Genomic DNA, 144,179 nt, shown 5'->3' with positions numbered 1-144,179 from the left:
CCACATTAATCAGATTATTGTGTGAGTTCCGCCGCCGCCACAAAAACCACATCGCCAGGTCTCGCCTCATCTCCATAGCAAACTGCACTGGTGTTTCTGCACCTTGAGCCAGTGCTGAGAGAAGTTGCAGAATTCAGCTGGCTATAAACAATCTAAATAAATATTTATAAAAATGTAGAAAAAAAAAAAAAAGTTTATTAATATGACGAAATAAATATGTGCAAATTATTAAGCCTGAATTAAGAGTTTGGTAATACAGCGGCTGTATCCCAAATGACTGCCTACTGAAGCTCGAGTGCACTATATAGAGTTTAAAAATCCATTACTTCCTAGTAACATGTAGTGCACTTATATAGAAATTAGAGAGACATTTAGGAGTCAACCCTCGTTACCAGGCTACACGTTTTCATTTCAGTTCAGAAACAAAAACACACACGAGACCTCACACTTTAACACTAACCAGATAATTAAACAAACAATCATTAAACATGAAGAGTGTGCTTTTTTTTTTTTGTTTACGTATTACGTGGATGTGCTTATTACGTGTCAATTTGCGCATGTGGGACACTTTTGGGTCGTTTTCCGTTCATATTGGAGATCGCATACAAGTAAGTCTCATATAATTGGTAATGTGAACGGCCTAACAAAAAAAAAAAAAATCGGATTTCACAACAAATCGGATATGGGTCGTTTCAGGTTGCAGTCTGAACGTAGTGAAAATTGAGCGTAGGTGTGAATGTGAATGGTTGTCTATGTGTCAGCCCTGTGATGACCTGGCGACTTGTCCAGGGTGAACCCCGCCTTTCGCCCGTAGTCAGCTGGGATAGGCTCCAGCTTGCCCTCGACCCTGTAGAACAGGATAAAGCGGCTACAGATAATGAGATGAGATGAGATTAAAGGTCATCAGCAACGGTCTGAGGTGAAACGTAGAATATCAACTTGATTGTCTAGAAGAACGACCCAAAAAGCAAATTCAATCTTCTTAGAGTCTAATTTGCACCCTAAAATTGAATAAAACGGTTAAAATATACCGTTTTGCCCAATTTCCGAAGGTTTGTTTACATCAGTTATGCGCACTTTCACCGCCAGGGGGCGTCGTCATGACGTCATTTAAGCCAAACAGACCAGGAGCAGCTCTGTGTTTACCTGCAAACCGAGCACACGTGTACGGACTTCGGTCGTGAGAGGTTGTGTAAAATGTCTGAAAGCGAGAGCGATTTTGAAGTAGGAACTCTCCAAATTAAATATCGAGAGGTGAAACTGTATACGTATGAACCTCTGGCCGTTGCGAAGCAATCGGTGGCTCACTGGTTTGACCGTGCGGCCTCGGAATCGCACAGCGACTCGGCCGACTCTGATCGCGGTGACCCCGGACCTCAACAAGACTCGCGCCCAAACGATTTATCCTGGTAGTTATGATAAATTCTTACTTTCGTCGTAATACTAAATAAGAGCCCTTTTGAAGAATAATTAAACCGCCCTCCCTAGTGGATATACAGTAGTGTGCAAAAGTTTGTGCACCCCTGGTCAAAATTGCTGTTACCATGAACAGTTAAGCAAGTTGAAGATGAAATGATCTCCAAAAGGCATAAAGTTAAAGATGACTCATTCCCTTTATATTTTAAGCAAAAGCAATTTATTTTCATCTTTTACATTTTTAAAATGACAAAAAAGGAAAAGGGCCCGAGGCAAAAGTTTGGGCACCCTGCATGGTTAGTACCTAGTAACCCCCCCTTTGGCAAGTATCACAGCTTGTAAACACTTTGTCGCCAGCTAATAATCTTTCAGTTCTTACCTGGGGGATTTTCACACATTCGTCCTTGCAAAAGGCTTCCAGTTCTACAAGTTTCTTGGGCTGTCTTGCATGCGCTGCTCTTTTGAGATCTATCCACAGATTTTCAATGATGTTTAGGTCAGGGGACTGTGAGGGCCCGGGCAAAACCTTCAGCTTGGGCCTCTTGAGGTATTCCATTGTAGATTTTGAGGTGTGCTTTGGATCATCGTCTTATTGTCGGACCCGTCCTCTTTTTAACTTCAACTTTTTTACAGATGGTGTGATGTTTGCTTCCAGAATTTGCTGGTATTTATTCGAATCCATGCTTCCCTCGACCAATGAAATGTGCCCTGTGCCACTGGCTGCAACCCAACCCCAAAGCATGATCGACCCACACCCATGCTTCAGAGTTGGAGAGGTGTTCTTTTCCTGGAATTTGGCACCCTTTTTTCTCCAAACATACCTTTGCACATTGTGGCCAAAAAGTTCTATTTTGATTTCATCAGTCCACAGGACTTGTTTCCAAAATGCATCAGGCTTGCTTAGATGTTCATTTGCAAACTTCAGACGCTGAATTTTGTGGCTAGGACGCAGGAACGGTTTTCTTCTGATGACTCTCTCATGAAGGTCATATTTGTTCAGGTGTCGCTGCATAGTAGAACAGTGCACCACCACTCCAGGGTCTGCTCAATCTTTCTGAAGGTCTTTTGCAGTTAAACAGGGGTTTTTATTTGCCTTTCTAGCAATCCAACGAGCAGTTCTTTCAGAAAGTTTTCTTCATCTTCCAGACCTCCCCTTGATCTCCACTGTTTCTGTTAACTGCCATTTCTTAATAACATTACGATCTGAGGAAACAGCTACCTGAAAACACTTTGCTACGTTCTTGTAGCCTTCTCCTGCTTTGTGAGCATCAATTATTTTATTATTCAGAATGTGAGGGAGTTGCTTAGAGGAGCCCATGGCTGTTGATTTTAGGGACAAGTTTGAGGAGTCAGAGAATTTATACAGCTTTGAAATCTGCATCATCTGACCTTTCCTCACAAAGAATATGAACAAGCCACAGCTCAATAAGCTAATTAAGGTCTGGCAGCTTGGTAAAAGTTACCGGAGAACTCAAATGTATTGGGGCGCCCAAACTTTCACATGGTGTTCCTTTTCTTTTTTCACTTTTCAATTGTACAAAACAAAAATAATACACAAATCTTGCAGAAAACGCTGAAAAGAAATGCGTCGTCTTTACCTTTACACCTTTTGGTGATCAGTTCATCTTCTACTCACTTAATTATTCACAGTAACAGACACATTCGCTCCGCCTCTTCTCCTTTTTTGAAAAAAGCCAATCCTCTCGCTTCGCCTCTTCTCCTTTTTCGAAAAAAGCCAATCCTCTCACTCCGCCTCTTTTTTGAAAAAAGCCAATCCTCTCACTCCGCCTCTTTTTTGAAAAAAGCCAATCCTCTCACTTCGCCTCTTCTCCTTTTTCGAAAAAAGCCAATCCTCTCGCTCCGCCTCTTCTTTTTTGAAAAAAGCCAATCTTCTCACTTCACCTCTTCTCCTTTTTCGAAAAAAGCCAATCCTCTCGCTTTGCCTCTTCTTTTTTGAAAAAACAAATCCTCTCGCTCCGCCTCTTCTCCTCTTCTGGAAAAAAGGTAAAAACTTCTCCCTGAACCGGTCCCGTTGTTACAGTTCACTGCACAAGGCATTTTTTTTGCAAATTCCCGAACGCACGTCTGCAATCAAGCCAAACGGCAATGAAAATACACGGAAGTGGACTCGACTCAAGCAGTTTGTTTGTCTTAAATGACGTCACGCGCCGAGTGGTCACAAAAACAGCCGAACAGAAATTCGCCACGATCCGCACTAACTTTTAATTATTACTTACTAACAATACTTCTTGGGACCAGAAGAAAATTACAGAGGGTTTAACATATAAAAGTTTCAAATGTGCATAAAATTAAAACCGTTGCCTATGAGCTTTAATGTTCAGTTTCACATGAATTATAAATGCTAAGCAGGCTAATCGTAAGAGAGTTTATCTTGCTTTGGATGCGGTTCCAACCCCAGAATCTAAAACTTTTTTTTTTATTGGAAGCAATAAAATAATTTCTAAATCAATATTCTGTCTCGGGGCGGCACGGTGGTGTAGTGGTTAGCGCTGTCGCCTCACAGCAAGAAGGTCCTGGGTTCGAGCCCCGGGGCCGGCGAGGGCCTTTCTGTGCGGAGTTTGCATGTTCTCCCCGTGTCCGCGTGGGTTTCCTCCGGGTGCTCCGGTTTCCCCCACAGTCCAAAGACATGCAGGTTAGGTTAACTGGTGACTCTAAATTGAGCGTAGGTGTGAATGTGAGTGTGAATGGTTGTCTGTGTCTATGTGTCAGCCCTGTGATGACCTGGCGACTTGTCCAGGGTGTACCCCGCCTTTCGCCCGTAGTCAGCTGGGATAGGCTCCAGCTTGCCTGCGACCCTGTAGAACAGGATAAAGCGGCTAGAGATAATGAGATGAGATGAATATTCTGTCTCAAATTATTGATTTCTTTGTAAGTAGCCATGCAATAAACAGGATTTGAGTGACCCGGTCATGATTACGAAATAATCACGCCTTCAGCATGATTGAAGACTCTTCCACTTCATGTCAGAGTCCTCTAATCACGCTATTGGGGATTATTTCACAATAACATGATCCTGTACGTTATCCTTTAGTCACAGCCCACTCACAGGGACTTATGAAATGTACTGTGATGTTAATTAACAAAGAAAAAAAATTGTATCATTGTTCATGTGGTATACGTTTATTTTACTGTTTGGAAATGACTGAGTTACATTCCGTTACTGTTTACATTACAGCAGCTATGGAGACTTGTTCCCTTTACTCACCTTGTGTTTTCTGTTGAAGTTAATGAAAGAACAAAAAAAAAAAAAAAAACCAACACATTGCATGAACTTTGTGTTCAAGTGCAGAACGTCATACTTTTTAATCATTTTATAGTTCCATTTAACGTTGCAGAAGACAGGACTCGACATGAACTCTTTAATCCACTCATCCAGTCCACAAGCAGTAAGAGTTTGCACTCGTCCTGACCGTAACCTTTGTATTCCGATGTCTTCACGAGTTCAATGAAAGGAAACATGATTAACAAAGTTTATCAAAAACCAGGTATAGTTATGATAATCATTATGCTTTAATGATTTATAATTTTTCAATACAACTCAAACTTTAACAACAAATACAAACCATCTAAAGCCCCATTATGGTATGCGTGTGTTCTAACCTATTACCTGATCTGCAGGTTTCAGAGTTAGACTCACCCAAATTCAAAGATTGTGGAGGAAATAAAGTTAAATCTTGATTAAATCCAGTAAAACCTGAAGTATAATTTAATTTAAAGAAAACGAGTTGGACATAAAGGTGACAGAATCACGGTGTGAATGAAAGCAAACCGTGAGTGAGTTCAGCACTGTCGTAAAATTCCCGCAAAATATTTTACATTTGTGATGGTTAACGTGAAACATACAGAAGAAATACAACGAAAGTCCAAATGAAATGATGATTCACGACAGAGATTTATTTTATTGAGGTGTTTGATCGCCATTTGTCCGATTTTGATGAAAGTCTATTCACCTATAATTAGATATTGCGACGTGGTTATTTTTACACACACGCCAGACTCGGCTTCCCTCGAATTTCATAAACAAACAATAACACGGCCAGATCACTGAGGGAATTGAACTAGTTTTGTTGGAACTTTATTGATGTAACTCTTGAATAATTATGAAAAAAAAAGATGATTTTCAACAAATAAATATTCAGCTCGTCCTGTCAGACAGGCAGACGTGGATTTGACTTCTCCAGACCAAACATTCGGTTGTCCCGGACAGTCGGACTACCGTTAATGTCGAGCCCTGTAGTGCGTATGATGAAATGTCAGCATAAATTTTTCCAAGAGTTGGAAAAATTTTGCATTTTCCAGGGCTGAAAGATGCATTTTCCTGGCATCTGGCACAGTGAATTTACCTCATTAGATCCCTCCAAATCCTGTCAGTCTGCTCAGTATGTACATAAAACTACATCAGCATCAAACTCCTCTTGTGCCTCATCAACTTTAATCTGTGGAATTTAGCTCCCCATCACCCAGTAGCGTACCATCTGGCTATGTGTTTCAATCAAAATGGTATCCTGTCAACTTAGTATGTAGAACACAAGACAGTTTTATTAGACATCAGCACCAGACCTCCTCTTGTACCTCACCAACTTTCAGCGAGGCAATCTCTCTACAAGTCAACAACATTTGAGCTGGAATTTGGTTCCTTAGCACCCAGGAGTATACCATCTGGTTATATGTTTCAATCAAAACGGAATCCTGTCTGCTTAGAATAAACAATACCAAACTACATCAACACCAAGAGGGGGACAGTACTGTCCCCAGAACATTTTCTCTACGTCTGCAAGAACCGTGGTGTTAAGACAGGTCAGGTTGCCTTTCAGACTCACTCAGTTTCCTATTTCTAAAATGTAAAACACTCATTTTGGACAGCCAGGTAAAGCCTCATGTGGATGTCCCTTAAAAAAAGAAGTTTATTCAAGTGTGCTTCTAGTGTACTTCTTTTAAACTAAAAATAAGAGTATGCTTTCAATTTACTTTTTATTTACTTAGAGATATACTTAATAAAAGTTATACATAAGTATACTTGGCTTATACTGAAAATTATATAGAAAAAAGTATATTAAACTTACACTTAAACTTTTGATCAAGATATAGTTAACAAAAGTATTAAAATATTTATGCCTTATGTTTAAGTGTACCTGCCCTGTAGTAAATTTTTATTTTTAAAGAAAATGAATATATATGTTCTTAATCCTGAGTATCTGTTATTTTGTGAATTCTTACCTTTTATAACTTCATTGTAACTTAAGGTACAAAACACTTAAGTTGTCTACTGGTAGTGCGCATGAGGTAAGGGTTAGGGCTAGAAAACTAATAGTATACCTAGAAGGGTAATTGCAGTAAACTTCAAAACTAAAAAGTGGACTAGATGTATATAACCAGTAACTAATAGTATATTTCCAATATGCTATGAAGTATACTTTTATAAACTAAAAAGGGGACTAGAAGTATAAAACAAGTAAACTCAGTATATTTCCAGTACACTATGCTTTTGTAAACTAAAGAGTGGACTACAAGTATAGAACTAGTGAACTATTAGTATACAAGTTTACTTGTGGTATTCTTGCAGTACAAAATTTAAAAAAAAAAAAAAAAAAAAGTTGACTTAAAATATACTTTTTATAAACTAAAAGTGGGCCAATTTAGTCCCAAGAAGTATTAGATTAGTTTACTTACCAGTATACCGTACTGTAAGTACTTTATCAGTATACTTGGTACACAAAAGTATACTTAAAGAAATATACTTTAACTTTTCTTAAGTATACTTTATAAAATTAACTTGAAGTTTACTTCTTTTTGATAAGGGACCCTACTTTTAATTTCTAGCTAACACCAAGTCAAGAGCTACCCAACACAGTCTAAACGTGCAATGTATACAAACTACAACTTGCAAATGAATCCTTCCTAGCATCATTAAACCCGGTCATCATTTAGCATCAGAGAGTCCACATCCCTAATAAACTCGCATTAATATCAATTTCTCATGTCAATAAACAAATCCGTTCTCCACAATTGCAACAGGAAAAGCAAGCACACTCTAGAATGTGGACTGCATATCAAGTCTATGATCTGGACTTTTTCTTCCTTGCTTCCACCAGAGCCTCCAGCACATGTTTCCTGGCAGTGTTCCCAAAGCCTCTGACGTTCTTTAGATTTTTCTTTAAGTTCCTCTTTCGACAATCCCAAGTAAGCCATCATCAGGGGGGGGAAAAATATTTTTATATATATATATATATATATATATATATATTATACACATGAATCCAGTATAAAGTCATGAGATTAGAGCATGATATACATGCAATCTCTTAGGATGTGAGAGTATTTCTCCATCAGTAACATCATAGTGGGAGGCATTCAAACCTGAAATCATAAACTATGAACAACTAAATAATTTGCAAAGACCATACTCGCACATCGCACAACTTTGTTCAGGGGACGAGTTTGGGGAAAAACTATTACCGCTCATCTCTATAATCCGAGAAAACCAACTCCTGCTACGAAAACTTTTGATTTCACCTACATTCCGAAATGTGAACCACTGATTTTAGATGTACCATCATCGAGTTTCGCCTGCATGCTAGGTTTTGATTGCGTCAGAAATCTGAAACAGAAAGAAACTGTAGGGGTCATCAATCCTCGTTTGCATTGGTTGGTTTCGTCGTTTTTTTCGTTCAAAATATCCATCACATCCAAAATCTAACTCCGTGAACGTTAACCCCTAGTTTCACATGCAGAATCAATGAAACTGGCCCCTATATCAAGTTTTTTACGCTTAAGTCGCCCATCCTCGTTTGCACCAAGTCCGATTTGTTGTGAATTTTTGCTCAAAATATACCCCCCCCCCAAAAAAAAACCCACCACCCACACAATTTCTCTCACCGGATTTGCATAGATCTCAAGAATGACCCATTTGGATGTCAAATCTGCTAAAAATTCTCACCTCTGCTGTATCATCTTTCAATTTTCTGAAATGGAAAATCATCCCAAAATTCAGTGGGTTTTTTTTTCTTTTTAACTAAAAGACTCATGTCTTAAAGTAATGTCATTTCACTTTACTTAGTTGTTCAGTTCTTGACATAACATTTGCCCCTTTTCCACCAAAGCAGTTCCAGGGCTGGTTCGGGGCCAGTGCTTAGTTTGGAACTGGGTTTTCTGTTTCCACTGACAAAGAACTGGCTCTGGGGCCAGAAAAACCGGTTCCAGGCTAGCACCAACTCTCTGCTGGGCCAGAGGAAAGAACCGCTTACGTCAGCGGGGGGGCGGAATTGTTAAGACCAACAACAATAGCAAGACCGTGAAAGATCGCCATTTTTAAGTGACGAGAAGCAGCAGCTGTACAAACGCGAAGTCATCCATTATTATTGTTGTTGTTGCTGCTGCTTCTTCTGCGTTGTTTTTGCTTTGATATTTGCGCCAAGGTTTATGCAAACGTAGCGACGTAACTGACATACAGCGACGTAACTGACGTGGCTCCGCTTAGCACCGCAAGCTATGGAAAAGCAAACTGGTTCTCAGCTAGCTTAAAAGTTGAACGAGTTGTGAACCAGCACTGGCTCCGAACCAGCCCTGGAACTGATTTGGTGGAAAAGGGGTAACTGATTACTACAGTTGTTGAACAGTGCTATATTATTATTTGTATTTTTATTAACTATTGAATCTCAAACTCATTAAGAAGGCAAGAAACTCATCCACTAATGACCTTTTGATGAGACACACCTGTTAATTGAAAAGTGTTCCAGGTGACTCCCTCATGAAGCTGGTTAAGATAATGACAATAGTGTGCAAAGTGTCAAGGTAAACGCTGGATAGTTAAAAGAATCTAAAAATATCAAATGCATTTTGTTTACCACATAATTCTGTACATGTTCCAGATGTTATTTCATTAGTTTTGATGTCTTCAGTATTGTTCTACAATGTAGAAAATACAGAAAAACCTCTGAATGAGTAGAGTAGGGGTGTACAAACTTTTGACTGGTCCTGTATATGTAATAGAATTACCTATAGCCAGGTGCCAGTGCTCTTTGAGGATGAGCTGCAGGTTCTTAAACACGAGCTGGATGACGTACAAAGAGAAGGACCAGCCTCCCACCACCAGCAAATAGAAAGGACTTTTCTGTGGGACACAGGGACCAAAAAAAGTGTAAAAAAAGAAAAACTTTGAAGACAAATCAGCTAATTTAAGTGTAAACATGTAAACGTTAGTCATGTTTTTGACTCTGACCTTTGGTAAAAAACGTCCCAGGATGAAGATGAGGATGATGAGGGAGGCGATCATGCCTGTACTCATTCCTGCTGAGTAATAGAACACCTGACTCCTTTAACAGAACAACATCGAACATTTAGGTTAACGCAGTGATGACAGCATGTATGCCACTGTTTAAAAAAAAAAAAGTCGCAGCCCTTTGCCAGAGAGAGAGAGAGAAGACGGCTTCTGTTATACTCCGATTTTTGCTCCAACACCACAGTTTTGGGGGTAGAAACAAAAAACAAGAACAGGGAGACCAGTGTTGGCAGAAATACACTTCCTATATTTTAACACTGCAATGTAACTCGATGATATTTGGGTCATTCCATGTCAATTCACACAAATGCCCAAAACCTCCCCAGTGACACCTCTTCAATTTGCCTCATTTTTATTTTCTTAGTGTCTTATGATGACAAATGAAAGAATCCAAAATTTTAGCTTCCTAGCTCGAACGTTTTTTGAGTTATGGCCCTTCAAAGTTTGGGTGCCACGCCCACTTTTGGGGTCCGGGAATTGCGCACTTAATTTGCAAGCATTTTTGGAGGCCCATATTTTTTGTTCTAAGGGGAATATAGACCTGTAAATTGCTATATCTATGTATTCTGGCCCTGTCTATCTGATTCTGCACCTAAAAATAGCACAGGTTTACTAACTTTATAGATATTAACCCCTTAAAAGTGGATTTTTTAATGACAATTTTTTTTTGACACTTTGGGGGTCCATATCTTGGAAAGTTTTTATGTTGATGGGGTTTCAACTGATTTATCATCATATTTGGGAACTCTACTGTGTACTTAGAGAGTTTCAGGGCACTCAGAGGTTTGGTGGGGGTACAGGAGGGCCCCAAATATGGCTTCGGGACAAAATTACCATTTGGTACGCCCTACTTCAGGCCATTAGTTGGCCATGTGGGCACATGATGACTGGAATGAACCTTTAACCCTATCAACAGACACCTTTTATCAAACTTAAGCCAATAAAAACTTTGATTATCAAACTCCTTCAATATAAACTAAGCATTTGTATATATGGTACTATTTTTGCATATTTTCTGAAAATCCTAAGTCCGGAAAGTAGGTCAACTGTCAAATGAACATTTGTTCATTTATTTGTAGTCTACGAGCATACTTCAAAAAGTCCTCAGCCTCACCCAGAAAATGTCACAAGAGAAAGTGTTATTTTTCAACACGGTCCACAGATGTTCAAGCTTCGCTATCTCTTCATGAAAGGTGGTCACATCTTGAGCCTCCAGATCCTCCTGAACAGCGTCGAAGACTTCATCATGACTCTGAAAATGGCGAACACGCAAGTGGGATTTCAGTTTGGGGAAACAGAAGTCGGACGGTGCCAGGTCGGGTGAGTAAGGTGCACGGGGCAAGCAACAGTTCAAAGCCATATTTGGCTGCTTCTGCCCCGCCACCTGTACTGTACGGACGAGTGCATTGTCCTGGAGCAACAGTACACCAGCTCGAAGCTTTCTTTCCTCTCCTTTTTTCTTCTCCTTTGATCGTTTCTTTCATTTGAGTTTTTGTGGCCAGTGATACAAGGCATTTTATTCGATCCACATTCAATGGATATGAGCAACCGCGTGCTCTGATTGGCTGCTCTACTACTAGGATATCAGCTCATATACCGTGAGTAGAGAAAAACAAAATGGCGGCGGGTGTTGCTGAATCAACCGAGGACGAAATAAAAACTCTACTCGAAAACAAAACCACAAAAAATATCACATTTTTCATAAATTGTTCCTGTAATTTCGCCGGTTTGTTTACATTCTAAGTGGAAATGATTTTGTCGGGCGTTTTGTATAAAAGTTTTTATTTATTGAATTTGCAAAGGATAAAAATAAAAATATTCCGTTTCTTAAAAACCAGTGAATATGGATAGAATAAAACAATTATTCCACTCAATCTCGTCATACACGGATTACAGACAACTATCAGCTCATGTACGACTCGATTTCGTGGAATAACTGTTAAACAGTGTACAGTTACGCCCCAAAATGTGAGTTACGTCCCTTGTTTCAGGGTGAGGCCGAGAACTTTTTGAAGTTCCCTCATATTAACGGCACTCCAAATCTGATCTTTTCCATCTAATTACCTGCTGAGCGAATCTGCAAAGAAGAACAGCAGGACTCCAGCCAGGAACACCAGAAACAAGTAGACATCAAATCCTACATGAGATAAACGACAGTTAGTGATGACGAAAGGTTTTTCCTTTTCGTCCTGACTCAAACAGAAATGATCCTGTGATGCAATAAGTATATCAGACTCACTCCGGCTGGATTTTATTGTGTAGGACACGAAGGGATCTGAAGGATCCACGCGGAAGCAGGTCTTCTCACTGAAAAGGCTGATGCTCACGCTGGTCTCGTTCGTCTGCTCGTGGATCCAGTGCTGCACCATGGACCAAAAACTGAGATGTTCAAGCTCCTCCAGCTCCTCTTCATCCTTTACAACCGTTACCTTCAGCTCCTTGGAGCTCCACACTTTCACCTGTCAAGCACCACACATGGAGGAGTTTTCACGTTAGAGCACCACAATGGTGAAAACGAAGTGACTAAATGGAGCTTAAAATCAACCAAAATCCTGTTTGTCTGGTATTGGATATTTGATTCTGTAGTGTTGTACTGGAAGTTACTGATCTAACAGAGTTAACGTAGTTAAGTAATGAAATCATTGTCAATATCTTAAAGGGTAATGTGCACAATTTTATATTGATTTTTTTTCCATACAAACTTTGTTAGATTTCTATTTTATGACTTCTACAGTATTGAAACAACATAAACATTTTAGAGTTCCAAACGTTCATGCTTTTTTTTCCAGCACAAAATTAAATATATGTTACAGGAAAAAAAAAAAGTTTGCACAATGTCTGAGCAGCATATTCCATAAGAGAGCACTTAGAAAGAAACAAAGAAAGAAAGAAACTTTATTCATCACACACTTGTGAAATTCCTCTCTGCATTTAACCCATCTGAAGCAGTGAACACACACACACACACACAGCAGTGGGCCGCCATGCTAACAGCACCCGGGGAGCAGTTGGGAGTTCGGTGCCTCGCTCAAGGGCACCTCAGCCTAAGGCCGTCCCATATTAACCTAACCGCATGTTTTTGGACTGTGGGGGAAACCAGAGCACCCGGAGGAAACCCACACAGACACGGGGAGAACATGCAAACTCCACACAAAGGCCCTCGCCGGCCACTGGGCTCAAACCCAGAACCTTCTTGCTGTGAGGCGACAGCGCTAACCGCTACACCACCGTGCAGAACATAATGAAGGCTGCTGGGTTTTGGTGTAAAATGAAGACGTGAGTGTGACCATCAAAGTGTCCAGAAGAACTGTGGCTGGTTCTGTAAGATGCTCAGTAAAACCTACAGATCATTTCCACATAAAACTGACCTCACTGGACCTGAGACGGATGGAGAATATTTTATATATATAAAAAGCAAAGGGTCATCTCACACCAAATATTGACTCATTTATTATGGCTTACTGATTACTGTTTATCTCATCTTATTATCTGTAGCCGCTTTATCCTTCTACAGGGTCGCAGGCGAGCTGGAGCCTATCCCAGCTGACTACGGGCGAAAGGCGGGGTACACCCTGGACAAGTCGCCAGGTCATCACAGGGCTGACACATAGACACAGACAACCATTCACACTCACATTCACACCTACGCTCAATTTAGAGTCACCAGTTAACCTAACCTGCATGTCTTTGGACTGTGGGGGAAACCGGAGCACCCGGAGGAAACCCATGCGGACACGGGGAGAACATGCAAACTCCGCACAGAAAGGCCCTCGCCGGCCCTGGGGCTCGAACCCGGACCTTCTTGCTGTGAGGCGACAGCGCTAACCACTACACCACCGTGCCGCCCATTACTGTTTATAGTATTTTTTAATTTAATGTTGAAATGTTGTTCTCATCTAGTGTTTATACTGTTTATTTATACTGTTTAAATTGTTTGTCTGAGTGTTTAGTCTATGTCTAGTTCCTATCTAGTGTTCATACTGTTTATATTGTTTTTTTTTCAAATTATTCTATTTTTATTTTTTGCATTGCCTGTTTGCACCGTGGGTCAGAGAGGACTGAAATTTCATCTCTGCTGTATGTCGAGCATGTAGAGCATATTTGACAATAAAGTTGACTTGAAATATTTCGTTTGATTATTTTTTTGAGCTGTTTTTGGTTGACAGCATTTCTTTCTTTATTGAACTTCTGTGCTAGTCACGGTTTGTCCATAACGAACACCATGTTCGAGCATAGGGGTGTCCATAAGTGCACGTGGCACCAGGACACTTTAGGTCGGAGGTCGATGATCGACTTTGTAGTCGTTTCATCTGATCTCCAGCCCCATGTCTTGGACACTCGGGTGAAGAGAGGGGCTGAGCTGTCAACTGATCACCACCTGGTGGTGTGTTGGATCCGCTGGTGGAGGAGGAAGCCGGACAGACCTGGCAGGCCCAAACGTATGGTGAGGGTCTGCTGGGAACGTCTGGCCGAGCACTCTGTTGGGGAGGTCTTTAACTCCCACCTCCGGGAGAGCTTCTCCCAGCTTCCGAGGGAGGCGGGGGACATTGAGTCTGAGTGGACCATGTTCTCTGCCTCCACCGTCGATGCGGCTGTTCGGAGCTGTGGCCACAAGGTCTCCGGTGCCTGTCGTGGCGGCAATCCCCAAACCCGGTGGTGGACACCGGAAGTAAGGGATGCCGTCAAGCTGAAGGAGGCCTATCGGGCCATGTTGGCCTCCGGGACTCCTGAGGCAGCTGATGGGTATCGGCAGGCCAGGCGTGCCGTAGCTCGGGCAATTGCGGAGGCAAAAACTCGGAACTGGGAGGAGTTCGGGGAGGCCATGGAGGAGCCGTTGACCTCGACTGGGGATATTGTCGGGCGGTGGAAGGAATACTTCGAGGATCTCCTCAATCCCACCATCATGTCTTCCATTGAGGAAGTGGAGGCTGATGACTCAGAGGTGGACTCGTCCATTACACAAGCTGAAGTCACTGAAATGGTTTGCAAGCTCCTCGGTGGCAAGGCACCGGGGGTGGATGAAATCCGCCCTGAGTATCTCAAGTCTCTGGATGTTGTGGGGCTGTCTTGGCTGACATGCCTCTGCAACATCGCATGGCGGTTGGGGACAGTGCCTCTGGAGTGGCAGACTGGGGTGGTGGTCCCTCTTTTTAAGGAAGGGGACCAGACAGTGTGCTCCAATTATAGGGGAAATCACACTTCAGCCGCCCCGGGAAGGTTTACTCCAGGGTACTGGAGAGGAGAATTCGGCCAATAGTCGAACCTCGGATCCAGGAGGAACAATGCGGTTTTCGTCCTGGTCATGGAACACTGGACCAGCTCTATACACTTCATAGGGTGCTCGAGGGTTCATGGGAGTTCGCCCAACCAGTCCACATGTGCTTTGTGCATCTGGAGAAGGCATTCGTCCGTGTCCCTCGTGGTATCCTGTGCGGGGTGCTTCGGGAGTATGGGGTTCGGGGCTCTTTGCTAAGGGCTGTCCGGTCCCTGTATGAACGGTGCAGGAGTCTGGCTCGCATTGCCGGCAGTAAGTCAGACATGTTCCCAGTGCATGTTGGACTCCGGCAGGGCTGCCCTTTGTCACCGGTTCTGTTCATAATTTTTATGGACAGAATTTCTAGGTGCAGCCAGGGGCCGGAGGGAATCCTGTTTGGGAACCACAGGATTTCATCTCTGCTTTTTGCGGATGATGTTGTCCTGTTGGCTTCTTCAAACCAGGACCTTCAGCATGCACTGGGGCGGTTTGCAGTCGAGTGTGAAGCGGCTGGGATGAGAATCAGCACCTCCAAGTCCGAGGCCATGATTCTCGACCGGAAAAGGGTGGCTTGCCCTCTTCAGGTTGGTGGAGAAGCCCTGCCTCAAGTGGAGGAGTTTAAGTATCTCGGGATCTTGTTCACGAGTGAGGGAAGGATGGAGCGTGAGATCGACAGGCGGATTGGTGCAGCCTCCGCAGTGATACGGTTGCTTTACCGGTCCGTTGTGGTGAAGGAGCTGAGCCAAAAGGCGAAGCTCTCGAGTTACTGGTCGAGCTACGTTCCGACTCTCACCTATGGTCATGAGCTTTGGGTAAATGACCGAAAGAACAAGATCGCGGATACAAGTGGCCGAAATGAGTTTCCTTCGTAGGGTGGCTGGGCGCTCCCTTGGAGATAGGGTGAGAAGCACAGTCACTCGGGAGGAGCTCGGAGTAGAGCCGCTGCTCCTCCACATTGAGAGGAATCAGCTGAGGTGGCTCGGGCATCTCTTTCGGATGCCTCCTGGACGCCTCCCTGGGGAGGTGTTCCAGGCATGTCCCCCAGGGAGGAGGCCCCGGGGAAGACCCAGGACACACTGGAGGGACTATGTCTCTCGGCTGGCCTGGGAATGCCTCGGTGTTCTTCCCGAGGTGTCTGGGGAGAAGGAAATTTGGGCTTCCATGCTCAGACTGCTGCCTCCGTGACCTGGCCCCGGATAAGCGGAAGAAAACGAGATGAGATGAGCATTTCTTTACATGTGCCTAAGACTTTTGCACAGAACTGTGTGTATGTAAGATATATTTAAGATACGTTTCTGATTGGTGTTTCAACTACAAAACAAATTTCAATGAGATGCTTTGGGAAAGTATATGTGATCTCTCTTACTATGCTGAGAATGGACAACAATCTTTAAAGCTAGACGGCCTTTCAAGTTCATAAAAATCTGAAATTTAGTTCCGTCTGAAATGTGGTCATTGTGATGTATCTTTATTTCAGCAATAGCTCACAAAATATTGGGCCATTCTGTGGCTGGGAAGTTCTTTAATTTGAGGGGATTAAAGCAAATAACGGGCATGACATGCAGTAGCCCACCAGAACCAACCAGTGTGATGGCCAGGTGTCCACATACTTTTGGTCATACATATAGCGTACCTTATATTTCAGGTTACGCACACCAAAATTTGTGTGAGAATTTGGAAAACAAATGTGCTGGCAGCAGATCATATAATGTGTCATTTGAGAAATGCTGACCTTTTTTTTTTTTAAAGTATTCCAGGACTTTTATATGTGATATGTTCCAGGTGATTTTTTTTTCTTTTTTAAAAAATCAGGTGATTCTATATTTACCTACGTGAATTAGGATTTATTGTATGTTCATCAATAAAAGAACATTTCTGGCTGGTGTCATGGTCAAGACTTCAAAGCAGAAGGTCCTGAGTTCAATTCCCAGCAAGGACAGTAAAAAGTGGGGAGAAAAAAAAAAAAGCTAATTTAAATCAGACAGGTATATAAATGTGTAATTCTGGGTACAGAGGTATAAGAGGATAGAATATATAAAAGGGGTGGGGTGAGTGGGAGATGGAGGAGGGGGAAAGGTGAATAGATAGTGGTTGTCGAAATGTTGTCATTCTTTTATGAACCCCCTAAAAAAAATCCAAGTCCCCCCTTTTTAAAATGACCCTGTTTTAAAAAAAAAAAATCCCTTTTAAGAACGTTGACCAAACCCACCGAGGTAAATCTACAAATCACCTGATTTCTAAAATCACCTGTAACATATATGAAACATATTTTTGGAGTCCATATAGAAAGTATACTGAAAAAGCTTCGTCCTAAATTAGGTTTGAAAAATGCTTTTCCTTTCACTGCCTGAGCACTTTCCTTTCAGTATTAGATTATGGTGATATACATGCATGCATGCATCTTCATCCTGGACAAACTGATCAGGCGGGCCGGCTCTGTGGTCGGCGTGAAGCTGGACTCTCTGGTGACGGTGGCAGAGAAGACGACTATGGACAAACTACTGAACATCATGGACGATGCCAGTCACCTTCTGCACACCATCATCAGCAACCAGAGGAGCCTGTTCAGTGACAGAATGCTCCTTCCCAAGTGCAGGACGAACAGACTCAAAAACTCCTTTGTCCCTCAAGCCATCAGACTGTACAACTCTCTGGGGGGGAGGAGGGGGAACAGGAGGACAGAGGACAGGAAGGAGCAGTAGCCTAGCCTGACAGTAAACAATACTGGACATTGTGCAATACCTCACCATACAAACAAGTACACAGGGAACTGTTCTCACCTGGATCCTTGTCCAGGTTTCCCTCCATCCAGGAGCAGGGGTTGGGTTGATGTAGCAGAAGTGCTGAGCTTCCAAGAACTTCACCACCTGCCCATCTTTAACACTGATAATACTGCGGGTAGCTGCACAAAAACAAACAGAGCTGACAGTTTAACTCCTATGTCTCAGTAAACATGTCCAGGAAACGCTTTCAACACTGAATTCTAGCTTTAAAAAAAAGCCACATTAACACTTTTACAACAAAATCAAAGTGGAACAAACATCAACAACCGGAAAAACAAGACAAGCTGAGCGTCAGTCTCTGAATCCCTCACATCCTCTTCAGCTATAAAACCTGCAGTTATTCACTTCATTATTCGTATTCTAGCGATTAAAAACGACTTTATAAACAAGCTTACCGAATGCGTGGTCAAAAAGCTGAAGAAGAAACAAAGCAGTAAACACGACGCTTCTTGTTCCAATGTTTGCAAAATGAAACTCTTCCTTCATTTTCATGCATCCCGCCATATTGGTGCTTTCACTTCTTCGGCAGCAGCTTCAGGCAGGTCGCAGTGCAGCAACAGCGCCGCCGGACTCAGCAGCGCCCTCTGCCGAGCGGAAGCGGACAAACATACAGGCCAAACCCACAGGCTTTTTCAAATGGAGTTCATTCTCAGTTCAAGAGAAACAAAAAAATACTTTTATGGAATATACACTGCCGTTCAAAAGTTTAGGGTCACTTTGAAATGTCCTTATTTTTGAAAGAAAAGCACTGTTCTTTTCAATGAAGATGACTTTAAACTAATCAGAAATCCACTCTATACATTGCTAATGTGGTAAATGAGTATTCTAGCTGCAAATGTCTGGTTTTTGGTGCAATATCTCCATAGGTGTATAGAGGCCCATTTCCAGCAACTCTCACTCCAGTGTTCTAATGGTACAATGTGTTTGCTCATTGCCTCAGAAGGCTAATGGATGATTAGAAAACCCTTGTACAATCATGTTAGCACAGCTGAAAACAGTTGAGCTCTTTAGAGAAGCTATAAAACTAGGGTGACCAGATTTCCCTAGTCTGAAACCGGGACACTTTTGCGCACGACCATGCTCATGCACGCACACTTTTTTTTACGTAAACGTGACACTCAGAGAGGTGCTCTTATTTTGTTGAAGCTCACATTTATCAACATCTCACATGAAATAAAACAAACAGGCATTTTGTTATCTAGTAGCATAGTGGTATACAGATCAGTTAAATTATGGTCAGACAACAGATTTTGTAATGGCTGAGAATAGGCCAGGCTATGTCCATAGGCCAAATTTAAACTGACTTATTTCACCTGTTTGTGAGAACACCAAGAAGAATGCATATGCACATGTAGGCTATATCTCAAATTATAGAATGAACTTCTCATCTCATCTCATCATCTCTAGCCACTTTATCCTTCTACAGGGTCGCAGGCAAGCTGGAGCCTATCCCAGCTGACTACGGGCGAAAGGCGGGGTTCACCCTGGACAAGTCGCCAGGTCATCACAGGGCTGACACATAGACACAGACAACCATTCACACCTACGGTCAATTTAGAGTCACCAGTTAACCTAACCTGCATGTCTTTGGACTGTGGGGGAAACCGGAGCACCCGGAGGAAACCCACGCGGACACGGGGAGAACATGCAAACTCCACACAGAAAGGCCCTCGCCGGCCCCGGGGCTCGAACCCAGGACCTTCTTGCTGTGAGGCGACAGCGCTAACCATTACACCACCGTGCCGCCCTAGAATGAACTTAAAAAGTAGATGTGACCTCAACATAGCCTAGGTCAGAATCAACCTTACTAACCATTCCCCACAACTGAATGAATAAAGCAAGAAGATGTGGACAAAAGTGAACACTTTAATGGAAGGTGCAACAAGCTGTTCAACACAGCAATATGGCCAAACTGTCAGAATGGTATGTTAAACAGAAACAAAAAAAGAGACAAGTGATTTGAGAATATACACTCAAACAAAACAGCAGTAAAGGAGGAGAGGGGCGACAGCCCGAGGAAAGACCCCACAGGAGTGCACATCATTTGCAACATAGGCTACCCAACTCAGTACAGGAACAAAGCTAAGGCGACTGTCAATCCACCCACCCTAAACAAAATGCATTAGCCTACGTATATTTACAAGAAGAGTGAATCTTTTCCAGTTTTAATGTGATCCTGTATATCGGCGTTACCACCGTGGGCTACGGAGAAGGAACACTTACAGTGTGTGCAGTCGGCTTCGTGCGCATTGTTCTGCACCTCTCGGAGGAAGGGGTAGGTGCCCTGTAAATCTTTGGAAAAGGTACATTTTCTTTTCGGCATAATTGCTGCAGCATTACTGCTGCTAGCTGCTAGACAAAGAACATTCACGCCAGTTCATGTTTATTTTATTGTTGCATGGCAACACGTTCTGTTGTCTGGAATAATGTGGCTAAATAAACACCCATGCCACAGGGCCAGGGGGCAGTAACCAGGAAAGTTTGCGATTCCTGTCAATTCATCAAAATAGTAAATGCAGGGCCCTATGAAAGATTACAATTTAGGGCCCCCCGGTAAAATTTTCAAGCTCAAGCAACTGAATTTGAAGTCTGTTTTTGGCTGGCACTTCTACTTTACTATGCATGTGATCAGCTACCTAGCAAGTTTAGGTGATACAGTTATTTGGTATCTGAACATTTAAAATGCAGAACTGTCAGAATTAGACTGAATAGACTGTTGCCTTAAAATGAAAATTCCATGATATATATTATGGAAGATATTTCTTTTATTAGCAACTATTATTAGGCCACTCAGTAGCCTATGGAGTTCATTCAATCCAAATGTTTGTGTTGAGAGAAACTGCATGCATCACTGTATCAGTATGGATTTATAACATTCTGTATGCGCATTATGGAGACTCCAGAGCCCTCCAGCAAACATCAATAATCAGGATTACAAAATGCTTTGTTTCCTCCATTTATTGACTTATTGTATGTGATCAAATGTATGCCTTGATGAATAACTACACTAGTTTTTTGATACAATTACAGAGTGCACTGCAAGAAATCCACTAAGTGTTTTTGGTTTCTTTTAGGCATCACACATTTATTAGAAAACACAGCAAATGTTCAAATATTCAAGTTAAATACTTAGCAACAGTATCAATAAATCCACACATGAATAGCAATGATATCTCTGACCACAGCTAATGTGCAAAATATGAAAGTTAAATACTTAACAATATCAACAAATCCGGCGGCACGGTGGTGTAGTGGTTAGCGCTGTCGCCTCCAGCTCCAGCTTGCCTGCGACCCTGTAGAAGGATAAAGCGGCTAGAGATAATGAGATGAGATGAGATCAACAAATCCACACATGAACAATAGCAAAACATCTAGACTTAGGGCGGCACGGTGGTGTAGTGGTTAGCGCTGTCACCTCACAGCAAGAAGGTCCTGGGTTCGAGCCCCGTGGCCGGCGAGGGCCTTTCTGTGCGGAGTTTGCATGTTCTCCCCGTGTCCGCGTGGGTTTCCTCCGGGTGCTCCAGTTTCCCCCACAGTCCAAAGACATGCAGGTTAGGTTAACTGGTGACTCTAAATTGAGCGTAGGTGTGAATGTGAGTGTGAATGGTTGTCTGTATCTATGTGTCAGCCCTGTGATGACCTGGCGACTTGTCCAGGGTGTACCCCGCCTTTCGCCCGTAGTCAGCTGGGATAGGCTCCAGCTTGCCTGCGACCCTGTAGAACAGGATAAAGCGGCTAGAGATAATGAGATGAGATGAGATCTAGACGTAATTATATAATAAAGATACCTATGAAAAAAGGTGATTTTTTTTTCACACACAGTGTGATATCCGGACTTCATAATTCATCACACCTGCTCCTGCTTAGCAACTTCTAGAATGCACACCTTTGTTGCGCACATAGAGAAACCGGCAGCTGAGCTGAGCTGCGCTAATAGCGGCGCTGCGCACACACGGAGCTACACATTTCACTGTCCCGCGCCCAGAATCACACTGTACCATTAGTAAAAAGGGTGGAGGGGTGAAATGACAATATCATAAATAATTCAAGAAAAATGTTATAGCAAATCATAACCATGTATAATTTGCATATTTTAACAGATAAAATGAAATATTTTATTTCAAAAACTTACACAAAGCAATACTATTAAAATAATATTAATATCCCTCACAGGCCCCCCTGTCAGTGCCAGGCCCTTAGAATCGTCCTAACTCCCCCCCCCCCCCCCCCAGCGGCGCCCCTGACGTTGCGAGTGGCGAAAACCGGGACATAGCCGTGTCCCGACAGACTTTTGTCGGGACTCGGGACACACAACCCCAAATCGGGACTGTCCCGGTAAAACCGGGACATCTGGTCACCCTAAAAACTGACCTTCCTTTGAGCAGATTGAGTTTCTGGAGCATCACATTTGTGGGGTCGATTAAATGCTCAAAATGGCCAGAAAAATGTCTCGACTATATTTTCTATTCATTTTACAACTTATGGTGGGAAATAAAAGTGTGACTTTTCATGTAAAACACAAAATTGTCTGGGTGACCCCAAACTTTTGAACGATAGTGTATATACTGCACATTTAACCACTACACAGAGTAACATAGCTTACATTCTCAAATAGAGGACTACAGTATGTAAGGAGGAAAAGAAAGAAAGCACAACTTTATTCATCACACCCTTAGCAAAAAGTAGTATACTTAAAGTTCATTTTATGAAGTATGCTTCAGTATAAGTATAGCAAGTATACTACAGACCAGGTACTTTTAGTGCACTAGAAAGTATACAAATTTAATACTTTTTCGGACTAAATTGGAACATTTTAAGTTTGCAAAAGTACACTTTAAAGTCTACAACAAGTACACTCATCTATATACTATCAATGTACTTGGTATATCCCTCTCGTATGCTTAAAGTATACCACAAGTACACTTATCGATATACCGCCATTGTACTAGTTACACTACCGTTCAAAAGTTTGGGGTCACCCAGACAATTTTGTGTTTTCCATGAAAAGTCACACTTTTATTTACCACCATAAGTTGTAAAATGAATAGAAAATATAGTCAAGACATTTTTCTGGCCATTTTGAGCATTTAATCGACCCCACAAATGTGATGCTCCAGAAACTCAATCTGCTCAAAGGAAGGTCAGTTTTATAGCTTCTCTAAAGAGCTCAACTGTTTTCAGCTGTGCTAACATGATTGTACAAGGGTTTTCTAATCATCCATTAGCCTTCTGAGGCAATGAGCAAACACATTGTACCATTAGAACACTGGAGTGAGAGTTGCTGGAAATGGGCCTCTATACACCTATGGAGATATTGCACCAAAAACCAGACATTTGCAGCTAGAATAGTCATTTACCACATTAGCAATGTATAGAGTGGATTTCTGATTAGTTTAAAGTGATCTTCATTGAAAAGAACAGTGCTTTTCTTTCAAAAATAAGGACATTTCAAAGTGACCCCAAACTTTTGAACGGTAGTGTAAATAATGTAGCGTGTGTATCTAACACGCTCTCGTACACTGTTGCTATAGAAACAGGATCATGTTAGAACAAGCGTATTCGTACAGAAACCTGTGATTTTGAATGAATTAAAGGCTGCCCTAGTGTCAGAAAACTCATCAACGCCTTCTGACCAATCAGATTCGAGCATTCAGTAGCACTGGGAATGTGAAACGATATGAATGTACAGTATACACTCAGCGGCCACTTTAATAGGAACTTGTTCTTGAGTCTCAGATCCCTGTTCTTGGCTGCAGGAGTGGAACCCAGTGTGGTGTTCTGCTGTTGCATGCTGAGATGCTTTTCTGCTCACCACGGTTGTAAAGAGTGATTATACGAGTTCTTTCCTGGCGAAAAAGCTCAAACCTTTTAAATAAAACTTCTTTTTGCTAAGGGCGCACTTGTGAAATTTCTTCTCTGTATTTAACCCATCTGAAGCAGTGAACACACACATGAGCAATGAGCACACACACACACCCACCCTCAGCCCAAGGCCGTCCCATATTAACCTAACCGCATGTCTTTGGACTGTGGGGGAAACCGGAGCACCCGAAGGAAACCCATGCAGACACGGGGAGAACATGCAAACTCCACACAGAAAGGCCCTCGCCGGCCGCTGGGTTCGAACCCAGAACCTTCTTGCTGTGAGGCGACCGTGCTAACCACTACACCACCGTGCCACCCATTTGGGCAAAGTTTTCAACTAGCAATGATCGCGCCTCAGATAAACCTCATAAGCTATGATATTGCCTCTGCACAAGGAGGATGCTCTGTACAAGCCTAATATTATATCTACTTGTAGGTGGTAAAAGAGAGCAACTGGACTTGCTTGAAGATTCTTGAAAACGTTTCACCTCTCATCCGAAAGGCTTCTTCAGAAGAATGATGAGAGGTGAAACGTCTTCAAGAATCTTCAAGCAAGTCCAGTTGCTCTCTTTTACCACCCATAGTTTACTATGACCTGGATGACTGAGAATCTTCACAGACATCTATCTTGTAGGGTAGTCACACTAGAGGCGGAATGAGCCGGAATGCCGTCGGAATGAAAATTCTTCGTATATTCCGGGATATTCGAAGTGCATTCTAAAAATTCCGACTGCATTCTGAGTGCATTCCAAACATTCGGGCCCATTCTTGTGGCTGGCTCGAATGTTTTGCTCATGCTCAAAACATTCGAGGTGCATTCGAAGAGGAGAAATATCGAACGGCATTCGAAGTGTATGCTAACTGCATTCTGACTGCATTCTAAATATTCTTACGGCATTCCAACAGCATTCGAAACATTCTGATCATGTTCGAGGGAAAAATCGAAATGGCAAGCCACTTCAAATCCTGCAAGAATGTCCCAAATGTGCCTCGAATGAGCCGGAATGCCGTCGGAATGAAAATTCTTCGTATATTCCGGGATATTCTAAGTACATTCTAAGTATTCGAGCTGCACTCTCTTTGAATTCTTAGATGTTCGAAACATATTCAGCGGCTATTCCGGGAGCTTTGACTGCATTTGTGGTGAATTCGTACAGCATTCAAGGCACCTTCTGACCAGACTTCGGGTGGTATTCGGGCAGCAATCGAACCACACTCATATGGCATTCGAAGTGCATTGTTAATATTCTTACTGCATTCTAACAGCATTTGAGGTATTCCTACTGTGTTCCAACTACATTTGAATTGCATTCGAAAGCTAATACACCCGGAATGTGCAAGAATCATTCGAGGCGGGTTTGAAGCGCATTCTAAGTATTCGAACGGCATTCTTACAAAACTGTAAGAATGTTGGTCAGTTTGAAGTTCCTGCCCGAATGTGGCATGAATTTTGAAAAAAATTTTCATTCCGGCTGGTTCTGCTTGATTCCTGCTAATTCCGAATAAGTGTGACGGGGCCTTTAGACTTAGACAACCTTTATTGTCACTCAGTATGCAACAAGTGTACATCGAACGAAATTTCATTGCAATTTGGCTCAGCACAGAAATAAATATGAAGTGTATTAAATTAAATTATGCAGCAGCAGAAATATTATAAAGTGCAATAGTATAAAGTGATTTGTGGAATTAGGAATGCTCAAGTTATAAATAGAAGTTTAGAGTTTGGGTTTGGAGTTCAGCAGTCTGGTGACCTGGGGGAAAAGCTGTTACAGAACCTGGTGGTCCTGCACCGAATGCTGCAGAACCTCTTTCCAGAGGCCAGAGGGGAGAACAGTCCAAAATGAGGATGTGAGGGGGTCACTGATGATGTTTCTGGCTCGAGACATGCAATGCCTTGGTGCGATGTCCTGAATGGAAGGAAGAGAAGTCCCAATGATTTTCTCTGCTGTCCTCACCACTCTCCTCACGTTCTTCCAGTCAGAGGCACTGCAGCCTCCACACTACACAGAGATGCAGCTGGTTAGAACGCTCTCTATGGTGCTTCTGTAGAATGTAGTGAGGATGGGTGGGGGCAGGTGGGATCTTCTCATCTTACGCAGGAAGTGCAGATGTTGTTGTGCCTTCTTGACCAGTGATGTGGTGTTCACAGACCAGATGAAGTTGTCTGTGATGTGTACCTCCAGGAACTTGGTGCTATTGACCACCTCCATGGCCATGTTGTTGAGGAGAAGTGGAGCATGACTGGGTTGGTTTTTCCTGAAGTCAACAATGATCTCTTTAGTTTTGTCCACATTCAGGTAGTTTCCCTGCACCAGCCCACCAACTGCTCCACCTCCTCTCTATAGGCCAGGTCGTTATCATCCCTGATGAGGCCCACTACTGTTGTGTCTTCCGCAAACTTCATAATGTGGTTGCTGGTAGCCCTGGGGATACAGTCGTGTGTCATCAGAGTGAACAGCAGAGGGCTCAGGACACAGTCCTGAGGGGAGCCTGTGCTGAGGGTGATGACACTAGAGGTGTTCTGTCTGACCCGCACTGACTGTGGTCTTTCAGTGAGGAAGTCCAGCAGACAGTTGCATAGGGGGGTGCTGAAGCCCAGGGGACCCAGTTTGTTCACCAGACGCTGTGGAATGATGGTATTGAACGCTGAACTGAAGTCCAGGAACAGCATCCGCACATGAATGTGCACTCCTCCAGGTGTGCAAGGCTCAGGTGAAGAGCGGAGGAGATGGCATCTTCAGTGGAGCGGTTTGGCCGGTAGGCAAACTGGAAGGGGTCGAATGTGGGAGGGAGCTTGGAGGTGATATACTCCTTTACCAGCCTCTCAAAGCACTTCATCATAATGGGAATGAGTGCGACAGGCCAGTAGTCATTGAGTGATGTGATATGAGGTTTTTCTGACACTGGAATGATGGTGGCAGACTTGAAACATGATGGGACTTTGGCTTGACCCAGTGAGGTGTTGAAGATGTCCGTTAGAACGTGAGCCAGCTGGTCTGCACATTCCCGGAGCACCCGACCAGGAATATTATCGGGGCCCGGGGCCTTTCGTGTGTCGACTTGCCTCAGAGTCCTCCGCACCTCTGCTGTATCAAGACAAAGTGCCTTTTCATCTTGATGGGGAACAGCTTTCACTGCACGAGTGTTATTTAGTGCCTCAAACCTCCCAAAGAAGTTATTGACTTTATTTAGGAAGTCCGTGTCGTCATCACACTTGGGAGGGGCTATCCTGTAGTTTGTGATAGCCCGTATGCCTTTCCACATATCCCTGGTGTTGGTGGTGTCGTGGAAAAAGTCCTGGATTTTTTTACCATGAGCACGCTTTGCTAATCTGATGGCACGGTTCAAATTAGCTCTCGCTGTTCTCAGTGCCTTCTCGTCTCCAGACTTGAAGGCTAAGTTCCGTGCCTTTAGCATTTTGCGTACTTCATACTGTAAGTCATCCAGGGCTTTTGGTTGGCCCGGGTGGTGATGCTCTTTATGTTGCTGACATCCTCCATGCATTTATTTATGTAGGCTGACACAGACATGGCATACTCATCTATGTTGGTTTGATCATGATAAGTGGCAGCTTCCTTGAATATGTCCCAGTCCGTGCACTCAAAACAGTCCTGTAGTGCCTCCATAGCCCCCTCACACCACACCCTCACCTGCCTCACTGTAGATTTCCCTCTGATCAGCAGGGGCATTGTTTGCACTGTTAAAATTTAGCTCACTTACTGTATCACCAAATACATCTGTACAGCTGTTGCATAGCTGTGAATTGTGTACATAAACAAGTCATTGTATTTGTGTGTGTGTGTGTGTGTGTATATATATATATATATATATATATATATATATATATATATATATAATGTCCAACATCTGAAGAATGTCAATAAAAACAAAACAATTGAACTTTTTGTGTGTTTATTAAGACATAAGTTAAATTGTAAGCAAAAAAAATATTTTTTTGTAAGCAAAAAATGGACTTTAGAAAAATATTATTGTGCAAAATAAGTTGTCTTACAAAACAGTGGTCTGCGCCGGACAGTTTGTAGCCATACAGTCTGTTAGAGCAAGCCTAACAGCTTGAACACGGAACTGCTAGTGTTGCCAGATTGGGGGTTTTAAGTGCACTTTAGCGGATTTGAAAGTGTTTTGGGCTGGAAAACGTCAGCAGTATCTGGCAACACTATAGCTCTTCTTCATGACGACAACCGGAAGTGTACCAACACGATGGGGCATGTAGCGCCACGTGTGGCTCGAGTGCACAATGCACCTTGCACAATAGCCCGATTTCACTTGTGCATGTAGGATTGGATTTCTCTGGCAGCCCTGCTGGGACCCTTTGCTCGATTACCAACAGCAGCTCGATTTGGACGTGCATGTAAACGTAGTCACTGATGGTCCGGTAGAGAACACTCATAGCCTCCTTTGTGTTAGCGCTGGGGCTCACATACATAGCAGTGATGGAAACTAAAGTAAACTCCCTGGGCAGATAGAATGGTCTACAGTTTACAGTTAGAAGCTCAATGTCCGGTGAGCAATGGCTCAAGACAAATTTAGCATTTTTACTAAGAACTAAGAAAGAAACCTTTATTCATCACATGCACACTTCAAGCACAGTGAAATTCATCCTCTGCATTTAACCCATCTGAAGCAGTGAACACACACACGCACACCCAGAGCAGTGGGCAGCCACACCAGAGCGCCCGGGGAGCAGTCAGGGGTCAGATACCTTGCTCAAGGGCACCTCAGCCCAAGGCCGCCCCACATCAACCTACATAACTGCATGTCTTTGGACTGTGGGGGAAACCGGAGCACCCGGAGGAAACCCACGCAGACACGGGGAGAACATGCAAACTCCGCACAGAAAGGCCCTCGCCGGCCGCTGGGTTCAAATCCGGAACCTTCTTGCTGTGAGGCGACAGCGCTAACCACTACATCACCGTGCCGCCAACTGTTATTGATATAAATACACAAATCACCCCCTCGGGATTTACCACTTAGTGTGCAGCTCCTGTCGGCATGAAACGTAGCTAACCCCTTGATGCTAACAACATTGTCCGGGATTGAAGAGTTAAGCCATATCTCTGTCAGAATTTGAACATCTATCTATCTATCTATCTATCTATCTATCTATCTATCTATCTATCTATCTATCTATCTATCTATCTATCTGAGATGTAATGAGATAATCAGTGTTATTGACTTCACCTCTCAGTGGTTTTAATGTTATGGCTGATCGGTGTGTATATATATACTGACATCCATCCATCTCAGGAGATGATGGTAGCGCCTTGGCTGGTCATCAGTCTAATTGGGAGCAGCGTCGAGAATGGTTCAGAAGTCCAATTCTTGCATGGCAGTCCCTTCCACAGTTGACACAGATGAACTTGGATGGTGGGTTGAGGGCCCGCTCCCATTGCCTCTGCTTCCGACTTCTCCTCTTGTCCTCCAGCTGCTGGTTGCAGCTCTCCTCTCCCCTCTTGACTTCAGAGCAGATTGCATGGTGCCAGCTTCTCCTATTGCAAGACAATTGTTCCCATCTGTCAGGGTCGATGTCAGTCAGCTTCATGTCATGCTTACATACATTTTTGAAGCAGAGAACTGGACGGCCCAATGAGCGTTGCCCTGACGCAAGTTCCCCATACAGCAGGTCTTTGGGAATGCGGCCATCTTGCATACGGTGCACATGTCCAATCCAGCAAAGCCTTCTCTGACAAAGGGTGAGATGCATAGTGAGGCAGCAAGCACACGTTGGTGACCTTGTCGTAATATATATTTGTTCTCCCCACGGCGCTTTTGCATGTCGGGGCCGACATACTTTCATTTCATGCCGACACACTTTAAATTTGCCAGCACACTATTTTTTTCCTCCAACACTTGCTGAAAAATCATGTCAGATTCCTACCTTGCCATGTTTGGAGCATATTTTGAAGGAAAATCAGTGTTTTGGGCCGGTTTTCGGCATGACTGAAATATGGAGATGTATACCCACCACACAAAAACCATAAACCACGATCTTGCCTGCACACTGAAGCATCATGGTAACAAATGAGGGCGTTTGTTGTGATTGGGGATTTCTCAGGGGTATTTCTATTTTGCCTGAGTGCATCATGGCAGCAAACCGACCCAAAACACTGATTTTCCTTCAAAATATGCCCCAAACATGACAAGGTAGGAATCTGACATGATTTTTCAGCGAGTGTCGGAGGAAAAAAATAGTGTGCTGGAAAATTTAAAGTGTGTCAGCGTGAAATGAAAGTGTGTCAGCCCCGACATGCAAAAGTGCTCTGGGGAGAACGCAGACATATATATATAATATTATATTGACACATTCACAAACAAAAAATCCCCAAATTTATCAAAACTACTCATCGATTTCCTCACAAGTGACAGATAGAGATTTATGTCACGGTTTTAGTTCTCCATGTCCCGGATGGAGCTCGTATCAAAAATACAAGTGTTGTAATTGGACTCATGTCCAATTTATATATACCGATCAGCGCTAACATTATGACCACTGACAGATGAAGTAAATCACACCTTTTTGTTTTACCAGCATTAACTTTTTCAGCAGTTTATGCTACAGTAGCTCTTCTATGGGATTGGACCATATGGGCTAGCCTTCATGCCCCATGTGAATCAATGAGCCTTAGACACCCTTGACCCTGTCGCCGGTTCACCTTCCTTGGACCACTTTTGTTCGGTACTAACCACTGCATACCAGGAACACCTCACAAGATGTGCCATTTTGGAGATGCTCAGACCCAGTCATCTCGCCATCACAATTTGGTCCTTGTTAAAGTCACTCAGATCCTTACACTTGCCCATTTTTCCTGCTTCCAACACATCAAGAACTGACTCTTCTCTTGCTGCCTGATATACCCCACCCCTCGACAGGTGCCATTGTAGTGAGATAATGAGATAATCAATGTTATTGACTTCACCTACCAGTGGTTTTAATGTTCTGGCTGATCGGTATTTACAACCCTGATTCCAAAAAAGTTGGGACAAAGTACAAATTGTAAATAAAAACGGAATGCAATAATTTACAAATCTCAAAAACTGATATTGTATTCACAGTAGAACATAGACAACATATCAAATGTCGAAAGTGAGACATTTTGAAATTTCATGCCAAATATTGGCTCATTTGAAATTTCATGACAGCAACACATCTCAAAAAAGTTGGGACAGGGGCAATAAGAGGCTGGAAAAGTTAAAGGTACAAAAAAGGAACAGCTGGAGGACCAAATTGCAACTCATTAGGTCAATTGGCAATAGGTCATTAACATGACTGGGTATAAAAAGAGCATCTTGGAGTGGCAGCGGCTCTCAGAAGTAAAGATGGGAAGAGGATCACCAATCCCCCTAATTCTGCACCGACAAATAGTGGAGCAATATCAGAAAGGAGTTTGACAGTGTAAAATTGCAAAGAGTTTGAACATATCATCATCTACAGTGCATAATATCATCAAAAGATTCAGAGAATCTGGAAGAATCTCTGTGCGTAAGAGTCAAGGTCAGAAAACCATACTGGGTGCCCGTGATCTTCGGGCCCTTAGATGGCACTGCATCACATACAGGCATGCTTCTGTATTGGAAATCACAAGATGGGCTCAGGAATATTTCCAGAGAACATTATCTGTGAACACAATTCACCGTGCCATCCGCCGTTGCCAGCTAAAACTCTATAGTTCAAAGGAGAAGCCGTATCTAAACATGATCCAGAAGCGCAGACGTCTTCTCTGGGCCAAGGCTCATTTAAAATGGACTGTGGCAAAGTGGAAAACTGTTCTGTGGTCAGACGAATCAAAATTTGAAGTTCTTTATGGAAATCAGGGACACCGTGTCATTCGGACTAAAGAGGAGAAGGACGACCCGAGTTGATATCAGCGCTCAGTTCAGAAGCCTGCATCTCTGATGGTATGGGGTTGCATTAGTGTGTGTGGCATGGGCAGCTTACACATCTGGAAAGACACCATCAATGCTGAAAGGTATATCCAGGTTCTAGAGCAACATATGCTCCCATCCAGACGACGTCTCTTTCAGGGAAGACCTTGCATTTTCCAACATGACAATGCCAAACCACATACTGCATCAATTACAGCATCATGGCTGCGTAGAAGAAGGGTCCGGGTACTGAACTGGCCAGTCTGCAGTCCAGATCTTTCACCCATAGAAAACATTTGGTGCATCATAAAACGGAAGATACGACAAAAAAGACCTAAGACAGTTGAGCAACTCGAATCCTACATTAGACAAGAATGGGTTAACATTCCTATCCCTAAACTTGAGCAACTTGTCTCCTCAGTCCCCAGATGTTTACAGACTGTTGTAAAGAGAAAAGGGGATGTCTCACAGTGGGAAACATGGCCTTGTCCCAACTTTTTTGAGATGTGTTGTTGTCATGAAATTTAAAATCACCTAATTTTTCTCTTTAAATGATACATTTTCTCAGTTTAAACATTTCTTACGAAATGTTTAAACTGGGAGGGGCATGGTGGTGTAGTGGTTAGCGCTGTTGCCTCACAGCAAGAAGGTCCTGGGTTCAAGCCCCGGGGCCGGCGAGGGCCTTTCTGTGTGGAGTTTGCATGTTCTCCCCGTGTCCGCGTGGGTTTCCTCCGGGTGCTCCGGTTTCCCCCACAGTCCAAAGACATGTAGGTTAGGTTAACTGGTGACTCTAAATTGAGCGTAGGTGTGAATGTGAGTGTGAATGGTTGTCTGTGTCTATGTGTCAGCCCTGTGATGACCTGGCGACTTGTCCAGGGTGTACCCCGCCTTTCGCCCATAGTCAGCTGGGATAGGCTCCAGCTCGCCTGCGACCCTGTAGAAGGATAAAGTGGCTACAGATAATGAGATGAGATGAATATTTGGCATGAAATTTCAAAATGTCTCACTTTCAACATTTGATATGTTGTCTATGTTCTATTGTGAATACAATATCAGTTTTTGAGATTTGTAAATTATTGAATTCCGTTTTTATTTACAATTTGTACTTTGTCCCAACTTTTTTGGAATCAGGGTTGTATATACCGATCAGCCAGAACATTAAAACTACTGGTAGGTGAAGTCAATAACATTGATTATCTCATTATCTCACTACAATGGCACCTGTCGAGGGGTGGGGTATATCAGGCAGCAAGAGAAGAGTCAGTTCTTGAAGTTGATGTGTTGGAAGCAGGAAAAATGGGCAAGTGTAAGGATCTGAGTGACTTTAACAAGGACCAAATTGTGATGGCGAGATGACTGGGTCTGAGCATCTCCAAAATGGCACATCTTGTGAGGTGTTCCTGGTATGCAGTGGTTAGTACCGAACAAAAGTGGTCCAAGGAAGGTGAACCGGCGACAGGGTCAAGGGTGTCTAAGGCTCATTGATTCACATGGGGCATGAAGGCTAGCCCATATGGTCCAATCCCATAGAAGAGCTACTGTAGCATAAACTGCTGAAAAAGTTAATGCTGGTAAAACAAAAAGGTGTGATTTACTTCATCTGTCAGTGGTCATAATGTTAGCGCTGATCGGTATATATAAATTGGACATGAGTGTTCTATTGGAAAATACAACACTTGTATTTTTGATACGAGCTCCATCCGGGACATGGAGAACTAAAACCGTGACATAAATCTCTATCTGTCACTTGTGAGGAAATCGATGAGTAGTTTTGATAAATTTGGGGACTTTTTGTTTGTGAATGTGTCAATATAATAAAAAGAAGATCACACGTTGGCTTGAGGATATGAAGTTTATCTTCTACTGTTGAAAAACTCGCATTTTTCATATGAAATCCATTTCGGCTCTGAGTGACATATTTCCACATATTTCACGCCGATGATGTCACTCCCAGTGTTTTCCTGCTGACTGGACACGCGTTGTCAAAATGGTGAACCGGTTCAAAGTTAAAATTCTTTTGATTAACTTGCATATTTTTGGGGGGATCTGTCCATATAATATAAAGAACATTACACAATGGTACAAAGATATGAAGTTTATCTTCTGCTTCATTCACTCATGAAATGTACATTCATCACTCAATGATATCCTCTCTCTCTCTCTCTCTCTCTCTCTCTCTAAATATACACACACATTATATATATATATTAAAGAACACAACACACAACTTTAATAATATTTTTCAACTCATTTATTTTCTCCATTTATTCAAACCACCACACCATCCAAAACCACATAATACGCAACACTTTACATCCTTCGTAATGCTGTCGCTCAAACTCCCAACATGGAAAACCACAATATATAAAAGAACTGCAGTTTATAACAGACTTAAAAGAACACAATAAAATACTTTTTGCCAGGTCAAATAAAACTGTATCAGCAACAATAAAGATTCATTCATTTCTCTTCAACAAGCCCAAACTTGTCTTGGTCACATGAAGACTGGGCACAAGGTGTGAATACAGCCAGGATGGGATGCCAGTTCATCAAACAAACACACACTCATTGCATTAATGCCATTTAGCAGACACTCTGGACAAGAGCAACATACAGAGAGTAGTCAGGGGTTAGGTGCCTTTCTCAAGGGCACTTCAGCCATTCCTGCTGGTCCAGGGAATCAAACCAGCAAGCTTTTGATCCTAAAGCTGCTTCTCTATCCATTAGGCCATGCATGTATTCCACGTTCATGCATGTATTCACACATAGGGATGATTTCGACTCAACAATCAACCCTCCCACCCTTCAAAAATGGTATGTTTTTGAGTTTAGGAGCGTGAACGGAAACTGGAAAACCCAGAGGAATCCCAAAGGAAAACACAGGAAGGAACTGTACAGGAACTCAAACTTAGCTCAGGATCAAACCAGGAACCCTGGAGCTATGAAATATCAACACTAAACCAGTGTTCTGTTCAAGAAGACAATGCTTTTTGAATAATTGTATTTTAAAAAATCTTTTCAAGACTGAAAGACTTAAAATTAAAGATAAAAAAACCCCCATTATATCTACCACAACACAAACTCCATTTTCTGAAACCTCAAGAAATCTCCTGTAGCTCACATTCCATCGATCATCTGTACCACTTATCTATCAGCTGACTCTGGGTGAAAGGTGGGGGACAGCCTGGGCAGGTCATCCATCTATCACAGGACTAAGACAGGGACAAACAACCATTCACACCTATGGGCAATTCAGAGTAGCCAGTAGAGGCTTCGCACCATCACGTGATCCCATAGCAACGGTAACTAGGGCGCCATGATAGGGGCACACTTGTTGTGCTTTATTCAGCCGAGTTAGTTGTTATTGATTGGTATGGGAAGGTTTTGCTGCATTTTTGGATGTGCAAATCATTCTGAATGAAACAAAGACATCAGGTTTTTTAATTTACCAAAAGTAATTCATCATCAGGGGAAAAAAAACTAGAGAGATTTCTCAACGTAGGAGGGGGAAATGGGGAAAAAACATTCAGCGGGATTCACTGTCAAACAGAGAGATCAAAAACTTTATGGTATGGTCACTTCATTTCTACAAAGGTAAGAATTAAAAAAAAAAAAGACCCAGTCATTATGGGAAACACCTGATGCTGATTTGAGCGCAATCAGCACATATACAGCAAGCGTGCCTCCTGTCATGACAGTGTAGTGACCGTTCCTATGGGGTCACGTGACGGTGCAAAGCCTCTATTGACCGAATCCACATGTCTTTGTATTGTGGGAGGAAAAAAGAGCACCTGGAGGAAACCCATGCAGGCATGAGGAGAACATCCAAACACCACACAGAAAGGCCCTGATTCAGCCACAAAGTTTGAACCCAGAACCTTTTTTGCTGCGAGGTGACAGCACTAACTTCTGCACCACCATGCTGCCATAGCTCGCATTCGCAACATGGAAAATCACAACGTATATTGAGCTGATTAATTTGATCATCTCATCTCATTATCTCTAGCCGCTTTATCCTTCTACAGGGTCGCAGGCAAGCTGAAGCCTATCCCAGCTGACTAGGGGCGAAAGGTGGGGTACACCCTGGACAAGTCGCCAGGTCATCACAGGGCTGACACATAGACACAGACAACCATTCACACTCACATTCACACCTACGCTCAATTTAGAGTCACCAGTTAACCTAACCTGCATGTCTTTGGACTGTGGGGGAAACCGGAGCACCCGGAGGAAACCCACGCGGACACGGGGAGAACATGCAAACTCCACACAGAAAGGCCCTCGCCGGCCCCGGGGCTCGAACCCAGGACCTTCTTGCTGTGAGGCGAGAGCGCTAACCACTACACCACCGTGCCGCCTAATTTTACATTTAAAATGCACAAATAAAGACTGCTATCTAGAACAATGTAGTATAAGTGATTCCCAGCCTACATCCCTGCAAGCAGCCAAATTATCATCATTAGTCCTCATCACCCGTAATAGAGCAAGAGGCCTCCACCAAAGACCTCCGATGTTCTCAATCTGGAGCCCATCTTTCCAGGTGACCCCAGGTCCATCCTTTCTCCCTCATTTCCACAAGCAGACAAAGATCTAGTACATAAAACTGCCCTGTACACATGACACCCTTTCAGCTTCGAAACAGATTTTTTTTTCTGGTTTGAAAAAGCAAATTGCTCCAAACTTCACTGAAGGTAATAGGGTATTGAAGAGGGTGACACTGATCACACGAAGTAGGCTATAATGTGAAATGAGGGGAAGTCAACAAGGGTGTGTTCAAGGCAGGATTGAAAAGGTTCTCCAAACTTTATGAAACTTGACCCTGTGTTTCTGGTCTTTGCAAGAACATCCTATTTTGATCTGCTCTCAAAGCTTCCTGTTTCAAAATCCTCTGCACTGTTTTCGACACATGCTAAATCTCCATACTGGACTGACACACAACAAACCAGCACTGACTCGAAAACACTGACATCGTCCATTTTTCATCAAATAAAATCTTGATTAAATCCAAGCAGAACAGAACAGTATACGTACATAAATATTTATGGAGAAAATGGAAGATATACAGTATTGGGGTTACGGCTCTATGTTACTGAATAATTCAAACGTGTATATTAACAGAACTTTAAAAAAAACCCTGTTGAGTCAGAAAATAATAAACTAAACAATTATTCAGTAAAAGTTTACTGGATGCCGAGCAAACTGGCCTGAGTTTCCAAAAAGCATCGCAGCACAAAGATCATCTTTAAATGGTAGAGCGGGCAGCACAATGAACACTCTCTCTCCTAGTTAAGATGCTCTTAGGGTTAAGAGGCTTTTGGGAAACACACCCCAGATCTGTCGTGTCTAAGCACATATAAAAAGGTGTATACTTAGATATTTCCAAATATTTGGAAAGAAGTCACCTTCACTAGTGTATTTTTTATAGGTTAATATGAAAGTATTTTTTATTATGCAAAATATTAATTAGTTATTTATTGTCCACATGATAAAAATGTATTAGATATTTTTAGGTGATCAGGTTTTAATGCAGTACACCAATACTATAGATTTTTAATTACGCATTTAAAAAATTTTATTTGTAGAAGAGATTTCAATCCTCTTTTACTTAGATCTCATTATATTGTGGAGCTCTTCAGCCAAAACTTGACTCATGGAACTAAGCAGGGAACAATAGACAGAAAAACGCCTGTTTTAGTATCAAGTAATATGTTGTTCATTGACGCAGTGATAAAGTGCCTCATAATCAAGAGGCTGCATGTTTAAATCCCGCCAGTGCCAATTTAATCTCAGAAAAATCCCATGTTTTTTTTTTTAAATTATTATTCTTTTGGTCCTACAATTTTAGGAATATAATTTGTGACAAACTGATACCTAAAGGGAACACAAGTGAGAATCACTACTTTCAGCAAGTCCTCTGGGTGTTTTTTTTTCTTTGCAAAATATGGCTTTATTATAATATGAAAGTTTCTGTTTAAAAAAAATGAACCAATATCATTTTTTGATTGCTCCAAATATCCAAATGGACCCCAAAACCAGAGTCTCAAGGTCACCCAGGACACAGTGCTCAATCATCTGCTTGGTCCAGCTGTCTTCTTATCAATGATTTGGTCTTGTCCTGTCAGAGTTTGTTCTGAACTCAGGTACGAATGTGGTGGATATGTTGGGCACCGAGTATCCCACTGTGAAGTTCTGAAGTCCCAGCAACAGGCACTTCCAGCTATAACGCAGAACCTTCCTCACATTCTGCAGCACAAAAATAACTGTTAATCATCAATACTGCACAGGCCGATACAAACATGCTTACAAAATATACGAAAACAATGTGTGCTGCATATGTAAGGAATACAAGATAACCATAACGACACATCCAAAGTATTACATCTATCTATCTATCTATCTATCTATCTATCTATCTATCTATCTATCTATCTATCTATCTATCTATCTATCTATCTATATATATATATATATATATATATGTGTGTGTGTGTGTGTGTGTACACTGTATACTAAATAAATAAGCAAGACAACCCTGTATGTTCATAGCAATATATATTCAAATCATATTTAAAAAAGGTATACGTTTACACCAAATAAAGTAAAAATAGAAGAATCCCTGGCAAATAATTACATTTGATCAGAATTTTTAAAATCTGCAGATAGAAATGTGCATATTACCTTTTTATATTTCTTGTACTTCTCTTTCTTTTTTGTCTTCTTCTCCTCCTTTGCTTTCTCTTGGCTCTCATTCTCCTCCAAAGTCACATATTTCTTTGAGCAAACATATCGCTGGTATCGGCTCTCATTCTGCCCTTCATCCCATGTCTCCAGAAGAGATTTCGGCTTCATTTTGTCCTGTAGCCTTTCCTCCTTTGGGGTTTCCTGCTACATACTGACAAAACTTTGGAACAGAGGACTGGACATTCACAGAACGAAATGGGAGGGTTTACTGGATCAGCTTTACATAATACTTTGTTCCAGGCTGGAGACAAATGATCCTATGTGGGACGCCTTGTTCTTTTGAGCTCTCTATCAGGGCTCCAAAAACATGGGGAGTCATATGCGGAGATAATATCGTTATTTTATATTATTTGTATTATCATAGAGACTTTATGGGAAGACTATGGGTTGGGGAACCATGTTACACCATTTTAGAAATTCCTGTTTCAGACCTTGTACTGGATACAGTTCTGAGTCGCCCAAAATGTTTGAACCCTTCTGGTCTGAACACTTAGCACTATATGACACTTTTAAAAGTGAAAAAGACTTTTGAACAGATGAGAACTAATAGTTTTCTTTTTATAAAGTCCTTTCTTTCATATTGTGGTGATTTTTTTTCTTGTTGGAGCAAGATGTTTTAGCCCCTTCAATACTACGCCCCACTGTCATGAACATTGGTTCGCACTGGAACATTAAAGTGCATATCACAGGTAAATTCAGGAGCGAGATCAATGTAATTCTCCTATTTTATATTAAACTTTGGTCAAATATCTTTAACATTTTGCATTTTGTGCAATTTTTTTACCTTGCACAATACCAGAAAAATTCAGTTGAAATCAATTCAAATCAAACCAATTCGAGGCAAATTGGTCCACCTCTGAAAAAACTTGGCATTTGGATTTCCCGGCAAACATTGATTTTCATGACGTCGCATGCGGGACGCCTCCTTCTGAATCCTACGCCAGCACTGGTTTGTTTATGAGAAAATGACCTGGTGGTTTCTGCAAATTTCTTCAATGTTATCACGTAATTATTAAAATGGTTAACAGATGTATCGTAGGAGGGTGTAGCAACACCAATCTTGATGGGATTAGTACTCATCGTTTTCCAAAAGACTGGACAATGAGAGAGAAATGGGAGCGCTTTGTGCGAGGCACCCGGAAGCCGAAGACCAAGCAGAGCCGAGAAAAAGACCAAGAAAATCGGCAATTCACAAGTTGACTGTTGCCAGGGTAAGAAATAATTCTGACATCTCATTGCATTCTTCATCCAAAGGTGAAGTAACATTGCGCTCAGGTGACAATTCCATATTTCAATGCAAAATCGCTCGCTGCTAAACTTGGTCTACACAGGCTGTGCACTGAAACCGTGCAAGCTCTCGCAGCCTGCTGGCGCTTCCGCAGGTGACGTCACGAATCTGGCTCCAGACTCCCTTGGGATTTTTCCAGACGCGTCTTGTTATTTTATTTTTTTCTGCTGTAGACAGATGGCCTTGTGCAAAATTACCCTTCTGGATGAGTGTGTAAAGGGACATACTTTCATATAAAAAAAGGAAATTGGTCCAGAATATGCACTTTAAGCAACATATTATGATACTTCTAAAGGTGAAAAAGACTTTGGATCAGTTTGGAGACAAATTATCCTTTTCAATAAGTCCCTTTCTTTCAGACTGTGGTAGGATTTTGGTGACCCAAGCTGTTTTAGCTATCAACTTTGGTTTATACAAGAAATTAGGTCTATTATGGCCCTTTTCCACTACCCTTTTTCAGCTCACTTCAGCTCGCTTCAGCTCGCTTCAGCCCGACACGGCTCGCGTTTCGACTACCAAAAACCAGCACGACTCAGCTCGCTTCAGCCCTGCTTAGCCCCTAAAACTCGCACCGTTTTGGAGTGGGGCTGAAGCGAGCCAAGCCGTGCCGAGTGAGGTTGGGGGCGTGAGCAGACACTCCCCTGTGCACTGATTGGTGAGGAGGAGTGTCCTCACATGCCCACACACGCCCCGCGAGCACGCTGGGATCTGTAAACACCGTAAACCCGGAAGAAGAATAATTACGAATTACGAGAATTTCTGAAGCCTTATGCGCCTCGCCTCATCTATACGCTCTTGCCAGTATCTGTCCGCGTTGTCGGTGACAACAAGCCACAGCACCAAGACCAGCAAGATCACTGAATCAGTGACATACAGAGCATCGTGGACGAGTTCGCGGAGCGCAAGGCTCGTCGTATGCCCTTCAAATAATGCGCGCAGTAGGCTATTGATGTTTTATTATGAGCCATGTACAGTATGTCACCTAATGTTTTTTTGTTTCTGAGTTACATGTTCGTTTGAAGGACTTAATGTACAAAATTGCACCCCGTAGTGTTGAAATTGGTAAACACAGTGCATTCAGTGAGGTTTGCACCGCCCTCCTTTTATTTCTGACTCTTCCTGTCACCGTTGCAACCTCTGAGCGCTCATTCGTATGCCCTTCAAATAATGTGCGCAGTATAGGCTATTGATGTTTTATTATGAGCCATGTACAGTATCCTAATGTTTTTTGTTTCTGAGTTACATGTTCGTTTGAAGGACTTGATGTACTAAATAACATAGTTGCACCCGGTAGTGTTGAAATTGGTAAACACCGCAGTTGCGGACATTTTGTAGCCTAAAATGATGTTATGATAAGCTTTAATAAAGGGCCCGGTCATTTGCCCCGCCCCCGGCCCGGCTCTGACTTGTTCCGCCACTGTCACTGATGTCACTGTTTGCGCTGCTTAACGACATCACGTGACGTCCACCCACTTTCGCTAACTCCACCCAATGTGTCCACCCACTTCCAGCCAGCACGGTTCAGCGCGGTTGTAGTCGAAATGCAACTCCAACAGCCCCGCTCAGCCCGACTCAGCTCGACTCAGCACGGCACGGCTCAGCCGCGTTTGTAGTGGAAAAGCGGCATTAGATATTTAACAATTATTCCACGAAATCAAGTCGTACATGAGCTGAAAGTTAGCTGTAATCCATGTACAACAAGATTCTCTCCACATTCACTGGCTTTTGAGAAACAGAGCAATATTATTGTTAATTTTTGCAAATTCGATCAATAAAAACTTTATACAAAACGTCTGACAAAATAATTTCCACTTAAGCGGATTTCTTAAAAGCCTATCGATGGCGGCACAAATTGACTTGAGTGTTGTTGTTTTTTTGTAGAAAGTGCCGTCTTGCTGTCGTGCCGAGGAATAGAATTTAGGCTTTAGACATTTATTTAATTCTTCCTTGGACATTTCAGTTCTGTCATTTTCAAACTACTTTGAGCTTTTGAACCGGGCTAAAAAAAATCAACAAATTTTAATGCTTAAAGATGAAGAATGTAAACAAACCGGTGAAATGACAGGAGCGATTTGTGAAAAATGCTATCATAGAGTTTTTATTTTGTCCTCGGTTGGTTCGGCAACACACTCCGCCATTTTGTTTTTCTCTACTCACGATAGATATAGACAGTAGATATAAAAAGTATACACACCCCATTAAAATGATCGTTTTTTCTGATGTAAAAAAATGAAACCACAATAAATAATTTGAAAACTTTTCCCACCTTTACTGTGACACATAACCTGTACAATTCAATCGAAAAACAAACAAATCTTTTAGGGGGAGAAACATCCATCCATCCAGCCATCCATCCATTATCTGTAGCCACTTATCCTGTTCTACAGGGTCACAGGCAAGCTGGAGCCTATCCCAGCTGACTATGGGCGAGAGGCGGGGTACACCCTGGACAAGTCGGGGAAAAACATAAAAAATAAAAAAACATACAATAAGCGGCGGCACGGTGGTGTAGTGGTTAGCACTGTCGCCTCACAGCAAGAAGGTCCGGGTTCGAGCCCCGTGGCTGGCGAGGGCCTTTCTGTGTGGAGTTTGCATGTTCTCCCCGTGTCCGCGTGGGTTTCCTCCGGGTGCTCCGGTTTCCCCCACAGTCCAAAGACATGCAGGTTAGGTTAACTGGTGACTCTAAATTGAGCGTAGGTGTGAATGTGAGTGTGAATGGTTGTCTGTGTCTATGTGTCAGCCCTGTGATGACCTGGCGACTTGTTCAGGGTGAACCCCGCCTTTCGCCCGTAGTCAGCTGGGATAGGCTCCAGCTTGCCTGCGACCCAGTAGAACAGGATAGAGTGGCTAGAGATAATGAGATGAGATGAGACATACAATAAGCTGGTTGTATAAGTGTGCACACCCTTAAACTAATACTTTGTTGAAGCACCTTTTGATTTAATTACAGCATTCAGTCTTTTTGGGTCGGAGTCTATCAGCCTGCCACATCTAGACTTGGCAATATTTGCCCACTCTTCCTTGCAAAAGTGCTCCAAATCTGTCAGATTGCGAGGGCGTCTCTTGTGCACAGCCCTCTTCAGGTCACCCCACAGATTTTCAATTGGATTTAGGTCTGGGCTCTGGCTGGGCCGTTCCAAAACTTTTTTTGGGGTCATGGTCCTGCTGAAAGATTAAATTCCTCTTCATCTTCTGCTTTCGACCAGACACCTGAAGGTTTTGGGCCAAAATTGACTGGTATTTAGAGCTGTTCACAGTTCCTTCCACCTTGACTAAAGCCCCTGTTCCAGCTGAAGAAAAACAACCCCAAAACATGATGCTGCCACTACCATGCTTCACCATGGGTATGGGGTTCTTTTGGTGATGTGCAGTGTTGTGTTTGTGCCAAACATACCTTTTGGAATTGTGGCCAAAAAGTTCAACCTTGGTTTCATCAGACCAGAACACATTTTCCCACATGCTTTTGGGAGAGTTGATGCATTTTTTTTTTTTGGCAAAATTTAGCCAGGCCTGGGTGTTTTTCTTTGACCCTACTGCATAGTCCAGACATATGGAGAATACGGGAGATTGTTGTCACATGTAGTACACAACCTGTACTTGCCAGAAATTCCTGCAGCTCCTTCAGTGTTGCTGTAGGCCTCTCGGCAGCCTCCCTGACCAGTTTTCGTCTTGTCTTTTCATCAATTTTGGAGGGACGTCCAGTTCTTGGTAATGTCACTATTGTCCCATATTTTCTCCACTTCTTGATGACGGTCTTCGCTGTGCTCCATGGTATATCTAATGCCGTGGAAATATTTTTGTACCCTTCTCCTGACTGATACTTTTCAACAGTGAGATCCCTCTGATGCTTTGTAAGCTCTCTGTGAACCCTGGCTTTTGCTGGAGGATGCAACTGAGTAAACGTCTGAACTTTATTTGGGGTTAATCAGAGTCATTTTAATTGATGGCAGGTGTGAACCCAAAAAGACTGAATGCTGTAATTAAATCAAAAGGTACTTCGACAAAGCATTAGTTTAAGGGTGTACACACTTACACAACCAGCTTATTGTACATTTTTATTTTTTATGGTTTTCCCCTGAACAGATTTGTCTCATCTCATCTCATCTCATCTCATTATCTGTAGCCGCTTTATCCTGTTCTACAGGGTCGCAGGCAAGCTGGAGCCTATCCCAGCTGACTACGGGCGAAAGGCGGGGTACACCCTGGACAAGTCGCCAGGTCATCACAGGGCTGAACAGATTTGTTTGTTTTTCAATTGAATTGTACAGGTTTCAAGTTTCAAAGTGTTTTTCAATTGAATTGTACAGGTTACAGGTTTCAAGTTTCAAAGTTTCAAGTTTCAAAGTGTTTACTGTCATATGCACAGTATAAGGAACATGTCCTCTTGCATAATGAAATTCTTAGTTTTCCATCCACCATGAATGCCAAATTACAACAATAAATAGGTGGAAGAAATAATATAAAGTAAAGATAATGTAGTGCAAAATAGTTAGTATACATATAATATAATAGGCAGGTCACATTAAAGGTGGGAAAAATTTGGAAATTATTTATCATGGTCTCATTTTTTTACATCAGAAAAACCTATCATTTTAATGGGGTGTGAATACTTTTTATATCCACTGTATATATGAGCTCATATTCTAGTAGTAGAGTAGCCAATCAGAGCACGCGATTGCTCATATACAGGTAGTCGTCGACTTACGACTGCGTTTGGTTACGACTGACTGGTCGTAAACCGATCTGGTCGTAAGTCGGCCTGTGTTAAATGAACGTAAGTATATTGTGATGTGTAATGATATTGTAATCATCTTAGTCTTATTTTATCAACATTTTCTTATTTCATTACCTTGGCTCATTATTTGGTTTAAGTCAAACACTGCATACGACACTGCGTACAGTACAATTTGTTTAATATGTGTAAAACAAAAAATACGAAATACAGGTGCGAAAAATAGAAAACATTTTAGTTTGAAACATACCAAAATACAAATGTAAAACATAGCAAAATACAAAATTTAGTGACCGCTGGCATCACTGGTGCTTAGCTGTGGGTCGTCTACGTCATCATCAGTTGTTGCAGCGCTCGGACTGGCGGGAGGATTTGCTCGTTTCATAAACCAGGAGCTGGGGCGGAAACTGTATGACGGAGTGCGCGAGGGCGCGAGAGAGAGACTGCGCATGTGCCTGGAGCTGGGGCGGAAGCTGTTGTATGCGGCGAGAGGTGCTGCCGGGAGCTGGGGCGGAAACTGTCGTACGCTCAGCTGGGAAACACTTACCAGTCATAACCAGACGGTCGTAAAGTTGATCGGTCATAAGTCGCATAGGTCGTAAGTCGACGACTACCTGTATGTGGTTTTTTTTTGTGTGTGTGTGTGTGTGTGTGTGTGTGTGTGTGTGTGTGTGTGTGTGTATGTATTGTGTGTATTTGCGCCTTAATTCTAAACTGGACACTTTTTGTATTGGTTCAAATAATCAGCTAAACATCCCTCCCAGTCCTTTGGTTCACATTTCCAAGCTGTCCAATGGTTTACATTATATTTTTATTTAACAGTGAAAGTGATGAACACGACATATTATTTAACAATTATTATTCCACGAAATCGAGTCATGCATGAGCTTGTAGTCGGCTATAAGTCATGTATGACTCAGTAGAGTGGAATAACTTTTCTATCCACATTCACTGGATTTTGAGAAACAGATCACTTATTTTTTGCAAATTCGATAAATAAAACTTTATACAAAACATCTGACAGTCATTTTCATTCAGGTGGACTTCTTAAAAACCTATCAGTGGCTGCACAAATTGACTTTAGTGTTATTTTTTTGTAGAAAGGTCTTGCTGTCGTGCCAAGGAATAGAATTTTTAGGCTTTAGACATTTAATTCTTCCTTGGACATTTCAGTTCTGTCATTTTCAAACTTCTTTGAGATTTTGAACCAGGCTAAAAAAAAATTCAACAAATTTTAATGCTTAAAGATGAAGAATGTAAATAAACCGGCGAAATGACAGGAGCGATTTGTGAAAATGCAATAATAATGCTCAGCTAGCTCAGCTGGGAAACACTTGCCTGTCATAACCAAACGGTCGTAAAGTCGATCGGTCGTAAGTCGCATAGGTCGTAAGTCGACGACTACCTGTATAGTGAATGTAGATAGAATAAACAATATTATACATAATGTACATAACACTTTATCATCATTTTAAGGGTGAAAATGGTTCAAACTATAAGTATTTTTCTGTTCTATCTACAAAATATAGTTAAGGTACCGTAGATTTACAATTTACAATTCAATGGCATTTGACAATCCTCAATATGGATTAAAGTAGGGAAAATACCCATGAGTTCCCTCTACAGGATCAGTCTTATTGTGTATCGACAGTACAGTCATTTAAGGAGGAGCTGCAGCTTCAAAAAAAAAAAAAAAGAAAAAGAAAAAAAAAGCATGCCAAAAAAACAACTTCAGTTTCAGGGAAGTGAAATGACCAGTTCATCAAGTCTTGGCGTTCCACATTAGCTTCAGTTGTAAGTATGATTTCAGGTTATTAATGATTTGTTAAACAATTTACTCTTCTTTATCAGTTTTTTTTCTTCTTAGAAATGTGAGATATGCCTGAGCATGTTTTGGGTGATTGGAGTGAGTTTTATTCAGCTTATTTATTAAGATAACCCTGATTTAACTTCTGATTATATTTCCATAAAGCTTAGTTGAACTCAGTTTACGCCATAGCACTGGAAAGTTCTTGACTTATTAGTCAGACGACTTGTGTTGATTCATTTGCTACAAAAGCAGCTCGTTCTGCCTGCCAGACGAATAGGTCGTTGTTTCTACATTAACAGTTCATTCATAGGATCGTGAACAGCACATACTCCACATAAACTGGTTAAAAACAGTTGTGTTTTTTTAAATAAATTCTCTTCTTGTTGATATGTTTGCATTTTTCCAAGGAGATGTTCATTGAGCATTTTTGGAATGAGTCTCCAGTGTCAGTTTATTTATTTATTTTGTCTTATTCACTTATTAAGAGAGGCTGGTGAACACTGATAGCTGGTTGTGATACAAGATATACTGTACCTACTGTTTATCAATAGTTTGACAATGAGGCTTTTAAAGTTATTAGAGCCTTTAATACTTTATAGGTTTCATGCCATGTTTCCTCATGTTCCATCTGAATATCAAACATGGTCAAGAGACAAGCTGTAACTGTTTGAGATGCCCGAGCCACCTCAGCTGATTCCTCTCGATGTGGAGCAGCAGCGGCTCTACTCCGAGCTCCTCCCGAGTGACTGTGCTTCTCACCCTATCTCTAAGGGAGCGCCCAGCCACCCTGCGAAGGAAACTCATCTCGGCCGCTTGTATCCGTGATCTTGTCCTTTCGGTCATTACCCAAAGCTCATGACCATAGGTGAGAGTCGGAACGTAGATCGACCGGTAAATTGAGAGCTTCGCCTTTTGGCTCAGCTCCTTCTTCACCACGACGGACCGATAAAGTGACCACATCACTGCGGAGGCTGCACCGATCCGCCTGTCGATCTCATGCTCCATTCTTCCCTCACTCGTGAACAAGATCCCGAGATATTTAAACTCCTCCACTTGAGGCAGAACTTCTCCACCAACCTGGAGAGGGCAAGCCACCCTTTTCCGGTCGAGAACCATGGCCTCGGACTTGGAGGTGCTGATTCTCATCCCAGCCGCTTCACACTCGACTGCAAACCGCCCCAGTGCATGCTGAAGGTCCTGGTTTGAAGAAGCGAACAGGACAACATCATCCGCAAAAAGCAGAGATGAAATCCTGTGGTTCCCAAACAGGATTCCTTCTGGCCCCTGGCTGCGCCTAGAAATTCTGTCCATAAAAATTATGAACAGAACCGGTGACAAAGGGCAGCCCTGCCAGAGTCCAACATGCACTGGGAACATGTCTGACTTACTGCCGGCAATGCGAACCAGACTCCTGCTCCGTTCGTACAGGGACCGGACAGCCCTTAGCAAAGAGCCCCGAACCCCATACTCCCAAAGCACCCCCCACAAAATACTACGGGGGACACGGTCGAATGCCTTCTCCAGATCCACAAAGCACATGTGGACTGGTTGGGCAAACTCCCATGAACCCTCGAGCACCCTATGAAGGGTATAGAGCTGGTCCAGTGTTCCGCGACCAGGACGAAAACCGCATTGTTCCTCCTGGATCCGAGGTTCGACTATTGGTCGAATTCTCCTCTCCAGTACCCTGGAGTAAACCTTCCCTGGGAGGCTGAGAAGTGTGATTCCCCTATAATTGGGGCACACTTTCCGGTCCCCTTTCTTAAAAAGAGGGACCACCACCCCAGTCTGCCACTCCAGAGGCACTGTCCCTGACCGCCACGCGATGTTGCAGAGGCGTGTCAACCAAGACAGCCCCACAACATCCAGAGACTTGAGATACTCAGGGCGGATCTCATCCACCCCCGGTGCCTTGCCACCGAGGAGCTTGCAAACCACCTCAGTGACTTCGGCTTGGGTAATGGACGAGTCCACCTCTGAGTCATCAGCCTCAGTCTCCTCAGTGGAAGACATGACGGTGGGATTGAGGAGATCCTCAAAGTATTCCTTCCACCGCCCGACAATGTCCCCAGTCGAGGTCAACAGCTCCCCACCCGCACTGTAAACAGTGTTGGCAGAGTACTGCTTCCCCCTCCTGAGGCGCCGGACGGTTTGCCAGAATTTCTTCGAGGCCGACCGATAGTCCTTCTCCATGGCCTCCCCGAACTCCTCCCAGTTCCGAGTTTTTGCCTCCGCAACTGCCCGAGCTGCAGCACGCCTGGCCTGCCGATACCCGTCAGCTGCCTCGGGAGTCCTGGAGGTTAACATGGCCTGATAGGACTCCTTCTTCAGCTTGACGGCATCCCTTACTTCTGGTGTCCACCACTGGGTTCGGGGATTGCCGCCACGACAGGCACCGGAGACCTTGCGGCCACAGCTCCGAACAGCTGCGTCCACAATGGAGGTAGAGAACATGGTCCACTCAGACTCAATGTCCCCCGCCTCCCTCGGAAGCTGGGAAAAGCTCTCCCGGAGGTGGGAGTTAAAGACCTCCCCAACAGAGTGCTCGGCCAGATGTTCCCAGCAGACCCTCACCATACGTTTGGGCCTGCCAGGTCTGTCCAGCTTCCTTCTCTGCCAGCGGATCCAACTCACCACCAGGTGGTGATCAGTTGACAGCTCAGCCCCTCTCTTCACCCGAGTGTCCAAGACATAGAGCCGGAGATCAGATGAAACGACTACAAAGTCTATCATTGACCTCTGACCTAAGGTGTCCTGGTGCCACGTGCACTTATGGACACCCCATGCTCGAACATGGTGTTCGTTATGGACAAACCGTGACTAGCACAGAAGTCCAATAACAAAACACCACTCGGGTTCAGATCGGGGAGGCCGTTCCTCCCAACCACGCCCCTCCAGGTGTCACTGTCATCTCCCACGTGAGCATTGAAGTCCCCCAGTAACACAATGGAGTCCCCAGTCTGAGCACTCCTCAGTACCTCTCCCAGGGACTCCAAGAAGGCCGGATACTCTATACTGCTATTTGGGCCGTAGGCACAAACAACAGCAAGAGCCCTCTCCCCAATCCGAAGGCACAGAGAGGCGAGCCTCTCATTCACTGGGGTAAACTCCAACACATGGCAGCTGAGCTGGGGAGCTATAAGCAAGCCCACACCAGCCCGCCGCCGCTCACCACGGGCGACTCCAGAGAAGTGGAGAGTCCAGCCCCTCTCGAGGAGCTGGGTTCCAGAGCCCAAGCTGTGCGTGGAGGTGAGCCTGACTATCTCTAGCCGGTACCTCTCAACCTCCCGCACAAGCTCAGGCTCTTTCCCCCCCAGCGAAGTGACATTCCATGTCCCAACAGCCAGCCGCTGTGTCCGGGGATCAGGTCGTCGAGGCCCCTGCCTTCGACTGCCACCCAATCCACATTGCACCAGTCCCCTACTGCTACCTCTGTGGGTGGTGAACCCACAGGAGGTCGGGCCCACGTCACCTCTTCGGGCTGAGCCCGGCCGGGCCCCATGGTCAAAGGCCCGGCCACCAAGCGCTCGCATACGAGCCCCAACCCCGGGCCTGGCTCCAGGGTGGGGCCCCGGCTGCGTCATCCCGGGCGACGTCATGGTCCTCGGATTTTTCTCCATAGGGGTTTTGGTGAACTGCTCTTAGTCTGGCCTGTCACCTAGGACCTGTCTGCCTTGGGAAACCCTGACAGGGCATAATGCCCCCGACAACATAGCTCCTCGGATCATTCAAGCACACAAACCCCTCCACCACAATAAGGTGGCAGTTCTAGGAGGGGCACGTATATTTGGTTTGTGTTAAACTGTCATATCTGGTCAAATTTGCCCCAAGAAAAGTATCTCCTGACTTTTTTTCCCTTTCATTCCCTCCTCTTATTTTCTCACCTTTACCTCCATTCCTCACATATCTTTATAGCGCTCCGCTTCACTGTTATTGGTTTTTTTTTCCTTTTCCAGTTCAGTCTCTGGTCTCTTTTTTGAACGGCACTTCTCATCTCATCTCATTATCTGTAGCTGCTTTATCCTGTTCTACAGGGTCGCAGGCAAGCCGGAGCCTATCCCAGCTGACTACGGGTGAAAGGCGGGGTACACCCTGGACAAGTCGCCAGGTCATCACAGGGCTGACACATAGACACAGACAACCATTCACACTCACATTCACACCTACGGTCAATTTAGAGTCACCAGTTAACCTAACCTGCATGTCTTTGGACTGTGGGGGAAAACGGAGCACCCGGAGGAAACCCACGCGGACACGGGGAGAACATGCAAACTCCGCACAGAAAGGCCCTCGCCGGCCCTGGGGCTCGAACCCGGACCTTCTTGCTGTGAGGCGACAGCGCTAACCACTACACCACCGTGCCGCCCCTGAACGGCACTTTTACTATTATAATTATTTCAACGGAGATTATTTCGGTTTTTCTCTTACACAGTGTATCTTTCTCTTTCATATAGTTCTTCTTGTCTGTGAAGACTCTCAGTCATCCAGGTCATGGTAAACTGTGGGTGGTAAAAGAGAGCAACTGGACTTGCTTGAAGATTCTTGAAGACGTTTCACCTCTCATCCGAAAAGCTTCTTCAGTTCTGTCTGACTGGTAGGGAGCATCAGGTATTTATCCTCTCATGGATGAAAAGCTCATCTAAGTTGTCATTTAGTCATCCTGTTGGTGTGGGTCAACTGGGGGCTGGTTGTGAACGGCCTCGAGAGTCGTTAGGATGATCAATGGATTGCCCGTTAGGGTGATCAATGGAATGCTGATTCTCTCTGTCCTCCTGTGAGTCACTGAAAACAGCTGGGTTTTGGTGTGCATTCAGTTGTCTGGGAAGTGTGCCAAGGACTGCATTGTAGGTGGCTGATAAATGGTGTCTTACCCCCACCTCTGTTCAGTGATGGCCGTTCCAGGTTGACAAAAATAGCTTCTTTAACTCCTCGCTCAGACCAATGATCCTCTCTGGCTAAAATGCGTACATTGCAATCCTGAAATGAGTGTCCTTTGTTGTTAAGATGAAGGTAGAGAGCAGAGTCCTGGCCTGAGGAACTGGCCCTCCTGTGTTGAGCCATGCGCCTGTGAAGCGACTCTTGAGGCCATTCACAACCAGCCCCCAGTTGACCCACACCAACAGGATGACTCAATGACAACTTAGATGAGCTTTTCATCCATGAGAGGATAAATACCTGATGCTCCCTACCAGTCAGACAGAACTGAAGAAGCCTTTCGGATGAGAGGTGAAGCGTCTTCAAGAATCTTCAAGCAAGTCCAGTTGCTCTCTTTTACCACCCACAGTATAGTTCTTCCTTATCTATCTATCTATCTATCTATCTATCTATCTATCTATCTATCTATCTATCTATCTATCTATCTATCTACAGTGGTGCTTGAAAGTTTGTGAACCCTTTAGAATTTTCTATATTTCTGCATAAATATGACCTAAAACATCATCAGATTTTCACACAAGTCCTAAAAGTAGATAAAGAGAACCCAGTTAAACAAATGAGACAAAAATATTATACTTGGTCATTTATTTATTGAGGAAAATGATCCAATATTACATATCTGTGAGTGGCAAAAGTATGTGAACCTCTAGGATTAGCAGTTAATTTAAAGGTGAAATTAGAGTCAGGTGTTTTCAATCAATGGGATGACAATCAGGTGTGAGTGGGCACCCTGTTTTATTTAAAGAACAGGGATCTATCAAAGTCTGATCTTCACAACACATGTTTGTGGAAGTGTATCATGGCACGAACAAAGGAGATTTCTGAGGACCTCAGAAAAAGCGTTGTTGATGCTCATCAGGCTGGGAAAGGTTACAAAACCATCTCTAAAGAGTTTGGACTCCACCAATCCACAGTCAGACAGATTGTGTACAAATGGAGGAAATTCAAGACCACTGTTGCCCTCCCCAGGAGTGGTCAACCAACAAAGATCACTCCAAGAGAAAGGCGTGTAATAGTCAGTGAGGTCACAAAGGACCCCAGGGTAACTTCTAAGCAACTGAAGGCCTCGCTCACATTGGCTAATGTTAATGTTCATGAGTCCACCATCAGGAGAAGACTGAACAACAATGGCATGCACGGCAGGGTTGCAAGGAGAAAGCCACTGCTCTCCAAAAAGAACATTGCTGCTCATCTGCAGTTTGCTAAAGATCACGTGGACAAGCCAGAAGGCTATTGGAAAAATGTTTTGTGGACGGATGAGACCAAAATAGAACATTTTGGTTTAAATGAGAAGCGTTATGTTTGGAGAAAGGAAAACACTGCATTCCAGCATAAGAACCTTATCCCATCTGTGAAACATGGTGGTGGTAGTATCATGGTTTGGGCCTGTTTTGCTGCATCTGGGCCAGGACGGCTTGCCATCATGAATGGAACAATGAATTCTGAATTATACCAGTGAATTCTAAAGGAAAATGTCAGGACATCTGTCCATGAACTGAATCTCAAGAGAAGGTGGGTCATGTAGCAAGACAACGACCCTAAGCACACAAGTCGTTCTACCAAAGAATGGTTAAAGAAGAATAAAATTAATGTTCTGGAATGGCCAAGTCAAAGTCCTGACCTTAATCCAATGGAAATGTTGTGGAAGGACCTGAAGCAAGCAGTTCATGTGAGGAAACCCACCAACATCCCAGAGTTGAAGCTGTTCTGTACGGAGGAACGGGCTAAAATTCCTCCAAGCCGGTGTGCAGGACTGATCAACAGTTACCACAAACGTTTAGTTGCAGTTATTGCTGCACAAAGGGGGTCACACCAGATACTGAAAGCAAAGGCTCACATACTTTTGCCACTTATAGATATGTAATATTGGATCATTTTCCTCAATAAATAAATGACCAAGTATAATATTTTTGTCTCATTTGTTTAACTGGGTTCTCTTTATCTACTTTTAGGACTTGTGTGAAAATCTGATGATGTTTTAGATCATATTTATGTAGAAATATAGAAAATTCTAAAGGGTTCACAAACTTTCAAGCACCACTCTATCTATCTATCTATCTATCTATCTATCTATCTATCTATCTATCTATCTATCTATCTATCTATCTATCTATCTATCTATTTTATTGTATTTATTTTACCAACACAAAAGCTGTAGAGTACTCCCTTTCTGTTTAGGACAGTTGTTGAAATAGGATTCTTTTCTAATGTTATTTGCCATTTTCACTTCATTCTCACAGTCAAGTTTTAACGGCATTTATCACAAGGCAAGACTGATAACATTATCTGAGTCTTGAGAGATTCATACACCCACCAGCCACTTTATTAGGAACACCCACCCATCCACCTGCAGTTCTGTAATCAGCCGATCCCTCGTCAGTGGCACGATGCATCAAATCACGCAGATACAAATCAAGAGCTTCAGTTAATGTTCACAATGTTCAAACATCAGAATGGGAAACATTGTGATCTCACAGTGAAGTGTGACTTTCTTTCTTTCACTGTGGTATGGGTGTTGGTTTGAGCCAGATGGACTGCTGGTTTGAGTATTTCAGAAACTGCTGATCTCCTGGGGTTTTCACACACAACAGTCTCTAGAGTTTACACAGACAGAATGGTGTGAAAAACAAAAAACATCGAGTGAGTGAGTGAGTGACATTTCTGTGGGTAGAAAGTAAACAAATGCCTTGTTGATCAGAGAGGGTCAGAGGAAAATGGCCAGATTGGTTCGAGCTTTTTTGTCAGGACGGCTATAGTAACTCATAGCAACTCTTTACAACCGTGGTGAGCAGAAAAGCATCTCAGCATGCAACAGCAGAAGAACACATTGGGTTCCACTCCTGCAGCCAAGAACAGGGATCTTAGAATCAACAACAAGTTCCTATTAAAGTGGCCACTGAGTGTATGCACCTTTTCGAACACTGCTGATGACACGTTATGGATGTGTCAGTGATGTAGGATATATAAAAAAAAACAATCAGCTCAAGTGGATATCAAATCTAGGGGCTCTTTCACTCTGTATAAACACCTGACCCGACTGTCACTGACAAGCTGCATGAATCTACACTCTGGGCTAGAAAGAAATCAGCCCAAGCCTTGCTACTTCACCCCATTCTGTGTATTTTCCTTATATCCGTTGGTGGTGCTCTTGCATTTGGTTCTACAAAAGTCCAAAATAATCCACTTTAAGACATTTCTTAACAGCAAATAATCTTATGTAGATACTGGAACTATATACTGATGTCTTTTTAATGGACATTTTAGCTGTGCTGCACATTTACACCACCCGTCCTACTGGTCAGGGGACGACTGTTTATAGCTGCTATAACATAAGTACAGTAATAACAAGAGCTCTTTCATGGACGTTCCACAATGTTAACGCAATGAATGAATTAACTACAGAGTGAAAGTAACAGGAATAAACGTGTTATCATGTTATAACACCAACTCAAGTGGGTCTGTAAGAAAATGACAGTCCTTTAACATATTATTTCATAATATCTTTACACTGAAATGTGTAATCCATGTGACTTCCTTCACAATATACACTGCAAAAAGTAAAAATCTTAGGAAGTTTATTTGTCTATTTTCAAGTCAAAACATCTCGCCACCCTTATTATAAGACATAATTGCCCAACAAGCAAAACCTCATTTAGCTAGAAAGGCTAGTTTTTAGACAGTCCATCTTGAAAATCTTGTATAGACAAAATGTCTTGAAAAAGTCTTATTTGGAGCACCTTTGAAAATAAAACAAGTTTTTTTTAAACAAGTAAGTACATTTTGGACATTTGTCAAATGCGGTTCATCTTGTTTCAAGAAAAAAAACAAAGTATGCTTGTTTTGGGAATAAATTAACTTTACTGAAATCCTTTGAATCTTTCATTACACTCTAGACCAGACAAGTGCCTTCAAAAAGGCTATGAGTGAGTGGAGGACAAGTTCAGTGGTTTGTTTTTTTCCCACCCACTCGTGAGGTTTTTGTTTATGTGTATGAGGGAAGGGGCTTCAAAGTTTGGGAGAATAGCAGGGTACAAATAATTTACAGCAGGGTGCAAAATGGTAAAATGTCTGCCAGCAGCAGACATAATGCACGCAAAGCGTGCAGGGATATATACACACACACACACACACACACACACACACACACACACATATATATATATATATATATATATATATATAGATAGATAGATAGATAGATAGATAGATAGATATAGAGAGAGATATGCAAGTACGAATTTTTCATGGGGCGGGATGGTTTAGAACAGGCCATCTAAAATTGGGATAACATTTACCCGGGACGGGTATTTGAGGCGGGTCGTCTAGCTTAAGCTTGATTAGCGTTGTTACGCACGCCAGTGTTTCCCACAGAAATTTTGGAGACTATGGGGGAGGCGCGGGGGTTGTTTAAAATTGAGTGATATGTTAAATATTAAGTTATTACTGAAAAACTATTGATTAAAAAAACAGACACTGAGAAATGGTCCTATAAACATCTTTACCAATATAAAAGATTACCAGGACTACAAAAATGCAGAAAATTAGGCTTTACTTATCCAAATGCACCTGTTGGTTCAAAAGCTAAAGTGCAGAGAACCTCACAGCACAACATGAAGTTACCTTCAAATATAATATAAATGCCTCAGCTTTCATGTAAGAAAAAAAAAAAACTATTAATACTAGTACTGTGTGCAGGCAGTCTCTCCTGAAGACTAAATTAAACAATAATTATAAACTAATAAAATAAATGGCTCAGTCTTCATAGAAGAAAAAAAAACAATTTGAACAGAATCTCACAGTATGATGCTGAAGCTGCCTAAACAATGGAAAATAAAATACCATTTTGGCAAAAACGTTGGCATCTATTAATTTCTTGTATTAAGTAAAAAAATATGTTGCCAGATACTGCTGACGTTTTACAGCCCAAAATATGTTCAAAACCCGCCAAAATGCACTTAAAACCGCCCAAATTGGGCGGGAAAACGCGCAATCTGGCAACACAGGCGGCAGTAATGGCTGCACTCGTGTCGAGGATGTAAACACAGTTGACACGGCAACGGACATACATGACATAGTGGATGTAATTTACGTTCACAACTTTTTTTGCTGTCAGAAATATTTAATATTAAATTTTGTGACTCGACTGACAATAGCCGGCGGCATAACAAGCCATAGCCGGCGATTTGCCGCCGGTGACCGGCTACTTTTGAGACCGCTGTGAGGGGTTTACAAGATCAGGCACCAAACAAACAAACAAACAAACAAACAAACAAACAAACAAACAAACAAACAAACAAACAAAACAAACAAATAGTCAGTGCCCCCAAAACGCACTGTTGCTTTGGCGTTGTGTAAGCACTGTAAGTCAAAATGCGTAGACGTTTGGTCACCTTGCATATCTTTAGTTTACTGCGACTGTTTACTCAGTCATTCAGATTGAGGTCCTTCTAGATGCTGTACACACTCTAGACCAGACAAGTGCCTTCAAAAAGTTTATGAGTGAGTGGAGGGCGTTTTAGTGAGGGCTTTTTGGAATGCTGTGAGTTAAGTTCAGTGGGTTTTTTTTTTGTGCCTGATCTTGTAAACCCCTCGTACACATGAATAGTCAGTGCCCCCAAAATGCACTGTTAACTTTGGCGTTGTGTAAGCACTGTAAGTCAAAATGCGTAGACTTTTTTAAATTTTTTTTTTATTATTTTTGGTGCCTGAGATCCTGGGGAAGTGGAATCTTAAGAGATGTTTTAATGTTTGAATGTTGAAATGGGAAAAAAATAAACTTGTTGCAATGCTACACGTGTCGTCAACTTGATTCAAGATAGTCTCTGGTCTCATATCTAGAGTATTTTACTAATTACAGGTCACAAAAGGAGAATCTTTTAAGCGAGCAATGCTTAGTTGTAGAATTTAACAATCCTAATATTAGTATATTTATCTTAAATTCAGTTTTTACTGCCAAGACTTTGTCATGAATTTAAGTGAAATACCCTTAAAATGAAATAAATAAAAATGACTTGAATGGCTAAATGTAAGAAGTACGATCTTGTTATAAGAACTATTTTTGATTATTCTGAGTTAATCAGATCTCGCATAATAAGTTCCCCAATCTTATTTTGGAATTATTTCATCTAAAAACAGGTTAGAATTTTCATCTTACTTTAAGAAATCTTACCAAGTCAAATTTGACTAGTTCCATTGGCAGATTTTTTTCACCTGATTCAAGCAAATATGCTTTGTTTTAATCTTTTATTTCTTATTTTTGAAAGGCCGTTTTTTGCAGTGTAAAGATGAGCCATGTATCCGTTATATCCGCACGGTGTAGTAATTACCACCAGGGTCTGTGTCACTGAGGCGACGAAACATGTGACGTCTTTTGTATGATAATTGTCTGAAGATTTCACCAACACATTGCATGAAGGAAAGCGTAACCAATACCACAATTACAAGCAGGTTACCAACATTTCCTGTCACTCCTCAGAAGACCAGTCGAATGACCAATCCTCCACATTTCCTTTGTTTGTGTTGCAGCATACAGTTTACACATGACTGCCTAATTATAGTCCGGGGAAATTCTTGTGGTTTGTTTCGTGGCATTAACTCCATAATTTCACTTCCAGTATATCAACATTCATCTCATCTCATCTCATTATCTCTAGCCACTTTATCCTTCTACAGGGTCGCAGGCAAGCTGGAGCCTATCCCAGCTGACTACGGGCGAAAGGCGGGGTACACCCTGGACAAGTCGCCAGGTCATCACAGGGCTGACACATAGACACAGACAACCATTCACACTCACATTCACACCTACGGTCAATTTAGAGTCGCCAGTTAACCTAACCTGCATGTCTTTGGACTGTGGGGGAAACCGGAGCACCCGGAGGAAACCCACGCGGACACGGGGAGAACATGCAAACTCCACACAGAAAGGCCCTCGCCGGCCATGGGGCTCGAACCCAGGACCTTCTTGCTGTGAGGCGACAGCGCTAACCACTACACCACCGTGCTGCCCTATCAACATTCACTTTTTAACAAAACCTTTATGAAAAGCACTCATTAGCGCGTTGTCTTGTAAGCTATTGTGGTTTCTAATAGTCTAAAATTAGCTAAAATATACAGAACGGGTGAGTTTTATTTAAACCTTGCCTCAGAAAGAAAGTAAAGTAGAATGATGTACATGATGAGAAACCTGAAAATAATTCCACAATGTAATACTCTAATGTGAGATAGCTGCTAGTGAACTTGGATCATCCAAAGACATGCGGTTAGATTAATATGGGACGGCCTTGGGCTGAGGTGCCCTTGAACGAGGCACCGAAGTCCCAATTGCTCCCTGGGCGCTGTTAGCATGGCTGCCCACTGCTCTGGATATGTGTGTGTGTGTGTGTGTGCTCATTTGCTCACGTGTGTGTGCATGTGTTTGTTCACTGCTTCAGATGGGTTAAATGCAGAAAGGAATTTCACAAGTGTGTGATGAATAAAGTTGTGCTTTCTTTCTTTTTTACTTCTTCTAAAATTATAATGTTTATAATTTTGTAGATCTATGAGATATATCTATTAAAGCTAGACAGCTTTTCAATTTCATAAAATCGGTGAAATTTAGTTCCGTCTGAAATGTGGTGATTGTGATATCTGTTTATTTCTGTAATATCTCACAAAATATCAGGCCGTTCTGTGGCTGGGAAGTTATTTAATTTGAGGGGATTAAAGCAAATAATGTGCATGAAATCGTGCAGTCAAGCAGACAGAGGAAGTCCGTGTGCGCATGCGCAGGTTTACCTTCTTCTTCTTCTTTTGGGTTTTACAGCAGCTGGCATCCACAGTGTTGCATTACTGCCATCTACAGGTTTCCCTTTGAGCGTGCACTGACAGTTCCATCATTCTGTCGCTAAACGAACAGCTGATCACACCGAGGTGCTCGCTGAGCGTCCATATTTATTAGTTTGGTCCTGCGTTTCCTTTCCTTCGTATATAACATAACGTCTTTTCTTCTCGCTTTCTTTCCGTTACTGTAGTCGGTCTTTCACGTTTCATTCGCACACTCACGTCCTCCATTTTTCTCTCCTGTTTCAAATTTGTATCCCACAATGCCTTGCGTGAACGGGGAAAGCCCACCACGTGATGCATGACGTAGTATCTTGAATTGGGTCATGGTGAAGCAGGAAAAAATAGCGGAGAATTTAGGGCCACATAGCCTTAAAGTCATTAATTGTTCTATTTAAAAGTAATAATAAAAGTGGAAGTCTGTGATTTGAATTCAGTAGCTTTTGGTCCACTAAACAAAAATAATTGGGTGTCGGGAAAATTCTTTTTATGACCTACACTTGAAAAATCTGAAAGGCAGTACAGTTTAAAAAAAAATCCTGATATTGATTTGCATGACTACCATATTTATTTATTTTTATGTAATGGAGCTCCGCTAATCTGGACATTACTGAAATTATATTTCAGTGTATAAATAGACACTCACCGTCCACTTTATTATATACATCCATACACCTGCACATTCATGCAGTTCTCTAATCAGCCGATCCCTTGACAGCAGCACAGTGCATCAAATCATGCAGATACGAATTAAGAGTTTCAGTTAACGTTCACAATGTTCAAACATCAGAACGGGAGAAAATGTGACCTCTGTGACTTTAACCGTGGCGTGGGTGCTGGTGTCAGACAGGCTGACTTGAGTATTTCAGAAACTGCTGATCTCCTGGCGTTTTCGCACACAATAGTCTCTCCATTTTCCCCTGATCCTGATGTCTGATGTGAAAACTAACTGAAGCTCTTGACCTGTATCTGCCTGATTTTATGCATTGCGCTGCTGCCACATGATTGGCTGATTACATAACTGCATGAATGTGCAGGTGTACAGGTATTCCTACAGTGGATGGTGAATGTATATAAAATTTTACATGAGAAATAATATTTGTCATACAGGTGCAAATAGACTGCTACTCACAATTACAATCTACGATGGATCACTGTGGAGAAAGTGCTCCTAAAGTTCCCAGGTAAGCGATGCATACTGTACAATATCTGTTGTATATCAGATTTTAAAATTGTCTAAGTGGAGAGTACTTGATGAGTCAAATGTGTGATATTTCTTTGGGATATCAAGGTTGGACAAGTTGGATGGACCAAGCTGCATTTCCGTTAAGAGTTCAAATTCAATATTGGAGCCAATTGAATTTAAGCGACAGTAGGTCTTCTTTTTTTTTTTTCCTACTCTAGTAAGAGTAAGTGAGATTTTGAAAGTATCTGACTGAAAAATCCCACCCCTTCCCTTCAGCCCTCCCTCCAAAGCCACGCCTCCAAAACACATGAACGCGCACTGCCTGACTACTGCTGGAGGACAAGTACACGAGAGAGAGAGAGAGAGAGAGAGCTGTGGGGAGGGGGGAACGTAGCATGTCGTTGTTATATCCAACTACCTCATGTCTCATTCACATGTAAAAAAACCCCACGTAACATTATTATGATGAATGTAAACAACAAACATAGCTATTGTTAGTAGGCTGACTCACAGCCGTTGACTAGCTCATTAGCTTTAGCAACATGTGTGCAATATGCCTGCCTTGCCTTGTGGAAGTGTCCGGTCCAGTCATGCACAATGAGTGCGCAGGCAAGACTGTGCACAGGCAGGCTATCCAGTCATTTCACTCAGACCAAACGAAACGATTGAACAGGCTTTTTTCAGCCCTGTGACTGTCACAGATAACAGATTTTTTTTTTCATTTTACGCTCAAAGCATTTGATTTACAGTATTCATTGCTGTCAGGATGTAAAGAGAATAAAAAGAATTAGTATAAATACAGAAGTGATTAGAGGAAATTGCATGTGCTGATTGGCCGAGAAATTCAGACTATTTCTCAATAATCACCTCGAGCAACTCGGCAAAATGGCGGCCGATTGCTTCGTCATCGTAAGTGAGGAAGAATTACAAATGATGAAAGAAAATGCTGTTCCTAAAAGCACTAAAGATGCTACGAATTTGGTCTAAAACTATTCAAAGGGAAGGTGGAATTGGGATTTAGTTTATGGATTTCAAATCAAAGTATTTTCTGTGACTCGGCGTAGATAAGTGACACAAGTCTGCGCCGCACCGTTATTACATTTACATGACGCATTTGAAGTTTGAAATAACTGATTTTTTGAATGCTATTTTTATTAAATAATCACCTGTGTGTTTATGCTAAAACAATTATCCGCCTCAGGCTCAGTGAATAATTGTTAAATATAACAAAAATGCTTCTCGGATAAATTTCCTACCCTAACTTTTTTTTAAAAAAAAGAGCTTCTTTTATACAAATGTAAGAATTTCCATTGAGGTCTCATCGACACATCTATTCCTGAAATTAGAGACAAGATTAATTTCACCAACCTCAAAATAAACAATGCTTTTGTCAGTAATGGGCGTGTGTAATAAAGTGTATAATTAATAATATAACATCTGCATTCTTTTATAACGATGTTAATTTGGCATACATGTTAATTTGTGGTGTTTTAAGCCTCTGCAAGCAGCCTGACTTGAGCTCATCTGTGTCTGCGTTAATCAGAACTGCTTGTCCGTCATCACTGCCTGAAGCTGTGACTCCAACAACCAAGGGCATTTACAAAGACCAAAGGTAAGTCATCAGCACAGCACTGAATTACTATTGTACCGTGCTATTGGGTTCCTACACACTCAGGCCCTAAGACCCCAAGTAAAGGACCAAGTAAGAGATCAGAATTCAGACCTCGGACATAACTATGGACATTTGCTCCTCATTTATACGTCTTCATATTCGTCTGTACCTTTATAACAAGTAATACTGGTGTGAGTAGACAGCGCATAATGACATTGCTGACTATGTACTGTATCTGCGAATGTGGTATGGTAATGAAAAAGAACAGGATATGGATATGATAGGACTTTTTAAAGGGCGCCCTTGAACCGTATTAAGTTACACACACACAATTGTTTTGCTCTGAGTCACTTTCAGTAACAGATCCAAAATCTATCCTGGAAACATGAGATGTGAAGTGGGGATACATTGGTATATCAAAGGGCACCATGCACACACACACATACACACACATTCATACACTGATTCAGATCTTGGGGAAGTTTATCTTGACCAATCCACCTACTGGTATGTTTTTAGGAGGTGGGAAGAAACTGGAAAATCTGGAAGAAACCCATGTGGACACATAAAGGTTTGCAGAGATAAGAACCAGAGTTCAGGATGGAACCTGACACTCTGGGGCTATAAGCTCTGGCAATGCTACCCCACCATATTTTGCAGTTTTACGTCGTGATACACCAAATTGCACATTTATTAAGGCAAACATCGAAACATTAGAAACAAGAGGTCCATCATACTCATATGAAAGACACCACACGTTTTTGTTTTGCAGGTGTCAAGTTTTATACATGCAACATTTAGTGAATTATCCATTCCATTATCCATAACCACTTATCCTGTGCAGGGTCACAGGCAAGCTGGAGCCAATCCCAGCTGACTATGCACTCAAAAAAATAAAACATTGGATTTACTTAACCGAGTTATGGCACCCGGTCCCACAAAACTGTGTTAATTTAGATGTATTGAATACAGTTATGTTTTGAATAACTCAACATAACTGTATTCAATACATCTAAATTAACACAGTTTCGTGGGACCGGTTGCCATAACTCGGTTAAGTAAATCCAATGTTTTTTTTTTTGAGTGTGGGCGAGAGGCGGGGTACACCCTGGACAAGTTGCCAGATCACTGCACATAAAGACAAACCGTAGGTGATTATTCACACCTACGGTCAATTTAGAGCCACCAATTAACCTAACCTGCATGTCTTTGGGGGAAACCGGAGCACCCAGAGGAAACCCACATAGACAAGGGGAGAACATGCAAACTCCACACAGAAAGGCCCCGTTGGCCACTGGACTCGAACCCAGAACTTTCTTGCTGTGAGGCGACAGTGCTAACCACTACACCACCGTGCCGCCCACTGTTTAGTGAATTAGGGCCTCAAACTTACAGTTTACTATGTTGTATATTATCTGTATGCAATGTAAATTGTTTCTGTCCATCTAGGAATCATGCTGTTGGCTTCACAAAGTCTGGCTCTCCTCCGGTTACGGACGTGAAGCTGCATCATGGGCTTAAAAATAGGCTAAAAGCAAAATTTCAGCACATTCACCATGACCTGTCAATACGGGGTCAATCAGCATCCTTGAATGATTTTTACACAGAGCTCTACATCACTGAGAGTGACAGTGGGAATGTTCCAATGGAACATGAGGTAAGGCAGATTGAAATGATATCCAGGACACAAACCACAGTGGAGATACCAATCAAATGCAATGAGATCTTCAGGCCCATACATGGACACAGGAAACCTATTAGGAGTGTCTTGACAAAGGGAGTTGCTGGCATTGGAAAAACAGTGTCTGTACAGAAATTTGTCTTGGACTGGGCTGAAGGTAAAGCAAATCAAGACATTGGGTTCATTTATCCGTTTGCATTCCGTGAACTCAACCTGATGAAGGGGGAGAGGTTCAGCCTAATCAAGCTTCTTCAGCGTTTTAGTATGGATACGTTCGAAGCAACAAATCCCCAGAGTCTCAAAGTTCTCTTCATCCTTGATGGACTGGACGAATGTCGCTTTCCTTTAGATTTTCAGAACAACCACAGAGTGTCTGATATAGCAGAACAAGTGTCTCTAGATGTCCTACTGACCAACCTCATCAATGGAAACCTGCTTCCTGATGCTCTCCTCTGGATCACTTCTCGTCCAGCAGCAGCCAGCCAGATCCCTCCACAGTGTATTGACCTGCTGAGTGAGGTACGAGGATTTAATGACCCACAGAAGGAGGAGTATCTCAGGAAGAGAATAAGCGACCAGAGACTGGCTGGCAGAATCATTGCGCACATCAAATCCTCAAGGAGCCTCTTCATTATGTGCCACATTCCTGTTTTCTGCTGGCTTTCCTCAGCTGTTTTAGAAAGGACCATCAGTTCCTTAGGTGATGAGGAAGTCCCCAAGACACTGACTCAAATGTACATACATTTCCTCCTAATCCAAACCAGAACTAAAAACTACAGGTACTCTGACAGAAACGAGGATTCGTCTGATGAAGGTATGATCCTCAAACTGGGCAAACTAGCCTTTCAGCAGCTGGAAAAGGGCAACCTGATATTTTATGAAGACGATCTCAGGGCTTGTGGCATCAATGTCAGGGAGGCCGTGGTCTATTCAGGAGTGTGTTCACAGATCTTTAAAGAGGAATGTGCCTTGACTCAGAGTAAGGTGTACTGCTTTGTGCACCTGAGCATCCAGGAGTTCCTGGCTGCCGTATATGCGTTCCTCATGTGTAAAAGCTACAACTTGAATGTTTTTGACCAGACAAGTTGCACTGCAACTGATGCTACCCAAGCACTGATTGATATGCACAAGAATGCCATAGACAGAGCCTTAAAGAGTGAAAACGGGCACCTGGATCTCTTCCTCCGCTTCCTTTTAGGCCTTTCTCTGGAGTCCAACCAGACCCTCCTGCACCATCTGCTGCCACACGTTAGACCCAGCCTTCAAAACACAGAAGCAACAGTTGAATACATTAAAATGAAGATAGAGGAGAACTCTTCAACCGAGAAATCTATCAATCTCTTCTACTGTCTGAATGAGCTTAATGAGCTCTCTATAGTAAAAGAGGTCCAACACTACTTGAGCTCAGAGAGTTCCTCCAAATTTTCCCTTGCACAGTGGTCTGCCCTTGTCTTCGTATTGCTGACGTCAGAGACAAAACTTGATGTATTTGACCTCAAGAAGTATATCAAATCAGATGAAGGTCTCATGAGGCTGATGCTGGTAGTCAAAGCTTCAGAAATTGCTCTGTAAGTACATTGTATTTTGAATCCTTACAGAGGTTGATAAAGATTGCTTCTTTGGATTTGCTTTATATCTGTCCAGAAATAAATACAGATTAATGTTTGGTTTTGCAGGCTCAATAACTGTGGACTCAGTGAGAGATGCTGTAAAGCACTGGGCTCTGCACTCAGCTCTGATTCCTCCAACCTGCGAGAGCTGAATTTAAGTGGCAACTCTATTGGAGACACAGGGCTGAGGCGTCTTACAGAAGGACTGGGAAATGCCAAAAGTAAATTAAAGAAACTAAGGTAAAAATGATTTGCCTTTCAGACTGAATATTTGATTATCAGGGTAAAGATTGCAGGGCCTGGTATAAAGTGATGTTCATCGTTCGGGGTCGAAGATGACCATGACTTCAATTTGGTGGGTGGCGGTTGTGGGTCTGGAGGTGACTGATGAGGCCAATCTGGGCTTTGAAGGTATGCCCACATGTCGGGCACGCATGGGTAGGCGCTGTAGTGTGGGTGGCGATAGTTTGAGCCTTTCACGCAGCTTGTTTCTTCTGGGCCTCGGCGATGCGTTTCATCTCTGTTGTGTGTACTGGACTGGTATAAAGTAAGAGTGTGATATCACCTAAAATGTTAAACAAGAAATTTAGCCCCAGGTATTGATCGATGGGGTCCAAGCACGCTTTGCAAATAGTGACCCCTCAGTGTCTAGGTCGTGCCAAGTAACTTCTACTTCTTCTTCTTCTTCTTTTGTCTGTTCTCGTTAGTGGTTGCCACAGTATACAATGTCCCTCCATCTCCTTCTGTCCTTCGTATTTCATTCCGTCACACCAACCTTCTTCATGTCCTCATTTACCAGTTCTTGCCAAGTAACAGAACACTAAAGCGGCCAAACGGTACAATTTCATGACGGTAACCCAATGATAACATGGTGAAATGCCTGCTGAATTTTTATTATTATTTTTTTTTTATGACTAGGTCATTGTTAGGAATCCGTTTATCATGCAGTACACCAAATTTCATTTTGATCAGACTTTATTGATATTTCTCAACTATTTTAACCACAGACCATGCATGCTACACTAGATATCTACCTATGTAGTGACGAACAAAGTATTGATTGTTCTGGTAACATTATAGTTTGACAGGTTTTCCTTAAATTAGCTACTGAGAACAGATAGAAATCAAGATATGATAAATGTAAGCAAATTAGCAAGCAGTCACCTAACCAGCTGGTTATTTAGGAAGGTAGAGGAACATGGAAGACATGATCAGTATGCATATTTACACATATTCATAGGTCCTGGCACTTTTCTTTTAATAGAAAAGATGTTGTTTGGTCAAAAACAAACATACAAACAAACAAACAAACAAACAAACATCTTTGTCATGAATTCTCCCATCTCATTGTGGTTCTGAATTTGATAAGCATCGCTTTCATGTCATTTCAGTTGGCTTTGGGTTGATGTCATGTGTTTTTGTTTCTGTTGAACACCAGTCTCCACCCCACCCTGTCACTGGTTGATTACCCGAATGTGTTCACCTATTCTCTGTCTCACCATGATTACTTTAGTTAGTTCATCTCACTGTGTACTGTATACACTCACCGGCCACTTTAATAGGAACTTGTTGTTGATTGTAAGATCCCTGTTCTTGGCTGCAGGAGTGGAACCCAATGTGTTCTTCTGCTGTTGCATGCTGAGGTGCTTTTCTGCTCACCACAGTTGTAAAGAGTTGCTATGAGTTACTATATCCTTCCTGACAAAAAAGCTTGAACCAATCTGTCCATTTTCCTCTGAGCCTCTCTTATCAACAAGGCGTTTGTTTCCACCCACAGAACTGTCGCTCACTCACTCGATGTTTTTTGTTTTTCGCACCATTCTGTGTTAAACTCTAGAGACTGCTGTGTGTGAAAACCCCAGGAGATCAGCAGTTTCTGAAATACTCAAACCAGCAGTCCATCTGGCTCAAACCAACACCCATACCACAGTGAAAGAAAGAAAGTCACATTTCACTGTGAGATCACAATGTTTCCCATTCTGATGTTTGAACATTGTGAACATTAACTGAAGCTCTTGATTTGTATCTGTGGGATTTGATGCATCGTGCTGCTGTCGAGGGTTTGGCTGATTAGAGAACTGCAGAGAACAGCAGGTGGATGGGTGCACCTAATAACGTGGCCAGTGAGTGTATTGTATATGGTTGAGAAGACAGTTAAGAACTACTTGCCTTGACTTTTTCTGCCTCATTATTTCTGTTCCTTCCTTCTTCAGAAATATAATGGTGCATTTCCCCCAGTTTTCATGTTCCCTTTGGTACTTTGGTACTTCCTGGTTTTGACCACTGCCTGTTTTTGTAGCTTTTGATTATGGATTGCCTTGTGTTAAGCCTGCCTATATTTTGACCCATAGTTAACTACACTCTGTTTACTCAATTGCGTCCTTCATTCAATAACTGCATATAACAATCTTAAACTATGTATTAGTGTACATACAGTAATTTAATAGTAGAGCTGTTAAAATATATTTCTACCAGCTACTTGTTACCATTAATCTTAAAGTGTATCTCATCTCATCTCATTATCTCTAGCCGCTTTATCCTGTTCTACAGGGTCGCAGGCAAGCTGGAGCCTATCCCAGTTGACTACGGGCGAAAGGCGGGGTACACCCTGGACAAGTCGCCAGGTCATCACAGGGCTGACACATAGACACAGACAACCATTCACACTCACATTCACACCTACGGTCAATTTAGAGTCACCAGTTAACCTAACCTGCATGTCTTTGGACTGTGGGGGAAACCGGAGCACCCGGAGGAAACCCACGCGGACACGGGGAGAACATGCAAACTCCACACAGAAAGGCCCTCGCTGGCCCCAGGGCTCGAACCCAGGACCTTCTTGCTGTGAGGCGACAGCGCTAACCACTACACCGCCGTGCCACCCCTTAAAGTGTATCATTACACGTTTTCTTGACATCAATATTATATCATCAAATCTCTGTCAAAGGGTTAATTAACAGTTATTCCATGAAATCGAGTCGTACATGAGCCGATAGCCGACGAGGTGCGTAGCACTGAGTTGGCTATAAGCCATGTACGACGAGACTGAGTGGAATAACTGTTTTATTCTATCCACATTCACTGGATTTTGAGAAACAGAGCATTTTTTTTTTTAGTTTTTGTAAATTCGATAAATAAAAACTATTAAAAAAAAGTCATACAAAACAATTTCTGCTTAGAATGTAAACAGACCAGCAAAATGACCGGATCAATTTGTGAAAATGTGATAAGAATAATAATTCTTTAAAAATAAAAAAAGATACATTCTTACCATTGAATACTTTTATTCCCTATTTTGTTGCTTTTTTGTATGTTTTGGGGGTTTGTTTTCGAGTAGAATTTTTATTTTGTCCTCGGTTCAGCAACACACGATGCCATTTTTTTCCCTCTACTCATGGTATTGCTGGGTTTCACGTGACGTCACATCCGCCTCATTAATTATTCAAAACTTGAGCTGGTAGGCTACCAAAGCTCAGTTGACAAAGCGTTTGTACGGAGAAGGTGCATTGCTCACATGAAAAATACCTTACGCTTGCGTTGCTAGAACTGATCAAACCGTGAAACTGATAAAAGTTTCTTCAGGGTTCCCCATGAACTAATAAAAAAGGGTGAACAAACACAGGACTTCACAAAAAGACGTGGAGAAAGGTGGCTTTTCAGTGAACCTCTGACTGAAATTGAAGCGAGCCGAGTCGAAGCATGCTCGAGTTTGCAGTGATCACTTGGTGAAAGGTTTGTATTTCCCTCTCAGCTCTGGCCTTAGTGTTTTCCAAGTACTTTTCTTGCTATGTGTTGTTATTTTACGGTACTTTTTTTAGTAATGAAGCGCGAAAGTCCCCAGCTGTTTCTTTGTTTACTCCTCACAAAGTCCATATGCATGAAGGTCGCGACAAAATTCGGACCCAGCCGTACAGTTACAATGCGCCATGATCAATTCTCCGTCTTGTTTAACTAAGATCCAGGTCTTTAAAGGGGTTTCTGATGATCTTTGTGAATGATTTAGCTGAGCGATAAGAGCCAACACGAGTGAAAATCAAGCCAACTGTTGTTTGTTTACACTTCAACTTGCAGCGCTTCGTTGTAAAGATGCAAACGAAAAGCTTAAAAAATATATATACTCACACGGGCAAAAACAATCCAGGATTCATTCGGCAGCGACTTGATAGCGAGGTCCTTTACCCAGCCACATACAAAAAAGTCGTAAGCCTCCATACTCTTCCACGCTTTCATCTGTTTTGCGGTGTAGAAGGACGTCTGCAACACCAGATAGTTCGAGATGTCGGGGAACTCGGCTGAAGGGTAGTTTTCGAGATCGTATGATAAATTCTTCTTTCCCAGACTGTACGGGTTGATTCCACTGCACATAACAATCTTCTGAATATATCTAAAGCCAGCAGTGGCTTCTAGATTACGAGCGTACTCTGATAAGTTATCGCTAGTTGTTTGCACTATGGCAGCCTTTTAGACCACCAGCTATTTCATTTCCAGTAAAACCGCTAAGAAAAGTCACGTGACTGAAACCCAGCAATATGAGCTGATAGCCTAGTAGTAGAGTAGCCAATCAGAGTGCACGATTGCTCATATCCAGTGAATGTGGATAGAATAATCAGTGTTATAGGGTGGGATGAAGAGTATGTCACTAGCATGAAAGTAGAGCTACATTTCATTGTCTTTAAACTTTTCTTGTCTCTTCAGGCTTTCGTATTGTAGAATCACACCACAGGGCTGCATCACTTTGGCCTCACAGCTCCTTCCCCTACTTCCACACTTAAAAGTACTGGACCTGAGTGAGAACAGCTTGAGGCAGACAGGAATTCAACAACTAGCTAGTCATCTAAAGAATCCAGAGTGCAAACTTGAGATACTAAGGTCAGTATGTCTGCTGGTGATTTTGTAAATGAGGTTATTGATGGCCAAATGATGTCAGTCACAGCTTGCGCAACTGAACTTCTCGAAAGATCATGCTAGGGTTAGGGTTAAAGTGAATCAACTTTGTGGTTTAAATTCCAACTCCCAGACTGAAGGACTGCAGAGTTACTCCAGGAGGAAGTGAAGCACTAGCCTCGGCTCTGATCTTGAATCCGTCACACCTGAAAGAGCTCGATCTCCACTGGAACAATCCGGGAGACGACCCAGGTGTTGAGCAGCTGGCCACTGTCATGAAGGATCCACGTTCCAAGCTTGAAGTCTTATGGTTGGAATTTTCTTTCTACAGCTACAAAGCAAAGTTTTTTGACAAACCTGCACCTGATACATCATATAAATATCTGCTGTATGAATGAAACAATTTGCACTTTTTTTTGTTTCTTGTTCTTTTAGGTTAAGTTATGGCTTGCTCACTGAGAAATGTTGTGAGGCTCTCACTTCTGTTCTCAGATGCAGCTCCGCTTGTCTCAAAGCAGTGGACCTGAGCGGAAACTCAATACAGGACATGGGAGTGGAGCTGCTCTCTGCTGGCCTGAGAAGCCCACACTGTAAACTGGAGATACTCAGGTCACAGCTCAAATAACCCTTTCAGTTACCATCTGATGCACCCATTCTGTATTTAACTATAGTACATACTGTAGGTTCCCAAACTTGGGGATGCAGATGGGTTCTTGGAAGATTTTTACTGTGTGTTAATATGGAATATTTTACAGTAATAATGATCTCATCTCATCATCTCTAGCCGCTTTATCCTTCTACAGGGTCGCAGGCAAGCTGGAGCCTATCCCAGCTGACTACGGGCGAAAGGCGGGGTACACCCTGGACAAGTCGCCAGGTCATCACAGGGCTGACACATAGACACAGACAACCATTCACACTCACATTCACACCTACGCTCAATTTAGAGTCACCAGTTAACCTAACCTGCATGTCTTTGGACTGTGGGGGAAACCGGAGCACCCGGAGGAAACCCACGCGGACACGGGGAGAACATGCAAACTCCGCACAGAAAGGCCCTCGCCGGCCCCAGGGCTCGAACCCAGGACCTTCTTGCTGTGAGGCGACAGCGCTAACCACTACACCACCGTGCCGCCCAGTAATAATGATATTTTACTTAAACATCCATTAGGTATTTTGATGGTTAGGTTGTTTAAATATATTTCCACGGTTTGTAGGCAAAGACGTTTCTCATGTTTCTCGGTTCCCTTCGGGCTGTGGTCCACCATGGGTGATACCTGTGCTCCTCGCTGTGGATTGCCATGAGCTCGTTGCTTTTTTTGGCTTCAGGGTTGTCCAGGGCTCTGTACAGCGGTGTTTCTGTGCTTGGTCTGTTGTTCTGAGCGATGTTGCCTGGTGGTGTCGCGGTGGCTGTGCAGGCGGTGCGGGACATACCTTCGTGCACCTTTTGGTGGGATTGTGGGCGGCTATTGAGGTATTTCACCTGACGTCACAGGGTCACGTGACGCCCCGGTGTCCGCCATTTTGGACGGCAAGCTAGCTAATGTCAACAACAGTAGCTGGTATGTTACTGTAGCAATGCTTACGTTCAGTCATTTGGATGACTGTTAAAACCTTTCAGTCTCAAGTTTTTCCTTTACTGGATTTACTAGTTTACTGAGCTAGCGCGCGCCGGCCGGCCGGCTATCGCGCGCTAGCCCGGCCGGCAGGCTGGCCCGAGCGCGCTAGCTCAGTAAACTAGTAAATCCAGTAAAGGAAAAACTTGAGACTGAAAGGTTTTAACAGTCATCCAAATGACTGAACGTAAGCATTGCTACAGTAACATACCAGCTATGATGTTGTTGACATTAGCTAGTGCTAACAGCTAGTTGCTAATACACTGCTACAACTACACCGACCCTAATAATACAGTTCTTGGTCATTGCCTGGTAACAGCAAATTTATAACGGGCCATGTCTCAACAGACTAAGAAGTTATTTCAATGACATTTAATAACATTTTGTTTATCCTGAGGACCGAAAGTAAATGAAAATGTGAACAAACCTTAGCTGTAATTAGATGGCGACCACCGGCTCCAGGGACGACCCGCTGATGTAGGCATGTTACCCAGCCTGACACAAAATATTTGTAGGCATCTAAACTCTTAGACGCTTTCAGATCAATACCTGTGTATGGCGATGGGTTTTTAACGACATAGGTATACAGATCATGTGGGCCGAAGTCAGGTAAAGACGAGGGCTTCGTGTACTTCCGTACGTCAGTGAACAATCCTGGTGGAAGCAGGTAAACGTCGTTCTCTAAGCCTGCTAACCTCAATTTTTGCAAATACCTCTCCCTCTGCTCGCCCTGTAAATGCCCTACGTCGCTGGATAGTGAAGGTGTTTTCTGCATCTCGCTCCTTTTTCTTTTATGTTTTTCGTTTGTCGCCTTCCTCGCATTCAAACTGATTCGAGCCGTGACGTCCAAAATGGCAGCATCACATGACTTGGTCACATGAGTGAAATACCTCAATACCACTGGAGTTACATCCTGACCCTCTTTTGGTGGACTTTTTTTTTTTTTTGGAATTGTAGAGCAACCTTGGGTGTGACAAAGGCGCTATATAAGTTGAACTTATCATTTAACAGTTATTCCACGAAATCGAGTCAGACATGAGCTGATATTTGATGAGGCGTGTAGCGGCAAGTTGGCTATAAGCCATGTACGACGAGATTGAGTGGAATTATTGTTTTATTATGTCCACATTCACTGGATTTTGAGAAACAGAGCATTTTATTTTTATTTTTTGCAAATTCGATAAATAAAAACTTTATACAAAATGTCTGACAAAATCATTTCCGCTTTGAATGTAAACAAACCGGCGAAATGACAGGAGCAATTCTTGAAAAATAATAATAAAAAGATACATTCTTACCATCAAATACTTTCATTCCATATTTTGTTGCTTTTTTGCGGGTTTGTTTTTAAGTTGAGTTTTTCTTTCGTCCTCAGTTGGTTCAGCAACACGTGCCACCATTTTGTTTTTCTCTACTCGCGGTATATGAGCTGATATCCTAGTAGTAGAGTAGCCAATCAGAGCGCATGATTGCTCATATCTAGTGAATGTGAATAGAATAATATTATTTATTTTTCATGAGAATTTAAATCGGGTCCTTAAATTGGGGTACCAGGCAAAAGATTTTTAAGAACCATTGATTTAATATTGGGTGGCACGGTGGTGTAGTGGTTAGCGCTGTCGCCTCACAGCAAGAAGGTCCGGGTTCGAGCCCCGTGGCCGGCGAGGGCCTTTCTGTGCGGAGTTTGCATGTTCTCCCCGTGTCCGCGTGGGTTTCCTCCGGGTGCTCCGGTTTCCCCCACAGTCCAAAGACATGCAGGTTAGGTTAACTGGTGACTCTAAATTGAGCGTAGGTGTGAATGTGAGTGTGAATGGTTGTCTGTGTCTATGTGCAGCCCTGTGATGACCTGGCGACTTGTCCAGGGTGTACCCCGCCTTTCACCCGTAGTCAGCTGGGATAGGCTCCAGCTCGCCTGCGACCCTGTAGAAGGATAAAGCGGCTACAGATAATGAGATGAGATGATTTAATATTTATATCCAGTGTGATGCGAGTAGTATTTAGGCAAAAGGTTTTTTTCTGTGTCTGTCAGGCAGCAGAAGTGGATGCAGTTGCAAACTAGTGCTTTCACTGAAAACAGTGGAAAAAACAAATCCAAAACAAGAGACAAATGCAGAGTCAAAAAACATTAGATGATCAGCAAACTGGGGAAGCCATGGCCTAATGGTTAGAGGAGCAGTTTTGAGACTGAAAAGGTTGCTAGTTCAAGTCCCAGGATGAGCAGGAATGGCTGAAGTACCCTTGATACCTAACCCCCAACTGCTCCCCAGGTTGCTCTGAGTGCTAAATGTCGGTAATGTAAACTGAGCAAATTATTTTTAAAAAAACAGACTCGGGAGAGACTGCAAATGCTTGGCATGGCAAGATAAAAACACACTGACTGATACTTTGCATCATGTGGTTTGGAGACTGCTTACATTGTGTGTGGGGAAACAGTTGTACATTATTCGAAGTCAGGTGAGCTTGAACGTGCCCGTGAGGTGGTGTGCTGGGGAGTGTAGTCCTGAGCGGCCATGTTTGTTGGCCACGGTGTAACATGGGATTTGGAATTGGTTGCCAATTCTGGCATTGATGCAACAATATTCATAACTTGTCTTCATTGATAGACCACATTTGGATGAAGTAAAAAATTCTTTCTGCAGGTTGGCATGTTGTGGGATCACAGAAAAAGGAGCTGCAGCTTTGGCTTCTGCTCTTACTGCAAATCCTACAACCCTCAAAGACCTGGACCTGAGTGAGAACCTGGTTGGAGACGATGGACTGACAGCGCTTGCACATGTGATAGGGGGTTTTGAGTGCAGATTACACACACTCAGGTCAAGTGCGAAAGCATTCATCAATTTATTTATTTTTTTTACATTGGTGTGAAAGTTGTTGAAATGGGAAACTCCTCTGAACTTGTGTACACAGACTCAGACAGAGTGGAGTCACAGAAGACGGATGTGTTGCCCTTGCTTCAGCTCTGACTTTGAATCCGATCCATCTGCGAGAGCTGAACCTGGGAAACAACAAACTCACAGACGCCGGGATCAAATGTCTTTGCGATGTGCTGAACGCTGAAATTTTCCAATTAGAGTGCGAGCTTCACTGTGTCGTTTTAAGTCGTAGTTTTAAACGGTTAAGCAAAAATTATATTATATTATATTACACTCCTGATATGTTCTTTCTTCCTATTAGGCTGAATGACTGTTGCTTAACTGAGAGCTGTTGCGATTCACTGGCATCTGTTCTCCTGAAAAAATGCTCAAGTCTAAACGTATTGAATCTGGGAGGAAATCATTTGCAGGACTCAGGAGTGAAGACTCTTTGTGTCGGACTAGAAAGTCCAAACTGCAAACTGGAGATATTGAGGTAGTGTGTTGTTTAACAATAAGAATACAATGAGAAGAATGAAAGAAACATTTAAAAAGAAACCATGATGAATTACCAAAGTACAATTTCTCATTGTAGGCTGTTTAACTGCGGCGTCTCTGAGAAAAGCTGTGAATTTTTAGCATCAGTTCTGAGCGGAAAGTACTCCGTTTTAAAAGAACTGGACCTTAGCGGAAATAACCTTAAAGACACGGATACGAAGCTGCTGAACATCTTACTCGATGATCCAGGCTACAAACTCGATCAACTCAAGTAAGTATTCCTTTCTTAATGAATAAGACATTTAATTGGAAAAAGGAATAAGGGGGTGGTGCAGTGGTTAGCACTGTCGCCTCACAGCAAGAAGGTTCCAGGTTCAAACCTTTGAAACTCCTGTGTGGAGTTTGCATGTTCTCCCCATGTCTGTGTGGGTTTCCTCCGGGTGCTCCAGTTTCCCCCACAGTCCAAAGACATGCAGATTAGATAAAATATCCAGCTACTGGGGTTGCACAAGCTAGTGCATACTTAGTCCCGGTCCGAAGCCTGGATAGATTGGGGAGGGTTGCGTCAGGTGTAAAACCTATGCCAAATCAAATATGTGAAAAAAGATCTGCTGTGGCGACCCCTAATGGGAACAGCTGAAAGAAGAAGAAGAAGAGTGTGAAGTAAGGAATAAAATATTGGCATAAGATAAGCTATTCCTTTATTGATCCCCATGAGGGTAAATTCAAGGTGTTACAACAGCTCATTTACAGAGTAAAATATAGATAATTATTATCCATACAGGACACTTTTTCAATGTAATAAAAACATGTGTTCTATTCCCTTCGAGCAGGTTTCATTCATTTGGTTTGATAGCATGAAATATTGTTAGCATATCGCTTATCCTATGTGTATTGCATCACTCTACCCAATGGAGACGTTGAATATGGTTTACGATATTGCATAGTTGTCAAGACAACAAGATGTAAAACTTCTGTGCTAGTGAGCGACTGTGACAATTTGTAAAGAAACATGGCCGCCAGGTTTGCTTCGTTAAATATGTAAGATTTTGAGACAATTTTGAAAGAGAAAGACACATTGAATACCCAAAAGGAATGTGTATGTATAATAATAATAATATTGGCTGGCTTTTTTTCGTGGTCTATCAGATATATTCCATTCAGCGAGCATGATATTGAACGAGTCGTAGACAAGTAGCTGAATGGAATATATCTGATAGACCACGAAAAAAAGCCAGCCAATATTATTATTATACGTACACATTCTATTTTCCAGTTTTTCGATGTCCATTGGTTTGTTTTTTTCTGTAATCAGAAGGGAACCATCAAGGCCTTCTAGATGTTCAGAGAAGCCCAAACATATCAGCATTTCAAATGTTATATTTAATTTCTTTCATGCTTTCATAATTTCATTATAATTATTCTCTTCGGATTCTAATTCGACCTCATTTTCTATCAAATGTGCTTCAGAAATGAAAGGGTTACTGTCCTGAAAACATTAAAATCGAGTTCTCCAATGAGATCGTTTTGTTTATTGTCTCTAGGCTGAGAAGAGTTGAGAGCTGCTCACTCATTGGTTAGGACTTCATTGCAGGGACAGAAGGCCATGGCAGTGTCTGTTTATGCAGGAAGTAACAGATGAATTAACCAATCAGATTCTGATTTATAGTGGGAGGGACCAAATATTTATCACCCTCGGCCTTCTCGAAGGCCAACGCAAACTTAACCGCGAGTTGGCGCCGTCAGCGCAGCAGTGAAGTCACCTTCCAGCCGGTGTAGCGTTCATCAGTAGTGTTAGCGAATGCTAATAAAGCGGTCAAGTCAGTGCTATCGAGAGCTACAGGCTAACGACTGAGAAACCAAGATTTCTGTCTCCAGACTCTTCTTCCACGCTGCACGCTCGCTACAGTATTTTTCACTCAGACTTAAATATTCATTTCCCTGTGTAATTTACTGAGTTACTTTTAAAATCAACATCGACAGCTCCACACAACGGAGCGACCTGGCAGTCTGCTGCTAATCCCTTACAGAATCCTTTACCCTGTTGCTTTTTTGGTGTCTGGTTAAGTTTTGGCTGAGCTCAAGTCCCAGCTCTAACAGTAACACTTCGCCACTGCTTGTAAATATGCGTGAAGAATATCTAATGAAGTTTTGGGAGCCTTTCGGGAGTTCAACGTATCTTTAGTTTCAGTTTTCAGTTTATTTATTTCGTGCTTAATTATAGCATAGCTAATCCTAGCACTGGATTAGCCAAGACTTTCTCTTTCCCAGCGAACAAAGAAATGCTTGTGTGCATGTGCAGCAGAAAACTCTCTCACTGAATACTCGCATCAGCTCCGACATGTGACGTCATGTTGTCTTGACAACCATGCAATATTGTAAACCGTATTCAACGCTCGTTCTCCATCGGGTAGAGTGACGTAATACACGTAGGATAAGCGATATGCTAACAATATTGCACGTGATCAAACCAAATGAATGAAATCTGCTAGAAGGGAATAGAACACATGCTTTTATTCCATCAAAAAAGTGTCCTGTATGTATAATAATACTGTATAAACTTGTGATTTGTCTTGCAGCGGCACTACAGAAAATGAATCATCGTCTGACCAATCAGATTCGAGAATTTTATCGTACTATAATAGAAGTTCTTTTAATTGACATCTTTTTGTCAACAAGAAAAATGACCATGTTGGTGTTTTATCTCATTATCTCTAGCCGCTTTATCCTGTTCTACAGGGTCGCAGGCGAGCTGGAGCCTATCCCAGCTGACTACGGGCGAAAGGCGGGGTTCACCCTGGACAAGTCGCCAGATCATCACAGGGCTGACACATAGACACAGACAACCATTCACACTCACATTCACACCTACGCTCAATTTAGAGTCACCAGTTAACCTAACCTGCATGTCTTTGGACTGTGGGGGAAACCGGAGCACCCGGAGGAAACCCACGCGGACATGGGGAGAACATGCAAACTCCGCACAGAAAGGCCCTCGCCGGCCACGGGGCTCGAACCCGGACCTTCTTGCTGTGAGGCAACAGCGCTAACCACTACACCGCCGTGCCGCCCTGTTGGTGTTTTAATTTATTTTAATTTTTAAGGATTTGTTTCAGTGATGTTCATAAATATATTTTGTTTTCACAGTTTATACTGAACAACCCAAGGGATGTCGTCATGCTGCAATAAAGAGAAACATGGTCATAGTAGGTTGCCCTACCTGACAGCAAACAACCTGCGGTCATTTCGGAGCTGTCACCAGATTAATTCGTTATATTTATTTAATATTTATTTCGTATTCTTATTTTGTTGCACTTTTTGAGTGACGTTATACTGCGTATGGCACTCAGATTTTCTTGTTTCTTGAAGGAACTCCTTTAATCACTCCTGTGTTTACAGTTGCAGGAACTGGACTGCTGTTTGTGCAGTAAACTGAGATGCAACGTGATCAGTTATGGTCAGATTTTTTTAAATGACTTTACATTGAGTTGTATTAACAACCTGACTAATAAACATTAAACAAAATAACCTATTCACAAATAAACATTGCGGCAGATATCTGTATGTCTGTATGTCAAATGTTACTTTTGAAGCTTGAAAACAACCTGTTTAATTGCATATATACCTCTGTGTGTATGTGTATAGTGCTCTCCACAATTATTGGCACCCCTGCATTTAATACTTTGTACAACCTCCCTTTGCCAGTAAAACAGCACTGAGTCTCTCCTACACTGGTGCTTGAAAGTTTGTGAACCCTTTAGAATTTTCTATATTTCTGCATAAATATGACCTAAAACATCATCGGATTTTCACACAAAGTCATAAAAGTAGATAAAGAGAACCCAGTTAAACAAATGAGACAAAAATATTATACTTGGTCATTTATTTATTGAGGAAAATGATCCAATATTACATATCATGAGTGGCAAAAGTATGTGAACCTCTAGGATTAGCAGTTAACTTGCAGGTGAAATTAGAGTCCGGTGTTTTCAATCAATGGGATGACAATCAGTTGTGAGTGGGCGCCCTGTTTTATTTAAAGAACAGGGATCTATCAAAGTCTGATCTTCACAACACATGTTTGTGGAAGTGTATCATGGCACGAACAAAGGAGATTTCTGAGGACCTCAGAAAAAGCGTTGTTGATGCTCATCAGGCTGGAAAAGGTTACAAAACCATCTCTAAAGAGTTTGGACTCCACCAATCCACAGTCAGACAGATTGTGTACAAATGGAGGAAGTTCAAGACCATTGTTACCCTACTCAGGAGTGGTCAACCAACAAAGATCACTCCAAGAGCAAGGCTTGTAATAGTCGGCGAGGTCACAAAGGACCCCAGGGTAACTTCTAAGCAACTGAAGGCCTCTCTCACATTGGCTAATGTTAATGTTCATGAGTCCACCATCAGGAGAACACTGAACAATGACGGTGTGCATGGCAGGGTTGCAAGGAGAAAGTCACTGCTCTCCAAAAAGAACATTGCTGCTCATCTGCAGTTTGCTAAAGATCACATGGACAAGCCAGAAGGCTATTGGAAAAATGTTTTGTGGACGGATGAGACCAAAATAGAACTTTTTGGTTTAAATGAGAAGCGTTATGTTCGGAGAAAGGAAAACACTGCATTCCAGCATAAGAACCTTATCCCATCTGCGAAACATGGTGGTGGTAGTATCATGGTTTGGGCCTGTTTTGCTGCATCTGGGCCAGGATGGCTTGCCATCATTGATGGAGCAATGAATTCTGAATTATACCAGCGAATTCTAAAGGAAAATGTCAGGACATCTGTCCATGAACTGAATCTCAAGAGAAGGTGGGTCATGCAGCAAGACAACGACCCTAAGCACACAAGTTGTTCTACCAAAGAATGGATAAAGAAGAATAAAGTTAATGTTTTGGAATGGCCAAGTCAAAGTCCTGACCTTAATCCAATGGAAATGTTGTGGAAGGACCTGAAGTGAGCAGTTCATGTGAGGAAACCCACCAACATCCCAGAGTTGAAGCTGTTCTGTATGGAGGAACGGGCTAAAATTCCTCCAAGCCGGTGTGCAGGACTGATCAACAGTTACCGCAAACGTTTAGTTGCAGTTATTGCTGCACAAGGGGGTCACACCAGATACTGAAAGCAAAGGTTCACATACTTTTGCCACTCACAGATATGTAATATTGGATCATTTTCCTCAATAAATAAATGACCAAGTATAATATTTTTGTCTCATTTGTTTAACTGGGTTCTCTTTATCTACTTTTAGGACTTGTGTGAAAATCTGATGATGTTTTAGGTCATATTTATGCAGAAATATAGAAAATTCTAAAGGGTTCACAAACTTTCAAGCACCACTGTATAAAATTTCATAAAGTTGGAGATACAGAGCAGGGCATCAGAGACCATTCCTCTTTACACAATCTCTCCCGTTCATCCAGGCTCCTCGACCCTCTCTTGTGCTCTCTCCTCCACTTTAGCTCATCCCACAGGTTAACAGAAATTCCACCAATTACCTTTAGACAAGGCACACTTTTTTTTTTTTAAACTGCATAATTCCATATATTTTCCAGCTGTTATTTCATAGTTTTGATGTCTTAGTCAAAATGCAGAAAAACCTATCAATAAGCAGGTGTGTCCAAACATTTGACTGGTACTGTGTGCATGTTCATCAATGTCAAATTCTTCACACCAAACCTTAATGGACTCACTTTGTGCACAAGCACATCGTCATGCTGGAACATGTTTGGGTCTCTTTAGTTTCACTTAAAGGTAGACGGCCTTTCAGATTTTAAGCCAAGGTCATAAAAAGAATTTTCCCGACACCCAATTATTTTTGTTTAAAGGACCGAAAGCTACTGAATTCGAATCACAGGCTTTCAATTTTATTAGATTTTTTCAAAAAATAGAACAATTAATGAATTTAAAGTCACATGGCCCTAAATTCTCCGCTATTTTTTCCTGCTTCACCATGACCCAATTCAAGATACTACATCATGCATCACATGGTGGGTTTTCCCGTTCACGCAAGGCATTGTGGGATACAAATCTTTAACAGGAGAGAAAAATGGAGGACGTGAGTGTGAATGAAACGTGAAAGACCGACTACAGTAATGGAAAGAAAGCAAGAAGAGACATTATGTTATATACGAAGGAAAGGAAACGCAGGATCAAACTAATAAATATGGGCGCTCAGCGAGCACCTCGGTGTGATCAGCTGTTCGTTTAGCGACAGAATGATGGAACTGTCAGTGCACGCTCAAAGGGAAACCTGTAGATGCCAGCTGCCGTAAAACCCAAAAGAAGGTGGTAAACCTGCGCATGCGCACACGGAAGCGAGTGAGTGATTTCATGCACATTTGCTAGGGAATCCCCGTGAGATATTACAGAAATAAACATACATCACAATTACCAAATTTCAGAGGGAACTAAATTCCACCGATTTTATGAAATTGAAAGGCCGTCTAGCTTTAAGGGAAATTCTAATGTTGCATCATGCAGAGACATCTTATTGGCCCATGTGTGCGTGATGGTCAGGGGTCCTTTTGGTGACGATTTGGATGCAATTACTTCCCCCCCAACAGTCAGTTTGGAATATTGCAGGAACAGCGCCAATAAAACCAATAATTTATATCCTAGACCAGAATCTGTTTTAATTACACATTTAATCTACCACCGTGATTGGACTAATTGTTTTCTCAGAAAGAAACAGAACAAACTTAAAATAAGTCCATAGGCATGTATTTACACAACAGATCAAGGTAACAGTCAAACAGAAATAACATACAAACACAAATAGGGGCACAACAGACAATCATTTCAGAAAAATTGTATAAAAAAAAGTGTGGAAAAATATATCCAGACATCAAACTGTGTTTGTATCTACACTGGATATTATCACACCACTCTGCATTTTCATGGAGGTGGGCGAGATGATGTGAGATCTTGTTCCCTTAGTAAACTGCATTATAGAAGTCCTTTTCTTTCTCTGTGGTCCTTGTGTGGAACAGTTATTTACCGAAAGCCAAAAACTTCACCAGTAGAAAGTTTTAGTAAGAAAACTGGCGGCTGAGCTCAGCCAGCTTCCACTGGCATCCTGTTTGGCAGCATTGCGGGACACGGCGCGATCGGTCGTCTTCTCGGGACTCTCGTCTTCTGGTAGATAATCTGGCAGGTGGTGATTCTCCTCTATGTGCGTGTCTGTAGTGCTGAGAGGGATGAAAACCTGCAGCATCAAAGGAGGTCAGTTATTGGTGACAGGTTAAGAACAATTATTCTATCCGCATTCACTAGTTACAGTGGGGCAAAAAAGTATTTAGTCAGTCACCAATTGTGCAAGTTCTCCCACTTAAAAAGATGAGAGAGGCCTGTAATTTTCATCATAGGTACACTTCAGCTATGAGAGACAGAATGGGGGGAAAGAATCCAGGAAATCACATTGTAGGATTTTTAAAGAATTTATTTGCAAATTATGGTGGAAAATAAGTATCTGGTCAAATTCAGAACAGCACAAATAATGTACAAAGCAAGAAATAATCTATTACCGAAAAATATACAAGGAATGTTTAGTGAGAGAGAGGGGGGATATAATCTAAGGGGAGACCTAAAATTTAAAAAACCAAAGGTTAGAACAAATATGAAAAGCATGTGCGTATCAAGCTGTGGGGTGACTTTATGGAACAGACTGGAGACAGAAATAAAACAAAAGTGCAAATATAAATCTGTTTAAAAAAAAAAGGTACAAAAAATATTTTTAAATAAGTATATTGAAGAGGAAGTATGTTAATGGAGGATGATGAGGGATAAATAGAATAGGGTTGATTGTTATATTAGAACTAACTTAGTATATGGTATATATTTATTTATGGGGATAGATATCTTCATATTTTCAGGGATAGGTATGTAGTAGATATTTATTTTTGTAATTATATATTTATATAGATATTTATGAAGGGTATATATGGAATGAAGTATATATTTAATTTTGTAACTAAATATTTATATAGATATTTATGAAGTGTATATATATATATATATATATATATATATATATATATATATATATATATATGGTATGTAGTATATATTTATTTTTGTAATTATATATTTATATGGATAATCATGAAGTGTATATATGGTATATATTTTTATAGGTGCATTAATGTAGTTTGGATTTCGGGGTAGTTAAAAAGGGGTGGGAAATTAAAAAAAAAAAAAAAAAGTATTGTACTTCTTCCCACTACTTTTTCGAACAATGTGCGGTGTATTGTAATGTCTTAGCTTATGTTATTTTATTTATTCTTTTTTTTGTCACTTTTTTTCATTTTCTTTCTTTTGTATGTACAAATAGTTACATACATTTTTATACATGTTCGAAATGTTCGAAATAAATAAATTCATTCATTCAAGTATTTGGTCAATAACAAAAGTTCATCTCAGTACTTTGTTATATACCCTTTGTTGGCAATGACAGAGGTCAAACGTTTTCTGTAAGTCTTCACAAGGTTTTCACACACTGTTGCTGGTATTTTGGCCCATTCCTCCATGCAGATCTCCTCTAGAGCAGTGATGTTTTGGGGCGGTCGCTGGGCAACACGGACTTTCAACTCCCTCCAAAGATTTTCTATGGGGTTGAGATCTGGAGACTGGCTAGGCCACTCCAGGACCTTGAAATGCTTCTTACGAAGCCACTCCTTCGTTGCCCGGGCGGTGTGTTTGGGATCATTGTCATGCTGAAAGACCCAGCCACGTTTCATCTTCAATGCCCTTGCTGACGGAAGGTTTTCACTCAAAATCTCACGATACATGGCCCCATTCATTCTTTCCTTTACACGGATCAGTCGTCCTGGTTCCTTTGCAGAAAAACAGCCCCAAAGCATGATGTTTCCACCCCCATGCTTCACAGTAGGTATGGTGTTCTTTGGATGCAACTCAGCATTCTTTCTCCTCCAAACACGACAAGTTGAGTTTTTACCAAAAAGTTCTATTTTGGTTTCATCTGACCATATGCCATTCTCCCAATCCTCTTCTGGATCATCCAAATGCTCTCTAGCAAACTTCAGACGGGCCTGGACATGTACTGGCTTAAGCAGGGGGACACGTCTGGCACTGCAGGATTTGAGTCCCTGGCGGCGTAGTGTGTTACTGATGGTAGCCTTTGTTACTTTGGTCCCAGCTCTCTGCAGGTCATTCACTAGGTCCCCCCGTGTGGTTCTGGGATTTTTGCTCACCGTTCTTGTGATCATTTTGACCCCACGGGGTGAGATCTTGCATGGAGCCCCAGATCGAGGGAGATTATCAGTGGTCTTGTATGTTTTCCATTTTCTAATAATTGCTCCCACAGTTGATTTCTTCACACCAAGCTGCTTACCTATTGCAGATTCAGTCTTCCCAGCCTGGTGCAGGTCTACAATTTTGTTTCTGGTGTCCTTTGACAGCTCTTTGGTCTTGGCCATAGTGGAGTTTGGAGTGTGACTGTTTGAGGTTGTGGACAGGTGTCTTTTATACTGATAACGAGTTCAAACAGGTGCCATTAATACAGGTAACGAGTGGAGGACAGAGGAGCCTCTTAAAGAAGTTGTTACAGGTCTGTGAGAGCCAGAAATCTTGCTTGTTTGTAGGTGACCAAATACTTATTTTACCGAGGAATTTACCAATTAATTCATTAAAAATCCTACAATGTGATTTCCTGGATTCTTTCCCCCCATTCTGTCTCTCATAGTTGAAGTGAACCTATGATGAAAATTACAGGCCTCTCATCTTTTTAAGTGGGAGAACTTGCACAATTGGTGACTGACTAAATACTTTTTTGCCCCACTGTATGAGCAATTGCATGCTCTGATTGGCTACTCTACTACTAGGATATCAGCTCATATACCGTCCCTGTGTCTGAAATCGCTCACTACTTGCACTATATAGTGAATTACTACATAGAGGACTATAAACTTAGCTCATTGGTAAACAAAAACGCTTTCAGACACTAGTCCGTGGCGCTAGTATTTACGTCATTACTGTCACACAATTAAAACGTGCCAGATCAGGCGGCTGGTGGGTTTCAAAATAATAAATACGTGTGTGTTTTTGTGATAAATCCATTTTATACTGAGCGCATTTCCCACATTAATCAATACAAAGTACTTGCAGCTTTCAGTTCTTTTAAATCAAGGCTGAATACTTTTCTTCTTTGCCGCTGCCTTTTATTAAATCAAATTTGAGACTTAATTTGATTTCTTTCAGCATGACCGCAATGCATGATGGGATATATTGCTTGGTTAGTGACCATCGGCTGTTCACTACTTTTCGTGATGCATTGTGGGATACTTTGAGTGCACTATACAGGGTGTAATAATCCTCACTACCATTTCAGACAGCACTACAAAATGGCGTCCTCACTATATAGTGCCCTATATAGTGAGTAGGGAGCGAATTTGGACAGAGGTAGTGAGTAGAGAAAAACAAAATGGCGGCACGTGTTGCTGAACCAACCGAGGATGAAATAAAAACTACTCGAAAACAAAGCCACCCCCCCAAAAGGCAGCAAAATATACAATGAAAGTATTTAAATGGTAAGAACGCATCTGTTTTAAATTTTTCAAGAATTATTGCATTTTCACAAATCGCTCCTGTCATTTCGCCGGTTTATTTACATTCTTCATCTTTAAGCATTAAAATTTGTTGAATTTTTTTTTAACCTGGTTCAAAATCTCAAAGAAGTTTGAAAATGACAGAACTGAAATGTCCAAGGAAGAATTAAATGTCTAAAGCCTAAAAATTCTATTCCTTGGCACGACAGCAAGACCTTTCTACAAAAAAATAACACTAAAGTCAATTTGTGCAGCCACTGATGGGTTTTTAAGAAGTCCACCTGAATGAAAATGACTGTCAGATGTTTTGTATAAAGTTTTATTTATCGAATTTGCAAAAAATAAGTGATCTGTTTCTCAAAATCCAGTGAATGTGGATAGAAAAAAGTTATTCCACTCTACTGAGTCATACATGACTTATAGCCGACTACAAGCTCATGCATGACTCGATTTCGTGGAATAATAATTGTTAAATAATGTCGTGTTCATCACTTTCACTGTTAAATAAAAATATAATGTAAACCATTGGACAGCTTGGAAACGTGAACCAAAGGACTGGGAGGGATGTTTAGCTGATTATTTGAACCAAAAGTGTCCAGTTTAGAATTAAGGCGCAAATACACACACACAAAAAAAACACATAGGTAGTCATCAACTTATGACCGATCGACTTTACGACTGTCTGGTTATGACTGGTAAGTGTTTCCCAGCTGAGCGTACGACAGTTTCCGCCCCAGCTCCCGGCACATGCGCAGTCTCTCTCTCGCGCCCTCCGTCATACAGTTTCCACCCCAGCTCCTGGTTTATGAAACGAGCAAATCCTCCCGCCAGCCCGAGCGCTGCAACAGCTGATGATGTAGACGACCCACAGCTAAGCACCAGTGATGCCAGCGGTCACTAAATTTTGTATTTTGCTATGTTTTACATTTGTATTTTGGTATGTTTCAAACTAAAATGTTTTCTATTTTTCACACCTGTATTTCGTATTTTTTGTTTTGCACATATTAAACGAATTGTACTGTACGCAGTGCCGTACGCAGTGTTTGACTTAAACCAAATAATGAGCCAAGGGAATGAAATAAGAAAATGTTGATAAAATAAGACTAAGATGATTACAATATCATTACACATCACAATATACTTACGTTCATTTAACACAGGCCGACTTACGACCAGATCGGTTTGCGACCGGTCAGTCGTAACCAAACGCAGTCGTAAGTCGACGACTACCTGTACAATACACACATTACATTCTAGTGCAGGGTTTCTGAACTACATTCTTGGTAACCTACTGTTCTGCACAGTAGGGAAACATCTGACTAAGCATGGTAGGGATTCTCCAGGAGTGAAGTTTAGAAACCTTGCAGCACACACAGATCATCCGACCCACAGCACCTACCTCCTCTCCACTCTCATTCTTCACCACCTGCTCAGCTGAAAGCACTTTCGTGGCAGCAATGGCCGACGCCAGACTCTAAACGGGAGACAAGGTGTACGGATTTAAAGAGGAACACGCCCATGATCTGGATCTGACAGCACACAGTTTCAGCTCAGGGTAATTGAGAAGTGGATGGATCTACCTCGGTGGGCAGGTCTGCACGCACACGCACTGTGCATCTCTTCATAGCCATCTGGAAAGTGAAGCTGATGACTCCTTTCACCTTTAAAAGAGCGTCTTCACAAACACCTCGCTGATCCTGTCCCGTTATACAGTACATCACAGACAAAATTAACATGCTGTATGTATACTTCTAAAACTTCCAGCCTTGTTTTCACATTACGTCATTGTTTATTACATTTATACTTGACAATATGTTAATAGCTCTAATGAGAACGTTTGTTCACGTGCTTTATAAATATAACGGTACAGAGGATGTATCTACACTGTCCTGTTTATTAAACAGCGAAGAAGACCGCCTCTGGTAGATGTTTTTTCAGTATTCTCAGCAAAACAGCGACACTGACGTGGTGAAGTGTGCGGCGTTCGTGCAAGTGCATCCCTCTTACAGTAATGCTTTTATGGCTGAGGACTACAGTTGACTTGCTGACTTTAGGACTGCAGTTGTCATGAGCAGTTTTGCACTCAAGTTTCCATCAATGAAGAGTTTATAACATCAACGAAACTGACTTCATGTTAAAACTGTTAATGTTGTCTGTTGTTGCCCAAATGAGGATGGGTTCCCTTTTGAGTCTGGCTCCTCTCGAGGTTTCTTCCTCATGTCATCTGAGGGAGTTTTTCCTTGCCACCCTCGCCATAGGCTTGCTCATTGGGGATAGATTAGGGATAAAACTAGCTCATGTTTTAAGTTGTTCAAATTCTGTAAAGCTACTTTGCGACAATGTTTATTGTTAAAAGCGCTACTGACCCATCCCACGTGACGTCACGACAAATGCGGCTGCCATTTTGGACATGACCTACCGGTAGTCTACCACAGCCAACAACGAGGAACGACGGTGAAGCATCGAAAGGAATATAGCCATCAAAGAAAGTTTTTACTTTCAGCAAGACTTCCATCATGCCATTATATTGTTGTGCACCTGGATGTAGTAACCATCAACACACAAGGCAAGATTTATCATTTTATCGGATCCCGACAGATGCTGACCGACGGAGAAGATGGATGGTCTCTAAAATATTGGCAAAATGATGTTTATTGACATAACAATCGTGTGTAACGGGAAGCATTTGCATATCCGAAGTGTTGTGTTTACATCAAAGATAAAATAAACCGATATGACGACTGCTGCTGCCAGGTTGGGGACACAAACTAGTAGAAAGGAAGTGTGCCAACAGTCTTCCTTTGTGGTCAATTCTGCTTTAAGATAAGATGCATTTAATTATTCGTCTGCTGTGGGTTTGGAATCGGCAGCCTGACCGATTCGTTCATGTTTGTGGTGCCATTTGTTTGTTGACGCGTGTTGAAATGGAAGATTGGTTGTTGACATGATTTCCAGTGATGCTTTGGTGCTGCTGTGGATCAGATGTGTTGAGTAGCCTGACTGTTTTTTTTTTCTTGCGTGTGGTATCATTGTTGACGCGAGGTTGTTTTTTGAACATGCCAACGCGGACACGATTTCCCCTGATGAGTTATGACTTCAGACGCGATGCGTGTGTGGAGTCCGCATGATATGTGCGTAAGATAGGCTTCTCATGTGTTTGGAGATCCGCGCTCTGAGAAAAGTGCAAGCACCCCCCCCAAGAGAAAAAAAGGGACCCCCCCGAAAATATCGGCATAGTTCAAACACTGGGTTGGAGAAAGTAATGGCAAATAGTGAGTGCACAAACCATAGAAGGTAAACTGTACACAGCGCCAGGGCAGTGTGATGGTATGTCTACTTTTAGATTGTGTTAGCTTATCAATAAACACACTCGTCACTCGACGAGTTTCACGTCTTTACGACGGATACTTAAATGTGTGTTAGGTATTATTGTTGCAGTCTAAGCAGTCATTGTAGCAGCTAGATGAGCGAGAACCGAAAGGGTCTGTGCCATAAACCGTTATTTCTTCATGTCCAAAATGGCGGTCGCGCTTACGAAGGTCACGTGAGTGGGAAGGGTCAATACAAATAAACTTGACATCAGCAGGTTTAAAATGCTGTACAATTACTGGTTGTTTAATTCGAAACATTATCATTTCTGTTCACTTTATAGACGCCAAGCTTGACACGAGAACTAATCTTTTAGCAATTTGCGTTACTCCTCTCTCAATTTCATTAGCATCAGTTTTCACAATTTGTGCCACTTTTGTGAAGAGACCGTCGTAGTAAATCCATAACACCACATGCACAGACTTATATCAACACACATACCGTCCCGTCCAAACCCTGGATGTGCAGCGTGACCGTTTTGGCCTTTTTATTGGAACTGTTGATGAAGAATTGAGGTTTATTTCTTCTCATTGGTTGCACGGGAGTTCTGGGAGTTTCCATCCTCACTGGAGCACTCAATATTTCATATAACTCTTTAGCAAGGTCTGTGATGTCAGTACTCAGTTCACTCCTATGTGAAAGAATGAAAATTGTACAAGCAAATCCAGCCACAATTTAACTTTAAAAATTAAAAAAAAAAAAAAAAAAATTCAGTGAGCAACAGCAGAACTGAGACTTACTTTCCCATCAGCATCTCCAGGGTCACCATCATGCCGAGTTCATTCTTAATGGAATTGATGTTTTGAGGAGATTCTGCCAGGTACCTCAGGGTCTGAGGACATGCCACATTTATTAAAAGGGGGAAAAACGGAGGAAAAAAAACCCTCACAATATGCATGTTTTCACCAAAAAACTTCCAAACACACATGCGTTAATCAGGATAACTGGGGTGTTCCATACATTCTCTGTTCATGATACATTACTGTAGTTCACACGGAGTATGTTTTTCAAAGGCTTGTTTAAAAAAAAAAAAGTTAAACCAGACAGACACATACCTGCAGAGCAGCAAACATTACTTGAGGATCTTTGTGGTCTAGGAACAACACAAGACCAGGTAAACACCCCGCATCGTTCGCTATAGCCTCCCGATTCTGAGGCTCAGACGCCAGATCCCTCAGCTGGACTACTACTGACATTGCATCCATCATCTTGCTGGCTGGATTAGACAACAGACCAGATTGGAAACAAGACAATCGGCCTCTCTGAGTGGTCCATTTATTTATTTATTACTAAATATGCACATTAGGTACAAATTCTACTCTATAAGCCTCACATTAAAAAGGCACATTTAGCTTTGTAATTTGTACTTATTCAGTCCTCTCATTTCAAACAATCACACATCGTATCAACATCCATCTTTGGTAATTTATACACCATGAACATTTTCATGCATCTTGAATCCACCAGTCCACATGTGATTAAATTTCCTGTCCAAGTGCTCTTTTTTTTTTTAATGACATCAGGAACATCACATGCACCCTTGTGTACTCCTCTGACCCTCCCGACCTGCCCGACTCATCCTGATACTCTACTTCTGCATTTGTGACTCACTTTCAGCTGCTGTGGCTCAAAGATTTTCACTTCCCAAAAAAGTCTTACCCTTGCCTTAGTGGATAATCTAATCTGGATACTACAAATGTGTACACTGATTGAGCTGCTGCGGTGATCACAGACTGTCCGTTGCTCATCCCAGAATTATTTTTCCTAATATGATTACTCATACTGAACATCCTTTTAACATATTTACTGTTTGTCTTTGTGCGTCTACACCTGTATGTATGTCGTAATGAATTATAATCCACTATCCAGAATTAAATCAGATTCAGCTTTTCAGTCATTGAGCCGAGTACAAGTACAAAGCCAATGAAATACAGGGGACATCTAACCAGAAGGGCAAAATATCAAGTCATATTAAATGTTAAGTATAAGAAACAATTGAGGTAGGGTGGCAATAAAGTGCCAGGGACATATGCAAATGGATTGTTCTCAACAAAAGGAGAAGATGGGTTTGCGTTTGAGTTAAGACTTCCTCATTTCACTGAATTTTTCCAAGCCACGTCACCTTCGGCTTACTCATTATATATTATAAATACACCATCTGCCCAAAGGTTGATAGACACCTGCCTATCACATCCATATGTTTCTTGAACATCCGATTCCAGCTTTAGTCCCGCTTGGCTGTAATAATAACCTCAACTCTTCTGGGAAGGCTTTCTGCTAGATTTGGGAGTGTGGCTGTGTGTTCATTCAGCCAGAAGAGCATTAGTGAGGTCAGGCAAGTTGAGATGTCAAGGAGGTCTGGAGTGCACTCAGTGTTCTAGTTCATCCCAAAGGGGTTCAATGGGGGTTGAGTTCAGTCAGGGCTCTGTGCAGGATACTCAGGTTCTCGCAAACCATATCAAGTACATGGAGCGTGCTTTATGTACAGGAGCACTGTCATGTTGGAACAGGTTTGGGCCTTTTGGTTCCAGTGAAGGGAAATGTTAATGCTACAGAATATAAATTGTGTGCTCCAACTTTCTGGCAACAGTTTACAGAAGAACCACATGTGTGATGATCAGGTGTCCACAAACTTTTGGTCACGCAGTGACCTGATTTCTGTAAATGTCGAATGTTAAAGCAATATATAAATAGATTAAAACTGAGTATGAGCGATCAGATCACCTGAGATAGATGAGAACATCAAGAGATTTAAAAAAAAAAAAGGGGGGGGGGGGGGGGGGGGGAAGAGTGTCTAAACTCAGAACAAAGCCTTTGCTGAATTTCTGACCATTATAAAAACAGCTTTGCTAAATTCCATACTTACCTCCCAGACTTGTCAGGTGACAACTTTTTGTTTTGCAAGGTGTGTTTAAAAAAGTAGATAAAAAAAACTGAACGCTTGTGCAAATGTTAGTTCACACTAATAATATATTCATGCCAGGACAATAACCTCTTCCTAAACGTCAGCAAGGCATAGGAGTCGATTGTGGACTTCTGCACAAAGCAGGGGAGGAACTACGAGCCCCTCAACATCAACGGGACCCCAGTGGAGAGAGCACCTGGTACCTGGGTGTTCACATCACGCAAGACCCGTCATGGTCTTGCCACATCGACATCCTGGTTAAGGCTGCCCACCAGTGTCTGTTCCATCCAAGACAACTCAGAAACTTCTGTCTTCCACCAAGGAACTTTCACTCCTGCACCATCAAGAACATCATGAATGGGAAAGATCTCCACCTGGTTTGGGAACAGCACCAAGCAGGACAGAAGGGCTCTCCAAAGAAAGGTTCGATCAGCCGAGCGCATCATCCACACCGAGCTCCCTGACCTGCAATACATCTACACCAAGCGGTGCCGGACCAAAGTCAGGAAGATAATGAAGAACCTCAGCCATCCCAAACATGGACTCTTCTGTCTGGTGAAGTCGGCGAAGCACTTTAAAGTGCATATCCTGGACCAAGTTCGTGGTTTTTTTTATATGAAAGTATGTCCCTTTACACACTCATCCAGAAGGGTAATTTTGCACAAGCCCATCTGTCTACAGCAGAAAAAAATAAAATAATAAAACGCGTCTGGAAAAATCCCGAGGGAGTCTGGAGCCAGATTTGTGACGTCACCTGCGGAAGCGCCAGCAGGCTGAGAGAGCTCGCGTGGATTCCGTGCACAGTCCATGTCGACCAAGTTTAGCAGTGAGCGATTTTGCATTGAAATATGGAATTGTTACCTGAGCTTCTAAACCCATGGATTCATGCATCAATGCTCATCTATTCATTGTTACATAAATCATATTTTTTCTAATTACTATTATGTATTTATACATTTCTTCATTTAGAAGAGTACTGGCTACTGTAGGAGAAAGATTTCATAAGCTACACACATGGAATCGGCTAAGCAGGGTTGTATATATATTTAATGTGTTTGACGGGTCCCAAGATCTCAAGCCCCGACACGCCGTATATCCCTTGATACATGTGAAGTAAGTATTATCGCCCAGCACGTTCGTGTTGTTTACTTTCGTGTGTGTCAATAACTAACATTATCCATGTACCACACAAACACAGGAACACCTAATTTAGAGTATAGTCTCTTTCATTTCTTACCCTGGCAACAGTCGACTTGTGAATTGCCGATTTTCTTGGTCTTTTTCTCAGCTCTGCTTTGGTACTTGGCTCCCGGGTGCCTCGCACGAAGCGCTCCCATTTCCCTCTCATTGTCCGGTCTTTTGGAAAACGATGAGTACTAATCCCATCAAGATTGGTGTTGCTACACCCTCCTACGATACATCTGTTAACCATTTTAATAATTACGTGGTAACGTTGAAGAAATTTGCAGTTTCTCATAAACAAACCAGCACTGACGTAGGATTCAGAGGGAGGCGTCCCGCACGCGACGTCACGAAAATCAGTGTTTCCTGGGAAATCCAAATGCCAAGTTTTTTCAGAGGTGGACGAATTCGCCTCAAATGGCTGGATTTCAACTGAATTTTTCTGGTATTGCGCAAGGTAAAAAAAAAAAAAAAAATTGCACAAAATGCAAAATGTGACCGATAGTTGACCAAAGTTTAATATAAAATAGGAGAAATTACATTGATCTTGTGCCTGAATTTACCCGTGATATGCACTTTAAGGGGGCGGCACGGTGGTGTGGTGGTTAGTGCTGTCGCCTCACAGCAACAAGGTCCGGGTTCGAGCCCCGTGGCTGGCGAGGGCCTTTCTGTGCGGAGTTTGGATGTTCTCCACGTGGGTTTCCTCCGGGTGCTCCGGTTTCCTCCACAGTCCAAAGACATGCAGGTTAGGTTAACTGGTGACTCTAAATTGAGCGTAGGTGTGAATGTGAGTGTGAATGGTTGTCTGTGTCTATGTGTCAGCCCTGTGATGACCTGGCGACTTGTCCAGGGTGTACCCCGCCTTTCGCCCGTAGTCAGCTGGGATAGGCTCCAGCTCGCCTGTGACCCTGTAGAACAGGATAAAGCGGCTAGAGATAATGAGATGAGATGCACTTTAAGGCCAACATGGAGAGAATGAAGAGGAGCTTTTTCCTCTCAGGCCATTCGGATTCTTAATCAGGACAATAACGGACAACAACTGTCTCGTCACCACTTCATCTCTTACACCTCTTCATGCAATTATATATATATATATATATATATATATATATATATATATATATATAAAAATATATATAAATAAAATAACAGTACATTTCTACTGCAGTTGTACCTCTTGGTGCAACTTCATTACAGTGCAATATACACTTTCTATCTGTTGTATATGATGCAGTGTTTGTGTATATTGCAGATGTAATAAAGATGTGGTAGAAATAGAATGCTCTGCACATATTCTGCACATCCTGTACATTGTACAGAACATTCTATCACATCTTTATTTTTATTCTTTAATTCTACTTATTACATTCCATTTCACTCCCTTTTTTAAAAATTACTTTTCCTCCCCCAAACTATCTTCATAACTTAAGGAGCATTGCAATAAGCATGTCACTGCATGCAGTACTCTGTATGTGTGTGTGTGTGTGTGACACAAATACATTTGAATTTAGTTTCACTGCTATCGTGCTACCATTTTCTAGCAGCTCCTGTTGTGCTAAGCTAATATAGTTAGCTAAATAGCATTAGCCAACTTGCTATTACTTGACGTCATGTTTGTTCCATTAAAAAGAAAGAAAGAAAGAATAATAACTCTACACAATACCTGTATAACCCACTCAAACTGTTTGTCTTTACACCAGCTGAGGTGAAAATTAGCAAAAACTGAGCTAAGCGAATTAGCCGAGCTCCAGACACCAAAGGCAAAGTCAGCTCGCGCTAGTAGCAACAATGCTAACCATCGAGCTGTTTTAAATAGCCTTATACGTTGCTTAACCGGAAGTTCCTGTTTTCTTAATCTGGAGTTGTATTTATTTATTTATTTATTTAAAATTTTATTTTTGTGTATGTATGTTCAAAATAATAATAATTAACGTCCATTTATAAATAATTTTAAAAAAAAATCCTCACCGCTGCTCTGTCTGTCACAGCCTCGCTGACCGCAAATACAAATTTCGCACTCAATTTTCACACGACGCCATTGGACGATGTGCTTCTCGCACGTCGCTCTATAGGCCTCTGTGATTGGCTGGAGCTAACGGTAGTTTTGTGTCGTCCAATCAGATGCGGCTTTGCTCGAAACTGCTTTATTTGAGTTCTCCAGCATTGCACTGCATTACATATGAGTCGCGTGAGTAAGTTGGAGTGGTGGTGTTTATTATTGATTATGATGTATTTATGCATTTTTAAACTTTATTGCTATTTTGGAGTTCTGTAATTCGGATCTATGTGTATAATATAATCTAAGAATGTGTTTTGCAGTGTATGAGGCGCCGGGCGCTGTGTAGTTGTCCGAGCAGGAGCAGTAATGTTGGTGCTGGTGTGTTGTTAATGTTGTTTATTGTTTATTTTAGAATTGATGTTGTTTATCTGATCCTTCTGCACCACGTGGAGGAAGCCAGTGCTGCTGCGTTTTTAATAAAGCGTTGATCACAGCAGAAATCCTGCTGATGCTTCCACTCAGCTCTGCAGTGGGAACAGAAGATCACAGTGATCATGTGTTTGCTTGAAGACCTCGTCCATTTGATGAGATGTGTCCTGGAATATTTTGGGGTTCCCCAGGACATGGTGAGTGGACGTGTACTTCTGAATAAAAATACTTTTGAACAAATGTACAGTGCTGGAGGAGGTGAGAGCCACTGTTGAGAGACTGCGTCTTCACCTCCTTCACTGTGTGGTACCTCATATCCTCTGCTCAGACCAAACACACACTGGAACGCGTCATGTGTCCAGCCAACTGGCTCATAGGCAAGGAACGGGTACTCATAAGTGTTGTGCCAAAGTTAGGAAATAGGCTCACAGGATTGTGGCTCATCAGAAAACTTCAATCCAGCCTGAGGTTTTGCTCCATGAAGACCAGGAGCACCAAAAACCTGAAGAGTTTTTAATCTTCTCAACAACTCATCATAGCTCCCACCTCATCATCAAGTCAAATTCCTGCCTACATTGTACATTTGGCAAATAAACCAATTCTGAATCATCTCCAGTTAGCTGCTACTTCTTCTTCTTGTTTCGGCTGTTCCCGTTAGGGGTCGCCACAGCGGATAACGTTCCTCTATTTCCTCCTGTCTTCCGTATCTTTTTCTGTAGCACCAACCGTTCTCATGTCCTCCTTCACCACATCCATAAATCTCATCTTTGCTCTTCCTCTTTTCCTTCCTTCTGCTTGTCAACTCCATCTCCAGCATTCTTTTCACAATATACCCTGGATCTCTCCTCTGGATGTGTCCAAACCATTTCAATTTGACTCTCCCCTCTCTCACTTTTTCTCCAAGACATCCTACATGTCCTGTCCGTCAAACATTCTTATTTCTAATCCTGTACACCTTTGTGACTCCCAATGAACATCTGAACATCTTCAGCTCTTGTACCTCCAGTTCAGCCTCCTGTCTTTTTGTCAGTGCTGCTCTCTCCAAACCGTACAACATGGCTGCATCCATGTTGCATAACTTAATATCTCCAGTTAGGTTGCTTCTCTAAAATAACTGTAAATGGGTTGTTATCTTCATTTTCTCTAACATGCTGAAAGCTCAATTTGCTTAATTGCAGCTGGTTCCAGTTTGGGAGAGCACTTTGTGTGGACAGTATCGCAGCATCGTCCGCATGATCGGAACAAATCTCCCATTGACGCCTTGTCCTCGGCTCCATTTCCAGGTACGTGAACATGTTTATTGATCTGGAAATGCAGTAATGCAATCGTAGCAGTAGTGTAGCACAGGACATTTGTTATTGAGATGCACCATATGGCCAAAAGCATGTGAACACCTGACCAATTGCACCATGTGCTTTTCAGATTTAGTCCCTTGTTGTTGTAATATCCTCCAGCCTTCTGGAAGGGCTTTCCACTAGACTAGAGTTTGTAGTGTGGTTCTGGGTATTTGTCTTTCACTCAGGGCTCTGTGCAAGCCACTCGAGTTCTTCCAAGCTAACTTTGGGAAACCATGTCTTCATGGAGCTCGCTTCATGCGCAGGGAACAGGGGAAGGAATGTAACGTTACAGCCTACAGATACCTTCTGTACAATTTGTACTTCCTACTTTGCAGCAACAGTTTAAGAAGCCCCGCACAGGAGTGTAATAGTCAGGTGTCCACTTACTTTTGGTCATACAATGTATCTGGCAAGTGGCCTCCAGCTTCAGGGTCCCTGGTTCAATCCAGAGCTTTGGTTACTCTTCATGCAGGTTTTTTTCCACATGTTCTACCCATGTCTTCATGGATTCCCTCCCATCTCTTAAAAACATGCCAGTAGGTGGATCGGCTACGTTAAATTACCCTTAGGTGCAAACGAATGTGTAAATGTTTGTGTGCATGGTGACTTTTGATGGAATGGTGTCCCATTGAGGGTGTATTCCCAGGATATGTCTTGGAAAAGCTCTCCATTGCCACCCTGACTTGTATAAAGTGCTAATAAAACTAATATTCAGTACTACTTCACTTTCTAATATATTCAGACTAGTTGAATGGAAACACTTTTGGCCACCTGTGGTAATGTATTGATTGAGTGATTGATTTTAGTGTCTTTTTTTTTTTTAAAGACCTTTAAATGAAACCTTTTAATGATTTTGCCCTTTCAGGTTCCTTTACGGACAATCACCAGACACGGTCATATTGAAGTGTCAGTGGATGCTCCTGCCATTCCTTCACTCGCGGATGTGTTATGGGTGGCTGAGGATGAAGGAGACCTCTACACCAAGTTCAGGTAATTCTTTATACTTTGGGTTGTTTTTTTTTAATGCTTCACGATAAACTCCGTTACAGTTTGAGAATATACACTCGCTGGTCACTTTATTAGGAACACCCATGCACACATTCACTTGCTGTTTTCTGCAGTTCTGTAATCAGCCGATCCCTCGACAGCAGCACGATGCATCAAATCACGCAGATGCAAATCAAGAGCTTCAGTTAATGTTCACAATGTTCAAACATCAGAATGGGAAACATTGTGATCTCACAGTGAAGTGTGACTTTCTTTTTTTCACTTTGGCATGGGTGTTGGTTTGAGCCAGATGGTGGTTGGTGATTTGAGTATTTTAGAAGCTGCTGATCTCCTGGGGTTTTCACACACAACAGTCTCTAGAGTTTGCACAGAATGGTACAGAAAACAAACAAAAAAAAAACCATTGATCGAGTGAGTGAGGGACAGTTCTGTGGGTGGAAACAAATGCCTTGTTGATAAGAGAGGTCAGAGGAAAATGGTCAGATTGGTTTGAAGGATGCTGGGAAGGATATAGTAACTCGGATAATCACTCTTTACAACCATGGTGAGCAGAAAAGCATCTCAGCATGCAACAGCAGAAAGAAGAACACACTGGGTTCCACTCCTGCAGCCAAGAACAGGAATCTTAAACTCAAGAACAAGTTCCTATTAAAGTGGCCAGTGAGTGTATGGGGAAGGAAACAGCAGGGTGTTCTGTTAACAGGTTTGATATGGTTTGAGCTCATCAGTGTTCTTCGGTGAAAACGCACACTCATACATTTCCAATTACCTCAAATGTAGATCAGCCAACATATTAGACATCTGATCCTTTTAGTTATTGGCTGGTGCTGTGAGGTGAATGGTCTCGTCTTCTTCCGCTTATCCGGGACCGAGTCGCGGAGGCAGCAGTCTAAGCATGGAAGCCCAAACTTCCCTTTCCCCAGACACCTCGGCCAGCTCCTCGGGAAGAACACCGAGGCGTTCCCAGGCCAGCTGAGAGACATAGTCCCTCCAGCGTGTCCTGGGTCTCCCCCGGGGCCTCTTCCCGGGGGGGACATGCCTGGAACACCTCCCCAGGGAGGCGTCCAGGAGGCATCCGAAAAAGATGCCCGAGCCACCTCAGCTGATTCCTCTCGATGTGGAGGAGCAGCGGCTCTACTCCGAGCTCCTCCCGAGTGACTGTGCTTCTCACCCTATCGCTAAGGGAGCGCCCAGCCACCCTGCGAAGGAAACTCATTTCAGCCGCTTGTATCCGCGATCTTGTTCTTTCGGTCATTACCCAAAGCTCATGACCATAGGTGAGAGTCGGAACATAGATCGACCGGTAAATTGAGAGCTTCGCCTTTTGGCTCAGCTCCTTCTTCACCACGACGGACCGGTAAAGCGACCGCATCACTGCGGAGGCTGCACCGATCCGCCTGTCGATCTCACGCTCCATCCTTCCCTCACTTGTGAACAAGATCCCGAGATACTTAAACTCCTCCACTTGAGGCAGGACTTCTCCACCAACCTGGAGAGGGCAAGCCACCCTTTTCCGGTCGAGAACCATGGCCTCGGACTTGGAGGTGCCGATTCTCATCCCAGCCGCTTCACACTCGACTGCAAACCGCCCCAGTGCATGCTGAAGGTCCTGGTTTGAAGAAGCCAACAGGACAACATCATCCGCAAAAAGCAGAGATGAAATCCTGTGGTTCCCAAACAGGATTCCTTCCGGCCCCTGGCTGCACCTAGAAATTCTGTCCATAAAAATTATGAACAGAACCGGTGACAAAGGGCAGCCCTGCCGGAGTCCAACATGCACTGGGAAGAGTTCTGACTTACTGCCGGCAATGCGAACCAGACTCCTGCTCCGTTCGTACAGGGACCGGACAGCCCTTAGCAAAGAGCCCCGAACCCCATACTCCCGAAGCACCCCCACAGAATACCACGGGGGACACGGTCGAATGCCTTCTCCAGATCCACAAAGCACATGTGGACTGGTTGGGCAAACTCCCATGAACCCTCGAGCACCCTATGAAGGGTATTGAGGTATTTCACTCACGTGACCAAGTCATGTGATGCTGCCATTTTGGACAGCACGGCTCGAATCAGTTTGAATGCGAGGAAGGCGACAAACGAAAAACATAAAAGAAAAAGGAGCGAGATGCAGAAAACACCTTCACTATCCAGCGACATAGGGCATTTACAGGGCGAGCAGAGGGAGAGGTATTTGCAAAAATTGAGGTTAGTAGGCTTGGAGAACGACGTTTACCTGCTTCCACCAGGATTGTTCACTGACAGCTAAGATTTGTTCACATTTTCATTTACTTTCGGTCCTCAGGATAAACAAAATGTTATTAAATGTCATTGAAATAACTTCTTAGTCTGTTGAGACATGGTCCGTTGTAAGTTTTTCCTTTACTGTATTTACTAGTTTACTGAGCGCGCTCCGGGGCGGGCCGGCTGGCTGGCTGGCTAGCGCTCCGGGGCCGGCGGGCCGGCTGGCTGGCTGGCTAGCGCTCTGGGGCCGGCTGGCTGGCCGGCTAGCGCTCCGGGGCCGGCGGGCCGGCTGGCTGGCCGGCTGGCGCTCCGGGGCCGGCGGGCCGGCCGGCTGGCGCTCCGGGGCCGGCGGGCCGGCCGGCCGGCGCTCCGGGGCCGGCCGGCCGGCCGGCCGGCTCAGTAAACTAGTAAATCCAGTAAAGGAAAAACTTGAAACTGAAAGGTTTTAACAGTCATCCAAATGACTGAACGTAAACATTGCTACAGTAACATACCAGCTACTGTTGTTGACATTAGCTAGCTTGCCGTCCAAAATGGCGGACACCGGGGCGTCACGTGACCCTGTGACGTCAGGTGAAATACCTCAATAGAGCTGGTCCAGTGTTCCGCGACCAGGACGAAAACCGCATTGTTCCTCCTGGATCCGAGGTTCAACTATTGGTCGAATTCTCCTCTCCAGTACCCTGGAGAAAACCGCATTGTTCCTCCTGGATCCGAGGTTCAACTATTGGTCGAATTCTCCTCTCCAGTACCCTGGAGTAAACCTTCCCTGGGAGGCTGAGAAGTGTGATTTCCCCTATAATTGGAGCACACTCTCCGGTCCCCTTTCTTAAAAAGAGGGACCACCACCCCAGTCTGCCACTCCAGAGGCACTGTCCCCGACCGCCACGCGATGTTGCAGAGGCGTGTCAACCAAGACAGCCCCACAACATCCAGAGACTTGAGATACTCAGGGCGGATCTCATCCACCCCCGGTGCCTTGCCACTGAGGAGCTTGCAAACCACCTCAGTGACTTCGGCTTGGGTAATGGATGAGTCCACCTCTGAGTCATCAGCCTCAGTTTCCTCAGTGGAAGACATGACTGTGGGATTGAGGAGATCCTCAAAGTATTCCTTCCACCGCCCGGCAATGTCCCCAGTCGAGGTCAACAGCTCCCCACCCGCACTGTAAACAGTGTTGGCAGAGTACTGCTTCCCCCTCCTGAGGCGCCGGACGGTTTGCCAGAATTTCTTTGAGGCCGACCGATAGTCCTTCTCCATGGCCTCACCGATCTCCTCCCAGTTCCGAGTTTTTGCCTCCGCAACTGCCCGAGCTGCAGCACGCCTGGCCTGCCGATACCCGTCAGCTGCCTCAGGAGTCCCGGAGGTCAACATGGCCCGATAGGACTCCTTCAGCTTGACGGCATCCCTTACTTCCGGTGTCCACCACCGGGTTCGGGGATTGCCGCCACGACAGGCACCGGAGACCTTGCGGCCACAGCTCCGAACAGCTGCGGCCACAATGGAGGTAGAGAACATGGTCCACTCAGACTCAATGTCCCCCGCCTCCCTTGGAAGCTGGGAAAAGCTCTCCCGGAGGTGGGAGTTAAAGACCTCCCCAACATAGTGCTCGGCCAGACGTTCCCAGCAGACCCTCACCATACGTTTGGGCCTGCCAGGTCTGTCCAGCTTCCTCCTCCGCCAGCGGATCCAACTCACCACCAGGTGGTGATCAGTTGACAGCTCAGCCCCTCTCTTCACCCGAGTGTCCAAGACATAGGGCCGGAGATCAGATGAAACGACTACAAAGTCGAACGGCCTCCCCGATCTGAACCCGAGTGGTGTTTTGTTATTGGACTTCTTCTGTGCTAGTCACGGTTTGTCCATAACGAACACCATGTTCGAGCATAGGGGTGTCCATAAGTGCACGTGGCACCAGGACACCTTAGGTCGGAGGTCGATGATCGATCGAGGTGAATGGTTTTCCATTAAAAAAAAAAATTGTCCAAATGTTTATATCTTCTCTGCCCTGACCCCCCCTCCTGGGGTATAGGCCGTTGACAAGGGATCTCCAGAGGACCTGGTCCTGTGCTTTTCCTTCTATCTGAGTCGAGGTGTACCCCAGAGATTAACGTTTTTCATTTTAGAAAATGTCCAAATGTTTTTATATATGGCAGATTCTACCATAACAGAGGCCAGTTAAGTCCCATCTCCTTAAATTGCTGAATTGATTATTTTGATCATTCTATTAAGTTTTTCTAGTAGCATTTGGGGTCTTGGACATTCACAGTAAATTTTAGGACAGTAGTCCTGGTAACTAATTAATAAAAACCTGACATGACAGACATGCTAAATGACAATAGAAACTGTCACGACCCTGTCTCATTTAGGAGCCCTTAGCTCCGCCCTGTTCCCTGTCTTCTTATGTGTTTAATCAGCAGGTGATCGGGGTGCAGGTGCGGAGAGCCGGTTTAACAAGGGGCCTGGGCCTTTTAAGGAGATCAGTTGGCCAGGAGGGGAGGGGCTTCCTCCTTCCAGGCATTTTTGGGGTTTTGGTTTGTCGTTTGGACATAGTCCTTCGTACATTATATTTTTATTTTTCATACTACTGATTTTATCTATTACTTGAATACATTTCTATATCAAATTATATTACTACGTGTGGTCTCCCTTTATGTTGCACTTGTTGAGCCAGCAGGTGTAACATATGGGGGCTCGTTCGGTTTTGGAACCGATTTTGGATAAACTAGCGCATCAAATTGGTGGGTGACTCGCGTAGTATTTTTGTATATTTTGATACATTTCCGTTTGGTTTGTTGGTTTAATTGTTTTTGCTTGTTTGGGGGAGGAGGAAGTCTCATCGTTCTAGTACCAAGTATTTTGGTTGAGGCAGTTGCCCCTTGATTGCTGAGGTAACGCAGGTGGATTAGATTCACCGGAGTAACGTGCAAACCCTGCGGTAGGAGTAGAGCGCCTAACGCTGTTTGTTTTTTTAGTTTGTTATTTTAGTTTTTTGTGTTTGGGAGTCGAACGCGGGGGGGGTTCTTCGGAACTCAATCGTATGGGGGCTCCTGAAGACTAGTTTAGTCTTAATTAGGGATTTCTTTTGAGTTAGGTGCGGGGCTACTCCTGTGCGTTTTAACTTTCAGCAATTGTGGGACATGCGCCTCAAGGAATGGTTGATATGCATGAAAAGGGCATTTGGTAAATAGTATTGGGCAGCTACTTTTGGCCTAGTAATTTGGGCAGCTATTTTTGGTTTTGGCACAAGTAGGCTAGTAACTTGGTTAGGTGCGTGGTAAGTAGGTTGGCGTTTGGTAAATTTGGTCAGGACAGTTTGGCAACTTTTGGATCGGTTGTGAGTGTTATTTGGTCATTTTTGTATTGACATTTGGTAAGTTGTCATGGATAGTGTGAGCGCATTTGTGGATTCTCCGTTGGAGGAGGCATTAAATGGTTTGACGAAGGCTCAACTTTGGGAGGTAGCTGCACATTTTGAGTTTGTGACAGATTTACCCAAGACTTTAAGAAAGGATGAATTGAGACTGGCCGTAAAAGACAAATTGGTAAAATTGGAGATGTTAGATTTTTCCAAAATGATACCTTTTAGTGTACCAGTATTGGGTGCACCTGTAGTTCCGTCTACAACACATTTAACTTTTGAGCAGCAGAAGGAACTAATTAAGTTTCAATTAGAGAGAGACCGACTGGCTGCTGATGTCCGTGATAAAGACCGGCAGCTGGAATATGAAAAGTTACGTAGGGGTGTGGACGTGAATAGCGCTGGAAATACCGGCGATTCTAAGGAATGTAATGTAGCAAATATGGTTAAACTTCTGCCTAAATTCAACGATAGAGATCTTGAAACTTTTTTCGCATTGTTTGAAAATCTGGCTGTTGATCGAAGGTGGAGTGACTCGGAGCGCACTTTGTTGTTGCAAAGTGTGCTCACGGGAAAAGCCCAGGATGCTTTCGTTGCGTTGAGCGCTGATGAGAGAAAGAAGTATGCATCGGTTAAAGGGGCTGTATTGAAAGCTTACGAGCTGGTCCCCGAGGCCTATCGTCAGAAGTTTAGACATTGGAGAAAAGGTGACAGGCAGCTGTATACAGATTTCGTTAGGGAGCTCACTACTTTTTTCAATCGTTGGTGTACAGCTGAAGGTGTCCATATATTCGAGACTCTATGTGATTTAGTTTTGCTTGAGCAATTTAAAAACACCATTCCTGATCGTATTGTAACTTTTATATTACGGAGCGGAAAGTTAAAACTGCCGCTGAAGCTGCGGTGTTGGCAGACGAGTTTGTTTTGATCCACAAGGGTAAGTTTGTTAATGATAATGGTGTGTCTTTTGGTAGTCGTGGCCCTCGTTATCATCGTTTTTCTGTTTCTAGGCAGTCTGCATATCCCAGTGTTACTGGGGATGACCAGTGTCGTTATTGTAACGAGCGCGGTCATTGGAAGAAAGAATGTCCTCTTTTGCAGGGAAAGGGTAGGGGTAGAATTGCTCCAGCTAAACCTGTGGGTGCTGCATCCTCTAAACCTGTGCACGCTGCTTCCTCCAGGGGCGTGGGGACGCCACTGGAGGATGCGAGCGTTAGGAAGCAAGAGGTGTTGACTAGTTCTGTGTGCAGTGTGTCGGCTGACGTGAGTGTTGACATGTCGGTGAAGGAGACAGAGTATAATGGTGGCTATGGGCCATTTATTACAACTGGGTTTGTGTCTGTAGTGGGCAGCCAGCAGAAAGTGCCAGTAAAAATATTGCGTGACACTGGGGCTTCTGAGTCCTTTATAAAACAGTATGTGTTGCCAGTTAATGAACAGTCTGATACACACCGTTGCGTTCTGATTCGGGGGATAGGAATGCACACATTTTCTGTACCCTTACACAAATTTAATTTGGAATCCGATTTAATAAATGGGGAGGTTACGATGGCTGTTCGGCCCGAGTTACCAGTAGAAGGGGTGGATATTATACTGGGAAACAACCTGGCCGGTGGGCGGGTGTGGGCTGAGTCAGCGCCGTCACCTGTTGTAAGTGTAGTGCCATTGCCTGTGGTATCGGACGAATGTGGAGATCAGTTCCCTGATGTGTTCTGTGCCTGTGCTGTGACCCGTGCGCAGAGTCGCAGAAAAGATGTTAAGGTTAGTGCCATTTCTGTTCCAGTTTTGCCATCATCTTTGCCCCGGGAGGATCTTGTTGCAGCGCAGCAAGGGGATGAAGAGTTGGCAGGGGTGTTGAGTGGGGCGTTGCCTGTAGATGATGTGAATTCTTATACGAGTGGTTATTTTGTTATTGATGGGGTATTAGTGCGTAAATGGTCTGCTTATGGGGATGCTGACCCAATATTGCAATTGGTGGTACCGGTGAAATTTCGGGAGTTGGTGTTACAGTCAGCTCATGGTGATGTCGCGGGACACTTTGGTGTGCGTAAGACGTACCAGAGATTGTTACAGCATTTTTATTGGCCGAAGATTAAAAAGAGTGTGGCTGAGTATGTTCGGACATGCCATGTTTGTCAATTGACAGGGAAGCCAAATCAGACAATAAAGTCTGCGCCATTACATCCTATCCCTGTGGTGGGGCAACCATTTGAACATCTAATTGTTGATTGCGTAGGTCCATTGCCGCCATCGAAGTCTGGGTGCGCCTACTTGTTAACTGTTATGTGTCAGGCCACGCGGTACCCAGCGGCCTATCCGTTACGCACCATTACCACTCGTTCTGTGGTTAAAGCGCTGTCTCAATTCATGTCCATATTTGGTATACCAAAGATCGTGCAAAGTGACCGTGGTAGTAATTTTACCTCGGGTTTGTTCAAGGAAGTTTTGAATCAGCTCCACGTTAAACATAGGGTAAGTAGCGCATATCATGCGCAGAGTCAGGGCGCTTTAGAGCGTTTCCACTGTACGTTAAAATCTTTATTGCGCGCTTACTGTGTGGAGTTGAATAAAGATTGGGAGGAGGGTCTTCCTTGGCTCCTATTAGCTGCTCGTGATGTTACTCAGGAGAGCATGGGATTCAGCCCAAATGATTTGGTGTTTGCGCACAAAGTTCGTGGACCTCTTTCTGTGTTAAGAGGGAGTGGAGCAGGTGGAGCCCCCTGTAAACCTAATTGATTATGTGCACGGTTTTAGAAGAAAGTTATTGCTTGCGTGGAAACTGTCTAAGGAAAATTTGTCCAAAGCACAGAAAAAAATGAAGCGCCTGTATGACCGACGCGCTGTAGAGCGTGTATTTAACGTTGGGGATCAGGTTCTGGCTTTGCTTCCGGTGTCGGGCTCGCCTTTCTGTGCTAAGTTTTCGGGTCCTTATGTAGTTGTGCGTCAGGTGACTGATTTAGATTATTTAGTGTCCACTCCGGGCGGCACGGTGGTGTAGTGGTTAGCGCTGTCGCCTCACAGCAAGAAGGTCCTGGGTTCGAGCCCCGGGGCCGGCGAGGGCCTTTCTGTGTGGAGTTTGCATGTTCTCCCCGTGTCCGCGTGGGTTTCCTCCGGGTGCTCCGGTTTCCCCCACAGTCCAAAGACATGCAGGTTAGGTTAACTGGTGACTCTAAATTGAGCGTAGGTGTGAATGTGAGTGTGAATGGTTGTCTGTGTCTATGTGTCAGCCCTGTGATGACCTGGCGACTTGTCCAGGGTGTACCCCGCCTTTCGCCCGTAGTCAGCTGGGATAGGCTCCAGCTTGCCTGCGACCCTGTAGAAGGATAAAGCGGCTAGAGATAATGAGAGAGAGAGAATGTCCACTCCAGATCGTAGAAGGGCTACTCAGTTGTGCCATGTTAATCTTTTAAAGCCCTACTATGCTCCCGCTTTGAAGACAGACTTTGGTGGTGGGAGTACCAAGGCTGTCGGTTTGGCTGTGGTGAGCGAAGTGGAGGCGGAGTCTCAGGACGTGGCGATTCCTGAGGATACAAGTTCCTCGGGTACAGTGTGGCAACCGCGATTGAGAAATTCTGAAATGTTGTCAAATTTGGATTGTTTGTTTGGTCACTTGTCTTCTGAACAGCAAGGCCAATTGAGATCTGTGATTTGTGAATTCGATGTTTTGTTTTCTGATGTGCCTACCTGTACTGATGTTATTCAACATGATATTGTGGTTGCGAATAGTCAGCCCATTCGTCAACGTTTTTACCGGGTGCCGCCTGAGAGAGAGAGATACTTGGAAGCCGAGGTGCAATATTTGTTAGATCATGGCTTGGCTAAGCCTTCCTATTCCAGCTGGTCGTCACCATGTTTGTTAGTTGCTAAACCGGATAACACATTTCGGTTTTGCACTGATTATCGTAAGGTGAATAAGGTTACTAAGCCCGATTCCTTTCCGCTTCCAAGGATGGAAGACTGTATTGATAGGGTGGGCTCAGCTCACTTTGTCAGTAAGTTTGATCTCTTAAAGGGGTATTATCAGGTTCCATTGACACCGCGAGCCCAAGAAATTTCTGCGTTTATAACGCCATCAGGTTTGTATTCGTATAATGTCATGAGCTTCGGATTACGCAACGCACCTTCCACCTTTCAGCGACTCATGAATCGAGTTGTTGCCGGGTTGGAGGGTTGTGCTGTTTATCTTGATGATGTTGTGACATATAGTGATACTTGGGAAGAACACCTGTCTTGTATTAGATCATTTTTTGAGCGCTTGCGTGCTGCAAAGCTTACTGTTAACCTCGCTAAGTGCGAGTTTGCTCGTGCTACTGTGGTGTACCTTGGTAAGGTTGTGGGCCAGGGTCAAGTCTGCCCAGTCCGAGCCAAGGTACAGGCTATTGATGCGTTTCCCCCACCTACCTCGAAAAAAGAATTGATGAGATTTTTAGGTATGGTGGGTTACTATCGTAGTTTTTGTGCCAATTTTTCCACTGTTGTCGCTCCATTGACTGCTCTTTTGAAAAAAAATGTTAAGTTTCTTTGGTCTTTAGATTGTCAGACTGCGTTTGAAAATGCGAAGTTGCTATTGAGCACCGCTCCTGTTCTGGCTGCTCCTAGGTTTAATGTGCCTTTTCAGTTACAGGTGGATGCAAGCCAAGTGGGTGCTGGTGCGGTTTTGTTGCAGTTAGATAAAGCCAATATTGCGCATCCAGTAGGGTATTTTTCTAAAAAGTTCAATAGACATCAATTGAATTATTCTGTTATTGAAAAGGAGGCGCTGGCGTTGGTTTGGGCTCTGCAACACTTTGATGTTTATGTGGGTGGAGGGGTTCGACCAGTGGTGGTCTATTCTGACCACAACCCGCTCACATTTCTCCATTTGTTGCAGAGCCCTAGCCAGCGTCTTATGCGCTGGGCATTGGTTCTCCAACCGTATAATTTAGAAATTCGTCATATTAGAGGGGTGGAAAATGTCATGGCTGATGCTTTGTCACAATCTCCTATGGATGACTAATTTCTTAATTGCATATCTGATCATGTCAGAAGCGAATGCGTCTTTCTCGTTTCTGCCTGCCTTAAATAGCTGCCTGGCGCCGAGGTTTTGCCGGTGGGTTGGGAGAGTGTGACGCAGGAGGGTGCTGACTTTGTGATTGGATGTTGTGTATCATCTCGTTATGACTAGAATGCGTGAGATTTTGAATTTGTTGTTTAATATTTGCTGTGCCCTTATTAGTGTTTGATTCACATGTGGTTATGATGTATTGTGGTATTTAGGTATTTGGAATAATGTGTATTATTGCTGTATTGTTACATTTATAGAGACCCACAGGGGTGTGTCTCTGTTTTAAGGAGGGGGGTGTCACGACCCTGTCTCATTTAGGAGCCCTTAGCTCCGCCCTGTTCCCTGTCTTCTTATGTGTTTAATCAGCAGGTGATCGGGGTGCAGGTGCGGAGAGCCGGTTTAACAAGGGGCCTGGCCTTTTAAGGAGATCAGTTGGCCAGGAGGGGAGGGGCTTCCTCCTTCCAGGCATTTTTGGGGTTTTGGTTTGTCGTTTGGACATAGTCCTTCGTACATTATATTTTTATTTTTCATACTACTGATTTTATCTATTACTTGAATACATTTCTATATCAAATTATATTACTACGTGTGGTCTCCCTTTATGTTGCACTTGTTTGAGCCAGCAGGTGTAACAAAACACATCGGTTTCTATCATCAAAATCTGACAGACAAACTAACGTCTACCATCATATTCTGACAGACGCTCTAGATGACAATAGCAACAAAACTGTTTCTTATATTATTAATCTGACAAATTTAGTAATAATATTAAATACCTCATCACTAGAACCAAATAATAAAATAAAATATTGAAATAAAGAGAATTTATTTTCAAAATTGAAATATCAACAATAATTGTCAGAACAGTGACGATAGACACGACTGTGTCACTTTCGCGGGGAAATAACACATTGAAATGGCCTGTCGGCTGAAAGGGTCGCAAGTGGCTCTGATTTATCTCAACTTGCGATAGTTTTCCTCCAGAAAATTTTAAATATGAATGCACAATATTCTCAATGTTTCTATCGTCAAAAATTTCTATTGTCAGTATAGCTGACAGAAAATCTTACCTTGATTTATTTGATGAAATCTAGCTGTCAGAACTCCAAGTCTTGCCCGGAAGTAAATGTCTGCTGTCACAAAAATCATGCGCAGTAGAATTTCCTCTTTGCGTCAGTCAACATGTGCGTGGTGAGGGCTTGAATTTTGCTATCGTCAGGTGCATTTGACTGACAGACTGACGATAGCATTTTTTAAAAATAACTGTGGGCTTCTCTCGTGAACGAAATAGTTTTTTCGCTGTTAATCTATTTCAACTCTATCTGTTGACACCCAAAAATTATAAAGCCTGCTTCCACACGATAACTACCAAAGATCCATAATGGCTGAGTCTATCGTCAGGTCATCTGACAGAAATTCACTGACGATAGCAACAGGGATAATGAAAGTCTCATCTCTAGCCGCTTTATCCTGTTCTACAGGGTCGCAGGCGAGCTGGAGCCTATCCCAGCTGACTACGGGTGAAAGGCGGGGTTCACCCTGGACAAGTCGCCAGGTCATCACAGGGCTGACACATAGACACAGACAACCATTCACACTCACATTCACACCTACGCTCAATTTAGAGTCACCAGTTAACCTAACCTGCATGTCTTTGGACTGTGGGGGAAACCGGAGCACCCGGAGGAAACCCACGCGGACACGGGGAGAACATGCAAACTCCACACAGAAAGGCCCTCGCCGGCCCCGGGGCTCGAACCCAGGACCTTCTTGCTGTGAGGCAACAGCGCTAACCACTACACCACCGTGCCGCCACGGGATAATGAAAGTGATTTTTAAAATGGGAGTTATGTCTGTCAGATATGTCAAAGAAATAGAACTTTATTCTTTAAAAATCTTTTATTGATATACTCAGTGTATTTTTAAATGACGTGCTGTTTTAGAAGACCAAATACCATATTTTCAATCTTGAAAATATTACCTCACTGAAAAAAGGACAAGAAAAATTTCTTATTTTGTGGGCAAGTGGTTAATGGATCCAGTTACGGTAGAATCTGCCATATCTGCTTTAAATGACATTGTTGCACAGACCCATAATACCGTATGACTGCTCCTGCAGGAATTCTGTCCCACTGAGGAAGCATGGATTGCCACCGGGGTTTGAAACTTCAGCAGCCGTGTGTGTACGGCCTGCTCCTGCATCCCTGCGTAACCAGAAATTACACACAGCACGGGCATCAAGCACACAACCAGAGGCCCTCCAGAAGATCCATGCACTGGAGGCTGAGTTACAGAAATTACGAGCTCAGATTGCGATGATCGTCACCACTCCAGCAGGTAACCTCCTGATCACAAATGAATTCAAGTAGCACATGTTATAATGTTTTATGATGTTTGTATGCCTTAAAATGGCACTTTAGAGAAACTTATCGACAGTCTAGTTTTTATCCTGTTTGTGCTACAGCATTTCAGTGCTATAATTTTTCCGAAACAGAAGATTTTGCAACACTGCTGATCTTAATTTCAGTATCAGGCCTGAAATATACAGCTTAAAAAGGTTTTCTTTATTACTTTTTTACTATTTTCTACATTTTAGAACAATGTTAAAGATTATGCAGTGACTGACCACTTTTAAGCAAAATATTTTAATATTTCTTTAATGTAGCCCAGCCTTTATGAAGCTATTCACACTTGTCATCTTTCTAAATAGTTTTTCTAAAAAGTATTTCCCAATACTCATCCAACACGTACAATAGGCTGCATCAGTTGCCCTCACTTTCATAAAATCTGATGCATTTTTGTTTGGGTGTTCCTTTTCACCAATAAAGACATCCTGTAACTTTTTTTGACCATATTCAAAAGTCTAATGGTGGCACCATGAGGTTCATTTTTTGCCAAAAAACGCTTATTTTACAGTATGTTTTCGTGTAAGGTTTGAATCACAATGTTGGACTCCATTTATTGATTTCTTGTGACCCAGAGATCATGTTAAGAACCTTTGCAAGGGATTGAGAAGCATTAATGTGATTCATAATACATTTGTATTGTTTAAAAGTAGTTGAACAATGATTCAATGAACAGCTAAAACTCAAACTGTGCTTGGTAATTATATTTAGAATATGTACTAAAAATGTGTATCTAAGATATTTGGTATACTCTATAAGGTGCCATAATGTTTCATGAAAAGTGATTGAAATTTTGTCATAAAAGTCATAAAATGGCAGCTTTTTCCATAACTTTGAGCTCCTGGTGCCACCATTAAACTTTTGAATTTTGTCAAAATATTTCACTCAGTGTGTTTTCTTACCAAAAGGAACATAAAAACAAAAATGCATCATGATCAGAGGAACTTTTCATTTTTAGGGGGCAACTGATGTACCCTAATGTACAACTAAGAAAGCCTTTTATTTATTTAAATTCCAGCAGACAGTCTCCTCCCAAGCAATCCCACCACTCCCTGTTCAAGTTTTCCTGCTCCTGTTCTTACCTCGACTCCTTTCACGGCACCTCCACCACCTCCTCCACCTCCTCCTCCTCCTCCTCCTGAGTTCGGCTTGAAGCAGGTCTCTGTGATGGATATGATTAGACAGAGACGGGCAACCAAGAAGGATAAAGCTGGAGTGTCTGAGGCTTCATCAGCTGCAGTGCCTTCCATGCTAGAGGTCCTGAAAGATATGAACAAGGTTAAACTCCGCACTGTAGAGAGGTACACCTACACTCACACCATTTTCACGCCAGTGCTGTTTCTCTGTTTAAATCTGCAATACCAGTTTCACTTAGTTTGTGATTTTTATCCCCCAGCAATATAATGCAGGGTAATATAGCTATTGCTCTGTCCGTCCATCTGTCCCACTGTAAACATTTTAGTTTCCGCAGCATAACTCAAACTATTATTGGAATTTTTTTCACAAAACCTGACAGTTCTGTTAAGTGATTAGAGGAGTCATTTTTGACATTTTGGGATTTGTGTGTGTGTGTGTGTGTGTGGATGGGTTTCTTCTTCTTCTTCCATATTTCCATGGCAATCAGTTCAACAGGAACATTTGGAGTGGGGTTTTGGGTGAAGAGAGATATGTCATCTGATGACTCTTGGTTGTTGTTTTTTTTTTAACAGAGCCCCCTGCTGCCTGTGAGGCAAATTGCACTTGCAAAGCAAATGCTCTCCCTCTTCTTCCTAATAATCCAGCAACCTCTGAAATTTACTAATGCCCCATGAGTTACCTTTAACTAAAAAGCAGCAGGGTTTGACTGACTTTGTGCTGACTCAGGCTATTTACAGACCTGAGAAATGTAAACAGGGAAATCCATTGGATGTTGTATCTTTAGCATGACCATTATGTTCTTTGTCTCTACTATGGGCAGTAATGGGTGGGCAAATCAGTAGCCTGGGTGCCAGGGGCAAGCAGATTTTATGTCCAGAAATGGTTCAACAGGTTGACAGAATCCCTTTTTTTTTAAATCTTTTACTCCTTGATTGATTTTTGCACAAATGAAAATCTGTAGTACAGATGTGTAACTGTTTGATTCGATTCACAATACTGGGCTCCCCATTCAATTATTCCATGATATTTTAAAAAAAAAAAATTTAAATGATGAAAAATTTACCAGGGCGGCATGGTGGTGTTGTGGTTAGTGCTGTCGCCTCACAGCAAGAAGGTCCGGGTTTGAGCCCCGTGGCCGGCGAGGGCCTTTCTGTGCGGAGTTTGCATGTTCTCCCCGTGTCCGCGTGGGTTTCCTCCGGGTGCTCCGGTTTCCCCCACAGTCCAAAGACATGCAGGTTAGGTTAACTGGTGACTCTAAATTGAGCGTAGGTGTGAATGTGAGTGTGAATGGTTGTCTGTGTCTATGTGTCAGCCCTGTGATGACCTGGCGACTTGTCCAGGGTGTACCCCGCCTTTCGCCCGTAGTCAGCTGGGATAGGCTCCAGCTTGCCTGCGACCCTGTAGAAGGATAAAGCGGCTAGAGATAATGAGATGAGAAGATTACTGTGAGGTCAAATGTCCATCCCCAAATTGCAACTTAACAAGGCGTGTAGTCTACCGGGCGGAGGCATCCCCATTGGCGTCGAGTTCTATCTAGTGGTGTGTTTTTTTTTTTTTTTTGTTTTGTTTTTTTTGTTTTTTTAATTTAATCAATTTGAATCGTCCTAAATTTGTATTGTGATTTCTTGTCACACTGTCATTACATGCCTATGTAGCGATGTTGAAACATAGCGCTTCAATGTGCAACGTACCGTGATGCTGTAACTGTATTGCAAGTTACTTGTGCTGAATCCAACTGCCTACTGTGCTATACAGTATACACATCAGCCTCAGTGTGATTGATGGTATTACAGTTTTTACTAGGTACTGTATATTAATTGGTGTACATAATTTTTTCAGAATCAGGAACATGCAAGGATGTAGAACTCTTGACAAACATGCCAGTGCAAAGCTCATGTAGTTATCTAGTGGTCAAAAGCAAGAGAAAATAAATACTTGGCTGATGGTCTAGCACATAATTTTATGGTTTGTGTATCTTTTGTAAATTTTCAATATAGTCCCCATGTATTAAAAAACATATCATGCATATTATTCAAATGAATTATAAGATCAGTTTACGCAGAGTGTCTCAGGTGTACTTTAGGGTTGCATGCCAACTCTTAAAAGCAGCCCTTACTGTCTTACGGTGTTTCTGTTACACTGCTTGACCTTCTAATGAATCTTATCGGGTACTTCTGTTTCGGCGGAGTACTCTGTATAAACTTGCAGTGCAAAGTAAACCTCTGTCAGGGTTTGTACGTAGAATGTTCTTGAAGCAGTTAAAGTTAGCTGTTTATATAAGTAAATCAACCTGAAAAATAGCTGTTTTGTGAGAAGAGTGTGTGGTGTTTTTTTTTTTTTTTTTTTTTGTAAGTGGGACAGATGTATGGAGAAAAAAAGACGTGGTTTATATGTTTCCAGACATCCCAACTCTCCCGGGAGTTCCAGGAGTCTTCCGCATATTGATGGTGGCTCCCTGATGCCCACAAATTAGATACAATATCGAGAGAGAGAGAGAAAACAAGAACATCCTGATCGCTCTCTCTCATTAAGTAGACCAGTCAGTGTTTGGTGTGGGTAGGCTTTATGTCTTCTCTCCTGGACCAAGAGTCCATCAGTTCGGTGTATCCATGAGTTTCGTGGCAGAGTGCCCCAAAAAACGAAAATACAAAACCCACTTCATCTCAGACTACACAAGTGTCCCCTTGCCTAATAGGGGTAAAAAAAAAAAATGACGATGGTGTTGCACGCTGTACTGTTTGTAACAGTGACTTTAGCATTGCCCATAGTGGATTAAACCAGGGCTTTTCAAAGTGTGGGGCGCGCCCCCCCCTGGGGGGCGCCAGAGTTCTTCAGGGGGGGCGCAACGTGAGAGACAAAATGGATCGATTTTTAGTACCTAAAGCTACAGTGAGTGAGGAGACAAATCTGGGCCAAGCAAAAAAACGGAGCCTCCAGGATGTTGCGATTTGCAACTTCAGCGCAAATTCAACCAATCCCCGCGAATTCAGGGCGGTGCTGCAATTATATCCAATCACCGCAACGTTCCCGCAAATTTGACCAATCATTGGTGTCGTCTTGAGGTGACGTCGACAAACTACCTTCCGCCTTACTTCCGTGTGTTCAAGAGAAGCAGCATGCGCGCAGTGTTGCCAGATTGGGAAGTTTCAAGTGCAGTTTGGCGGGTTTTGAACATATTTTGGACTGGAAAACGTCAGCAGTATCTGGCAACACTGAAAGTGTGTTATGTTTACAGTGAAGGACTGTGTGCACTTTATTTTTTTTTACTTAATACAAGAAATTAATGGATGCCAACATTTTTGCCAAAATGGTATTTTATTTTCCATTGTTTAGGCAGCTTCAGCATCATACTGTGAGATTCTGTTCAAATTGCTTTTTTTCTTCTATGAAGCCTGAGCCATTTATTTAATTAGTTTATAATTATTGTTTAATTTAGTCTTCAGGAGAGACTGCCTGCACACAGTACTAGTATTAATAGTTTTTTCTTATATGAAAGCTGAGGCATTTATATTATATTTTAAGGTAACTTCATGTTGTGCTGTGAGGTTCTCTGCACTTTAACTTTAGAACCAACAGGTGCATTTGGATAAGTAAAGCCTATTGTTCTGCATTTTTGTAGTCCTGGTAATCTTTTATATTGGTAAAGTTGTTTACAGGACCATTTCTCAGTGTCTTTGTTTTTTAATCAATAGTTTTTCAGTAATAACTTAATATTTAACATATCACTCAATTTTAATCACAAAAAGAGAAAATCGCAACAATTTCTCGCAACTTTCACTTCCTCCCGCAATGTAATCGCAACAAAAACCTAAAAAACACCGCAACTTTCATCGCAGTTTTTTTGGAAACCACCCCCCCACAACATCAGACATTTTAGCCCGCAACAATCACAAAAAAGGCCCGCGGAATCCTGGGGGACTGGAAAAAGAAGGAAGTCTGACCACGATTATTTAAAGTTTGGATTTTCATGGACTGGATCTGAAGATGCTCCACTGCCACAGTGTGCTGTCTGCCAAGAGGTGCTAGCTAACGATGCTATGAGATGTTTAAAATGTGTAAAACAAGATGTTTTAAAAAGCACAGATGTTTAAAATGTGAAAAAGAAAAAAATAATGTGTACAACAACCATTTTTTAAAAATACGAATGGAACATTTAAGTATAGCAACAACAAAAATTGTAGGGGGGGGGGCGCTGTTGTTTATTTGCTCTCCGAGGGGGGGCCGACTCTCCCACACTTTGAAAACCCCTGGATTAAACGATTGTAAAAGACGTTGACATGAGTTTAACAGTGTCGTTTGTTCATGTGCGTATTATTTATATGAGCTGGCTAGCTGCCAAGGTTGCATGATAAGACCAAACTCCTTGAAGATTTGCTTAATGTTGCAATAGAATATTTTTAAAAATGAGTTAAAGAATAGAAACAAGCAGTTTACATGTTTTGTCACATTTTCTCCATGTCGGCTGATCTAGTTTGGTGATGCCCAATTCTAACTGTGATGCAGAAAGGGCTTTCAGCATGGTACGTTACATCAAGACAGAATTCACGAGTTGGCTGTCTCAAACACTTGTGAATCTGATGTCTTGCATGATTAACAAGTTCAATGACGCAGACTGTTACAAGGTTGAGGTTTCAGGCAAATTGCTCAAATCTGCAAAACAAGCCACGTCACAATACAACGAATGTTTGCAAAAGAAATAGGAATGCTAGCACTTGTGTTTATGTAATACTAGTTTTAGAAAAGGTATTTGACGTATTTGTTCATGTAAATAGTCTCCGGAAAAAAAATCCTTTTTTCTTCTATTCATGTTTTATTTCAGTATCTAATTAAAGTAACTTTCTGTTGTGACATGTCCTGTTCATGCTTTCGTACCTCCCTGAAATGACTTTTTGCAGGTTGGGATGTCTGTGTTTCAGCAGTTGTATCTTTTTATAACTGCTTTCAAAAAGGTTTACTGAAATATCCCGTTGGAGTGGCTTTTGTTACCTAGTGTTCTAGCAGTGAACATTTTTTTTTTTTTTTTTTTTAAATATTTAGGAAAAATATTTGAATACTGTCATATTAGCTACTCGGCTATACCTTGTACTGGCTACGGCTAGTTTTCTCATCTCATCTCATTATCTCTAGCCGCTTTATCCTTCTACAGGGTCGCAGGCAAGCTGGAGCCTATCCCAGCTGACTACGGGCGAAAGGCGGGGTACACCCTGGACAAGTCGCCAGGTCATCACAGGGCTGACACATAGACACAGACAACCATTCACACTCACATTCACACCTACGCTCAATTTAGAGTCACCAGTTAACCTAACCTGCATGTCTTTGGACTGTGGGGGAAACCGGAGCACCCGGAGGAAACCCACGCGGACACGGGGAGAACATGCAAACTCCACACAGAAAGGCCCTCGCCGGCCCCGGGGCTCGAACCCAGGACCTTCTTGCTGTGAGGCGACAGCGCTAACCACTACACCACCGTGCCGCCACGGCTAGTTTTATCAGTAAAAAATTATGGATATTTTATAAATACAACCAAAAGTCCTTCTGTCAGGTTACCTAATATTAGCTACCCTAGCTTTAGCAGTAATTATTATGAATATTTATAAACATCCCCTTAGAAATCCTCTTAGGTAACCTAATATTAGCTACTTGGCTAGCTTTAGCAATAAAACTTTTATAAATATGACCTAAAATCATCTCAGAAATTCTGTCAGATTAGCTACTAGGATAGCATTAGCAAATTATGACTATTAATAAATATGACCTGAAATCCTGACAGGTTATTTCCTGTTAACTACTATTCTAGCGTTTAGTGGTAAAGATTAAATGTGACCTGAAATCCTGTCAGGTTCCCTCTTATTAGCTACTGTAGGCTAGATTTAGCAGTAAATATTTTAAATATCAATAAATATGGCCTAAAATCCTTTCAGAAGTTTTATCAACTGCCTCACAGTAGCTACTAGGCTAGCTTTAGTGGTGAAGATTTATAAATATTTTATAAATATAGCCTGAAATCCTATCAAGCTGCCTCATAGTAGCTGCTAGGCTAACTTTAGCGCTAAAGATTATAAATATGGCCTAAAATCCTCTCAGAAATCCTATCGAACGGCCTCATGGTAGCTAATAGGCTAGCTTTAGCAGTAAATATTATAAATATGGCCTGAAATCCTGTCAAACTGCCTCATAGTAGCTGCTAGGCTAACTTTAGCGCTAAAGATTATAAATATGGCCTGAAATCCTATCGAACGGCCTCATAGTAGCTACTAGGCTAGCTTTAGCAGTAAAGGTTATAAATATAGCCTGAAATCCTGCCAAACTGCCTCATAGTAGCTGCTAGGCTAACTTTAGCACTAAAGATTATAAATATGGCCTAAAATCCTCTCAAAAATCCTATTGAACGGCCTCATAGTAGCTAATGGGCTAGCTTTAGCAGTAAATATTATAAATATGGCCTAAAATCCTGTCAAACTGATAGTAGCTACTCGGCTAACTTTATTGCTAAAGATTATAAATATGGCCTGAAATCCTATCAAACGGCCTCATAGTAGCTACTAGGCTAGCTTTAGCAGTAAAGGTTATAAATATAGCCTGAAATCCTGTCAAACTGCCTCATAGTAGCTGCTAGGCTAACTTTAGCACTAAAGATTATAAATATGGCCTAAAATCCTCTCAGAAATCCTATCGAACGGCCTCATAGTAGCTAATGGGCTAGCTTTAGCAGTAAATATTATAAATATGGCCTGAAATCCTGTCAAACTGCCTCATAGTAGCTACTAGGCTAACTTTATTGCTAAAGATTATAAATATGGCCTAAAAGCCTCTATTTTAGGATTTTAGAGGGGGTGAGGAATGTTTATGCTGGTGGAAAGGCAATCTGTCGTCTATCTAATAGATTCCGGATGTAAATATGGCAGAATGCCCTTCCTTTAGCCTTCAGAAAGAAAGAAAATGAATGAAATGTGTATATAGGACAGGATTTCTAGGCTGTCCATCTGGACTCTAGTCACATCAAGAACTTAAACCTTCTGACCATTATAATCAACAATATGACTGTATTTTTGTCTCCTTTCCTGAGTTGTGTGTGTGTGCATGTGTTGTGATGGTGTTATCAGGTCTCCAGGAGGGACACCATTACGGAAAAGGAGGAGTAAAGGGACGGTGTGTGCGTCGGACCCTGCTGCACTTATTGCTGAAGCGTTGAAGAGGAAGTTTGCACAGAGGCAGCGAGACAACTCGTTTGATAAGGAGAACTGCTCAGCCGAGTCCTCGCCGTTCAGCAGCCCCGACACGCCCCGAGTAAGATGTTTTGAGCTCAGTGTTTTTAGGAATTGAACAGGTGCACTGTAGGACAGTGTTACCTGGGCATGTTCGCACTCCTGGTTCATTTTCAGAAACAAATGTGATGATGCATAATCAACATCATGGATATTCTAGTGTTTTTACAGCTAAACCTCTTTATTTATTACTTAATTCCAGACATATTAAGAATAAAGTAATGAAGTAAGCAGTCATGAACAGGAAATCAAATGGCTTATTTTTAAGACTTTTTAAATATTTTATTGGCTGGATTATATTTTTAAGAAGCTTTTTAAATCATCCACCATTTATACTGTTATTGCATCTGAATCAATCTTTTGAGTATCTAAGTGCTCGTTTAATAAACTTCACAAACTGAAGAAAGCTTTGGATGAAACCTTGTGATAGCAATCGGGATTTCCCCCCAAGGGGAAATAGTGAGGGGAAGTTGACAAGGGTGCGTTAAAACCATACTGGAATGCAGCCAATATAGAAAGAACCACTTAAGCATTGCACTCATTTTCACTATTCCAGAGCATATTGGTTGCATTTTTGAAAGTCATTTTGCTGCTTTTGTAGCTTGCTGATATTGGGGGGGGAATGGGAAATAAATATCACATTACATCTAAAGTCCTACGGTACATTTCACAACAATCTTACAGCTTTTCATCATTCCAGCTCGATTTTTACATGTACCCAGCAACTGTGTGAGGAATGAACTGCTTGGGGGCATGCTGTTTATTTTCCAAAAAAAAAAAATCAACAACGGGGTGGTGTGATGTGGCCTAAAGTTGATTATTTTTGAATAACTGCACATGCTGAAAGGATTTGTTCCTCTTCTACAACAACCATTTGCCAGCGCTAACCATTTTCTGTTTAAGAATGATGGGTCATTTTTATCCTTTTCATAGTTACATTAGAAAGGTAATTCCTAGGAGTTAATTCCTCTGGTCATTTATATCGAGGATGTTACATGGTTTTATGAAATATGAAGTTTATCTTCGAGTGGTGAACATGTTCACAAGTTAGTGATGCAAACGAGTAAAAAATATCTTCAACGTGAGAAGATAAACTTCATATCTTTACACCACCATGTAATGTTCTTTTATATTATATGGACACATCCACAAAAAAAATATCAAGTTAATGAAAATAACTTTAATTTTGAACCGGTTCGCCATTTTGACAATGCACGTCGAGTCAGCGAGAAAACACTGGGAGTGACATCATCGGAGTGAAATATCGGGAATCGTTATATATACAGGGCACTTTTTTGATGGAATAAAAATGTTCTATTCCCTTCTAGCAGGTTTCATTCATTTGGTTTGATAGCATGCAATATTGTTAGTGTATCGCTAATCCTATCAGAAGCACTTTATTGCCAGGTATGTTACACACACGAGGAATTTGACTCTGGTTCGACTTAGCTTTCATAGTACAGACAGAAAGAAAGTATAGGAAAAAAAACCCACACACAGAGAGAGAGAGAGAGAGAGAGAGAGAGTCTCACTGCAGTGAACTCCAGGGGGAGAATCGCGTTTCTACAGCGATGGCCTTGAAGGCAGTGTTGGCTGGGAGAGCCAAGATAAGATTGGAATTTGTTTAGACTTAAGATGGGTAGACGTGTCCTTTTTCGCTTAACCCGCTTGTCCATTCTGGCCACCAAAATGATCCATTTCTCTTTGCAAAGCCATCAACTTCTCCATGATGTTATCAATGTTGCGACTCAAGTTCTACAGCCACAGTCTGAGTGCCAACGGCTCTGCCCACCGCCTCAATCATGTCGGGCAGCTTTGTGGGGCTTTGAACAGCTGCCGCCGTTAACTGATTTCCTCGATACACCAGGGCAATGCCAAGTCCAATCAGCAAAAATCCTGTGATCATGGTTCCGAATAGGTAAATATCCTCAATGTCCTCCACGGAAAGAATCGCCAAGCACACCACACGCCACTTCTCCCAGGCATCCATGGTGTATCCGGCTGCAAACGTTCCGGCAGGACAGGCAGGTTCCCCCGAACCCCAGACTTCTCGTCGAGAAGATTGTGTCAATTGCGTGAAGTGACCAGTTGATCAAATCCATAATTTCAATTCGGAGAACAGCGCAGGAAGGGTCTCTCAGACAAGACGAGTCCGCAGAAGCAAAGCAGGAGAGAGGCTTGTCAGGAAGGGAGAGGCTGAGAAATGAGAGACGAGAGATGAGCGGAAAAAACACCCACACATTTCGCTCTTATCAGGACCGGAATGTGTAGGCATTAAAAAAAACCCTCAGCGCAGCATTCTGTGAAGCACGGAGAAGAATTAACACAACAATTACACAAAAACATAGAAAAACATAGAAAGTACGAGAGAGCAAAGTCCCGTGGCAGCCATCTGCGGCGCCATCTTGGTGTATCTATGTGTATTACGTCACTCTACCCAGTGGAGAATGAGCATTGAATACGGTTTACAAGATTGCATGGTTGACAAGACATGACGTCACACATCAGAGACATAAAACGTCCGCGCTAGCGAGCGACTGTGACAATTTGTAAACAAATATGGCCGCCAGGTTTGCTTCGTTAAATATGGAAGAGTTTGAGAGAGTTTTGAAAGAGAAAGACGCATTGAACACCTGAAAGGAATGTGTGTGTATAATAATAATAATAATAATAATAATAATAATAATGGCTTTTTTTTTTCATGGTATATCAGATATATTCCATTTAGCTACTTGTCTTTGACTCATTCAGGATCATGCTAGCTGAATGGAATATATTTGATATACCACAAAAAAGCCATCTAATAATATATTATTTAAATATGTCACTCAGATCCACGATGATGTATTTCATATGAAAAATTAGAGTTTTTCGGCATGAGAAGATAAACTTCATATCTTCAAGCCAACGTGTGATTTTTCTTTTTATATCGACACATTCACAAACAAAACGTACCGAAATTTATCAAAACAATTAATCGATTTCTTTACGAGTGGCATATGGAGATTTGTCATGGTTTTGGTTCTCTATGTCATGGATGTAGCTCATATGAAAAATAAGAGTGGTGTATTTCCCAGTAAAACACTCGTTTCCATATAATATAATTACACGTTTTTAAAATTGGTTTATGTGGAGCATTCGCCATACAAGTCCCAGTGCATGTTGTAACAATAAAAACAATAATATATTTGAAGGTGTGCATTAATATAGACCTGTAATTTGCCTTACAGCCAACATTACTGTCAGAGCTGCTGTTCTAGAAAATGAATCAACACTTTGGAAACTACAATGACTCTATCCCAGACAGGGCAGAAGCAGGTTTATATGACCTGTATGGGGTTCCCCTTAACAGCTACAACACCATGTAGAGGGTTTGAGTTTCATGGAGAAGCTGAACTTGATTGAGTCATGTTACCTTTTTTTATTTTTTATTATTATTATTTTTTTTTAAATGTGGGTATGTGGTGTGGTTTGGAGCAGAAGGTGGGAACATACCAGAATGATGTCCCTCTTTTGACTGGAGTAGATATGAAGTTGTATTTGACTCCTACCACCAAATGGCGCTGTTTCACTTCAGTTCTTCTTTCTGTTGTAGCATATTTGCAAGTCCAGATGTTACAGATCACAAAGTGTATCATTACATGATGTATTACATGATTATTACATGATGTATTATTGCGTCTTGAGATCTTATTTGCGTCTGTTTACAGGTTCCACAGTTCAAGAGACGCAGTCAGGGGCGAAATCATTTGTCCCTTTTAACCCGTGGATCAGACGGGAAACAGCGTGATGGAAAATAGTGTGCTGAATGGCCTTTGAAGATTTTTCTGTCTCACTTTCTATCAGCCCCCACAGTTTTATGGTACTTTTCTTCCTTAGAAGGGTAAAGGAGCTGCCTTTTTATTCATCGCTTTCAGCTGTGGATTGATGATTTTTGTACAGTTCTGCAGTTCTTACACTGGTGTTTGAGTGTTAACTGTGAATATAAGAGGCTGAATGGTGACTGTTCTGAGTTTAGGTCAAGCCTATACCACATGGACCTCCTGTATGCAATGCATCTAAATGTGTTGTTTGTTTGTTTGTTTGTTTGTTTTAATTGTTTGATTTGTTGTTGCTGTTATTTGTGTATTTGCACTGCTTTGCTATCTGTTGGTTTTTCAGAAAAGCAATAACTGATATTCCATGTGAAGCACTGGTTTATTTTTTGCAGTTGAAAGATTTCAAATATTTTGAAAGTAGCAAATATGAAACTTCTGTGTGCATGTATGTGGATACATGGAGCCAGGAATTTTGTATTCAAACCAAATTCAGGAACGCATATCAATTCCTCCATCGTGTTCATCGGAGTTGTTTCTGATGTACCTTTCACCCATTTCATACCATGTACCTTTCAGCCATGAACTAAAAGAAATAAACATGTTCTCTCATCAGTACTGAATGTCTCATCATTCTCATCTCATTATCTGTAGCTGCTTTATCCTGTTCTACAGGGTCGCAGGCGAGCTGCAGCCTATCCCAGCTGACTACGGGCGAAAGGCGGGGTACACCCTGGACAAGTCGCCAGGTCATCACAGGGCTGACACATAGACACAGACAACCATTCACACTCACATTCACACCTACGCTCAATTTAGAGTCACCAGTTAACCTAACCTGCATGTCTTTGGACTGTGGGGGAAACCGGAGCACCCGGAGGAAACCCACGCGGACACGGGGAGAACATGCAAACTCCGCACAGAAAGGCCCTCGCCGGCCACGGGGCTCGAACCCGGACCTTCTTGCTGTGAGGCAACAGCGCTAACCACTACACCACCATGCCACCCAATACTGAATGTGTTCATCTTAATATTTTCAGGTATATTTTGCTCACTTGGCTTGTAATGCAAAGCAGCTTGTAATTTAAAGCTTGTAAAACCGACCAGTTGAAGGTTAATGCTTTTGCTCAAGGAGACAACATTGGCAACTTGGTGGTGTTGGGATTTGAACTCATGACTTTTTTTTTTTCCTCATCAGTAGCCATGTTTAAGTAGTTCGTAAACCTGTAATTATTCTCAAAAGTAAGAATGAACATGGCATCAAGTGAATTCCTTCAAGGAAAGTATAATATATAAATATACAGTTATACAATGGCTTGCATAAGTATTCACCCCCATTTTGTCCATTTTGCAGTTACAACCTGGAATAGAAATGTGTTTATTTGGGATCTTTAACCATTTGATTCACCCATTTTCGTCTATCTCTTGGTTGCATACTTATTCACACCTCCTTGAACTCCTTGCTCGCCCATATGGTCCAATCCCACAGAAGAGCTACTGTCACACAAACTTCTGAAAAAGTGAATGCGGACACCTTTCTGTTTTAGCCAGCATTAACTTTTTCAGCAGTTTGTGCTACAGTAGTTCTTCTATGGAATTGGACCATAGGGTTAGCCTTCGTGCCCCATACGAATCAGTGAACCTTAGACACCCATGACCCTATCGCTGGTTCACTGGTTGTCCTTCCTTGGACCAGTTTTGGTCGGTACTAACCACTGCATACTGGCACATCTTGTGGGGTGTTCCCATTTTGGAGATGTTCAGATCCAGTTATCTAGTCATCACAGTTTGTCAAAGTCACTCAGATCCTTACACTTGCCCATTTTTCCTGCTTCCAACAAATCAACTTCGAGAACTGACTGTTCTCTTGCTGTCTAATATACCCCACCCCTTGACAGGTGCCACTGTAATGAGATAATCAATGTTATTCACTTCAACTGTCAATTGTTTTATAATGTGACGGTTGATCTGTGTGTTTTTACGTATCTTCATTAGTTACCATATACATCTCAACAACCATCTGTCTCTTTTACATTGAAAGCTTGTTAGTTGTGTGCCAATATTTACAGAGTTGACTGTAAGTCAATGGAATAATGCGATGTGGGCAACCTGAACACGCACAACCTTTATCGGGCATCACACATTAGTTGAATGGTCTCAATGCTATGATGATGATTTTCTCCAGTGATTCAAGATATAGTTAGAACATGATTGATACATGAGTAGAGACGCCTCCTTGTCCTGACTGGTTGAATGTTTTGTTGTCTGCTTGGGTTCCCCTCGGTCCTGTTTATAGATCAGGTAGTGCCCCATGGCCCAGAGTATTTTCTCTGAGCATGTATTTTTATTCATGTTATTGGCAAGAACTGTGAAGTATATTGTAACTGAAATATATTGAGTCAAAGTCCCTCCCATGCCAGGATTTGGTCTTCCCAGGCAGTCTCTTGTCCCAGCTCTTTGAGGTGTATGGGTGTGGCGCTGAGCTCTGTTTCTATAGCCCTCAGCCTGTCACCTATTATATAGCTAGGGTTACAGTGGGGGGCTGGTCCTCTGGTAACTGTGAGAGTTTGACTCCCTACTCGCATCTGTGTTGCAGCGTGCCTTGCCAGATGGCAGTAGATACCATTTTTATGATCTTTCTTATGACCCGACCATGAGTAGAACTCGTGATCTCCCAGTCGAGAGGCAGACATGCTAACCACTAGGCCAACTCATGGTTGAAATATATTGAACTGAACCTATATTCAATGGTGGCTGTGACTTTAAATCTCATTACTTAATTTAGGCTGGATTCTGACTTGAATTACATTATAGGTGATGTACAACAGCAGTGGGCAACCTGTGGAGCTGGTGGTTAGGTGCCTTGCTCAAGGTCACTTCAGCTATTCCTGCTGGTCCAGGGAACTGAACCAGCAACCTTCTGGTCCCAAAGCTGTTCCTCTAACTTTTAGGCCATGTCATTGAATAAGTACGTAAGATTTCTTCTTATTTAAGGTCTACTCCATCAATCAGTGTTCGGGTGATCCTGAAGATGCTCTCCGTCAAGAACTGAAGTGTTACTTTGAACATTTTCACTGTGGACTTTGGCTTTTGTTTCTCTTCTTACCTTTTGTTAATGGCATAATTGCACTCTGGTTGAAGTACAGTACTGGGTCGAGTGTGAGCAGGCAATGTCTGAGCTAAATGTGATCACAGATTTTAATTGGGGGGCAAGAATGCTTTCAGAAACATTGTACTGTATATCACACTGTAGTTGACCTTGAGCTGATCAACTTTGGCACACTTGTGTTTTTTATATTTTTGAGTGTGGTTGAGGGTGTAATGGAAGAAATGCATTGTGTGGCATGTGTTGTTTGTTTCTGTAAACCACATCCTTCCAATCACTAAAGGTTAGCATGAAGAGGATGTACTGGTGTACCAAGGCAGGAAATGGTTACACGCTAAAATCTGATTAATCGTCTACTCCGTTTCTTGCATACAGTCAGTCGGTCAGAAGTGCCTACGTGATGGAATGTTTTCTCATTTAAAGATTCAGGTTCTGCTCACGTCTGCTGTTTTTGCTTCACTGATAGTGTGTGTTTAGTAGTGCACCTGTATTCTTTCTCTCTCTCTAACACACGTGCTACTCTCACATTTGCATATGAGCCTGTTTGTAGCTTCTGAAGATAAAAAGTGTGTTATGTTCCGGTCTTAAGATGGAAGCATGTGGAATTATTGTGCAGCAGTAAACATTGTGTACTAGTTACCAGAAGGTTGTGTTCAAATCTCAGGACTACTAGAAGAAGAAGCCTTTATTAGTCACGTGTATACAAGCACAGTGAAATTCCTCCTCTGCATTTAACCCATCTGAAATGGTGAGCAGCTATACTACAGCACCCAGGGAGCAGTTGGGAGTTAGGCACCTTACTTAAGGGCACTTCAGCTATGATACAGAGGGAGGGGAAAGTGCTGTTCATTCACTCAACTCCCCTCATGTTTTTCCTGCCAGTCCTGGGAATCAAATTGGTGATGTTTGGGCCCAAGGCTGTTTCTCTAACCTTCAGGCCATGGAGAGTCACAATTAGGCCGTTGAGCACCAAGCCATTAATTTCATTCAGTTCCAAGTGAAAACATCTGCTGGCTGAATACATGCAAAGCACTAACCTACACTTGACTGTAGACTTTAAAAACAACGTACGCAGAGGCTTGTATCATAAACGCACCTCCATCAAGACAGGAACGAAAAAAGAGGCTGGTGAGGAAGTAATTACTGATGGCTGATTTAACATAAGTGATAAAAGCAACTCACTGGTTTCAAAGATGTTCCACAAGATTAAATCTGTCACTATAAAGAGATAAAGAATATGACGCATCTATCTTTACTTAATAACAAATATACTGTCATTACGGAAATAAATAAATCACTTTAGCGTGTGTGAGGAAATAATCAACTTCGCACATCACCTTGTTGTTGAGTACTTACCTATAACTGCATGCGCTATTGTGTTTTATTCTTAACTTAATATCCATCAATGAAATACTGTATCAACATTCAAAGCTAAACGTTTTCAATGTGGTAAGCTTCGGCCCATGTGAATGTCGTGACTCATTAAAACGTCTGAAGGAGTTTCTGTGATTGGCCAGGATGATCACAACACACAAGTACTTTCTTTAGTAATTGGCCTAGCTCATTTGTACAACCCCGATTCCAAAAAAGTTGGGACAAAGTGTAAATAAAAACGGAATGCAATAATTTACAAATCTCAAAAACTGATATTGTATTCACAATAGAACATAGACAACATATCAAATGTCGAAAGTGAGACATTTTGAAATTTCATGCCAAATATTGGCTCATTTGAAATTTCATGACAGCAACACATCTCAAAAAAGTTGGGACAGGGGCAATAAGAGGCTGGAAAAGTTAAAGGTACAAAAAAGGAACAGCTGGAGGACCAAATTGCAACTCATTAGGCCAACTGGTAATAGGTCATTAACATGACTGGGTATAAAAAGAGCATCTTGGAGTGGCAGCGGCTCTCAGAAGTAAAGATGGGAAGAGGATCACCAATCCTCCTAATTCTGCGCCGACAAATAGTGGAGCAATATCAGAAAGGAGTTCGACAGTGTAAAATTGCAAAGAGTTTGAACATATCATCATCTACAGTGCATAGTATCATCAAAAGATTCAGAGAATCTGGAAGAATCTCTGTGCGTAAGGGTCAGGGCCGGAAAACCATACTGGGTGCCCGTGATCTTCAGGCCCTTAGACGGCACTGCATCACATACAGGCATGTTTCTGTATTGGAAATCACAAAATGGGCTCAGGAATATTTCCAGAGAACATTATCTGTGAACACAATTCACCGTGCCATCCGCAGTTGCCAGCTAAAACTCTATAGTTCAAAGAAGAAGCCAGAAGCGCAGAAGCGCAAAGAAGAATCCAGAAGCGCAGACGTCTTCTCTGGGCCAAGGCTCATTTAAAATGGACTGTGGCAAAGTGGAAAACTGTTCTGTGGTCAGACGAATCAAAATTTGAAGTTCTTTATGGAAATCAGGGACGCCGTGTCATTCGGACTAAAGAGGAGAAGGACGACCCAAGTTGTTATCAGCGCTCAGTTCAGAAGCCTGCATCTCTGATGGTATGGGGTTGCATTAGTGTGTGTGGCATGGGCAGCTTACACATCTGGAAAGACACCATCAATGCTGAAGACCATTGGGAAGGGAAGACCTTGCATTTTCCAACATGACGATGCCAAACCACATACTGCATCAATTACAGCATCATGGCTGTGTAGAAGAAGGGTCCGGGTACTGAACTGGCCAGCCTGCAGTCCAGATCTTTCACCCATAGAAAACATTTGGCGCATCATAAAACGGAAGATACGACAAAAAAGACCTAAGACAGTTGAGCAACTAGAATCCTACATTAGACAAGAATGGGTTAACATTCGTATCCCTAAACCTGAGCAACTTGTCTCCTCAGTCCCCAGACGTTTACAGACTGTTGTAAAGAGAAAAGGGGATGTCTCACAGTGGGAAACATGGCCTTGTCCCAACTTTTTTGAGATGTGTTGTTGTCATGAAATTTAAAATCACCTAATTTTTCTCTTTAAATGATACATTTTCTCAGTTTAAACATTTGATATGTCATCTATATTCTATTCTGAATAAAATATGGAATTTTGAAACTTCCACATCATTGCATTCCGTTTTTATTTACAATTTGTACTTTGTCCCAACTTTTTTGGAATCGGGGTTGTATGTTCACACATTCTGTGATGTCAGAATTCAATTGCAAATATAGCCACAAGCGGCCCTGAAGGGCCTGGGCACCTCAGGTGCCGCGACCTGTCACATGTGGTCATCGTACAATGCACACGCATCTGAGATGTGCAACAAAAGCCTGGGTATCTGATCCGTGCATCACCAATCATGAGGTTTTAGGCACATGCTTCCTGTTTGTGTGGCTTAACATATAAATTTATTGTTTCCCCTTTTCAACATCTTGCAAGATAATCACAAATCCTTTCGCAATTCAAAATCAGCCACATCTTGACATGATATACACCAAATCTGGCATGAATCCAACAAACTGCCTCGGAGGAGAACATCAAAATGTAACACTTGTCAAAATGCACACAACTAAAAATAACTTGCTTCTTATTGCGTATGGCTGATGCAATGTACATTACGATTTTGTTCATCTTGGGGCACCCCATATACCTACCAAATTTGACACGGATGGGTGACACTACGTATCTACTGGGCAAAAGTCTCAATGACATGGGGGCACTATGGAGTCCCCTGGACACACCTGGAGCCAAGCCTCTATCCTTGAGTACCGGTGGCCGAGGCTGATGTGTGTATCAAATTTCATGAGTTTTTGCCCATGGGAACCACCTCAAAAATGGCCAAGTCTTGAAGAAAAAGAACAACAACAATAAGAAGAATCAAACAATGGGACCTTAAATATGTTAACCATGGGCCCTAAATATGTTAATAATACACCTAAAGTGATGTACAAGGTTGAAAGGCGGAACTCTCAACCATGAACTGTTCAAACATGAACCAGTAGATGACGCCAAACACTTTCAGTTTGTCAGAAGTTGCAGTGGAGGGAGTTTATGATGTTACAGGACACTAAAAGGAGAGAGTGAACTGGGATGGTGGGAGGAGACAGAGTTGCTAACTTAGTATTAGCAGGATTTGCATAACTGTATGAGCACATTTGCAATCCAAATCACCCCTAGTGAGTTTGACTGTTCTGCGCAGCACGATTGGGAAATCATCAGATCACGTGACACTTCATGAATTTGTTCACTTCATGAACATTTGCTTTGAATTAGAATTCCCTCTCATGGTTTACTACATGTCAATTGTGTATATGTGTGTATGAGAAAAAGAGAGAGAGAGAGAGAGAGAGAGACTGCAGTGGCCTTCTGGGTGTTTGAGTAGCAGATGGAGAAGACACTGTAAAAACAAAATCAAACAGCAGAGGTTAGAGGTCTCACACACACACACCACTGACATCATTATTAATGCACCTAATAGATGGAATGCCCTCACAAGTAATAATAATTTTGCCAAAGCAACGCCCTTACAATGATGCCACTTGTGTGCCTGGAAAGATAACGATGATGAGTAATGTTTGTTGGATGCCAATACTTCTGTTGATGAGTTGACTATAAGTCAGTGTGATAATGCAACATAGGCAACCCGAATACAGAACCTTTATCAGACACCATGTGCTCATCTAGCGTTCCTGACTGATGCTATGATGTTATCAGGTTTCTCCCAGTGGTTCAGAATATAGTTTGAAAGTTAGGCGACATGACTGACACGCCGGGAGAAACACCTCCTTGTCCTGATTGGTTGGATGCTTGTTGTCCACTTGCTTGTTTGGTTTATACTGGTTTACCTCTGTCCGTCCGTCCATCTGTATCTCCGTATTTCCATCCATCCGAAACACCCTTTTTCTCAGCAACCACAAATCATAGCCACTTGGTACTTGGTACCAAACTTCAGCTTGGGATTCTATACCATGTATACCATTTTCAGGTCTGTCGCACATCGACTTCCTGTTTACTGACTGGATGTATTTACGAAGCATATAGCGTGGATTTACAAAATTTTCATAACACTTTTCTCAGCAACTACTAATCACAACTGCTTGATATTTGGTACCAAGCTTCAGCTTAGGATTCTATACCGTGTATACATTTTTCAGGTCTGTCCCACATCGGCTTCCTGTTTACCGACTGAATGTATTTACAAAACATATAGGGTGGATTTTGACGCTATTTCAAGAAGCAAAATGCTATTTCAGAATGGTAGTCTCCCAGGATGCTATTTGAAATCCCTGGGGAGAGACACTACTCTTTACTTCCTTGTTTCAGGGTTCATTATTTGTTGAAGTCAACATTCATAATAAGTGTCCTATTCCTTCGATTGCTTGAATTCTGATATAAACGACAGCGGGAGGATACGGAAGTGAGCAGTAGCTCACAGTTGATCTTGTTTCAACCACTGGAATAGAAGAAGAGTTGTGAAATATACATTATATTTTGTCTGGAAAAAACAAAACAAAAACAAACAAACAAACAAAAAACCCTGACCCCAAATTGAATGGTGGTTATGACTTTAAATTCCATTGCTGTCTTTAGACTGGATTCTGACTTAAATAAATGCATAAGGTTTATTCTTATTTGAGACTTAATTAAACCTAAATCTGATCCTAACCTTAAACTCAGTAACCAGAAGGGAAACTTTCAGCTATTAAAAAAAAAACTCATCTCATCTCATTATCTCTAGCCGCTTTATCCTGTTCTACAGGGTCGCAGGCAAGCTGGAGCCTATCCCAGCTGACTACGGGCGAAAGGCGGGGTACACCCTGGACAAGTTGCCAGGTCATCACAGGGAAAAAAAAATATATATATATATATATATATATATATATATATATATATATATATATATATATATGGGGGGGGGGGGGCATTTTCCTTGTGGGGACAGGCCAAATGTCCCCACAATGTCAAAACTGTTACACATTCTTCCTCAGCTCCCACCAAGATATAAAAACATGCCCACATACAATTTTGTAAAACAACAATCTGATACTAATCACTAATCGCAGCTCCTGCACTGTCATGAGCATTTTGACAAGTTCTCGCTAAGTCCCCTTGCACTGCAGGCACATTGATCTTTTAAATGATTTTAATCTGGGACTATGTGCATGTAGGTTAGACTCTAAATATTGACACTCGACACAAAGCTCTCAGAGGTGTCTGACAGGAAGACAAAGTGCTCCCCGTAACACTGATAAAGCCGATAACACCGTGACTCACATGTCTTGACTCACTACACCTTCCGCTATTCATGTCTTTTATACTACTTAATCATTTTGATTAATAGATCTGAATAGATTTGGATGCAGATTAGTTTGTGAGTTAACTTCTGAAACTGTGCTTCTTATTATTTACAGTTCTTCCTCTTAAAGTGATTTATTTATTCATTTATTTGTGAGTGAGGATTGGACGTTTGGATACACACACAGATCCTGGGCATTTAAGGGATTAAATTTAATAGCTTATTATTATTATTATTATTATTATTATTATTATTAATGATAATAGCCTCATTATCAGGGAATAGATCAGTCTCATTTCACTTTTAACCATATGTGTGCGTGAGTGTGTTTGTATACCCCTTTTTCATAGCTTGGAGCTGGGACTTTCCCAGTAAGAGTCATTTCGGTTCTTCTATGACTAAGTGAGTGATTCTGGGAAGGCAAGGGTTAATTTTTCACTCCCACCATCTCATCTCAGCTCAGCTCATCTCATCTCATCTCATCTTTTCTCTTTTACTGACTGAAAAAATGTCTTGACCCATCTCATGCAACAATCTCTCTCTCTTTTTTTTTATAAAGTGTCTTTAATGAGTAACAGATTTGAGTTTTTAACATGGAATTAGCAAATACACAAATGTGATCAACTAGCATCCATGCTCATGGCATGAGGAGATTCTCATGATGTACTTAAAATGTAATGATGAAATAAATAAATAAATAAATAAATAAATAAATGTAATTTACTTTCATTGTATGTACGTTTATTTAAATTGACCTTATCCATCAATAGGCCAATCAATATCACTGAAAATAAAGAAAAAAGAAAACTTTTCTTCTTTTGACGATCTTCAGGAAATTAGATAAGGCAACTTCCTGTTGGATATGTCACATATTGTTCAGGTAGCAGGGTTGAGTGAATGAAAATGCACGTTTGTTATAACTTACTGTATAACAGAAACATCGTGGAAAATAATGTTTCAGTTATGAGATGTTAAATGAATTTGTACATTAATTCAATAATTATATGATTTAAGTATTTTAATGATTATATATCAAGCTAAATTGTAGATATAGTGAACTAGGACAGGTAATGTGCTGTTTAGATTGAGTAGGTTTAATAATATTTATTTGAATATACGGTATATTAGGGGCAGCACGGTGGTGTAGTGGTTAGCTCTGTCGCCTCACAGCAAGAAGGTCCTGGGTTGGAGCCCAGTGCCCGGTGAGGGCCTTTCTGTGTGGAGTTTGCATGTTCTCCCCGTGTCCGCGTGGGTTTCCTCCGGGTGCTCCGGTTTCCCCCACAGTCCAAAGACATGCAGGTTAGGTTAACTGGTGACTCTAAATTGAGCGTAGGTGTGAATGTGAGTGTGAATGGTTGTCTGTGTCTGTGTCAGCCCTGTGATGACCTGGCGACTTGTCCAGGGTGTACCCCGCCTTTCGCCCGTAGTCAGCTGGGATAGGCTCCAGCTCGCCTGCAACCCTGCACAGGATAAGCGGCTAGAGATGATGGATGGATGAATGGGTTGTATTTTCATAATATTTCATAATCTTATATACATATATACTGGGATGTATCCCACAGGATTACTGGTGAATTACCTGTGAATGTGGATTGTGATATGACGTCATTGTTTTTCTACACTGGCTATGTTTTGTCACAACTGAATTTTACTGCCATCTACTGGATTTTAAGATGTATGGTAAATGCCGAATCTCACAATGCTATCAAAAGCAAAAATAAATTTGTGGATCTGCCCTGTGACTTGGATCCACTCCAAAGTTTAATGTTTTCTTCCTTGGCCCATGCTCCACCCTTCCACCGAGTTTCAGGTTGGTAGGTTTTGTGTAATCCTTCTTACAAACAAACAGACAAAGAAACCACACTGAAAACATAATTAATTTATCCAAAACATGCATACTGGTTGCTGAGAAGGACACTTTATTTCTGTTTCAAATGTCTTTTATATTTCTTTTACATGCATATTTAAAAATGTAAAGTGGGCGGGGCCAGATTTTGTGGGGGACACCATAAAATGGTGCTGTACCAAGCAAGAGCAAATGTCATACTGGCTTAAATATCAAAGCTGTGAACAGAAACATTGGTCTCGTGCAATATGTAGGCTATAAACTTGCAGGCCTTAAGATGGAGGACAGAAAGTAATGCAGATTCTTGGTTTGAAGGACAGGAGCTAAAGCACTCAAAAATTAACCTAGGCTTAGTTGGCTTAGTAAAGTTATAAAAGAGATGAAGTATGAGGTATCAAATCTTAAATCTTTATTAAGGCTAACTGTTGCTGTACATAACAATATGGGAGAAGCCATGGTTAAAGAAGCAGCTTTGGGACCAAAAGCTTGCTGGTTTGCCTCCCTGGACCAGCAGAAATGGCTGAATTGCTGTTGAGCAAGGCACCTAACCCTCAACTGCTCCCCAGGCTGCTCTGGGTATATTGGTACATCGTTCTTTAGTCCTGAATGTGACTTTAAACTGCAGCTGGTGGTGAGTCTCAGGTCCAGGAGAACTTGAGTATTGGGGAAAGTGGAGTTACCCCTTAATCACCATTGTTCCCAGGTCCGCTCTGACCCGGAGTGGTAGCACCTGCCTGGGTTCCAGCTATGGGTTAAACAGTACATCACCAATAAGGTGCTGGCAGCAGGGCGCTTTTTGGTGCAATGTGGCAGATGAACCCAACAGGGTCAATGGCGCACCAACAGATGGCATGTGGAAGAGCCACTCAAATGGCCAATGGATGGCATCACTTGGCAAGGCAGTTGTCACTGCGGGGCAGCTTCCATACCCATCAGGTCTGTGGCACTTTTGTGCACCACTTGGCATCAGGTCTGGAGGTCCAGAGAGGCAACATGATGGGGGCATGACATTGTTTGTCTTACCTTACTGTGCAAGACGCTTAATTGGGAGAGGAGAATAGTATATGAGAGCTCACAAGGCCACACATTCCATGGTGGCTCGGCCAGGCCATTCGTGCCACCACTGCGGGTGATTCTGTCGCTCTGTTGCAGGCCTCATGGCCCATCTGCGTTTCTGCACATCCTAATGAAGCAGTCATCATCGTTAGCGATGGACAGCCACAGCCAACATCATTCTGGAAAAGAGCATCTGCTAAATGCCATTAATGTAATGCAATAACATAGACGTTATTTTTCAAAACCTACCAAAGACTTTTCCTCAACTGTGCCTTCTGAGAAAGTAAAATGGAAATGAGAGACAAAAAGGAAATGAGACTACAGCACTATGGCAACCTAAGAAACTTAACAACACTCCAACAATCTTTTAGTAAACACTGCTTACTAGTACAGCGGTCCTGTGCTAACTCGGTGCTAACTCTGGCGCTAGTGCTACCTGCTGAACAAGTTCTCAGACTGTGCCAAGAGTGATGGTAGTGCTGTGTCATCGAGAACAGGTTTAAAACAATTCTGTCAATTTCAATGCCTTTTTAATGTTTCTTTCTCACAGTCCTATTTTTTTTGTTTCTTTTTTCTTTTCTGTGCTCTATTCTCGTATTTCTTTTTATCCACCACGGTGATGGATACCAATTACATTGTCATTGTAAATGTATCCATCCATCCATTATCCGTAGCCGCTTATCCTGTGCAGGGTCCCGAGCAAGCTGGAGTCTATCCCAGCTGACTACGGGCGAAAGGCGGGGTACACCCTGGACAAGTCGCCAGGTCATCACAGGGCTGACACATAGACACAGACAACCATTCACACTCACATTCACACCTACGCTCAATTTAGAGTCACCAGTTAACCTAACCTGCATGTCTTTGGACTGTGGGGGAAACCGGAGCACCCGGAGGAAACCCACACAGACACGGCGAGAACATGCAAACTCCACACAGAAAGGCTCTCGCCGGCCACTGGGTTCGAACCCAGAACCTTCTTGCTGTGAGGCGACAGCGCGAACCACTACACCACCGTGCCGCCGATACTGGAAACTGAATTAAATAATCTGTATAAAAATAAAGTGCAGGTGCATGACAGCATGAATGAATTATAGACTTATTTGTGCTTGTTACTATTTAAAGTGCACACTGCTGTCGAAAAAAAAGTATTTTTGTGATTGTGGGTTTTATTTATGTTAGCTTGCGAAGTTAGCCAACATTATCTTGATGATTGTCATATCGACAATGACGGATGACCCACGCATGACCTTGTAACCTTCCTACTGACAAAAGTTTAAACCAATTAACTCAAGCCAAATTTGATAGACGTATGCTTAAAGAAATCACATGACTCCTTCTCAGGCCTTCTGACTTTAACAACACGCTCATAGCACGCTGACCAAAATAAAGATATTTGCAGAAAGTTATATCTATACGTATTTATTTATTGATGCATTTTTAGATTATTTTGGGCCCCTCTGCAGCTTGGGCCCCCGATCAGCAGCCCAGTCTAGCCCTGCTTCAAGTCTGGCACTGTCATCGGGACACAAATGGCAACCTGATTGTGGAGTCACCTTCCTAACACAGGAGCAGATTCCAGCAGAAACAAACTAAATAAATAACCCTGTATTAACAAAATTACATTTGCATATTTCCAAGTTGTTTGTATCTCGCTCATTAAGCAGTGTTAGCTTTTGGGGTAAACTATCCTGTAGGATAAGTTCAGCTTGTCTGGCCACTTCTCAGCTGTTGTATTGTTGCCTTAATAACGTGTCATGGAGCCTCGAGGCTTTGAGAGGGAACGATGATTAAAGGAGTGTCGCACCGACTCATAATATTATCTTCATTGCAAATGATCACTCTCTCTCTCTCTCTCTCTCTCTCTCTCTCACACACACACACACACACACACACACACATTATTGTCTACAAAGACATCATTATTAATGTAGCTAATTAACACTATGCCTATATCTAAATCTATCACAAACCTCTTAACCTGATTAAGCTTAAGGAAATCTGAAGTTTTCCTCATGGGGACCAGCTACAAGGTCCCCACAAGGTCCAAACTGGCAAATATTCTTTGGTCTTGAAAGGATGTGTACAATATTACATTGTGTTATTGCACAGTTTTTGAATTCAGGTCACTTCCCAAACTTTTTTTTTTTTTTTGCTAAGAAGACCAAATTTAGTTTGTATGATGTATGAATTGCACAAATATGCGTGTACCTTCAGTATGGAACATGCTGTGTCTTTTATTTGTGTTTTGAGAGAGAGAGAGAGAGAGAGAGAGAGAGAGAGAGAGTGTGTGTGTGTGTTGCATATTAGTGGAGATTGAGGAGGGAACTCACATTCCACGACCCTTGAGTTGGCATCGGGAACATGGCATATCATTTGACTTGCAAATCCACGTGCAAATGAAGGGATTCTGGGCAAAGGCGTGTCGGCAAGGTGGTCGTGTGTCAGCCAGGTGCGCAAGATCCAAAAAGGCGAGTGCATGCGTGCTTTTTTTTTTTTTTGCAAGGCTGAAACTGAAATGCACTTCTTTTACACGTTCAGTCACGTTGCCACTGGTTTCGGCTCACTCCTAGCAGGGCAATCCAAAGGATCTCAGACAAGATGATGTCGTGCTGTTTCCTCACCAGATGGAGGGAGTGGAAATAAAGAAAGTTTAAAAAAAAACCCCAGAAAAATCAGTCCAACAATTCAGTACAACTCTTGATATTATCAAACCCTACATTACATGCACTGTGTCCACATTTTGTACACAAGTTTCCTCCTGAAGTGTTCATGCACCCTATCCTAAGACTCCTGAGCCAGTTTCAGTTCTTGTAACATGTCGGATTGCGTGTTTTTTTTGTGGTTGTGGATTTTAGTGCTTTGTGTTTTAAGAGGGTGCATTTGTGGTTTATGTGGTTATATAATGTGTATGTTTAATTTGCTTTGTTGGCATGTAGTTTATTTTTCAGGTTGTGTGTTGATGCTGTGGGCTTTAGGGGATTTTTTTTGTGTGTCATAAAGTTATTGTTGGCATTAATAGGGAGAGGCTGTGTTGGAACGTGTAGTGTGGGACCCCTGCACATTTACACTCAGAGACTCGTTTGACTTGCAAATGCTTATGCAAATAAGTGATCTGAGAGAGTGTGTGTCAATAAGGTAAAAGGCAGGGCTGCCAGGTGTGTGTGTGTGTGTGTGTGTGTGTACGTATGTATGAGTGCGCACGCGCATGTGTGTGTTTGTGTGTAAAACAAAGGTGTATCACTTATAGCTGACCCATTGAAGAGTGAACTCTTTTTGCTGAAGTTAAAATGTTCTTTAACGTGTCTTGTTAAATATTTAACACCGTCTGGATTAGTCAGTAAACGCTCAAGGGGATTTTTTTTTTGCATGTACTTTTTTCTCTTTGTCATTAAACAAAAGCTACATCAGTAATAAAATGATCTGCCTGTTGTTTTTCTTATTGCAAAATTATTAATATACAGTATTAAATAAGCAATAATTGTGCGAACATAACTCAAAATCATCAAGCCCTAAAAAGGTAGTGTGCAGCTCGGCCTACATCTTGTAAATGTAGCATAAAAAAGGGTAAAATCCAGAAACTTTTGGAGTTCTTAACTGTGTCGTTTAAAGGTTTTGTGTCGAACTGTAGAAAACAAGGTTTTCCGACCAAAGAGCTTCAAGCAAAAACCAATAAAGTTTCAAAGAATCCTTGAGAAACCTTGAAAAGGGCTTTATTTCTTTCTTAAAAAGAGAAAAGGTCAAATCTAGAACCCAGAAGGCCAGACATGGCCTTCTGTTAAACACTTCTACTTAAAACACTAACTAACAAAATATTTCCCAATCAGGTAGTGTTAATTATACAAAGACTTCAAGAAGTTTATTGTCATATGCATAGTAAAAACACGGAGGTTCAGACAGTGCAATGAAATTCTTACTTTGCTGCTCTCTTTACACATAATAATAACACGTGCACTCAACAAACACATGACAAAAAGGTGCCCAAAAATGGAATAAAATTAATAAAAGTAGTAAACGTAGTAAAACTAAATAAAAACTTTTGGGAATAAAAAAACAACAACCTTGAGCTAAACTTCTTGAAGTCAATCTCGTTGTACATGGATTATAGCTATCAGCTCATGTACGACTTGAATTTGTAGAATAACTGTTTATATAAAAACTTTTGTGGGTTTTTTTTATCTTAAGCTTTTGTGTTTCTTATGTAGTTGTATATAAATGTTAGACTCATCTAAAATGTAATTGCAAGTTGTTTTTCTGTGACGTAACGAAACCCCGCAAGCTTCCCGAGACTCATCTCGAATCCGAGGTGGTTCTGAAAGTGGCCCAGATGACCATCTCGGGAAAGAAGCAGACCATGGGCTTCGACGTGCTGAGGTAAGACGAGTGAACTGGGTTTCTTTCAGCTCTGCTGACACTGCTAGAAATAAAAAAAGAGACTTGAGTTGAGTCAGTAATTCTTGGTATATAAAGATCCTTTGAGGGTTTTTGAGCTTATTGTTCTGGGAAACCCTTAAAGGTTGCATGTCAAAACTTACACCAAAGGGTAGTGTTGTAGGACTCGAGACCGATCTTGGGCTCAAGACCACTTTTTGAAGGGCTCGGTCTTGTCTCGGAATCGAACGCATTTTTACTTGGTCTTGTGTCAGTCTCGGACATTTTATTCCAAGACCGGTCAAGACCTCAACTGTGGGGATTTCAGTAAACTGCCCGATTTTATTTGTTAACATTGTTACTGTGATTGGATGTAAAATTTCCTGCTTCAAATGCGACCAATAATGTGATTCATGGTCAATTTGAAATTTGTCTTCCTGTTCACGGCTGTCACCTTTCCCTGCCCCATTCACACACGCTGGTCTGGTCCTGGTCTTCACTCGGTCTCGCTTTGCCTTGGTCTTGGTCTTGACTTGGTCTCAGTCCCTCAAAGTCTTGGTCTTGTCTTGGTATTGATACACTTTAGCCTTGGTCATGACTTGTTCTCGGTTTAGATGGTCTTGACTTCAACACTACAAAAGGGTTTCATATAGTGTTTTAAGTGGACGTCCTTTAGGACAAGAAGGACTCTTCAGTATTCAAAGTACCATTGAAGAACCACTGAGGGTTTCTTTGCAGGAAAAAAAGTGCAGGATTAAAAAGAATGTAAGATAACATGTCAAATCTAGAAACCATTTATGGGTTCTTCAGCTTCACTTGAATAGAACCCTTTTAGGGTGAGTGTCCATACAGCATTTTTTTTTCTGAACACCAGCTTTTTTTTCAATTGTTCCCAATGAGAAGAGAGCATTGGCGGCCATATGCGATGGCCTAGAAAAAAAAGCACTGCACCCAGAATCTTTTTTCAGAATGCTCTGTGTTTGTTTTGCAGCTCTTCTAGCACTTCTAGTTCAAAATCTCTGAACTTTGGTGGCATCACTGTCGCTCCTTTTCAGGCACCCAATCATTTGGATGAGACTTGTCACCCTGGTAACCAAGAAAATGGAGGGGAAGCTTGTTCTGGCTGTATCTGTCTATCCCAAGCCTAAGAATAACAAATAGATGATAAAAAGTAAAGGGGTGATGCTAGCCAGTCTATCATACAATGGCAGTTAAAGTGGTGATATGTTGTCAAGATATTGTTGTCATAGAAACAAAGCTTTTTTGATGCAGAGCTGGGATGAAGAACTCCGCAGCACCCTGCCAGCACTTTTCTGCCATTTAAAGAAGGCTTGAGGGATTATTTTTTTCTAATAGAGTCAAAGTTAGAACCCTTAAGAATGCTCCAGCTTGTCTATCTGAGAAACCCTTAAAGGGTCTATAACTAATCCAGCAAAAGTTTTCTAATCAGAGAGTTCTTTGAACTCTTATCTAAATAACCCTTTAAGAACCCTTAAAGGTTCTTTCAAAATCTAGAACCATTTAAGGGTCCTTCAGCTTCTCTCTGTGGAGAACTTTTTAAGGTCCTATGACGAAGTCTACAACAGAATGTTTCCTTGTCAGATAGGGCTTTAATTAGGAGCCAAGAACTCTTAACTGTCCAAAGAACCAAGAACCCTTAAGGGATCTTCACTTTCTTTCTGCAAAGTGTATGGGAAGAAGGTCAACTCTGGTTTCTCATCTCATCTCATCTCATCTCATCTCATCTCATCTCATCTCATCTCATCTCATCTCATCTCATCATCATCTCCAGCCACTTTATTCTGTTCTACAGGGTTGCAGGCAAGCTGGAGCCTATCCCAGCTGACTATGGGCGAAAGGTGGGGTACACCCTGGACAAGTCGCCAGGTCATCACAGGGCTGACACATAGACACAGACAACCATTCACACTCACATTCACACCTATGGTCAATTTAGAGTAGGGATGTCCCGATCAGGTTTTTTTGCCCTCCGATCCGATACCGATCATTTGATTTTGAGTATCTGCCGATACCGAGTCCCGATCCGATACTTCTTATAATCCATAAAAAATAATAAAGACGAGGAAAGAAACGGATCCAGGATGTTCCTCTTTTTTTTTTTTATTTAACACCTTATTTTAACATCCAACAACTCCGTTAGCAAACAGAGCACTTACGTGAGGTAGTTTGAACAATAAATAAATTAAAAACATAACCTTAAAATACCTGGCAGGAATGTAAACAAATTTAAAAAAAAAAAAACCCTGCCACAGTGCCAATAATTTGCTTTTAAGAACGCATCTCACAGTGGTATACAGTAATTTCAATTAAGGAAATGAACGTTTTTCTTGATGAAAACAAGCATTTCTACCCTTTCAGGTTTGAGCCTGTTTTTGTCATCCAACACGTTTGCAACAGCACTAAAAACTCGCTGTATTGTGTCGGGTGTTTGTTTTTCAGGTGAAGTATCAGGTTTGTTGTATTAAATGCGGCCCTTTCCTGTCCACCCCTTGAAATTCCTGTCCACCCCTTGAAATTCCAACTTTACATATTTCACAGTTTGCTATGGCAATGTTGTCATCAACTTTGAAATACTGCCACACCGCAGACATGCTTTGCTTTCCGCTTCGAACTGCTTCCGTGTTCAACTTTGCCGGCAACGGGCAGCCAATAACCAATAGCGTCTCTGCTACAAAGTGACGTCATGCCGCATGTGTTGATGTTGCTGTGTTGAGACAAGAGGTCTGGTCTCACTCTGTGCCAACGCATGGCTATTGATGTGTTAAACATGAGAATATATTATATAGATATATATCCGATCCCTGATCGGGAGGTAATGCCCGATTCCGATCGAGTCTGAAACCACGTGATCGGGCCCGATTTCCGATCACGTGATCGGATCGGGACATCCCTAATTTAGAGTCACCAGTTAACCTAACCCCCCTCATAGAACTGCCACCTTATTGTGGTGGAGGGGTTTGTGTGCTTGAATGATCCTAGGAGCTATGTTGTCGGGGGCATTACACCCCTGTTAGAGTCTCCCAAGGCAGACAGGTCCGAGGTGACAGGCCAGACCAAGAACAGTTCACCAAAACCCTTATGGAGAATAATCGATCAAGGACCGTGACGTCGCCTGGTATGGTGCAGCCAGGGCCCCACCCTGGAGCCAGGCCCGGGGTTGGGGCTCGTATGCGAGCGCTTGGTGGCCGGGCCTTTGCCCACGGGGCCTGGCCGGGCTCAGCTCGAAGCGGTGACGTGGGCCCGACCTCCTGTGGGTTCACCACCCACAGAGGTAGCCATAGGGGGCCGGTGCAGTGTGGATTAGGCAGCAGTCGAAGGCAGGGGCCTCGACGACCTGATCCCCAAACACAGTGGCTAGCTGTTGGGACTTGGAATGTCACTTTGCTGGGGGGGAAAGAGCCTGAGCTTGTGCGGGAGGTTGAGAGGTACCAGCTAGAGATAGTTGGGCTCACCTCCATGCACAGCTTGGACTCTGGAACCCAGCTCCTTGAGAGGGGCTGGACTCTCCACTTCTCTGGAATCACCCATGGTGAGCGGCAGTGGACTGGTGTGGGCTTTCTTATAGCTCCCCAGCTCAGGCACCATGTATTGGAGTTTACCCCAGTGAACGAGAGGGTCACCTCTCTGCGCCTTCAGATTGGGGAGAGGGCTCTTGATGTTGTTTGTGCCTACGGGCTGAATAGCAGTATAGAGTATCCAGCCTTCTTGGAGTCCTTGGGAGAGGTACTGAGAGGTGCTCAGACTGGGGACTCCATTGTTCTACTGGGGGACTTCAATGCTCATGTGGGTGATGACAGTGACACCTGGAGGGGCGTGGTTGGGAGGAACGGCCTCCCCGATCTGAACCCGAGTGGTGTTTTGTTATTGGACTTCTGTGCTAGTCACAGTTTGTCCCTAACAAACACCATGTTCAAGCATAGTGGTGTGCGTAAGTGCGCGTGGCACCAGGACACCTTAGGTCGGAAGTCGATGATCGACTTTGTTGTCATTTCATCTGATCTCCAGCCCTATGTCTTGGACACTCGGGTGAAGAGAGGGGCTGAGCTGTCAACTGATCACCACCTGGTGGTGAGTTGGATCCGCTGGTGGAGGAGGAAGCCGGACAGACCTGGCAGGCCCAAACATATGGTGAGGGTCTGCTGGGAATGTCTGGCCGAGCACTCTGTCGGGGAGGTCTTTAACTCCCACCTCTGGGAGAGCTTCTCCCAGCTTCCGAGGGAGGCGGGGGACATTGAGTCTGAGTGGACCATGTTCTCTACCTCCATTGTAGATGCAGCTGTTCGGAGCTGTGGCCGCAAGGTCTCCAGTGCCTGTCGTGGCGGCAATCCCCGAACCCGGTGGTGGACGCCAGAAGTAAGGGATGCCGTCAAGCTGAAGAAGGAGTCCTATCAGGCCATGTTGACCTCCGGGACTCCTGAGGCAGCTGACGGGTATCGGCAGGCCAGGCATGCCGCAGCTCGGGCAGTTGCGGAGGCAAAAACTCGGAACTGGGAGGAGTTCGGGGAGGCCATGGAGAAGGACTATCGGTCGGCCTCGAAGAAATTCTGGCAAACCGTCTGGCACCTCAGGAGGGGGAAGCAGTACTCTGACAACACTGTTTACAGTGCGGGTGGGGAGCTGTTGACCTCGACTGGGGACATTGTCAGGCGGTGGAAGGAATACTTTGAGGATTTCCTCAATCCCACCATCATGTCTTCCATTGAGAAGACGG

At 42.5% G+C, this 144,179-nt stretch overlaps 5 protein-coding genes and 1 pseudogene across 11 annotated transcripts in view; 2 read left to right on the top strand and 4 right to left on the bottom strand.

The window, feature by feature from the left end:
- Nucleotides 1–18,270, bottom strand: part of nemp1 (nuclear envelope integral membrane protein 1) — a 28,769-nt gene extending 10,499 nt beyond the window's left edge. The window contains exons 1-6 of the mRNA XM_060938544.1: nt 18,148–18,270; nt 17,750–17,871; nt 11,955–12,174; nt 11,780–11,852; nt 9,656–9,749; nt 9,433–9,547 (exon numbers count right to left, since the gene is read on the bottom strand). Of these exons, the coding sequence (XP_060794527.1) occupies nt 9,433–9,547; nt 9,656–9,749; nt 11,780–11,852; nt 11,955–12,174; nt 17,750–17,871; nt 18,148–18,256 (733 nt within the window). The 5' untranslated portion in view covers nt 18,257–18,270. The remainder of the gene's footprint in view (nt 1–9,432; nt 9,548–9,655; nt 9,750–11,779; nt 11,853–11,954; nt 12,175–17,749; nt 17,872–18,147) is intronic.
- A 5,663-nt stretch (nt 18,271–23,933) lies between these two features.
- On the bottom strand, nt 23,934–24,015 carry LOC132897229 (U4 spliceosomal RNA; annotated as a pseudogene).
- An 11,726-nt stretch (nt 24,016–35,741) lies between these two features.
- On the bottom strand, nt 35,742–38,393 carry si:dkey-126g1.9 (uncharacterized). Its single transcript, XM_060937027.1, has 2 exons — nt 38,180–38,393; nt 35,742–37,744 (listed from the first exon to the last, which is right to left on the bottom strand). Exons 1-2 carry the CDS (start codon nt 38,348–38,350, stop codon nt 37,598–37,600), a joined length of 318 nt encoding a protein of 105 aa, XP_060793010.1. The 5' UTR covers nt 38,351–38,393; the 3' UTR covers nt 35,742–37,597.
- Nucleotides 38,394–45,980: 7,587 nt separating this feature from the next.
- On the top strand, nt 45,981–78,322 carry nlrp12l (NLR family pyrin domain containing 12-like). Of its 2 annotated transcripts, none has more exons than XM_060938543.1 (14): nt 45,981–46,056; nt 59,936–60,009; nt 60,117–60,197; nt 61,555–61,623; nt 63,073–64,872; nt 64,981–65,154; nt 69,610–69,783; nt 69,932–70,108; nt 70,234–70,407; nt 74,054–74,227; nt 74,322–74,486; nt 74,589–74,762; nt 74,862–75,035; nt 77,912–78,322. In XM_060938543.1, the coding sequence occupies exons 2-14, from the start codon at nt 59,972–59,974 to the stop codon at nt 77,919–77,921; spliced, it is 3,384 nt and encodes a 1,127-aa protein (XP_060794526.1). In that variant the 5' UTR covers nt 45,981–46,056; nt 59,936–59,971; the 3' UTR covers nt 77,922–78,322. The 2 variants fall into 2 exon arrangements, with proteins under 2 accessions (XP_060794526.1, XP_060794525.1); XM_060938542.1 differs by having other exon boundaries at nt 61,507–61,623.
- Nucleotides 78,323–81,468: 3,146 nt separating this feature from the next.
- Nucleotides 81,469–94,827, bottom strand: armc1l (armadillo repeat containing 1, like). Of its 4 annotated transcripts, none has more exons than XM_060938540.1 (7): nt 94,751–94,827; nt 89,751–89,911; nt 89,436–89,527; nt 89,137–89,326; nt 86,907–87,023; nt 86,726–86,800; nt 81,469–81,968 (listed from the first exon to the last, which is right to left on the bottom strand). In XM_060938540.1, exons 2-7 carry the CDS (start codon nt 89,901–89,903, stop codon nt 81,777–81,779), a joined length of 819 nt encoding a protein of 272 aa, XP_060794523.1. In that variant the 5' UTR covers nt 89,904–89,911; nt 94,751–94,827; the 3' UTR covers nt 81,469–81,776. The 4 variants fall into 4 exon arrangements, with proteins under 4 accessions (XP_060794523.1, XP_060794522.1, XP_060794524.1 ...); XM_060938539.1 differs by lacking the exon at nt 94,751–94,827 and adding an exon at nt 94,446–94,607; XM_060938541.1 differs by lacking the exon at nt 94,751–94,827 and adding an exon at nt 93,346–93,582.
- An 81-nt stretch (nt 94,828–94,908) lies between these two features.
- mtfr2 (mitochondrial fission regulator 2) lies at nt 94,909–123,441 on the top strand. Of its 3 annotated transcripts, none has more exons than XM_060938547.1 (8): nt 94,909–94,974; nt 95,194–95,407; nt 96,389–96,493; nt 97,413–97,537; nt 110,318–110,535; nt 111,625–111,904; nt 118,847–119,030; nt 122,719–123,441. In XM_060938547.1, exons 2-8 carry the CDS (start codon nt 95,336–95,338, stop codon nt 122,806–122,808), a joined length of 1,074 nt encoding a protein of 357 aa, XP_060794530.1. In that variant the 5' UTR covers nt 94,909–94,974; nt 95,194–95,335; the 3' UTR covers nt 122,809–123,441. The 3 variants fall into 3 exon arrangements, with proteins under 3 accessions (XP_060794530.1, XP_060794528.1, XP_060794529.1); XM_060938545.1 differs by having other exon boundaries at nt 111,622–111,904; XM_060938546.1 differs by having other exon boundaries at nt 94,936–94,970; nt 111,622–111,904.
- The last annotated feature ends 20,738 nt before the right edge of the window (nt 123,442–144,179 follow it).

This window comes from Neoarius graeffei, chromosome 13 (genome assembly GCF_027579695.1).
Source record: "Neoarius graeffei isolate fNeoGra1 chromosome 13, fNeoGra1.pri, whole genome shotgun sequence".
Taxonomy (NCBI): Eukaryota; Metazoa; Chordata; class Actinopteri; order Siluriformes; family Ariidae; genus Neoarius; species Neoarius graeffei.
This window is presented reverse-complemented; position numbering and strand designations above follow the sequence as displayed.

What these genes read in the sequence shown, in the direction of transcription:
- si:dkey-126g1.9 (XM_060937027.1), bottom strand. Translation starts at nt 38,350, where the DNA reads ATGAAGCCGAAATCTCTTCTGGAGACATGGGATGAAGGGCAGAATGAG. An exon ending in AGTACAAGAAATATAAAAAG is followed by an intron (nt 37,745 to 38,179) that starts GTAATATGCACA and finishes TTTGTGCTGCAG; the next exon opens with AATGTGAGGAAGGTTCTGCG.
- nlrp12l (XM_060938542.1), top strand. Translation starts at nt 59,972, where the DNA reads ATGGATCACTGTGGAGAAAGTGCTCCTAAAGTTCCCAG. An exon ending in GGCATTTACAAAGACCAAAG is followed by an intron (nt 61,624 to 63,072) that starts GTAAGTCATCAG and finishes CTGTCCATCTAG; the next exon opens with GAATCATGCTGTTGGCTTCA. An exon ending in GCTGAAATTTTCCAATTAGA is followed by an intron (nt 74,487 to 74,588) that starts GTGCGAGCTTCA and finishes TCTTCCTATTAG; the next exon opens with GCTGAATGACTGTTGCTTAA.
- armc1l (XM_060938541.1), bottom strand. Translation starts at nt 93,523, where the DNA reads ATGTCTTTGGACTGTGGAGGAAACCGGAGCACCCGGAGGAAACCCACG. An exon ending in TAATGTTTGCTGCTCTGCAG is followed by an intron (nt 89,528 to 89,750) that starts GTATGTGTCTGT and finishes GCATGTCCTCAG; the next exon opens with ACCCTGAGGTACCTGGCAGA. An exon ending in GTGCAGACCTGCCCACCGAG is followed by an intron (nt 86,801 to 86,906) that starts GTAGATCCATCC and finishes TCTCCCGTTTAG; the next exon opens with AGTCTGGCGTCGGCCATTGC.
- mtfr2 (XM_060938545.1), top strand. Translation starts at nt 95,336, where the DNA reads ATGTGTTTGCTTGAAGACCTCGTCCATTTGATGAGATGTGTCCTGGAA. An exon ending in GTCCTCGGCTCCATTTCCAG is followed by an intron (nt 96,494 to 97,412) that starts GTACGTGAACAT and finishes TTGCCCTTTCAG; the next exon opens with GTTCCTTTACGGACAATCAC. An exon ending in GACCTCTACACCAAGTTCAG is followed by an intron (nt 97,538 to 110,317) that starts GTAATTCTTTAT and finishes CTGCTCCTGCAG; the next exon opens with GAATTCTGTCCCACTGAGGA.